Source organism: Nomascus leucogenys, chromosome 1a (genome assembly GCF_006542625.1).
Source record: "Nomascus leucogenys isolate Asia chromosome 1a, Asia_NLE_v1, whole genome shotgun sequence".
Classification (NCBI taxonomy): Eukaryota; Metazoa; Chordata; class Mammalia; order Primates; family Hylobatidae; genus Nomascus; species Nomascus leucogenys.
Genome location: NC_044381.1, coordinates 40,563,046 through 40,684,941, shown reverse-complemented (window position 1 = coordinate 40,684,941; position 121,896 = coordinate 40,563,046). Strand labels below are relative to the sequence as shown.

Below are 121,896 nucleotides of genomic sequence, written 5' to 3'. Positions count from 1 at the left end.
ATGAAACCTGCATTGGTTGTGTGCCAACAAAATAACCTAGATGAAATGGACAAATTTCTAGACATACAAAACTTACAAAGACTGAATGATGAAGAAACAAAAAATCTCAACAGACCTACAACTAGTAAAGAGATTGGATCACTAATCAAAAACCTCACAACAAAGAAAAGTCCAGGAACAGATGGCTACACTGGTGAATTGTACAAAACATTTAAAGAAAAATTAACATCAGTCCTTTTCAAACTCTTACAGAAAATTGAAGAGGAGGGAATACTTTCAAGCTGTTTCGATGAGGCCATGATTACCATGATACAAAAGCCAGACAAAGATACTAGAAGAACACTACAGACCAATATTCCTTATGAATATCGATGCCAAAATCCTCAACAAAATACTTGCAAACTGAATTCAGTAGCGTATTAAAACGATCATATGCCATGACCAAGTGGGGTTTATTCCCAGAATGCAAGGATGGTTCAGCATCCAAAAATCAGTGTAATACACATGTTAACAGAATGAGCAATAAGAACCTACATGGTCATCTCAATTAATGTAGAAGAAGCATTTAACAAAATTCAACACCCTTTCTTGATTAAAAAATTAAATACACTAGGAATAGAAGGAAACTTCCTCAACATAGTAAAGGCCATATGTGAAAAGCTGACAGCTAAAATCTTACTCAATGGTGAAAAGCTGAAAGCATTTCCTGTAATATCAGGAAGAAGGCAAGGATGCCCACTCTCCCTACTTCTATTCAACATAGTACTGGAAGTCCTAGCCAGAGCAATTACACAAGAAAAAGGAAAAGAAAAAAAAGGCATCCAAATTGGAAAAGAAGTAAAATTATCTGTTCACAGATGACATGATCTTATATCATCATGTAAGATCATCAAGATATAGGAACCCTAAAGAGTCCACAGACATAAAACCACTCCAAAACCTATGAATTTAGCAAAGAGCAAGATACAAAATCAACATATGAAAATTAGTTTTGTTTCCATACACTGACAATGAACAATCTTAAAACAGCCAGGCGCAGTGGCTCACACCTATAATCCCAGCACGTTGGAAGGCCGAGGCAGACGGATCGCCTGAGGTCAAGAGATCGAGGCCAGTCTGGCCAACATGGTGAAACCCTGTGTCTACTAAAAATACAAAAATGAGTCAGGTGTGGTGGCACATGCCTGTTATCCCAGCTACTTGGGAAGCTGAGGCAGGAGAATCACCTGAGTCTTGCAGGTGGAGGCTGCAGTGAGCCGAGATCATGCCACTGCACTCCAGCCTGGGTGACAGAGCAAGACTCTGCCTCAAAAAAAAAAAAAAAAAAAAAAATCTAAAAAGGAAATTATGAAAAAAAATCCATTTATAATAGCATCAAAAAGAATAAAATACTCAGGAATAAGCCAAGGAGACAAAAAACTTGTACATTGAAAATGGAAAACTACCAAACTTTGCTCAAAGCAATTTAAAAAGAGACAAATAAATGAAAAGACAGCCTGTGTCTATGGATTATAAGACTTATTGTTAAAAGTCCAATCTCTTAAAAGCAATCTACAGATTTACTGCAATCCTTATGAAAATCCCAACAATGTTTCCTTGCAGAAATAAATTTTCTAAAGGAAAAATCCATTCTAGAAAACATATGAATCTCAAGGGACCCCAAGTAGCCAAAATAGTCTTTAAAAAAACAAAACAGAAAATAGTAAGTGTTGATGTAGATGTGGAGTAACTGGAACTCTTTTTCATTCCTGGTGGGAATGTAAAATAGTATAGCCACTGTGGAAAATGGTATGGCAGTTCCTCAAAAAATACAAAAATTGAATCACCATGTGATCCAGCAGTTCTGCTTCTGGATATATACCCAAAAGAAGTGAAAGCAGGGACTCCAACCGTTATTTGCATGCTAACGTTCATAGCAGCATTATTCACAACAGCCAAAGGATGGATGCCACCCAAATATCCACTGGCAGATGAATGGAGAAACAAAGTGTGGTACATACATACAATGGAATATTATTCAGTCTTAAAAAGGAAGCAAGTTCTGACCCATGCTACAGTGGGCATGAAACTTGAGGACATTATGTTAAGTGAAATAAACTGGTCACAAAAGGACAAATACTGTGTGATTCCATTTATATAAGATACCTAGAGGAGTCAAATTCATAGAGACAAAAAGCAAATGGTGGCTGCCAGGGGCTGGAGGAGGAGGCGCTTGGTGTTTATAAGGGACAGAGTTTCCACTGGGGACCGTGGCAAATTTTCTGGAGATGGATGGTGGTGGTGGTTGCACAACAGTGTGAATGTACTTAATACCACCAAACTGTGCATTAATAATTGTTAAAATGGTAAGGTTTATATCATATATATGTAACCCCAAGTTTACCAAAAAACCTGCACTTGCACTCAACACGTTTAGTGAATGTGTGAACCACAGGCCCTGGAGCAGGCTATGCTGATGGCTGGTTAGGAAGGGGAATAAAACACATCCATGCTGCAGCGGCACTGTCATTGCAGCACCAGGGTGCAGATGCGTGGAGGCCCTGGAGCTTGTGAACCCACCCACGCTGCACCTGCACAATGCCAGCCTGACTGAGGTTATGGGTAGGGACATCTTGACACTGGCATAGCCTCCTAAGTGCTGAAGTGCAGCTGAGCCCTGGGCAACATGGAGGCTGTGGTGGGCAGGCATTAAGGCACTGGGCAGTTAGTAGTTGAGGCAGTTAGTAGTTGGCTAACTACTAAGCAGAGGAGGCCATGGAGTTTGGGGCCAAAGGCAATGAGGTGTGGGAGGCAGGCAGTAAGATGCTACCTGAACTTCCAAGGCCACCATCCTCCTCTCTGGGGCCTTTCCCTCCTTACCACCAGGCAAGAGTGAGTTCGCTATGCTCCTTGCCCTCTGTGAGCAGTCTTATCATGGCCTTTGCCCCCAGCTCACCTTCTCAGGGGGGCGTCCCTCTAGCCAGTGCCCTTCTTTCTCCCCAATCATCTTGTATGCATTGATGTATGTATTGACTGTCTCCCTTTATTCCAATGTGAACTCCAACAGAGCTGAGACTCTGCTGAGTCCTCAGTGTCTACAACACTGCTCGAGACACAGTAGATGCTCAATAAATACCTCAGTAGAGGAGTGAGAGAGAAGGAGGGAAGGAGGGAGGAGTGGGGAGGTGCGTGTCCTGAAGGAGATGGAGAAAAGAAAGGGGAAGACAGCTGGGTGCGGTGGCTCACGCCTGAAATCCCAGCACTTTGTGAGGTGGAGGCGGGCAGATCATCTGAGGTCAGGAGTTTGAGACCAGCCTGACCAACATGGAGAAACTCCCTCTCTACTAAAAATACAAAATTAGCCAGGTGTGGTGGCACATGCCTGTAATCCCAGCTACTCAGGAGGCTGAGGCAGGAGAATCACTTGAATCCGGGAGGCAGAGGTTGCGGTGAGCCGAGATCGCGCCACTGCACTCCAGCCTGGGCAACAAGAGTAAAACTCCATTTCAAAAAAAAAAAAAAAAAAAGAAAGATAAAGAAAAAGAAAACAAAAAGAAAGGGGAAGCCATAGGGAGAAGCCAAACAGAGGGAGCTTGTGGGCTTGTGATGATACTTGTTTTATCCCATAGATGACAGGCAGCCATGGAAGGGCTTTGAACAAGAGGAATGTATCTGGTGGAGCACAGGAGGTACAGGTGGGCACAGGAGACCATCTGAAGGGCAGGGCTGGGAGGTGGGTATGGTGGACACCCCTGAAGGACTAGCGGGGAGGCTGAGCTTCTCCAGACACATTCTGCGCCGTGGCTGTGGGGCAGGGACCACAGGCCCAGGACTTGGAGACCAGCCGAGGGCTCCTCACTGGCTCCCACCCTCTGCCCTCTCACCAGGGAGCTAACATCCTTTGTCTGGCTGGGTGTTTAATTGCTTAGCACCTCAGTTTTCACTTCTGTGAAATGGCACTAATACCAATACCTAAAGGCACCAAAGGAGAGTCCTGAGTATGTAGTAATAGCCATCATGACCCAGGAATTTGCTAAGCACTTACAAACATCTGGTTGGGTACTGGTAAAACCTCATGAAGACCTGAGCCCAGGGCACTGTCCTGGTAAAAGCATTTGCTAAATGTTGGCTAACTACTGTCATTGTAAGCAGGCTAATAGGAGTGTTAAGGGATGGGGGGGTGCCCACATCAGGGCAGCTTCCCCTGCACCACAGCAGCCTCTAGAAATTTCCAGCTTCATTTGGGCACTGCTCACCTGACTGCTTTAGTACTGCTGTAAGGGCGAGGGAGAGTGTGTCTATCAAGGAAGTGGGCAGCACTCACCCGAAACCCTCCTTTTGGGCTCTCAACCTTCAGGCTGAGCATTCTATCTATATAATAGTAGACAACGGCTTAAGAGTTACTCCTTTCCCAGAACTTTAGTACTCAAAAAAAAAAAAAAAAAAAAAAAAAAAAAAAAAAATTCCAGGCTTTCACCCAGGAGGAAGGGAACCAGTGATAACCGGAATTCAGGTAGGAAGGCCTATTGCAGGCCATCCTGGTCAGCCCACAGGTGTGGGAGCTGGGGGTCTCCTGCTCTTTCCTCTCCCTCTATGGCCAGCTACTTCTCCCTCCGCCCCCTTCCCCAGTGCCGAGTGCTTTGGGCACTGCCCTGAGTCTGTATCCACGGGGTCACTTGTTGGGGGTGGGTGGCTGACTCTGAGGGTAGATTTTGGCTCAGTAGGAGGAAGGACCTTAATTGAGCCGCCTGCCGTGGAGCAAACGGCCCCTTGGCAGCTGCAGGTGGGCGGTGATGGTGAGGGGCCGAGGGGCTAAGGAGCCTTGTCATGGATGCTGCTAGGAGACTGGGCCAGGTTTCCTGTCCCGAGATTCTGGAATTCCGAGCAGGGGTGGCCCGCATTTCCCAGCATGATGCGGATTTTGCTGAGGGAGGATGGGGAGAGAAAGACGGTGAGGGAGGAAGGGTGGGCAGGGATGTGGCCCCCGCACAGCGCGGATGCCCCAAGGATGCAGCGCTGGCGGGGCAGGGAAGGCCTCCTCTAGAACGCGTGCAAGTGACCCCTCAGAGCGCACCTCCGCTTCTCCTCCCCACCGTGGGGGCTCAGTTCCCTGGACACGGGGGCCAGGGTCCCCGTACTCCTCGCCCCTTAGGTCACGGGCCTGGGGGGCTCAAATGCCAGGGAGCTCTCTCTTGACAGAGCTGACCAGCCCGTGCCAGCGCACTCCCGGCCCGGGGCTTCTGTCCTCTTCCTCTGGGGCTGAGCATCAGGGAAGTCCGCGGGATCCTGCGAGGGAGGCAGCAGTCCCCACCCGGGAATGAGGGGAAAGGGGAAGTGGTGTCCCAACCAGAAAGTCAGTGGGGAACGGAGGGAGGCAGCGCGGCCGACGAGGAGGAACACCCCCACTGTGGTGGGGGTCAGAAGAAAGTTAGGACCAAGTATTTGCTTGTCGGCCTTCTAGACTAGGAAGGCACTCCTGCGGGCTCCGCTCCCGACCCCGCGTCTCCCCGCCTGCCTTGCCCGGGTTCCCCCAGCTCATCTTATCCCCGGGGCCCCGCCCACCTTCTCCCCGGGGTCCCACCCCACTTTCAGTCTCAGGGCTCCCCCAGCTCACCTTCGCGCCCGCGGACCCCTGGGTCTACCTTCAGCCTTGGGGGCCCTTCTCCGCCTATCTTCCACCTTCGAGATCCCCCCCGCCCGTCTTCTCCCCCGGCAGGGTCCCCCAACCCACCTTCTCCCCCGCAGGGTTCCCCAGCCCGCCTTCCCGGCGGCGGGAGCGGCGGCCCAGGCCGGCGGGCGGAGGCGGCGCCACCCGGGGCGCTGACGTAGAGGCCGCTCGGCGGCCGGGGGTCCCTTCGGTGGGGCCGCGGCTCCCCGCCTGCCGCCCCCGCGCGTCCATTCCCTTTTGTGTCCCGCGCGCGGCCCGTCCCCCGCGCACACTCGCGCCCTGAGCCCCGCGGGCCGGCGGGCGGCTCCCGGCGCGGCCCCTCCAGCCAGCGCGCCCGGCATTGTGTGGACGCGCCCGGCCGGGAGCGCGCGCGGGGGCTGTCGTGCGCCCCCGTCCCCGTCCCCTCCCGGCCGCGGCGCCGCCTGCGCCCCGCCGCCCCCGCCGCCCCCGCGCGGCCCGGCCCCCGGCCCGGCCCGGACCGACCCGGGCAGCGCAGCGGCGGGGCCGAGCGGCGGCGCGGCGCGGCAACATGGCGACGGTGCCCGTGTACTGCGTCTGCCGGCTCCCCTACGACGTTACCCGCTTCATGATCGAGTGCGACGCCTGCAAGGACTGGTTCCACGGCAGGTGAGCGCGCGGCGGCTGCTCGGCCCGGCCCGGCCCGGCCCGGCCACCCTGCCCGACCGAGCCCCGCGCCCCCGGCTGCGCGCCCGCAGGCCCGGCTCGGGGACGGGCCGCCACCGCCGCATTCCGGGCGCCCGGGTCGGGGCTGGGCCGTGCCGGGCCGCGCGCCCTTTTGTGCCCAGGGCGGGGGCGCCAAGCACGGGGCCCGCGCTGGGCGCCCCTGGCCGCCGCGCACAAAGCGAGGCCCGCGGGCCGGGAGGTGGGCTCGGGGCTCGGGGCGCGGGGAAGTTGGGGCTCCAGGCCCGGGCCGGGCCGCCTGTCAGCTGGGTCGCGGCGGCCGCAGAGGCCGGGCATCCGGAGGGAGGCCGAGGCCCGGAGCCCCCGCCGCCTCCCCCCTGCGAAGTTGCAGGAACTTTCCCCGCGCGGGCTCGGGGCTGGCCGGGCCGGGAGAAGCGGGCGCGCAGCCCGGCGCTGGTCCCCGGAGAGGCGCGAGTGGCGGGCTCCGACTCCGGCAGGGCTGGGGCGTCCGTGGGGGCTCCGGCGAGGTGGCAGCCGGCGCGCCCACCCTCCGCCGTGGCCTGCGAGCTCCCTCGGACCTTGTCCCCGAGGGCAGGACCCCTCCCGGACCCCCGCGGAGCAGCTAGACCCGGCAGGCCTGCAGGTCGCCGGGCAGGAATGCGGTGACAGAATAGTGTCTGTGAGTTGGGTAAGGGGGGTTTGTTGTGGCTTTGCCGCCTCCTCCCTGGCCTTCAGCTTTCCCCGTTTCTGTCCTCTCCGTTCCTGGCAGGAACGCCGGTTTTGACATGATCTTATGCTCCCTAAGGAAGATGGGGAGAGGGGAAGGAGGTAACGCTTGGAGACACTGAAAACCCCCGCCCTCTTGGCCCTTGCGGATGGCCATGACCTGGCCCCGTGCCTAGGGCAGGTCCTTTCCCACCAAGAAGTAAATGGAGGAGGAAGAGGAGGTGATAGTGTTGCCCAAACTGCTCCAACAGGTTCTCTTGCATCTGACTTTGCCTGTGGGATGTGTTTGGACCCCGGGCTGGCCAGAGCTGTATGCCCTCTGGGGCTGCAGTCCCAAACCACGGGGAGCAAGCAGCCTGGGGGAAGAGAGGGGTCTGTGGTGGTGGGTGGTCCGGGATTCTCCTTCCAGAGAGGAGACCCTCCTGCAGGTTCTAAGCCTGGGTCTTCAAGACTGATCAGTGGCCCTTAAGAGTGGGCTGTGGCCCCGAGTCCAGTCCTGCCAGTTTACATGTGGGGACCTGGGTGGCTGGGATGTGACAGGGCCTGCTATGTCTGTCAGCCCCAGTCCTGAGTCCTACCTCCATGCTGTTAGAAGGGCCTGGGACTCTGTGGGGTGGGATGCCCACGGAAATCTGGGCTGCCTTCTTGGGTATGCCCAGGGCTATGGAAGCCCCTCAGAGCAGGGGAGACTGAGTGTGAACACCGGGCTCTGCCCAGAACAGGGCTGACATGCACACCCTTAACTGGCAGCCGTTGAGAAGTTCATGGCCGGGCCAAAGTGGGTGAGAGCCTCTAAGGCTCCTCATATCCAAGGATGCTGAGCAGCTGGCCCTGAAAAGCCCTGAAAGTGGTGGGGCCTCTCCCTTCTCCCCCATCTCCACCGGAGCCCTGACCTGGCGAGCAGTCACTCCGCTACAGAACCTTCTGGGCACCTGTGTCAGCTCCTGGCTGCTGCCCACACTCGGGGCCCAGAGTGGGGAGAGTGAGAGGACGCCAGAAGACCTTTGTCTCACTGCTCAGGGGACCCTCTGGGAAGGGAAGGCTAGTTCTGAACTAGACTTCGAGGCCAAGGGAAAAACTCCAGGAATGAGGGGTAGGCAGGCGACAGGGGCTGAGAGCTGGCCTGAGAGCTGGTTGGTGTCATTTGCTGTATTGGCCCATGCAAAAATCCCCAAAAGGGGGATGTCTGGGGAGGCTCTATCTCCTTTTTCCTTATTTGAGGTCTCTGATTGAATCCAATACAGGCAGTTGATCAGCACAGATTTATTCTCACCTATTTGGGGTGGACGTGGGGTCTGAAAGGAGCTGTGCTTTCCCTCGGCCGTGAAAATCATTTTCTCCTGCATCTAATCAAGGGTCATCTGCCAAAGTGAACCCTACAGGGAGAAAGCCTCTGGGTATGCCTGCTCCCCAATGGTTCTGGGCAGGTGTGTGTTGGGGAGGACAGGTGTCAGGGGTTGGTGGGGTTGGTACAGCTCTCACAGCCCTGGGCAAATCCTTTGGTCTCTCAGCATCACTTTTCTCATCAGTAAAATGAATGTATGTGACCAGACCCCGGGGTTTCTCCACATCCAGATAGTCTCGTATGGCCCCCGTGGTTCTTTCCTGATCTTTGTACTGCCTGTACTGTGATTTACTTCCTATTTAACATTTCAACTCACTTTTTAAAAGTTTGAATACTTTTAAACTTTTTATTTTGAGGGGACTTTAGACTTACAAAAGAGTTCCAAAAATGGTACAGTTTCCCTGTATCCTTCTCTCTTTCCCTGCAGTGAACATCTTACCTAGCCATGGGACCAGTACCAGAATGAAGGAGTTAACGCTGGTGCCAGGCTGCTAACTAAACTACAGACTTTATTCAGATGTGTTTAACCAGTGTTCCCCCCTCGATGTCCTTTTTCTGTTCTCAGATCCCACCTTGCATTTAATCCTTATGTCTCCTTACTCTCGAAAATATTGCTTTTTAAAGGAAACTTCGTATCATTCCCTGAAATAGAACATTACTGTAACTTACCATACACAGTAACTATAAAAATAAACACACAACTGTTAGAGTAAAAAGCCTGTCTGTCCCACCTGTGGTCACATCACATTCCTCCAGCCAGCCCCATTTTGGGGAGAATTGGAGAGAGGGTCTCTAAGTCATCAGCCACACTCAGGCAATGGGTGCGTCTTTGCTCTTGGCAGCTTTGGCTGCAGCCGAGAACTTGTTTGGGATAGAGTTTGGCCATTTGTGGGGCCAGAGCTTGCTTCTAGGGTGAGTTTCCCTACTCAGGGACTCTGAGCACCCCTCCCAGTGTTCTTGCCGTGGCGGGTGGGGCTGCCCTGCTGGCTTGGGTTGGGGAGAATGTTCACCATGGGGAGGGAGAAGCGTTGTGTTCTATCCTTGGGGTCACGCATCCAGCATTCACTGGAGGGGCAGTGTGGAGTGGAGGTCGGGGAAACAGGCCCTCCTTTCAGGCCCCCCTCTGTCCTTGGGATGTGTGTGCCATACTTGAGCTGTCCCTTCGAGTTCTCGCAAGATTCCTCCTCCAGCCCCGTCTTGACCGTGGCTCATCACTCCTGGGGTGGGGATCCTCGTCAGCCCAGCCCTTCTTCACTGGCACTGACTGGAGTGCTGTCCTAGAATGTGGGCTTTGACCTGGGAGGGATGGATTTTTGTGGCAGGACCTGGCAGGGGGCCGCTGGAGGCCGGTTGCCTTCGGAGGTGTCTTGTCTGCCTCATTTGGTGGGAATGTATGGCTCTGCACCGGCACTGAGGAGGACCTGTCCTCTCCTCTTTGGGATCCCACTCTTACATAAAGCCACTTGGGCCATACACTGTGTTCCCTTGTGCCTGTGCATTCCAGCTGGAGGATGAAGACCAGGCCCCATGCCCTCCTCCCCTGCCTGCAAAGTGAGCTGGCATCTCACTTTGTCACCAACTTACTTTGAATAATTTAAATCTCTGGGAAGCAGGAATGCTTCTGTTAAAGTTTTAAACATCCTTAACCTGTAGCTTTCTGGCCCTCTTTCAGCTGCTTGTTCTATTGGACTGGAAGGGTTTTTGGAGGTGTAATCAGTAAAACTGACTTGAAAGAAATTGAAAGCTGTTCAGGTCACTTAAGTGACAGACATTTCATTCATACCTCAGTAAATATTTGTTGGGCACGTATTCTGTACGGAGTTCAGAGCTGGCTGTGAGGGCTCAGGGGTTAGCCAGGCAGCTTCTCTGAGAATGGTGGCAGCCACCCTGGAGGGGGAGTGTCTCAGCAGAGGAGGGGCGGGAGTGGACTGAGGTTTTGACAGTCCCCCATGTTGCGTGTTGCTGTGGGGAGAGGTCGGGAGGAGGTTAGGGGCAGGGAGCCAGTGAGGAGGTGACTGTCATCCTGCATGTGTACTCAGGGGGTGGGGAGTGGGGACTGGGGTGGTAGAAGGGTCACATTCTGGAAGTGCTCAGAAGGTAGAGTGGACAAGACTTGCCTGGCGTGGCTCCCTCCAATTCCTCTGTGTCCGTCTGTCTGGGCTCAGCCTGCCCTCCTCCTCAGGGCCCTGTCTCTGTGTCCATCTCCCTAGGGACAGAGTTGGCCTTTCTGGGCTCTCATTGTGCCCACCCAGTCTTAAGCTCCTTGGGGCAGAGCCATGTCCAGGGGCTACCTGGGAACACCTCGCAGGGCTGTAGCCGTGTCCTGCAGGCCAGCTCTGTTGTTGGCCAGTGGAGTGTGTGTGCGAGAGGGAAGGAGGTCCTGCCGTGGGACACATCTGCGTGATAAGAACTGACAGTTAAATCCTAGAACCTCAAATGCTGGGGCGTACTGGGGGAAGGGGTTCTCCTCATGGAGATATTAGTGTGATGTGTTTAGGAATAAATCATTTTAAAACAAGGAATTCTCCCCCCGTGTGAGTTTTTAGACTTCTGGAGGAGGTGGGAAGAATGTCAGGCCAGCTTCTAGAGGGTAAAGTAGACATCCCTGTCTGTCGATGCTTTCCAAAGGAGGTGTGTCTTGAAGGAAGCAAGGAGCTTCATCTTAATTGTCAGAATGTTTGCTATTATTGAATATACTTAATATTTGGCTGGAAGTGTGCTTGATGTGAACTTCTGGACTGCAGCCCACGTTTGTTTGGGGCTGCTTGGGTGCAGCGTGGCCACAGATGCCCTAAAATCTGGGCAGAGATTTGGGTGGACGCTGCCACCCCCAGGCATCCTCTTTTATGGCTGTCCCTGTAGTGCCTCGACATGTGCCAGGTCCTTCTAAAAGAGTGAGTTTTTCTGGTGGGAGCAAGTGTGGGCCAGAAAATAGTGTTCCATGACACAGTTCTCTGGGAGAATCTCACTTTTGAAATTCAGGGTGTGGGTAAAACAAAGTCCATCTCTTGGTTTTTTTAAATAACAGATGGGCCTGATTGTGCTGCGGAAGCTAACATTCATTCGGGGTTTAATGCCATAGGGGTTTTTCATTCATCATGTTTGGTTCCCACGTTGACTGTGAGGGGCAGATAGTGTGGGTCACCCTGTCACCTCCATTCCCAGCATGGACACAGAAGCAGCCAGGGCCTCTGTCACACGCAGGTCTCTGGTTTTATCAGGTGCACTCTGAGCTGCAGCAGGTGGACACACTCATCTCCCAGAGGGTGCAGGTGAGGAGGTGGCACCTGGCTTAGGTTATTCTGGCTCAAGGGCCTGAGCAAATACAGGGGCTGATAACTGCTCGTGTCCATGGTTTCAGCAGTGTAACATGGACGGAAATGTAGTCACAGAGGAAGGCCACATACTGAGCTAGGGGATGGGAGGTGCTTCCCTGTCCAAGCAGCTGACTGCAGCAGCTCCCTCCTGGGTCTGAATATGCCCAGTGTCTCTCAGGGTCTCTCACTGTAGTGCCTCCTTCTCTGCGTCTCTCCTTCTCTGTCCCCTAACTTCTGCCAACCTTGATTCTCAGCTTTTTGGCTCCATGGCAGGTAGGTGGCCCTAGCTGTGGGGTCCAGAATGGGACTTGGCTTCTATGCTTTAGGGTACAGGACCTGCTTACTTTTCTCCTGGACCCCCTCGCCACCATAGTGCTGGGTCACTCACAGAAGAACATATGAACATATTTAGAATTCTCGCCAGTGGTTTGGATCTCAAAGCATAGGAACTGAAAAATCTTTGTGGTATCTGTCCCTGTCTATCAAAGCTTTCTGAAGGAGGCGTGTCTTGAAGGAAGCAATTTGGTGTGAGCCTCATCTTAATCACCAGAATGTTTGCTTTTATTGAAAATATTTAGCTAGTAATGTGCACATGGGGAAACGAGCCTTTTACCTTTTTTAAAAATTGAGTTGAAATTCATATAACATAAAATTAACCATTTGAAAGTGTGAAGTTGAGTGGCATTTAGTGTCTTCATAGTGTTGAGCAACCGTCACCTTTATCTAGTTCCCAAACATCTTTCTCACTCCTGAAGTAAACCTGGTATCCAATAAGTAGTCACTGCCCTTTCTTCCTCCCACTAGCCCCTGACAACTAGCAGTCTGCTTTCTGTCTCTATGGGTGTGTCTATTCTGGATATTTACTATTTCATATGAATAGAATCATACAATATGTAACCTTTTGTGTCTGACTTCTTTCACTTAGCACAATGTTTTTGAGGTTCATCCACATTGTATCATGTGTCTGTGTTTCACTGATTTTTATGGCTGAATAATATTCCATTGTGTGGATAGACCATAGTTTATCCATTCATCAGTGTACGGGCATCTGGGTTGTTTCCACCTATGGCTGTTGTATATGGTGCTGCTATAAACATTTGTTTATAAATATTTGTTTGAACACCTGTTTTCAGTTCTTTTGGATATATACTTGGGAATGGAATTGCTGGATCATATGGTAACTCTATGTTTAACTTTTTGAGTAACTGGCAAACTGTTTTACACAGGGGCTGCATTATTTTAAATTCTCCTCAGCAACGTTCCAATTTCTCCACATCCTCGTCAACACTTGTTTTCCTTTTTTTTTTTTTAAATTAAAGCCATCCTAGTGGGTATAAAGTGGGATTTCCTTGTGTTTTTGGCTAGCATTTCTCTACTGACCAATCATGTTGAATAGCTTTCACATGCTTGTTGGCCATTGGTATATCTTCTTTGGACAAATGTCTACTCAAGGCCTTTGCCCAGTTTTACATTGGATTGCTTGTCTTTTTATTGCTGAAGTTTAAGAGTTCTTTATATAGTCTAGATACTGTATCCTTTTTTTCTTTCTTTCTTTCTTTTTTTTTTTTGAGACGTTTTGCCCTTGTTGCCCAGGCTGGAGTACAATGGTGTGATCTCAGCTCACCGCAACCTCTGCCTCCCGGGTTCAAGTGATTCTCCTGTCTCAGCCTCCTGAGTAGCTGGGATTACAGGCATGCACCACCACGCCTAGCTAATTTTGTATTTTTAGTGGAGATGGAGTTTCTCCATGTTGGTCAGGCTGGTCTCGAACTCTCGACCTCAGGTGATCCGCCCGCCTTGGCCTCCCAAAGTGCTGGGATTACAGGCGTGAGCTACTGTGCCCAACCTAAATGCTGTATCCTTATCAGATACATGATTTGCAAATACATTTTCCATTCTGTGGGTTGTCATTTCACTTTCTTGATAATGACTACTGATGCACCAAAGTTTTTAACTTTGATAAAGTCTAGTTTAGCTCTTTTTTCTTTTGTTGCTTGTGCTTTTGGTGCCATTTCTAAGATTTCATTGCCTATATAATCCAAAATTATACAGGTTTACTTCTGTGATTTCCTTTAAGAGTTTTATAGTTTTAGCTCTTAGGTTTTTGATCCATCTTCTGTTTATTTTTGTAATGATGGAAGTCCAACTTTATTCTTTTGAAGCTGGATATCCAGTTGTCTCAGCATCATTTGTTGATGACTATTCTTTCTCTGTTGAACGATCTTGGCACCCTGGCCAAAAATCTTTTGACCGTATACACAGGGTTTTATTTCTGGACTCTCAGTTCTATTCCACTGGTCTATATGTGTCTCCTTATGCCAGTACCACACTGCTTTGATTACTGCAAAGTTGTAGTAAGTTTTGAAAGCAGAAAGTATGAGTCCTTTGATTTTATATTCTTTTTCACTGTTGTTTTGGCTATTTTGGGCTCCTTGCATTCCATATGAATTTGAGGATTGGCTTTTCCATTTCTGCAAAAAAAAAGCTGTTGGAATTTTGATGGGGATTGTGTTCAGCCTATAGATTGCTTTGTCATCTTAGTATTAAGTCTTTTGATCCATGAACGTGGGATACCTCTTCACTTATTTGTGTCATCTTTAGTTTCTTTCAGCAGTGTTTTATAGTTTTTGGTTTACGAGTCTTTCACCGACTCAGTTACATTTATTCCTACATGTTTTATTCTTTTGGACGCTATGGTAAGTGGTATTATTTTCTTAACTTCTTTTTCAGATTGTTCATTGATGGTACTTTTATCTTTTTGTAATCACCTTTTAATGTGTGGTGACTGAATTTCCAGAACTGTACATGTGCAGGGTGCTGCCCACCCCTGGCACGCTCTCCGTGTTCATGCATGTGCTGCTGTGTGCACAGTGCATGCCTGCATACTTGCGAAGGAGGGTTGCTGTCTTTTTTAACCATACTGTATTTTTGCATCAGATGTTGAACTAGGCATTCTCCATACATGTGTAAGACTTCTCTCATATTGTGTATGGGGTCCTCTCGTGTAGGTCTCCATCTCCTTTCCCTGACCGCGGCTATCTTTTTGGCTACATGCTTCACTGCTGAGGATGCTTTTGTGGAGCAAGGCCAGGGTTCTGGATTCCTAGAGTAGGGACAGCAAGCACAGTTATGGAGCAGTGTCAGCCGCTCTGTGTGAGCAGCACGTGCCCTCATTGATCTCCATGCATCAAGTGAATGGTTCTGCTCAGGTGGAGAGCATGTGTAAAGCCCTTGTTCATTCTTGTTCCTGACATGCCATGGGTAGGGTGCAAGGCCACAGTATTGGATAAATATGAGGATCTGATTGGCCTCGGAGAGTGCCCTGGGACCAAGATCTGATCTGGGGACTGATACACCCACCCCTGGGGCTGCCAGACTCAGGCATTGAACCCTGACCCCAGCACCTTCACCCCACAATTCCAGATCACTAAGATCTTATTGTAGCTTTGTGATTTTGTCCCTTATTTTACCCTTCCCCTTATAAAACCCCATCAAGGCGTATTCTGTGTATGAATCTCTGGGAAAGCTTGGGCCATTGGAAAGAGTAGTTAGGAAGCATTAACCAGGAACGCTGGGCCTGGTGGGGAGGCAGCGTCAAGTGGAGCACGAGGCCCTTCCCTGCCAGGTTCCACCTCACCAGCCTTCTGGGCTGACCTGCTTTTGCTGGAGCAATGGTGCAGACTGATTTAGGGGTTCAGGCCCATTTCCCTGAAGGAGAGACTGAGGCCTGGAGTCCTGAGACACTTGGTATCCTGGAACAATATAAAAACTGCAGCCTTAGCTAGTCTTCTGCACATTGCCTGGAGAAGGGGTGAAGTGGGGCTTTGGGAGGTCTCACTGGACCCAGGGGAGAGGGACCCCATGGCCCCGCATGAAGCAGCACACACAGGCTCAAGTGAGAAGCAGTGGGGAGTCTCACTAAACCTTCCCTGGCTGGAGTCAGCCAAGCATGAGGATTAGTTGCCCTTGGTGCTTGTGGAATCTCTCCCTGGAAGTGGGAGGCACTGTGGCGACCACCGCCCAGCAGCACATAGCAGAGGTGTGCAGAAGCAGCCAGGCAGGGAGAGTTTTTCTCTACTGTTTGCACCCAGCACTAGGCACTTCTGGATGCCACCCTGTTCTTTGCAGCAGCTCCTCTGGTGGGCTTTGGATGGAGGGGCTACTCAGGAGAAGCCAGCTGGGGGAGGGCCAGTAGCCGGCCAGCAGCCCCCCCGCCCCCATGCCAGCCAATGTGCAGGCCGGATGGGAACAGTCTGTGAGGCTTTTGTGCCACTCTGGCTGTGCTTGGCAACTCTGCATGTCACACATGAGGAATCCTAAGTCTCAAAAGTGCCCGGGCATCCAACATGAGCTGTGCTAGGAGTCAAGAGGTTTGCCACGACTGGGCTTGGCTCCTTGTTGATCAGCAAGCACGTCTGTCAGTCTATCCATCTAGCTGGTGATGTTTCCTGAACACCATGGGAGGCCAGGCTCTGTTCTAGGCACAGGTAGCAGTGAGGAAGACTGCATGGCCCATGAAGCTAGTGCTGGGGTGCAGGGTTGGGGTGGCATGGCCCTCATCACCAGCCGCCTGCAAGTCTGTGCCAGAGCAGATTGGGGTGACAACAGACTGCACTGTGTGGGGTGAGAGGCAGCATGTAGCTGGCCCCCAAATGAGGGGAGATATGGTTAGGGAGGCACCTTGGCCTGTTGGCCATGGGTGGGAGTTACATTTTGGCCCCAGTGCAGGAAGATGAGGACAAGGCACAACATTCTTTAGTTTGCAGTCTATAAAGTTCTCTCAGAGTTCTGTGGGAGGCGTGGAGTATAGGGCAAGATGGAGAGAGGCCAGAGACTAGTTAGGGGCTGGCAGAGCCCTGGGTGAGGGACAGAGGAGCCTTGGGTGAGGGACAGAGGAGCCCTGGGTGAGGGTTGGAGGAGCCCCGGGTGAGGGATGATGGAGGAGCCCCGGGTGAGGGATGACGGAGGAGCCCCGGATGAGGAATGATGGAGGAGCCCCGGGTGAGGGATGATGGAGGAGTCCCAGATGGTGGATGGAGGAGCCCCGGGTGAGGGATGATGGAGGAGTCCCAGATGGTGGATGGAGGAGTCCTGGGTGAGGGATGACGGAGGAGCCCTGGGTGAGGAATGATGGAGGAGCCCTGGGTGAGGGATGATGGAGGAGTCCCAGATGGTGGATGGAGGAGCCCCAGGTGAGGGATGATGGAGGAGTCCCAGATGGTGGATGGAGGAGCCTGGGTGAGGGATGATGGAGGAGCCCTGGGTGAGGAATGATGGAGGAGCCCTGGGTGAGGGATGACAGAGGAGCCCTGGGTGAGGGATGACGGAGGAGCCCTGGGTGAGGAATGATGGAGGAGCCCTGGGTGAGGGATGATGGAGGAGTCCCAGATGGTGGATGGAGGAGCTCCGGGTGAGGGATGATGGAGGAGTCCCAGATGGTGGATGGAGGAGTCCTGGGTGAGGGATGATGGAGGAGCCCTGGGTGAGGAATGATGGAGGAGCCCTGGGTGAGGGATGACAGAGGAGCCCTGGGTGAGGGATGACGGAGGAGCCCTGGGTGAGGAATGATGGAGGAGCCCTGGGTGAGGGATGATGGAGGAGTCCCAGATGGTGGATGGAGGAGCCCTGGGTGAGGGATGATGGAGGAGTCCCAGATGGTGGATGGAGGAGCCCCGGGTGAGGGATGATGGAGGAGTCCCAGATGGTGGATGGAGGAGTCCCGGGTGAGGGATGATGCAGGAGCCCCAGGTGAGGGATGGAGGAGCTCTGAGGGGTGGGAGGGCTGGACAGGAGGGTGTCTAACCCTACCACCCTGCCTGCCAGGCACTGCTTCTGCCCGAGCTCCCCCAGTGCCAGTTGGAGGGTGGAAGCACTAGCTGCTATTTGGTCTGGAGGTTCTCATGGGACGGTGTTGTTATGTGACTCTCATAATCCCAGCCTGTGTCTGTGTATCCAGCCCTCTGGTCCACCTAGTGCCCATCTGTCCCTGGAGCTGCCCATTGGCTTCACTGACTGGTCTGTTCTCCAGCAGTGTGGGCCCCCGTCTGCTGGGTAGCCCTTGACCCTGCCATTGGCCGTCTATGCCACCTGCCCACCGTGTAGGCAAGTGACTTGGATCCTGGTGAAGGAGGTGGCTGTGTGGCGGGGTGGGCAGGTAAAGAAGCAGCACAGTGTCACCTCCCTGGAGGCCCCCATGACAGTGGGCTGGGTGCCTGGACAGTTGTGTGTCTGTGGGTCTGGGCGGCCACTGCACATCTCTCCCCATCTCTGAGCAGCAGCTGGGGGCAGAACCACAGCTCTGCAGACCTGTTTATCTCAGTGCTTGACCAGATGCCCTGGGGGCAGGGCCTGTGTCCTGCACTGTGTGGCCCTGGGCAGACAGGTCACTTCCTGTCGCAGGTGTACATCTGGATAAAGATGGTTCTGTCTTTGTGCCTGGTGGCATTGTGTTGGGGACCATGGGACTGTGGGGTAGAGGGGAGCAGCTCCAGGTGAGCTCTGGAGTCAGCTAGGGTGAGAGGTCCGTTCTAGCCTGGGGGCTGTGAGAAATGATTCCTCAGGCCAGACACAGACCTTCTTAAAGTTAAGCCAGCAACGAGAATAACTCCCTTTGGAGATCGGAGGGCATAGACCTGGAGGGAGCCTGTACCTGAGAGGCCTGAGTCTGTGGGACTCAGAGGATGAGCCTAGCCTTACTGAAGCCACCCTCCCCACTGTCCCACGCATTCCCTGCCCCCCCCAAAAAACACTTTATGGGCTGGGCACAGTGGCTCATGCCTGTAATCCCAGCACTTTGGGAGGCCGAGGCAGGCGGATCACGAGGTCAGGAGTTCGAGACCAGCCTGGCCAACCTGGTGAAACCCTGTCTCTACTAAAAATACAAAAAATTAGCCAGGCGTGGTGGTGGGTGCCTGTAATCCCAGCTACTCAGGAGGCTGAGGCAGGAGAATCGCTTGAACCTGGAAGGCAGAGGTTGCAGTGAGCCAAAACTGCGCCACTGCACTCCAGCCTGGGCAACAGAGCGAGACTGTCTCAAAAACAAACAAACAAACAAAAAACACCCTATGAAATCTCTGTTCGTGGCCCTGAAGGCAATGCCAGGAGTGACCTGATGGTATTTATGTTTAGGGAAGTCCCTCTGGCCACTTGAAGGGCCATCCTTTACTCCATCAAATGAAGAAGAGAGGGACCTTGGAGGCAGCAGGATGGTGAAGCCGCCTTCCCGGGGCTCTCAAGGTCCAGGGACTCTGAGGCTTAGTCATGTCCTGATACGTCTCTTTCTCTAGTTCCTTCTACAAAGCAGCTGTCCCACAACAGTCCTGGGAAGGAACCAAGTGCTCACTAAAAGTTTGGAGCAGGAAGCTTTATAAGCAGGCAGATTTGGGTTCAGTTTGAGGGAAATCTTTCTAATAATTGAAACTGGCCCCACAGCAGACACTGTGTAGGGAAACCGTGTGTGTGGTGGGCAGGATTTCTCAGCCTCTGCAGCGCTGATGTCTGGGCTGGAGCATTCTTTGTGTAGGGGCTCTCTGTGCGCTGTAGATGTTGAGTCCTGGTCTCCACCCAGCAGGTGCCAGGAGCACCTTGCCGCCTGCCCCCTACCCACATTTGACAAGCCAGAGTGTCTCCAGAAATTGCCAACTGTCTCCTGGGGGACACAGTTATACCCAGTTGAGGGCAAGAAATGACTAACCTTCTGCTGAATGTATTGTGTCTTTATCACTTGGAAATTAAACTCAGTGACCCACCTGTCTTTTCTTATATTTATTTATTTTGATAAGGCATCAGCTACATTTGTTCATTTGAAATTGTTTGATTGAATTGATTTTGCAAACAGAACATTAGCACATGGTAAGAAAAATTTTAAAAAGAGTGAGAATTCGAAAGAAATGCAGTGGAATGCGTGCCTCTCCCCTGTCTCCCCGTTCTTCTCTCTGGAACTGACTCCCAGCTCCAGCGATGTCTCATGTTTCCACAGCCACCCCCTTTCCCTCTCTCCACACAAACAGCAGTGTGCTGTGAATGTGATTCTGCAGTGACCCTGGGTCCTCACTCTCAACCGCTGGGGCTCCAGCAAACGTGCTCCTCCTGCACTTCCTGCTTCCCCTGGTTGGCATGTAGCTCATTTCTCATCCGAGGCCACTGCGATGTTGCTCCCTGGCTATCCTGGTCTGTATGTTTTTGTGCATGTATGCATGTATATCTGCTGGATATATCTGAATAAGTAAAGTTGCTGGGCTGAAGGATATAGAATTTCATATTTTAAAATAGTCAGATTGGTTGTACTGATTTCTCTACACACTGGGCAACACATTTTCTGAGCCTTTGATCTTTGACAATTCAACCAGAAAGGTGAAAAAGAGTACCTCACTATGGTTTAATGCGCAGTTGTCTAATTATTGAGTTCACTCACTTTTAAATCCTTTCCTCCCTAGAGTTGTAGAGTTGTGTCAGTAGCCCTGGTGCTTTCTAATGAAAACAGAAAAGCAGGTTTTCCCTGAGAAGTCAGATATGAGAAGGGTGCCCCACTTTGATGGGCTGGGAGCAGGCCCTTCCACTCTCTCCCACTCCTGCAGAGCTGGTGGAGCCCCACAGAACTCCAGGGCAGGTGCTTCCTGGATGCTCAGTCCGCAGAGGTGGAAAGCTCGTCTGTTTCCTAAATACCCTTCTTTGTTTGACTCTTGTTGTGAGGCCAAGCCTCATTTGCTTTATTTTCCCCATAAACTTTTAATTTTAGAATTATTTTAGATTTACAGAAAAGTTGCAAACATGGTACTGAGCATCTCCACATACCCCGGCCAGTGTTCTTGAATGTGCACATCCTACATCTCTGTGGCAGGAGCCAGTGTCCATTCCCACCAAGGAGGCTGCAGGCTTGCTGGGGCCATGGTCCTCCCTGCAGCATCCTTCCCCTGTCGGGACTACCCCGGAGGCCATGGGCTGGTCCTCACGTCTCCTCAGCCCCTCTGGTTGCGGTGGCGTCTTCTGACTCCTCTTTGTCCTATGACCCTGGCACACCTGAGCAGCACTGCTGAGATTTGAATATCCCTTTATGATTTGTGTTCCTTTGAGGGGCTGCTTCTCCCCAGATGCCTTCACACACCTCTGGGTGGCTCCCCAACCTGAGTGTGGACATCCCGACAGCTCCGGGGCCATACTTGGCCTGGTTAGGTGGCAGACTGCTGTGACCCTCCGAGGGATCCAGCATCACTCAGTAGACATGTGGTGGGTGAGGCCCTGTCATGGGGGCCAGCAGCTGTGGCTCCTGTGACCCATGCTCACTCACAGTCTGCTGGGACTCAGGGTCCCAGCATCCCTCTCCCCACCGACATTTGTCTGGCCCTGACCGTGTCTGTGATAACCATTTATGGCCACAGATGCTTTTTCCTGATCATAATTTCTTCTAGATGCCAAATGTGTATTATTTTATTAGATTTTAAACTACTCTTCGGAAAGGAAGATGTAATGAAATTGGTCTCCTGAACTCGTCTCTGTTAAAAGCCAAGTCTAGTAGAACAGTTTGGGATTGGGTTAGGCACCCGTTCAGGAGCAGGCTGTACCATGGCCTTGCTGCACAGGCGCCTGCCTCTGCACACCATGTGAGTAGGACGTGCGGGCTGGGGGCGTCTCAGGGAGCAAGCCCTCTTTTCACAAGTGGGAAACTGAGGCTGCACAGTAACTTAGGAGCAGTGCGGGGACCAGAGTCCCTGCTTCCTTCCTTGACCTATTCTTTCCCCTACACTGAATTTTTTTCTCTGAATGAAATCACTGTAACAGAATTCAGCTTCGATCCTAGGAAGACCCCAGACCCTGGGCAGGGTCCAAGTGGGTGGGGTGTCCTGGCCTACATGTCTGAGTGCAGGGATCCCCTCTGCCTCTGGCCTTGATGAGTGATAATCTATGTCACAGCTTCCCTAGCAAGGGAGTCAGAGGAAGAAGCCCGAGAGAGCATCCATCAAGAGCCCAGTGCCCCACAGGGACCTCACCCCCAGATGCTTGGCCATTGCTCAGGGACCTAGCTGTGTGGCCTGCTCCTAGTCTGGCTGCTAGCCTGCAGATGCCTTGAGGCTCTGGGCTGTGAATACATACCTGTCCAAGGGCATTGCTGGGAGAGCCAGCTCCTTCCCCAGCTGCTCAGTGCCCTCTCCGCTTCCTGCCTGCTCTGGTATCTGTGCATTTCATTCTTTATCCAAGGGTCATAGTAATTCTGCCTTCACCAGGGACACCTTGGTCCCCATTCTTGGAGGTCCCCAGTCCTGCCACCTCATGATGGGCGGCAGGGCCAGGGGCTCTCAGTGTGCACCTCCCAGGAGCCCTTTTTCACTGGGGCCACACTTCTGTTCCTGGCCTGTTGGGATCTCAGGGTCTTTTTCTCAAACTCCTGGGGGATCCCTGGGAAGATAGTTGCCTCTGCAGTGGCTGCTGGTCCCCACTGTGGGAGCAGCAGGGTGATCGCAGGCAGACACAACACTCAGGATGGGTCCATTGTTTACTCATTTGAGGAGCGCAGCATCATTGCCCCCATCACTAACCTGTTTAAAATTATCTGCATCCTTTGCCTAGTGATTTAAGCCATAGGTTCTTGGTGAAGTTCCCCTAGCAACACCTGGCAACCTGTAATTTTTACCATTGCTTGGTAAGAGAATGTTTCATGGCGGTTCCTGGAATATCCCACCTGCTGGGTGGAGCTTAGGGACAAGACCTAATGCTTGTGGTTGCTTGGTCTCTGTCGCTCAGTGTTCAGAGGCTCTTTCCCGAGCCAAAGCGCGCTGTTTTCCGTGCTTTCTTCTCTTGGTGCCAGTGACCTGAGGTGTAACTGGGGTATCTGAGCTGATGTCTGCCACCTGCAGTTTATCCTGTGAGCCAGGTTGTGTCCCCATTTTATAGTTGTGAACACTGATGTTCTGAGTGGCCCAGGAGCTGCAGATAGAGGGGGCCAAGCACCAGCAGGTGGCCTTGCACCTCGGCTCACAGTCCACCTGGCTGTTGTTAGAAGTATTGGTAGAGAGGCCCTAGCTGGTACCATCCCAGCCTCATAGCCCCCAACTTCCTCTCCAACTGGAAGACCACAGCTCTGTCCTAATCCAGGCCCCAGGCCCTGCAGCTGTACCCTCAAGGAGTCTAGGGCAGGGCACATCCAGAGGTCCTTGGCGGGAGGGCCTCAAGCTGCTTTTGCCCATCCAGGTTTCCATGTCCTAATCTTTGCTTTTCTTGTCCTTTATGCCAAAAAAAAGGAAAAAAGAAAAAGGGCTAAGAACAGATGCTAGACTGTTCTAGCAGGATGGGACATGGCAGCACCCCCTTCCCTGGAGTTGTTGGGAGGGCCTCCTTCACTTCCATTTTCTTTTCCAAAGCTGACCCCTGAGGGCTGCACCCCCTGGACCCAAGGCACCTGCCAGGTCATTACCCTCCAGGGTATGGTGGGGGTTGAGGACAGGGCCCTCACCTCCCTTAGTCTAGAGTTCCTATTTCTGTTAATATGACCTCGGACTACATTTGCTCTCTGGTCAAATTTGTCTTGTGTCCCTGAGGCTTTTATCCAGATAGAAGGCTGTAATTCCCAGAACTTCCCAAAGGAGATACTTGCTCTACATCTGCATACAATTGGTTTCCTTAGAAACCACTGGAGCAAGCTCCAAAACCTGCTTTGGATTTTTAAAGAGACCGTGTCCTTTATCTGTAATATCTGTTAAAAATCCACCATAACAAATTTAAAAGTATATAAAGAATGAATATTTTGGATATTCATTTAATTTATCAAGAATTCTACACTGTTGAATGATGCGAGGATGACTAGGCAAATGACAATGTCCTCACATAATTGGAAATTATGCAGTCATCAGCAGTGATGTTTACAGCAAGGCTTTAATGCTATGGGGATCTGTTCATGATGATATTAAATGAAACACTGCACACATAATGTGATGGCTGGTGTCAACCAATTAAAATAGAAGACAGTCTAGGAGGGAATATGCCAACATGTTAAACGTTAAGATTATTTTTTTCCTACCACTTTTGTACTTTTCTATACTTTCCAACTTGTTTTCCAAGAGCATAATACTTTTATAATCAGATATAAAGTAAGCAAGGAAGTAAGACCATCAGGGTTTAGAGGTCATATTGCCTGGCCTCCTGTTTTACAGATTTTATGGACTGTGGGTTTTATAGACACTGGGGCTTGGGTAGCTCTCTCTGCTGCATAGCAGTTGGCCCCAGGCCTCCCTGAAGGAGCTATGGTGGGTGAGGACACCTCACCCTTCCGGAGACATCTGCCCTTCCAGCACACCCCCTCTTCTCATGTGACCCCCCCCTCCATTAATGCACATTAGCTTGGTCTGCAGCCTATCTGCCTCTGTTGGCCAGAGCTGCCCGAGGGCCCCTGTGGGTGGACAGGCCATTGACCACAAGGCTGCAGGTAAGAGTTTTCAGTTGAACAGGGCCCTGCCCAGTCAGCCCCTCCCCTGCTTTGGGAACATTCCAGGTCGGGGAGGCTCCTGTTCCCAGCCTCTTCAGGCTGATAGGTTCCTGACTCTTGGGTCAGGGATGGGCCTCCCATGGCACCAGCAGCAGCCACCACTTCCCAGAGCAGCAGGGCAGTGTCACAGCTGTCATCGGGTGTACTTCCTCACCCCAAGTGTCTACTGCAAGTGGGGATCCCAGCTTGTGGACACCTGCAGAGAACCCCACAGGCTGTGTGAACTGAGCTTCCGCTGGCACTGCTCTCCTGCTGATTGGCAGCTAAGCTCCCAGTCACTGCTCCCAGTGACAGCATGAGTGGGAGAGCACATTGGGACCTTGTGCCTAAAACATGTGGATTGCAAGGTACATGGGGGTTTGACAGAAGGTAGGACCGCTGGGGAGGGCCCAGTGGGCACCAGCCTTAGTCCACACAGGCTGAGGACACAGACCAGTCTAAGTTCCAGTCTGAAGATGTTATTAGGTTGGTACAAAAGTAATTGCAGTTTTTGCTATTAGTTTTAATGGCAATTACTTTTGCACCAGCCTAATATCATTCTGAAGGAATTATGTATCTTCATTTGAAGAATGGAGATTCTTCCTGCACAGGCTTTAAAGGAATACTTATAGTTACTTAGGTACTTACAGATGCCAAACAATTACCAGCAGGTACTCAGGTACTTATAAATACTAAAGGAATACTTATAGATACTTGGGTACTTATAGATGCTAAATAATTACTAACAGGTACTTGGGTACTTATCTATAAAGGGGTACTTACAGATGCTAAATGATTACTTGCAGGTACCCAAATACAGATGAGAAATGGTTAGTTGTAACTATTCAGATATTTATAGATACTAAATAATTACTTACACATACTTGGGTGTCTACTGATGCCAAATTATTACTAACAGATACTTGGGTAATTATAGACACTAAATGATTACTTATGTGTACTTAGATACTTAGGGATGCTATGTGATTATCTGTGGATGCTCAGATACTTACAGATACCCTTCACCTGGAGGTAGAGAGTAGGGAAGCCTGACACCACAATATGAGGAGCCACTTTCAATTGAATCTACTTTAGGAATGACAGTAAGGAATTTCTGAAAATATAATGTAAACCTGAAGAAATTTAGGATTTGGAGTCACAGAAGGTATTTCCTAGTTGTCTTCGTTGTGTGACCACTCATTGGCCCAAAGCTGTGTCTGGAATGCCTGCACACGTCTGAGTGTTGTGCACGGCTCCTCTCTGCATGTGCAGACACACTTTATACACAGACCGAGATTTGCATCTTCTGTGAACAAGGATGAGTGTGGCTGTGCATGCGCCCACCGGGCGTATGTGTGTATGCATAGCTGGTTTGCAGTTAAATATGTGTGTAACCAGAGATGCCTTCCTCTTGATGGAACTTCCCTGAGGATGCTAGACCTGGATTTCCTGAGGTGGATTTCGTGAAACAAAAAGTCAACATCCTGATGTTAATCCATTTTCTCTATAATCCCTGAGCGGACAAATGTATAAGGGTTGTGTTAATGTTAGTTTTACTCCTGTCTCACAGGCAGCAGTGATACTGTACTCTTTCAGATTCGATAACTAGTCTTTGAATTCTTACGTCTGTGGCCGCCAGCAGGATGGGGCATTTCTCAGTTGCTGGCTTACCCACGGTCTGTCCTCATGGGCGAACTGCCCTCGGCTCCACTGCCCCTGGCCTCTCTGGTTAAGGTGGCTCCTCCTCTCCTGTGTGCTGGGTCTAGGGGCATATGAGGCAGGCTGCATGGAGTGGGGGCTGTCCTGGGAAGCTGACCTCAGTCCAGCATGATACTTTGCACAGCTGTGGGTTAGGAGGAGGTTTCCCTGTTTCTATCAGGACCCCCTGTGCCCACCAGTGGAGGGCAAGCTGCATGTCACCTAGCTGGCAGCTGGAGGAGCGGAGCTGACTGAAGCTTTATTGGGGCCCCTGCATTTTTCATTTAGCCCAAATTCAGCGCCAGGGATCAACGCTCCATGGATGCTTGAAGGAATGAAGGAATGCTTGAATGAATGAAGAAATGTGTGCGCACCGGCCAGCTGGTGTGTACTGTGGTGTCTCAGCCCTAAAAACCTGCTCTTCTTGAATATGGTGCGCTTCTTGGTGGGCCAGGTTTATCCTAGTGGGAGAGCCAGCACCCAGAACCTTCAGAGGACTGGGAGTTGGGAGGGGCAGGGCTCGAGTGCTACTCCTTTTTGTAGCAGGAAGAGAGGCTGTGTGGTGCTGGAGGACTTCGTCATCACTGGCCTCCTGTGTGCCTAGGGAGCTTGCTTCCCAGGAAGGTGTTGATGCATGCAGCTGAGCATGTGTCTCTGGGCAGAGTCAGGCAAATTGCACCTTCATGCCTCAGTGTTTCTGCCAAGTTTTTTTTTTTTTTTTTTTTTTTTTGAGACGTAGTCTTGCTCTGTTGCCCAGGCTGGAGTGCAATGGTGCGATCTTGGTTCACTGCAACCTCCGTCTCCCGGGTTCAAGCGATTCTCCTGCCTCAGTCTCCCGAGTAGCTGGGACTACAGGCACGTGCCACCACGCCCAGCTAATTTTTTTTTTTTTTTTTTTTTTGAGATGGAGTCTGGCTCTGTCTCCCAGGCCGGAGTGCAGTGGCATGATGTCGGCTCACTGCCAGCTCCATCTCCCCGGTTCACGCCATTCGCCAGCCTCAGCCTCCCGAGTAGCTGGGACTACAGGTGCCCGCCACCACACCCAGCTAATTTTTTGTATTTTTAGTAGAGACAGGGTTTCACCGTGTTAGCCAGGATGGTCTCGATCTCTTGACCTCATGGTCTGCCTACCTGAGCCTCCCGAAGTGCTGGGATTACAGGTGTGAGCCATCGTGCCTGGCCTCTGCCAAGTTTTAAAAAATCTTAAAAAGAGTGCCTGGCCATGGAATCTGGCTAGGCTGCAGGAGGGTCAGGCATTCAGGGTCTTTGGTCTTAGCTTCTCTTTGCTCCTGGGACTCCACACCCTTTAGCTCTGAGAAGTGGGAGGCTGAGCTGCAGAGACCATGCAGACCATTGGGCCACTGGGCTTGGAGGGAGACTGTGCAGGTAGCCCCCCACCCAGTTTCTGTCAGGAAAGGAGAGCATGGTGGGCTGATCTGGTTGAGAGTGCAGAGCCCTGGAATCAGGCAGGCTGTGGGGCAGGAAGCGGGGTGGGGGGTGGCATTGGGGGTGGGCAGTGGGACACTGGTCCACAGCATGGCTATGGCTTGGCTGCTCGGCTTGAGTTTCGGAGTACAGGTGTGGTTGAGTGTTTTACTGCCAGGGAGGAGCCTGGTGCAGTCCTGAGATGAGGGAGGCTCATCCCCGTGAGGCTGGAACCTACCCTTAGGCCTGTGTGGCACTGCAGTCACCTTTCTGCTGAGCACCTTTTCACGTGCCCCTTGTATTTGTGGGTTCTTCCAGCCTCCCTTTTGAGAACAGTGCTGGGAAGTATCTCAAACTTTTTAAAAGAACTCTTTAAAGGGGATTTTTTTTTTTTATTGTACTTTAGGGTTTTAGGGTACATGTGCACAATGTGCAGGTTTGTTACATATGTATCCATGTGCCATGTTGATTTCCTGCACCCATTAACTCGTCATTTAGCATTAGGTGTATCTCCTAATGCTTAAAGGGGATTTTTAAAGAACTCTCCCCTCTTCCTCTCAGATCTTCCTTTAATTTCCAAATCCCTCCTCCTCCCCAGGAAAGTGTCTTGGCCTGACACCTCTACTCCCCTGGGCACCCTGGGGTCACCCTGATGGGCAGGGGTCCTCAGGTCAACGTGGGACATTGGGGGCACCTCTGCCAGCTCAGCTGGCCATCAGTGGGCTTTACAGGCTGGCTGAGTGCATTTTGTTCTGGCTGAATGGTCCCCAGCTGGGGTGGAGGCTGGCAGGCCTGCCCCTGTAGCTCCTCAGGCCCCTTGGGGGGAAGCCTGCCATCTGCCTGGTGACACCCCAGGGGTGGGGCTTGAGAAGTCCAGATGCCTCTAAGGGGAGACAGGAAAAGCCCGACTCATGCCAGGCACACAGCACACTGTGGACGGGTTATTTTGACAAGTGAGCATCAGGCTTAGCATTTAATCGCGATTCACTCCCAGCCAGTGAAGAGGGCCGTGCTGCAGGAACCCTGCCACTGCGCTCATCACCAGGACCTTGGCTCCCATCCTACCAAAGGATGGCAGTCCAGAGGGACATTGGGTGTTTGTCGGGCAGTCAGTCCACGGGGCCCCGGGGGGCTGGATGTACCCTTCCATAAGTGGCAGTTCTGAGAAAACCAAGCTGCCAAACCCCGTCAGAAGTGGGTTGTGTCCATGATAGTCCTGGCCTCTGAGCCACCGTTGTCCCATGACCTGCTAATAGCAGGCATGGTGCAGACATTCTGTCACCCCCCCACCCTCCCAAGAGGTTGTTCGTGGGTATCAGGGCGGGGGTTCACCCTAGCAGGCCCCGCTGAGGAGGGGCGTCCACGGGGCCCGGGGCTGGGATGAGGCTGTACTTTGACCATTTTTCCTCAGTCCCCATCCCAGGCTGCTGGCCCAGGGCAGGCAGGGCAGGGCTCACATGGAGGCCCTTGTTTCTTTAAAATTTTCATTTTAGTCACCTCCAGCTCATACAGGAATGCATTTCCCTAAGAAGCCCATCACCGCATCCTGTAAGCCCCTCCCCGTAAGCCCCTCCCTTCCTGTTGGCCTCCACACGGTTATGGGCTTCCCACCGAGCCCCACCTTTTGACGTGGCTGGTATGTCCGTGTGCGCCCTTGGAAGCAGCGTTGTTTTGTACTGTGCGTGCCACTCAGACATGATGTCATTTATTGCACTGTTGCTCAGCAGCCTGTTTCTTGTGTCCAGCACAGGTCTCAGCCAGCTAGCCCCATGTCCATCTCCATGGGTGTGGCTTTCATGGTATCCCAGGGACCCTCTGCAGGGAGGTGGGGAAGTACCAGGTGGCCTATTGCATGCACCTGCAGGGGCTCTCTGGGGTGGGTTCCGAGGAAGGCCTGCTGGACCTTGGGCTGCTGCTGTGTTTGTTTTTACCGTCATCGTCTTCATCTTCAAGGGGCAATGATAGGCAGGAATTAGGTGGCACTGGCCTGGCTAGAGAGTGGCTGTGCCCACTGGGAGGTTGCCCCGCCATCCCTTTCTCATTTCCCACAGGCCAGCTCCTATTGCTCCAGCAAGCCCAAGAAGTGGGACCCCATTGGGATCCAGGCAGGGGGCTCCTGACAAATTCCAAATGACAGTGGCAGAGGTGGCGCGAGGAGATGGAGTGCATGGAGGTTGGAAACAGTGATTTTAGAAAACAAGCCAAAGAGCATGCCACACTCACTGCCTGAATGCCAGTGTTTCAAAACCAGGAACAAATGCCGGTGAAGCAGCTCATGGGGGACTGGCCTCTCAGCCGAGATATTCGGTGGTTACCTGTGAGTTTCACCTTTCCTGGACTTCACTAAACCATAACGTGCCACCACGAGGGCTGATGTGGTCCAGCGCCTCATTTCACATGTGAGCTGCTTGCAGCAAGGGGGATTCGGAGCACGAAAGGGATTTAGAGGCGCTGGTGGGGCCAGGTGTGTACATGATGCCCAGCCACGCTCCCAGTTCCGTTGATCTGAAACTCGTCTGACTGGGTGTCCTGCGGTTTTGTTTGCTGAGTCTGGCCACCCAGGTGCAGACCAGCCCTTTGTCTTTATCAATGAAGACATTGAGGCCAAGAAAGGTAGGACGTCCACGGCCCTCATGCTGCCCAGGAACAGCCCTGGGGATTCCCCTGGCCCCCAGCTCCATGCAGCCTGTGTGGCCAGGTGAGAGGAGGTCCCTGCTGTGCTTGTGGGGGTGGTGTGTGGCATGTGTGTGATGTTTGTGTCTGTGTGGTCTGTATGTGTGTAGTATGTGTGTGATATGTGTGTAATGTGTGTGAATGTGTGTGGTGTGTGCAGTTTGTGTAGTGTGTGTCTGTAGCATATGTACGTGTGTGTGGTGTGTGGTGTGTGGGGGGTGTGTGGATGTGTGTCTGTGTGTGTGTGTGTGTGTGTCACCCTGACAGTCTGCTGGAGGCTCTGGTCCTAAGTGGTAGGCACCTCACATTTCTTCCGAGGGGAAGAGGCAGCTCCTGGAGGGCAGGGCACTTGGTGTCCAGAGCTGCATCTTTGTGATCTCCCAGTCCGATGCCTGTTCTTACCTGTGGGGACCCGCATTACCTTAGCCACACTGTTCTGAAGGGGAAAGGCCCAACATGGGGTGGTATTGCAGTGTGGGACAGCTTTGCAAGCTCTTGTAGCTTGGGACAGCTTTGCAATTCAGATCTGCTCAGCCACTTCAGGTGTGACCAGAGTGAGCCCTTCACTTCTCTCAGCCTCTTCCTGCTCACCTGTAAAATGCAGATGACACAGCCATCTTGCAGGTTGTGGGATGGTGGCCCTGGCATGTGGGAGGGCTGGGTAAATGGTGACACAAGCTCCATGCTGTGGCAGGAAGCAGCTGGCACTGGGGGAGGGGAGCTTGGCCCAAGCAACCACACCCAGACCCTGCCCCAAGGGGACTGCTGCTCTGCTGTGCTATGGGGAGGCCAGCCTCCCATTCAAAGTCTAACCAGGCCTGATCCTGCTTAGCTTCCGAGACTGGACCAGATCTGGTGTGTTCAGTGTGGGGTTGCCGTAGATGATCTGAGCCTCCTTAATGCAGGTGTTTGTCTACCACATTCAAGGAACAATTAACTTTGTTTGTATTTCTGGATTTATAAATGTTAAGAGTGACTTCAGAGAATGACAGAATTCTCCTGCAATAACTGAATAGCCTTCCGATGTGCTATTGTGGTGTAAGGGTTTCCTTCTGCAGTTTTTATTAATTAGCACAAATGACTTTGTCCCGTGAGTACTTACATCCCCTAGGAGAAAAAAAGGCAAATTATCCTTACTTCCCCTGGCTATTTGTGTTCAAGAGTGTACAGAGCTTTGCATTCTCATCTTCGGAAACTGTGCAGACTGGCTGGGGCCCACTCAGGTTTGGCTGTCTGCACATAAAACAGCCAGGGACCCCAGCCTAGGGTGGGAGCCTCTTGAGGGCCCCCAGTGGCAGTTGTGTCAGAAAAGGACATTGTAAGTAGCATAACTTTGTAAAATAGTTAAGGTTGGTTCAGGCTTGAGAGGGAAGGAATATCAGACACTACAGTAGTGCTAAGTTTGCAAATAGGCTGTGGCAGGTGGAAAACACACCTAAGAGGGCCTAGTCTTTTTTTCCCTTCAGTGTCTTTATTTGATAAATAAAAGAGGAGGAATTAGCCAGTGGTGGACTTAAGCAAACGTTTTGGGTTGGCATTTTGGGAGGACTCTGTGTGGTGGGCAGGATGGTTGGCACCCCCAGCCTGGCCCACTGCTGCGAGGGTGTCTCCATGGTCCCGGGGAAGACCAGGGGACAGCTCAGTGTGCAGGGAGGGCCTCAGCAAGGTCTTGGAAAGGTGTGTGCAGAGCCCCTATGAATCTCGTGGATTGCTTGTTGGTGCTGAGGGCTGTGCTCAGGCACCCCTGTCCCTGGAGGAATCAGTGGCTCATTAGTTTCCTGGAGCTCTAGGGGCAGAGCAGCCAGGGTCCCTGATGAGGGTGACAAGCAATGGGAGGAGGCTTGTGGCTTGTGGAAACGGAAGGGAGCCCTGTGAGCGTGCAGGTTTTCTCATGGGGAGCTCACACCCAAGGATGGGAGTGCGGGGTGGTAGGGTAGGGTAGGGGTGGCCAGCCTTTTGTCAATTCCACACCATCACATGGCCATCTGTCCTCCTCGCTGGAGCTCTTTTTCACCTGTCCTTCTTCTTCCATCCCGGTGGCTCCTAACTGGGCTTTCTCGTCCTCTACCTGCTTCTCTGTGTCACAGCCTGGGTTATTTCTTCAGATGTCTCCTCCAGTTCACCAGTTCTCTGAAGGTGGTGGAACTATCGAACAAAAGTATGTAAATTGTTCGTTGAATTTTACATTTTAAGGTCATTTTGCATTCCTAGAGATTCTTTTTTTTTTATTTTTTATTTTTTTTTTGAGATGGAGTCTTGGTCTGTCACCCAGGCTGGAGTGCAATGGCACGATCTCGGCTCACTGCAACCTCTGCCTCGTGGGTTCAAGTGATTCTCCTGTCTCAGCCTCCTGAGTAGCTGGGATTACAGGCACATCCCGCCACGCCTGGCTAATTTTTTGTATTTTAGTAGAGACGGCGTTTTACCGCATTGCCTAGGCTGGTCTCGAACTCCTGAGCTCCGGCAATCCACCCACCTTGGCCTCCCAAAGTGCTGGGATTACAGGCGTGAGCCACCACACCTGGCCTCCTAGAGGTTCTTGTTTATCGACTTTGATCATTTTTTTCTAGTGTGTGTGAATGTGCAGTTCTCTGTTTTGAATGTTTTTTTCCCAGCAAGCTCATGGTTATGCCTGGGTCCTAGCTGGGTGGACGTCTCTGCCACCTGGGACCCCAGGTGCATGGGAAATGCCAGAAGCATCTTTTTAGATTCTTTGGACTCACTCTTGGGGGCAGATTGCCAGGAGTAAGGTTATTTGGTCAAAGGATTGTAGTTGAGTTTTATGGCTCATTTGTTGTGATGTTGCCCCTCAAAGGGTCACTTAGGTGTGGTCTAGCCTCAGGGCAGACTGGTGAGGCCAGCATGAAGAATGGAACCTTCTAGCTGTCCCAGAGCCCGAGGCTGGGAGCTCTACCCAGGGGTCTCAGGATACAGCAGGGCAGAGGTGAATGCTGTGAAGCAAGGGAACCGCTGAGTTGCTTGGACTGGGAGGGGAGGTGCGGAGATGGGGGCCGAGAAATGGAGTGGATGCCCAGGTCTGCCCTTTCCTCTCAGGGCCCCGGGGCTTCAGAGGTGGCTGGGCTGGATGATCATGTTCATGCCTTGAATCCTGTGGATTCCGTGTTGGGGCCGAGGGCTGGGCTCTGCCTCAGTAGGCTATGTGGACAGGAGGAACAAAGGCCAACCTAGACACTTGCTTTCTGTGATCCCGGTCTGAGAAAAGCCCCCAGGGTCAGAGGCACTCGCACGGCCCAGGAGAGGCCAGTGGCTGCACGCTGCCCTCCCGGCCCCGACTCAGCTGTGGGTGTCTACAGCAGGAAAGGCTGGCATTCCCGGCGACAGACTGTAGGGCATTGACAAGCCGTGGACACGGTCTGTGTTGTTGTGGTTATTTTTGAGAAGCTCACGGGCTTCCCAAAGTGATGCTGGCTCTGGACTCCCATAGGGCACACTGCTGGGGTCACTGTTCCCCTCCCGGCCAGCCCTCGCCTCGGGACCTACAGCTGCTGATCTCTGCCTCTAGCCTCTCCCTGCTTAAGTCCAGTTGTGGAACATTTACCCACAATGCAGACCTCATGGGGCCTGGGACACCTCTATCATCTGCAGATTCAAGGGGGATCTGACCTCAACCTGCTGTCAGGACCTGCTGGGTGCTACCCTACATCACTGCCAGAGCCACCTCAAGGTGCACATTCACCTTTTTTGCCTGGTAGGGCCCCTCATCTGCACACCTACCTGCCTGGGGAAGCCTCATTCATCTGTCAGGACCAGCCCCAGCATCGCCTTCTCCCAGAGGCATTCCTTTCCCCCATGGCATCCCCATAGAGTTCTATGTGCCCTGATACAGTGTATTCTCCTTAAATGCTCACCTTCAGTCTGAGGCCTTGGGGCTGGCTCTGCTTGGCCACCTCCAGTTCCCCCAGCCTGAAGCCTGGTTCTGGCCCCAGCAGCCTATTGCTGGAGTCAGGAGAGGGCATTGTGTGCCCACTGGCCTCTCCTGGACTGTCAAAGTGAGCATCACTGCTGAGTTGGGCAAAGTCCCAGCTTCTAACTCTGGAAACAGATGGGGGAGTGCAGGGAGGCACAGAGGGGATTCTGAGATGGGGATGCCCCTCTGAGATGGGAAAGACAGCTTGATGTGTGGTAGGGAAGAGGCCTGTGGGGCTGAGGTCTGGGCAAGGGTGGCATAGTGCAGGGGCCGGGGCCTGAGCGAGTGAGTTGGCTCTCCACTCCTGAGTGCCGAGGAGCCCTGGAGGAGGAATGGGCTCTACCAGGGGCAGGAGGCCTTGCTGTTAAATTTAGCGAGACTTTTTTTTCTTTTGAAACGGAGAGTGAGAAGTCTTTATATTCGTAGAGGATTCTAAGATTCCATAGCAGCATGGTTCATGATCTCCTGAATTCAAGAAAACAGAATTTCTTTATTTTCTTTTTTTTTTTTTTTAAGATGGAGTCTCATTCTGTCACCCAGGCTGGAGTGCAGTGGCGTGATCTTGGCTCACTGCAAGCTCCGCCTCCTGGGTTCAAACCATTCTCCTGCTTCAGCCTCCCAAATAGCTGGGACTACAGGCACCTACCACCACGCCCGGCTAATTTTTTGTATTTTTGGTAGAGATGGGGTTTCACTGTGTTAGCCAGGATGGTCTCGATCTCCTGACCTCATGATCGGCCTGCCTCGGCCTCCCAAAGTTATGGAATTACAGGCGTGAGCCACTGTGCCTGGCCCAGAATTTCTTATATTCTAGTGCTCATCCATTTGCATGCTCATTCTTATTTTAAGTAATACCTGAGATAGAATCCTTGAATTCTGAGCCTTTCTTTAGCATTTCCTTCATGAGATTTTCCCATCTGGGTAGTTCTCCCCCTTATGTCTTAGCATTCCCACCCATGACCACTGATGATCCCACATTTCCCCAGGATCTTTCCTTTAGGAAGCATGTAGACATGCACACAGAACTTTTTCTACATGATTTATTTTTAATAGACAAGTTTTTTAGAACAATTTTAGATTTACAGTAAGACAGAGTGAAAAGATCGAGAGTTCCCACATAACTCCTCCCCCATATCCCCATTCATAACATCTTGCATTAATGTAGTATATTTATTATGATTGATTAGCCAGTATTGATACATACTCATTAATAAAGTCTGTAGTTTACACTAGGATTTACTCTTTGCGTTGTGCGTTTTTATTTTATACACTTTTTTGAAACAGGGTCTTGCTCTGTTGCCCTGGCTGGAGTGCAGTGGTGTGATTAGAGCTCACTGTAACCTCTAATGGCTGGACTCAAGCAGTCCTCCCACCTCAGTCTCCCAGAGTGTTGGGATTACAGGTGTGAGCCACTGTGACTGGCCTTCTATGGGTTTTGACTGTAAAGTCAAACCATTGCAATGTAATATACATCATTAAAATGTATCCACCATTACAATGTAATACAGAAGTTTCATCTAAAGTCCTCTGTGCTCTGCCTATCCATCCCTCCCAGTACCCCCAAACCTCTGATAACCACTGATCTTTTTACTCTCTCCATAGCTTTGCCTTTTGCAGAATGTCATGTAGTAGAAATCACATAGTATGTAGGCTTTTCAGATGGGCTTCTTTCACTTAGTAATATACATTTAACACTCTCTTCATGTTTTTTTCATGACCTGATAGTTCTTTTTTAGCACTGAGTAATATTTCATTGTCTGGATGTACCACAGTTTATCCATTCACCTACTGAAGGGCATCTTGGTTCCTTCCAAATTTTGGCAATTATGAATAAAGCTGCTATAAACATCCATGTGCAAGTTTTTCTGTGTAGACATGTTTTCAGCTCCTTTGGGTAGATACCAAGGAGTATGATGATTGCTGGATCATTTGGTAAGAGTATGTTTAGTTTTGAGTTTTTGGTTTTTTTTTTTTGCAACAGGGTCTGGCTCTGTCGCCCAGGCTGGAGTGCAGTGGCATGATCTCAGCTCACTGCAACCTCCACCTCCTGGGCTAAAGCCAACCTCCCACCTCAGCCTCCTAAGTAAGTAGCTGGGACTCTGCCACCATGCTCAGCTAAATTTTGTATTTTTTGTAGAGATGGGGTTTTGCCATGTTGCCCAGGCTGGTCTTGAACTCCTGAGCTCAAGCAGTCCACCCTCCTCAGCTTCCCAAAGTGCTAGGATTACAGGCTGGGTGCCACCGTGCCCAGCCTGTTTAGTTTTATAAGAAACCACCAAACCATCTTCCATAGTGGCTGTACAATTTTGCATCCCCACCAGCAATGAATGAGAGTTCCTGTTGCTCTACATCCTTGTCAGCATTTGGTGTTGGCTGTGTTCTGGATTTTGGCCTTATGTAATAGGAGCTCATTGTTGTTTTAATTTGCATTTTCCTGATGAAATATAATGTGGAACATCTTTTCATGTACTTATTTGCTATCTGTGTATCTTCTTTAGTGAAGTGTTTGTTTAGTTATTTGGCCCAATTTGTAATTGGGTTGTTTTCTTATTGTTGAGTTCTTTGCATACTTTGGATAACAGTCCTTTAACAGAACATATTTTGAAAATATTTTCTCCCAGTCTGTGGCTTGTCTTTTTTACTTTCTTAACAGTGCCTTTTGCACAGCAGAAGTTTTTGATTTTAATGAAAATTTAACAATTTTTTATTAAAGAAAAATTTAACAATTTTAAAAATTTAAAAATTTTTCTTTTATTAAAGAAAAATTTAACAATTTTTTCTTTCATGGATCGTGTGTTTGGTGTTGCATCTGAAAGTTTATTACCAAACCGAAGGCCATCTAGATTTTCTCCTGTTATCTTCTAGGTGATTCATGATTTTGCATTTTACATTTAGGTCTATGATTTAAAGTTGTTTTTTTGTGAAATTCTTTTGATTCTTTCTTAGTGTCTCAATCTCTCAGCTTACATCACCTATCTATTCTTGCAGGCTTTATTAGAGACTTTAGCATATTAATAATAAATTTGTGATCTGATCATTGCAACATCAGTGCCATCTCTGGGTCTAGTTCTCATGTTTGCTTTGTCTTTTCAGACTGTGTGGGTTTTTTTTTTTTTTTTTGCTTTTATGATACTTTATAATGTTGTGTAGTAAAAAAAAAATTGGAAAACAAATACTGTTCCCTTATACACTACCATCCAGAGGAGGTCACCTGGAGTATCTGTATATACTTGCTTCCCTGCTTCCTATTTGGAGAAATGTGACTTCTGTGCCTCTTTTGTTTTGGTCTGTACATTTCCCTAGGATGGTCTTAGAGAATACTTCTCCCTGTGCATTGGGCCTCCTGCAGCAGTGCCAGGCAGTGATTGTTGAAGGATTGAAAGTGCTATGGCAAACTCAGTCTCCACTCCTGGCTTTCGTGTCCTTGTTTCACAGATCAGAAGATTGGGCAGGGTGGGCTTCTGTTCAGTCTTCTTTCGGATACTGTGATAGCCTCAAGTTCTTGCCTGCTTCTGGCAACTTTCTCTGGAAGTTCTGTACATATCATCCCTTTTTTTGATTTGCATTCTACACAGATTTATTTTTGAGAGTCAGAAGAGTATTCTTGGCTGGGTGCGGTGGCTCACGCCTGTAATCCCAGCACTTTGGGAGGCTGAGGTGGGTGGATCACCTGAGGTCAGGAGTTTGCGACCAGCCTGACTGACATGGTGAAACCCCATCTCTACTAAAAATACAAAACTAGACAGGCGTGGTGGTGTGTGCCTGTAATCCCAGCTACTCAGGAGCCTGAGGCAGAAGAATCGCTTGAACCCAGGAGGTGGAGGTTGCAGTGAGCCAAGATCATGCCATTGCACTCCAGCCTGGACAACAAGAGCAAAACTCTGTCTCAAAAAAAAAAAAAAAAAAAAGAGTATTCTTTTTAAAGTCAGTTTTAAAATTTTAAATTAAAATAGCTCTGATTTGAATCAAAGCAGTTTGTTTGGATTAAAAATATTCCTTTTACTTTGTAATACAGGATCTTGCCCTGTCACCCAGGATGGAGTGCAGTGGTGTGGTCATAGCTCACTGTAGCTTCGAACTCCTGGGCTCAAGCGACCCTCCCACCTCAGCCTCCAGAGTAGTTAAGACAAGTGTATGCTACTATGCCTGGCTCTTTTATTTTTATTTTTTGTAGAGGTGGGGTCTTGCAATGTTGCCCAGGCTGGTCCTGAACTCCTGGACTCAAGCCATCTTCCAACCTCAGCTTCCCAAAGTGCTGGGATTATAGGCATGAGCCACTGTGCCTCACCAGAATTAAAAATATTCTTTAAAGTCCTTAATGGATAGCAATATATATACATAGGAAAATATTCAATAGTCAAAAATTTGTCTCCAGTAAGAAGCCTGCCCTCTCTCCCTGCTAAGCACAGCCACCAAAGTGTGACCTCTCCAGAGATGGCCACTGCAGTCAAGGGCCTGTGTGTCTTTCCTGAACATTCTGATTACAGAGGGGCATATTTATGGATTTCCTTCAATCTTCCACACACAAAAAAGGTGTGTCTCTATACTCTTCTGCAATTTGTGCTCTTTGCTGAACAATATACATCCTGGAAATTGTTCCATATCAGCAAATACAGGATTTGTACTTCTTGGCACTTCAGAATATTCCTCTCAGTCTCCCAAGAATGGACATTTAGCTTGGCTCTAATCTTGCTGCTGCAGTGAATACACATGATCCACATATCTATGGGGAGAGGAAGTGTAACAGGTGTCTGTGTCTAAAATACCAACAGCTCCTACCCAAGAAGTTTTTACTATTGTGTGTTTTTGCCAAGAATATGGGAGAATGCTTGTTGGTCTGTGGCAGCAGGAACATATGAGGCACACCCTAAAGGTCACCCACCTTGACCTTTGCCAGCCTGATAGGTGAGAAATCTTATTACAGTTGCAGGTTCCATTTCTTACTACAAGTGACATTGCACAGCTTCTCATATGGTAAAAAGCAGTTTGTGTGGCCTTTTATATAAACTGTTTACTTGAAGTCACAATTTAAATCACTAGTCAGGCAGATACGTTTTCATTTTGTGATTTGGAAAATGAATTTTCGTATTGTGTACTACGTCCTTCACATGCATTTCAGAAGTAGATGGAGGTTTCCCTTAGGTACATATGACTCATTTGCAAGCAAGCATTTATTTTGAGTCTTGATGTTTTTCAGAATAATAGGAAGCTGTGGTATTGTCCTGAATTGTTTTGATTTTTGCATCCACAAGGTTGGCTGCAGCAGACTCTTGCAGGGCCCCGGGAGGGGTGTCCCCCACCCACAAGTGTCTCTGTGGGGTTGTGAGAAGGGCCAGTTCTCCTCTGAGGCCCATGCCATAGCCAGCCCTGACATGCTCTTGTTTGCTCACAGATGGGGGCCTTCTCTCTAATTGCACTCTTCACGTGGAGCGATGGTGCTGATGGGAACTCCAGGGCTTCCCCACTTCCTCTATAAGCGAGCACAGCTGGTGCCAGGCCGCTAGGCTTCCTGGTCACAGAGCTTTAGCTGTCTGGAGCTATTGAGATGTGCCTGGCAAAGCACTTTGTCTGAGAGCTGAGTAGCCAGGGCTTGTCCAGGGTAAGTGACTTACCTCCACAGTTCAGATGGCTCTGCTCTGTATGTGATTCCCATCGGTCGTGTTTGGGGTTTTCTTTGAGCAAATATATTCTAGAAATATAGTTAGAAGTGAATTCCCCGAGAAGCGGGTCAAAGGCAGCACCTCGGCACAGACTCTGTGGCTGCGTGCAAAGATGTCTGCAGGAAGGCAGCTCTGGGACTTGAGCCACGCATTTGGGCTGCTCCTCTAGATGGGATTCTGTGGTCCCTGTAACAGAAGTTATAGCCCCGATGGGTCATGGGGAACCCTAGGTAATTAGTGACGGGGCACTTAGGGTTGGCCAAGGGCCCTAAAACAGGCTCTGCTGCAGTGGTGCCCAGGCCTGGCTTGTCTTTAGGAACAGGTTCTGACTCAGTAGGTCCCGGTGGGGATTGGGGTTCTGATTTTCTTTTCTTTTCTTTTCTTTTTTTTTTTTTTTTTTTTTTGAGACAGGGTCTCACCCTGTCTCCCAGACTGGAATGCAGTAGAGCAATCATAGCTCACTGCAGCCTCAAACTCCTGGGCTCAAGCAAGGAACTCCTCGATCCTCCTGCCTCAGCCTCCTGAGTAGCTGGGATTTACAGGCATGTGCTACCATGGCTGGCAAATTTTTGTGTTTTTTGTAGAGAGGGTCTTATTGTGTTGCCAAGACTGGTTTCAAACTCCTAAGCTCAAGTATCAAGGATACCACCTCAGCATTCCAGAGCACTGAGATTACAGGCATGAGCCACCACACCTGGCCCACATTGTCAGACCAGAAGTCTCTATGGGTTGTCAGCTCCTGGGCTGGCCCCTCTCCTCATGGCTGCTGGGTGGACCTGGTGCTGCTGCCTCTACACATCCCTTTCTTGCTGTTTAATCCTCACAAGTGCCTGTGGAGTAGGTGGTGCATTGTCCCTTCTTTGGATGAAGGAAGGCACTGAGTTACCTGCCCCGAGGCTGCTGACGGGAGAGACACAAGGTGTCAGGACCTGCCCTCTACCTCAGACCATGGCCACCTCCCTCTAGAGTGAGTGACTTTGGCTTACAGGGTGGTCACTCACTTGTTTTGTGGATTGTGACAAATTGAGAAGTTAAAGCAGCACAGGCTCTTTAAGCAGCACAGGGTGGACCTCACTTCCTCACCCAGCAGCAGGGCGTTTTCCAGATTCCTGGAGCAGTGTCTCCGGGGCAGACATGGAGGGTAGTGAGGCTCCCCTCCTGCCTACTGGCCCAGCTTCCTTTCCCTCTTGACTTCTACAACCCAGTGACTTCTGTTTCCCCTGTGGCTTCTGTTCCCAGCTAGCTTCTGTTCCCTCTGGCTGCCCCTCCTGCTGAAGAGAAGCACAGAGAAGTGCAAATGAAGGCATCATGGCTTGGGAGGAAGAAACTTTGGGTGAAGCGGGGGCATGGCCCAGCTGGATAGAGGCTGCCCAGCCCCTCCATCCTTTCTTTAAAGACTGGAAGGGGCTGAGCTGGAGTCTATTCAGCTCACAGTCCTGGAGGAGTGGACATAGCATACTTGGGAAGAGAAAAGAAATGTCAACATTCTTTCCATGGAGATTCTGTTTTTTCTGTCCATGGAGTTTTGCACTTTCTCAGCTACTCCCTGCCAGAGATGAAAGCTAGGGTCATGGTCCATCAGTCCAGCAGAAAAAAGTGATGATGGTGGTGGTGAGGATGATGATGGTAATGATAGTGATGGTGATGGTAATGATGATGGTGGTGATGGTGATAGTAATGATGATGGTGATGATGGTGACAGTGATGGTGATGGTAATGATGATGGTGGTGATGGTGATAGTAATGATGATGGTGATGATGGCGACAGTGATGGTGATGGTAATGATGATGGTGGTGATGGTGATAGTAATGATGGTGATGATGGTGACAGTGATGGTGATAGTAATGATGATGGTGGTGATGGTGATAGTAATGATGATGGTGATGATGGCGACAGTGATGGTGATGGTAGTGATGGTGATGGTGATGATGGTGGTGATGATGGTGGTGATGATGGCAATGGTGATGATGATGGTGATGTGATGATAGTGATGATGGTAATGGTGATGATGGTGTTGGTGATTATAGTAATGATGGTGATAGTGATGATGGCGATGATGGTGACAGTGATGGTGGTGATGGTAGTGATGGTGATGGTAATAAAGATGGTGATGATGGTGATAGTAATGGTGATGGTGATGATGGCGATGGTGATGATGATGGTGATAGTGATGGTGATGGTGATAGTAATGGTGATGGTGATGATGATGTGTGATAGTGATAGTGATGGTGATGATAGCGATGATGGTGATGGTGATGATGGTGATAGTAATGATGGTGACAGTGATGGTGATGATGATGGTGATGGTGATGATAACTATGACAAGCAGTAAACTATCTTTACAGGCACCAGCTATGTGCCAGGCACTGTGGTAGGCATGGTACATACAATCCCTCCAGTATTTCTGTCATTGACCTTCTACTAGATATGATGATCCACTCTCTGCAGAGAAGGAGTCTGAGACTCACTGACGTTGAGTACCTCTTGTGGTCCCACAGTTGTTGGTGGCAATCATTGCCCAGGGTTTCTGCGTGCACTGGGTGTCACAGGCTGCAGGTGATGCCTCATGTGCTGTGCTGGGAGCCCTGCTCTTGTCATCCTGTTAGCCCCTTGACACTTGACCTCTTCCCTCCTCCCCACAGGTTCCTTGTGAGACACCTGGGGGACTCCAAACAGCAGGAATCCACCTGCCCACTGGTTTGGAGACAGGAGTCCTCAGCCTCCTTCCAGGGTGGATGGTTCAGGAGGCCTTCTCTGCAGGGGACCAGGACACAGGAAAGCCAGGAAGAGATGAGTTGGGAAGGGAGGTGTCGGGGGCCATTTTGGTTTTAAAAATAAAGCAGGACTTTTGTTGCTTGTTATAAAAGGAATACATGCTCATTTTCTGTGATTTAGGAAACCACAGGAAAGTATAAGGGAAGAAAGAACATGGCCATTGCCTAGCACCAGGGAAAAGGGCTGTAGTTTTTAGTGTCTGCCTAGACTCTAAACTTCTAAACTAAAAAACTTGTACAACCCATTGTTTAATGGCTGTGTAATACTCCCATCACAGGAGCACATCATGCCGTGGTTACCTGACCCTTACTGGCTGGAGATGTGTGTTGTTCCTAATTTTTGCTATTTTAAATAACCATGGGAGAAACCACATTAACATGAATCTTTGTGTACATATGTACATTTTGCCTTAAAATAGATTTGTCGATGTGGAATTCTGGCCTGAAGGGTGCAAATCTTTTTAAAGCTTTTGATACATACAGCTGCGGTTTAGGAAGCTCCTTCCCAAGTTAGTCCCCTGACTAGAAGGGTAAGAGTGCCTGCCCTGCAGCCCCACCTGCATTGTGGATTTGTATTATTAAAAGATAAGCCTCGCCAGAGGGACATTTCTAGCTTGAATGTGTGCCTGACACCAACTGAGCTCCGACAGTGTGCCTTGAACCCTGTGCCAGATGCTGCAGAGGGCCGCAAAGTAAGGTGAAGGCTCTGCCTGTCTGCCTCACCTCTGGGAGTGAAAGAGGCCACTTCCTTTTTTTATTTGACGTTTCTCCTATAATTTTTTTTTTTTTTTTTTTTTTTCTGAAACAGAGTTTTGCCCTGTTGCCCATGCTAGAGCTGGAGTGCAATGGCTCAATCTCGGCTCACCGCAACCTCCGCCTCCTGGGTTCAAGTGATTCTCCTGCCGCGGCATCCCAAGTAGCTGGAAGGTCACAAGCTGAGACACAGACCCTTGGGCCTGTGAGTGGGTGGAAACACTGATCTCGTTGGAGCCCATTTCTTAGGGACCAGGTGACTTGATCCTCACTGGCCGAGGAGGACTTGCTCAGAGGGCCTGATTCGGCGTCCTGGGCTGGCGTCCTGGGCTGGCGTCCTGGGCTGGCACTTTGCTCCGCTGACCTTGCCGGTATGAGGCTGAGCATTCCAGGTATCCTCAGGGTGGAGTGTGGAGGCCAAGAAGGCGGTTCGGGGGTTGGTGGATGCAGGCCTTCACCAGGCTGGTGCTCAGATGTCCCCCAGTGGCCTGTGCTCCACACCTGCTGGTGGCTCCTGGTGGCCTGTGTGCCATGCCTGCTGGTGGCTTCTGGTAGCCCATGCTCCATACCTGCTGGTGGCACCCCGTGGCCCATGCTTTATGCCTGCTGCCCAGTCCTGGTGGGCCTGTTGCGGCCCCTGAAGTTTGCACTTCAGCCAACAAGCTTCTCTTGTCGCAGGAGGAAACTCAGGAGGTGCCGCTCTTAGCCAGGGTTAAAAACGGAAAAGGGCTGGCCAACTTTGCCTTTTTGTTGATGTTCTGTTTAATACTAAGGTCCTGGGGTGACATTTGTGCCCCTAGTGGCCTCTGAGGTCTGTGCGCGGCCAGGCACTGCCTCTCTCAGCTCCTGGGTTTTCTCCTGGTCTGGTCTGCCCTGAGTTTTTGGAGAAGCAGAAGCCCTGCTTAGCACAGCCTTAGAAGGCGTCCCTGGGCTTCAGCTCAGCCAAATGCCCTGCTCTCCCTCAGATTCTGCAGTCCTGGCCCACCTGACCACAAGCAGCCTGTGGCCTGCTCTTTCTGCAGATGTGGGTAGGCTCCCGGGACAGACCTGCAGGGCCCAGCCTGGGAGTGTGTGAGGCTGGGTGGCCAGCGGCCTGCGGAGGGCTCCAGCTCCTGTTCTCAGGAGGGAGAGGCCCACCTTCTGTCTTCTGAAAGGTCTGAGTCTGAGGCCCTGGTTCTGTGAGGACCGTCCTCACCCACTTGCCCACATCTGGGTCCTCACGGAGCCTCTGTCTGTGTCCTGGGATGCATCCCCAGGCTGGGGCAGGGGCAGCAGGTGAGGCACGAGGGCCTGTCTGCAGGACGTAGGTGGACGAGTGGGCCTGGCTGGGGGGTCCTTTGGGAGCTCAGCTCCTGTGAGCCAGCACTGTCCCCATGGGTGACAACCTTTGAAGTCAGCAAGATCTGGCTGCTTGCCTCTCAGGTGGCCCACGATGGGCTTCCTGCAGAGGGCAGAGTGGACACAGGCCACAAGCACGTGGATATCTGGGAATTGCCCACTCTGCATTAGTGAGGGGGTGAGGTTGGTTTTGTGTTAATGAGAAGTGTGTGCTTGTTTTTGTCTCTGAAATAATGAAGTCATCTGCTGACATGGCCTTGGGATGCTGTAATTGTTTTGGTGTTACCTAGTCTCCTTCAGATTCTCAGTATCTTATGCTCCTGGCTTTAGGGCGAGGAAAATATTTTCTATTTTTCTGTAGTTATTATTCTCCTCTTATTTTTCATTTTGCCAATTTTCTGAATAATTTCTTAGGGGGCATTTAGAAACCCCTAATTCTGGTACAATAAAATAAATGCCCAGTGTCAGCAAACAGTCTCTCCTGTGTGGACAGGATAGCCCCCGATGGAGCTCACTGTGCTGAAGCTTGCACAGTCGAAGCCCTGGATCCTCGTTAGGTGCTGTCTCCTTGGCATATAGCCACAGCTAGTGGCAGAGCCAGGCTGAAAGCCCTGAGACTTAGTTTCACCTGCCAAGTGGCCACTGTCGGGGTTGGTGGCACAGGCGGTAGGGGTTGGAGCAGCATTGCAGATGTAGGGTCGGTGCTAGCAGGGGATCTGGCTGGATCCCTGTGGAGGGTCTACTTCCTTCAGTCTTGGAGGGGGAGAGGGGCAGCCCAGTGGTCACCCCCACCAACCCTGGTGGGTGGGCCCTGGATGCAACCCCTGCCTCTGGCCCAGACACCTAGGTGGTGAGGGAGTGCTGAGGCCTTTGGTTCTCTGAGCTGCTTTTGGGCAGCAGAAGGACCCTCCCACTGTGACCACCTCTCTTTTCTCTCAGTCTCTTGGGGTCTCCTGCACAAAGCAGTATGACCAAGGCAGCCGTCCTGGCCAAGGTGAAGCCTGTCACCTGTGCCACCCAGTTCATCCTCCCAGCGGGTGGCCCAGGGGTGGGTGGTGCTGGAAGGAGGAAGCCCACAAGGGGCCCCTCCTTGTGCAAGTGGATTGGCTGTGCCAGGGCAGAGCGTCCTAAAGTGGACACTGGCCCAGAGCCTGGAGCCACACAGGTGGGCACTTTATGGAGGGCGGGGCCAGGTGTGAGGACCGGATCCCCACCTGACCTTTGTGCCTCTGAGTCCTGTTGCTGGCCGTGCACGTTCTTGTGACCCCCGAGCCTTGGCCTTCCCACCTGTAAAGTAGGCTTGTGCTGTCTGCCCCCAGGATCCAGGATCCCGTGCCAATCTCCAGAGCTGAGGAGCCTGATTCTTGGTGGGGAGGTGTATTTTAAGGACATGTTGATTTCCATCCTTGTTGACCAACTGCAGCTCTAACTCCCATGTGGCCTTTGGACAGGGCAGTTCCCTCTGCACCCTTAGAGCCGAGGTCTGGAGAGCCCTTCAGCTCCTGTGGTGCGCCGACCCCTGGACTATTAAAAGGATGTTGTTCATTGGGGATGTGCCCAACCACCTGGGGCATTTGGGAGCCTTTCCATGCACCAAGGTGGTCCAAGCTGTGGGTGCAGCTCCTAGCCATGGCTTGTCCTTCCTTTGCTGAGTCACTGGCTCACCATGGCTGTTGTCACCTTGTCCCTGCTCTATCACAGGGAGGGGTGAGGCCTGGGTTACCAGAGGGATGGAGTTTGAGGAGACTAGGACATCCTTACACCCACAGGCACTGCTGGGGCCTCATGTGGGCTTCAGTTTGGGCTTGGGGTCCAGTCAGGGCCCAGCCAGCCTGTCCATACACCGAGCCTGAGGTCACCCTGAGGTTTGTTTCTTAGCTCGGTTGGCAGAATAACAGCCCCCGCTGTCACCCATGTCCTAATCCTGCAACTTTAAGTTGCGTGGCAAGAGGGGAGGAAGGGAAGCTGTGGATGAAGTTGGGGCTGTTCAGCCAGCTGTGGATGGGAGAGTGTCCTGGATGACCCAGCGGCTGCAGTGTCATCACAGTGGCCCTTAGGAGGGGAGGAGGATGGGAGGAGGGTTGAGTCAGGGCAACGTCTGTGAGAGCTCGGCTGGCCATCACTGGCTTTGAACGTGGAAGGGGCCAGGAGCCAGGGAGTGCAGATGGCCTCTAGGAACTGGAGGAGGTGGGAACAGATTCTCCCTAGAGCTTCCAGAGGGAGCTGCCCTTGCCCACGCCTTGATTTTAGCCCAGTGAGACCCATTTGGACTTCTGACCTCCAGCCTGGAGAGTGAATCCTTCAGGGGGCTTCTGTCCAAAGGCCCTGTGAGGATCCTGGTGTCTCTAGCCCCTCACCCCAAGTCTTGTCCCCAGAACAGGCATGTTTCAGGGAGTGCTGGCCCTGCTAACTGAGCCCCAAGTCTGTCTGTCTATTCTACTCTGAGTTTGGTGATCTGACCTCTGACCTTCTGCCTGAGGGTCAGCACCAACCCATAAAGGCCTGACAGGCAGGTGTGTGTGATGGGCCATGTGTGTGCAAGGGCCCTGCTGGGATGGTGGCAGAATCAGGTCAGGTTGGTGTAGGCTGTCCTGTGCCTTCGTCTGCTCCAGATGCTGCAGTGAGGGCACAGCCTGGAGCAGCCAGGGGCCAGGTGAGGGTGTGGACATGGGGCATGGGTGTGACTGTGTATGTGGGCATGGACATGGAGTGTGGTTGTGGCTGTGGATGTGGATTTGGGGTCTCACATGGATGTAGGGTCTGATGTGCAATGTGGATTCTGGGTCTAATTTCTGGGCGCAAGAGCTCAACCAGCTCCAAGGCAATGTATTATAACATGTGTTCTTGAAGTGAATAATGATGGTGCTGAAGGGACTGTCTTCAGCTCCCAGCTCATCTGGTCCCACAAAAGTCTTTGCATGTGGCTGATACTTGGTGTCACTGATGAGAACCTGAGGTATACATGGCACTGTAGTGAGTGCACGTGACATTTTCTAGCCCTGTCCTGCCCTCCTCTGTGCTGAACTCTTCTTCATATGCCATAGTGCTGTGCCCTTGTCCTGTTCCTGGCTTTGGGCCTTTGCTTCTATTGGGCAGACACCCGTATAAACTTCATGAAGGAAGAATATTAACACTTTGCCATATTTGATGTATCTTTCGTAGTGTGCATTTTAAAGTTTGTTTTGGTATTTTGGAGCATAATTTTCATCCATCAATGTTCTTTCTGAGTTTCCTTTCCAATTTTTGTTTGTTTCTTTATAAAGAAAGTCACTTTGCACCCTGAGAGCAGACAAATATTCCCTCACGTTGTGCCTTCGATGGCTTTTCTTTTACACTTGACTCTTTGGAGTGTGTGGACTTGACTTTAGCTTGTGTTCTAAGATAGAGTGAACTTTCTATTTTCAAAAACAATTTGCCAAGATCTTTTTCTGGGCTTCATGCTCTGTTCTCAGAACTCAGGACTGTGGTGGCTGTGGAAGAGAACACCCGTCTAGGGCCCAAGACCCTGGTGGCCTTGCAGGGTTAGTCTGATACACTGGGCACTAGCAGTAACAGGTCACTCTGTCTAATGAGTGTTCAGTCCGGGCCAGGCCCACCCATGTCTTTGCCTGGCTTCATTTGCATGTATAAATGCCCCAAGGGCAAGGGCAGTACTATCCTTAGTGAATGAATAAGGAGACTATTCTGTGTCTGGGCAGGCACTTAACCTATCATACCTAACTCAATTTCCCTATTGTGGTAAATAAGGCTAATAATAAGAATTCTCATTATTGCAGGGTTGCTGGAAAATAATGCTATTAGAGTTCTTAGCATGCTGCATGTCTCAGAGTGAGTGCTCAGCCAGAGTTAGTGATGATGGAGTTTGTAATGGTGGTGATGGTGATGGTGATGGTGAAGGTGATGGTGATGATAATCTTGATGATGATGGTGTAGCATTGTTGGTGATGGTGATGAAAATGATGGTGATGAGGGTGGAGGTGATGATGATAATGATGGTGTGGCAATGTTGGTGATGATGGTGGTGGTGGTGATTATAGTGGTTGGGATGATGATGATGATGGTGTGGCGATGTTGGTGATGGTGATGGTGGTGGTGATGATGACAACGGTGATGGTGGTGGTGATGATAGTGGTTGAAATGATGATGATAATGATGGTGTGGCAATGTTGGTGATGACGATGGTCGTGATGATGATAGTGGTTGAGACGATGATGATGGTGTGGCAGTGTTGGTGATGGTGTTGGTGGTGATGGTGATGATGATGGTGGTGGCGATGGTGATGATGGTGGTGGCGATGGTGGTAGAGGTGATGATGATGATGGTGTGGCAATGTTGGCGATGGTGATGGTGGTGGTGATGATGACAACGGTGATGGTGGTGGTGATGATGATAGTGGTTGAAATGATGATGATAATGATGGTGTGGCAATGTTGGTGATGACGATGGTCGTGATGATGATAGTGGTTGAGATGATGATGATGGTGTGGCAGTGTTGGTGATGGTGTTGGTGGTGATGGTGATGATGATGGTGGTGGCGATGGTGATGATGATGGTGGTGGCGATGGTGGTAGAGGTGATGATGATGATGGTGTGTTGGTGATAGTGATGGTGATGATAATGATGATGGTGGTTGAGGTGATGATGATAATGATGGTGTGGCAGTGCTGGTGATGGTGATGGTGATGATGATGGTGATGATGATGATGGTGGTAGTGATGATAGTGGTTGAGGTGATGATGATAATGATGGTATGGCAATGTTGGTGATGGTGATGGTGGTGATGGAGATGATGATGTTGTCACTCTCACAGGGCCAGGTTCTTTTTTTCTCCTTTATTGAGTTAAAATTCACATAGCATAATATTAATCGTTTTAAAGTGAACAATTCAGTGGTACTTAGTAAATTCAATGCTATGCAACCATTGCCTCTATCTAGCTTCAAAATATTTCAATTTCCAAAGGGAAGTCCATACCCACCAAACAGTAACTCCTCATTCCTCTCTCCTCCCACCCTCTGGCACCACTAGTCAGCTTTCTGTCTCCATGGATATACCTATTATAAACATATTATCATTTCATGTGAGTGGAATCATATGGCATTAGTCCTTGTGTGTCATGCTTCTTTAATTTAGTATAATGCCTTCAAGATTCATCCACATTGTAGGATGTATCAGGACCTCATTCCTTTTTAAGGCTGAATAATATTCCATTGTATATACAGACTACATTTTGTTTATCCATTCATCTGTCAGTGGACATTTGGGCAATTTCCACTTTTTGGTTATTGCGAATAATACTGTTAGGAACATTTATGTACAAGGATTTGAGTACTTTTTTTTTTTTGGAGACAGAGTCTTGCTTTATTGGCCAGGCTTGAGTGCAGTGGTGCAGTCTCGGCTCACTGCAACCTCTGCTTCCTGGGTTCAAGTGGTTCTCGTGCCTCAGCCTCCTGAGTAGCTAGGGCCACAGGTGTGTGTCACCACACCCAGCTAATTTTTGTATTTTTGGTGGAGCCAGGGTTTCACCATGTTGGTCAGGCTGGTCTCAGACTCCTGACTTCAAGTGATCTGCCCACCTTGGCCTCCCAAAGTGCTGGGATTACAGGCATGAGCCACAATACACAGTACCTATTCTTAATTCTTTTGGGTATGTATCTGTCAGTGGAATTGCTGGGTCACATTGTAATTCTATGTTTAATTTTCTGAGGAAACATCAAATTTTTCTCCACAGTGCTTGTGTTTCTACCATTGATGTAAGAGGGTTATGATTTCTCCACATCCTCTCCAACACTTACTTTAAAAAAAAAAATTGACTGGGCGCGGTGGCTCATGCCTGTAATCCCAGCACTTTGGGAGGCCGAGGTGGGTGGATCCCCTGAGGTAAGGAGTTTGAGACCAGCCTGACCAACAAGGTGAAACCCCATCTATACTGAAAATACAAAAATTAGCTGGGTGTGGTGGCAGGCACCTGTAGTCCCAGCTACTCGGGAGGCTGAGACAGGAGAACTGCTTGAACCTGGGAGGCAGAGGTTGCAGTGAGCTGAGATCGTGCCACTGCATTCCAACCTGGGCGACGGGAGCAAGACTCCGTCTCAAAAACAAAAAAAAATTGTAGCCATCCTAGTGGGTGTGAAGTGATATCTTACTGTAGTTTTGATTTTAATTTCCTTAATGACTGAGAATGTTGAGCTTCTTTTCATGTGCTTGTTGTCCATTTGCATACTTCTTTGAAGAAATGTCTGTTCAAGTCCTTTACCTGTTTATTAATCAGATTGTTTGTTTTTTATTGTTGAACTGTAATAGTTCTTTATATGTTGTGGATGCCATACCCTTGTCTTATTTATGGTTTGCAAGTATTTTCTCCTGTTCTGTCACTTGCCTTCTTACTCTGTTGATAGTGTCCTTTAATGCAAAAAAGTTTTTAATTTTGATGGAATCCAAATTAGCAATTTTTTCTTTTGTTGTTCATGCTTTTGGTGTCATATCTAGGAATCTGTTGTCAAATTCAGTGTCATGAAGATTTACTCCTGTTTTCTTCTAAAAGTTTTATAATTTTAGCTCATATTTAGGTTGCCAATCCATTTCTAGTTAATTTTTGTATGTGGTGTGAGGTAGACATCCAACTTCATTCCTTTGCATGTGGATGTCCATTTGCCTTAGCACCATTTGTTGAAGAGATTATTCTTTCTCCATTGCATGGTCTAGGAACCCTTGTCAAAAATCAGTTGGCTGTTGATGTATGGGTTTATTTCTGAGGTCTTAGTTCTATTCCATTGATCTATATGTCTATCCTCATGCCAGTGCCACACTGTTTTATCATAGCTTTGTAGTAAGTTTTAAATCAGAAAGTGTAAGTTTTCTTAGCTTTTCCATTTCTGTAAACAAAGTTGTTGGGATTTTGATAGGGATTGCGTTGAATCTGTAGATTCCTTTAGGTAGTATTGCAGTCTTAACACTATTAAGTCTTCCAGTTCATCAACATGGAATATATTTCCATTTATTTGTATCCTTTAAGACCTCTTTCAGCAGCATACAAGTCTTGCATCTCCTAGGTTAAATTTATTCCTACATATTAATATTTTGTTATTTTTGATGGTATTATAATGGTAATTGCTTTCTTGATTTTATTTTCAGATTATTCATTGCTAGTGTATAGAAATCCAACTGGTTTTTGTGTGTTGTTTTTGCACCTACAACTTCTGAATTTATTTATTAGGTATAGAAAGTTTTTCTGTGTATGGATTCCTTTAGAGTTTTCTATATATAGGATTATGTCATATGCAAATAAAGATAATTTTATATCTTCCTTTCCAATTCAGACTCCTTTTAGTTCAGGAATTTTTTTTTTTTTTTTTTTTTTTTTTTTTTTTTTTGCCTAATTGCTCTGGCTAGAGCTTCCAGTACTGTGTTAAACAGAAGTGGCAACAATAGGCATCCTATTTTGTTCCTCATCTTATGGGAAAAGCTTTCAGCCTTTCACCATTGTATACGATGTTTGCTGTGGATTTTTCATCTGTGGCTTTCATCATGTTGAAGAAGTTCCCCTCTATTCCTAGTTTGTGGAGTATTTTTATCATGAAAGGATTTTGTTGAGTGCTTTTTCTGTATCAATTGAGATGGTCACGTAGGATTTTTCATCATTGTGTTAATATGGTGTAATGTGTCTTGGGGAGGATGGGGAATTGGGGAAGGATTGGAAGAGATGGGAACATAGGAATGAGGCAGAGCGCTGTGCCCGCTCAGCAGAAAGAGCCAGGTGAGCCCTGCTGCTTCTTGTATTTTACCCACGTGGTGAGATCTGTCCTCCAGGGTGAAGGAAAGAGAAGCACAGCTTCTGCTGTCCCATCCTCCGGGACAGAGCCCCAGGGTTGCATCTTTTTCTTCTTGCAGTCAGACATGATGCTTTAGGTGTTGAAGCACTGATTTATTTTCATGTACTGAACCGTCCTTGCATTCCTGTGATAAATCCCACTTGATCATGGTGCATTGTCCCCTTAATATGCTCCTAGACTTTATTTGCTGGTATTTTGTTGAGGATTTTTACATCAATATTCATTAGAGATACTGGTCTGTAGTTTTCTTTTCTTATAGTGTCTCTGTCTGGCTTTGGACTCAGGGTAATGCTTAGGAAATGTTCCCCCCTCTTCTTTTTTCTGAAGAAGTTTGAGAAGGATTGGTGTTATTCTTCTTTAAATGTTTGATAGAATTCACTAGTGGTGGTTCTGGGATTTTCTTTTTGGGGGAGGTTTTTTAATTACTGATTTAATCTTTTTACTTGTTACAGGTCTGTTCAAATGTTCTGTTTTTTTTTGAGTCATTTTTGGCAGTTTGTGTGCTTCTGAGCATTTCTCCATTTCATCCAGGTTATGTAATTTATTGACCTATAATTTTTCATAGTATTCTGTTATAATCCTTTTTTATTTCCTTAAGATCGACAGCATCTTTATGTTCATTTTTTTGTTTGCCCTGAGTAAAAACAGTCTGCTTCATGCACATCTATAGCTTCCATTCCAGGTAGCTTGCTGCCCTGACCCCCTCCTATAGCGACATTCTGGGGCTGCCTGGGGGGAATGTCCATTTTTAAATTTACTGGTCAGTTTTATTTACATGCATTTGCTCACTAGAGGAAGATGTTGAAGTATTTTCCAATTTGTTTGCTGCATTCTTCTTGTGGGAGTTGTCTGGACCTGTGCCCTGCCCATTATCCACTGTGTTCTTATTTAGTCTTGGGGACCTCTTTACATGTTACAGATGGCCATTCTTGTGTCACTTTTTTTTTTTTTTTTTGAGACGGAGTCTCACTGTGTTGCCCAGGCTGGAGTGCAGTGGTGCAGTCTCGGCTCACTGCAACCTCCGCCTTCTGGGCTCAAACAATACTCCCACCTCAGCCTCCCGAGTAGCTGGGATTACAGGTGTGTGCCACTATGCTCTGGCTAATTTTTTTTTGTATTTTTATTAGAGACGGGGTTTCACCATTGTTGGCCAGGCTGATCTCGAACTCCTGACCTCAAGTGATCCACCCACCTCGGCCTCTCAAAGTGCTAGGATTACAGACATGAGCCACCGTGACTGGCCTCATGTCACTTTTAACTAAAAAAAGTATCAGAATAAAACAAAGCATTTCCATTTTGCTGGGTTTGCTTCTGTAGAAGTTTATTGATGTCTTAGGTTGTGTCCTTTGATAACTCTGTGTTCATTCCTCAAATGGCTTAAGGCCTGTAGCCCGACCATCTGCATAGGAGGTGGCTCTCTCTTGTTCTAAGTCTCCAAGCAGGTTTGCAAGGGGTCTGGAGGAACTCCAGGGAGGAAATGAGGAAAGTGTGGTCATGATGTCTGGAGTCCTGGGCATGTCCTAAGGCCAGGCTGGTAGGCCTCTTGGCCCCCATGAGGATGAGCTGGATGGGTGGCTATGGTATGGCCTGCAGGAGGGGCTCTGAGCTGCCTCTGGTGTTTTCTGCCCCCTCAGGTTACCCCTGGTGAAGTGATGGGGACAGCCTGGCTCTGATAACCCCTCTTCCTTGCCTGCCCCCTGGGTGACAGGGCATTGGTGACCCTCACCCAGGCAGGCTTGCTAGATGGCCCATTCATTGGGTCCTCATGGTGGGGCGTATCCAGACGCTGTATCTAGGTCCAGGCTGCAGAGGCCTTTCCAGGAGGACATCTCTGCAGCTCTTTCCCTCCACCCTACTTTCCTGGTAGAACGCTGTCCCTGCACAGCTGTGCTCCATCTGGCCCGGGTTCCGAGACAATGAGCAGGGATTCTCCCTAGAGCTTGGCAGATGGAAAGTGCTTGAGGGGGTGCTGAGTGCCTAGGTAATGGTCTGTTTCGTCTCGTTTCAGCTGTGTTGGGGTGGAAGAGGAGGAGGCGCCCGACATCGACATATACCACTGCCCAAACTGTGAGAAAACGCATGGGAAGTCTACCTGTAAGTACCGCAGCCCAAGCAGCCATCTCTTGCTGAAGAGAGCGGCATCCACCCTGCCTGGGCTGCGTGGAGGACGAGGTCTCTGCTGGGCCTGGGCCTTGGGTTGCTGGGGGCAAAACGCCCTGAGTAGTGTCTAGGCCTGGGAACTCTGCCAGCCTAGCTTACTGTCCCCTGTAGCCTCACTAGGCCCACTGTAGCCCCTCCTGATCAGCTCCCACTGGCAGAGGCAGCTGTGCAAAGACTCAAAGGGCCTTCTGAGGCCTAGCGAGAGGCCAGGCCAGCCTGAGATAGGGGGACACGGACTTGGGGATCTGGATAAATGGTGATGCGGGGGTTTTCTAGGGGCCCCCAGCCTAGCCTGGCCCAGCCAGCCACTGCCACACAGGGGGCCCAGCCTGTCTGTTTTCTGGGCACGTGCATTGTTGATGGGCTCTGTCCTCCCCTCCTTTTTCAGCCCTGCCTCATGCCACCCACCTCCTCCTCTGCAGAGAATCTTGGAGGGCCCTTGCCTTTGCCACACAACCTGCTGTTTGTGTGTCCTAAGGGCTGAGGCTTCGTTTTCTTCTTGGCCCTTTCAGGTGTGCTGGGTCCTGGGGTACAGGCTTGGCTCACACTGTGCAGGTTCATCCAGGTGAGCTGGAGGTTATGTGAGCCTTGAGCTCCAAGCCTCAGCCCTGGTTGCAGAAGGGGAGCTATGTGGTGGTCTGCAAGGACTCGGGAGGGGTGTGGCCTGTAGACAGGACAGATGGTATGGATATGGGTGTGTGTGTGTGTTAATGTGGCCTCTGGTTTCCACTTCATTGGAGGGTCTTGGATGCTCACAGAATCTGCAGGCTGGACATGGGCCCTGGTTGGGTCAGCTGATCACATCCCTGCTGACCTGAGCCCTGGACAAGGTGGGGCAGGGAATGCATCTGGCTCCAGGTCACAGCCAATCTGAGTCACTCCCCTTTCAAAGGGAGCCCCCCTCCCAGTGCCCAGTTGCAAGCTGAAGCACCAGACCCCCAGACCCCTGTGGGATGAGTCCTATGGAATCAGTAGGGGCAGAGGGAGGATGCAGGCAATAGGTGGAAGGGGCCCCAGCACCCCTGTTCTGTGAGCTGTGGCTGGGTCGAGGGAGCCTTGGAGGCCTGGCCTGGCAGCTGGTGATGCTGGGTCTCACTACTCTGAGGACCTGGCTGCTCTTTCTTGGCCTCTCCCAAGGCCTGAACGCTTTGTTCCTGTCTATTGCTGGACAACGGTGGGGGCTGCATGTGTTTCAGGTCTTGACCCTATCCCCTGCACAGCCTCAACAAATATGCAGGCGGGTGATGAGGAGAAGCTAGCAGCTCTTCCTGAACTTTCAGGCTGATGGTTTGCCTGTGGGGAGGTTCTGGGATTCCTAAATTGCCTTCTTACTCCTGGTCCCCAGTAGTTGGCTGCATTTATGCTCAGAATGCATCTGCCTATGGCAAGCCCATTAAACTATCATCTGGTTATTGCTCAAAAACAGATAAACGGTAGGAAGGATCAGCCCGGTGGGGCATCCTCATGCATCTGGCACCTCAGTGAGCCCACCCGGAAAGCTGAGGGCCAAGCTATCTTTATGACAGGAATAACACAAACAGGGCTGAGCTTCCAGTGGGGACCTGGGGCTGCCCCATGGGGCCTAGGGGGCAGGTGTCAGGGCAGAGTAGGGTTGGAGCCAGGATACCCCAGGAGGTGCTTTCCTGGGGGGTAGGACCCTTTCAGGTCCTACCTGAGTGAGGGGGCTCGGGAGGATGCTTGGGGTGGCGTTGCTCTTGTGTGGTTCTTACACGTGTGCATCACTTGAGAAGAGGCTTTCAGACTGGTAGAAAAGAAAGTGTCAGAAACTCCTGGGCCAGGGGCCTCTTCTCCTGGTAGTCAGCATACATTTCAAGGGGTCCTTGCTTGGGGGCTCTTGCATGAGTTGGGGCTGGGGTAGAGCAATTGTGTGGTGCTGGGGCTGGGCAGGTTTTACATATTGGTGAGCACACAGCTTTGATTTCTCTAATGTCCCCAGGCATCCCTAGAAACAGCCCACCTGCCATGGGAATCCTATGTGCCTGCCTCACCCAGACCCTGCCCCTGCCCCTGCGGGGAGTTTGGGCAGAGGCCTGGTGTCCCAACCTGCCCTTCATTGCAGCTAAAACCTCAGTGCAGGCTCCCCTTCCTGTGTCCTACGGCCAGCCGCCCAGGGAGAGACATTCTAGACTAGCAGACAGTGCTGAGGTTGCAGGCGGTGGGACCCCTAGCCCCTGACTGGCTGTACACATGTGTGTGTGCATGTACGTGTATGCTTACATATTTGTGCATGTGTGTGTGCATGTGCTTGTGTGTATGTCATGCTCTGTTTAGGCTGCTGTAACAAAATACCACAGACTGGAGGGCTTAAGTAATAGAAAATTTATTTCTTAACAGTTCTGGAGGCTGGAAGTCCAAGATCAAGGTGCTGGCTGATTCAGTGTGTGGTGAGGGCCTGCTTCTGGTTCATAGACAGTGCCCTCTTGCCGTGTCCTCACATGGTGGAAGGAAGGAGGCAGCTCTCTGGGGTCTCTTTTATAAGGACACTAATCCCATTCAGGACTTTACCCTCATGACCTCATCACCTCCCAAAGGCCCCCTCTCATAAAATCATCACCTTAGGGGTCAGGATTTCAACAGATAAATTTTGGTGGGACGGATATTCAGTCCACAGCTGTGTGTATGTGTGTGTATGCATGCATGTCTGTGTGCACGTGTCTATGTGCTGAATGTGCTATATAAATTCTGTGAAGCAGATTTTCAGTTGTTACTGAGGGATGTGTGCTCCATCAGGACAAAGGTACACGGTTCTAGCACCTTCCACCAGTGTGCATGCTCAGATTTGAAGTGAGTATACACTGTGCCCAGAGCCTGTCTATGATGCCCCACTTGGTCTTTGCATATACTCCAGGCATGCCTTGCACACCAAGGCACATTGGGGACAAGAGGGCCCCTCTGTGTCCCTGGAGAAGCTCTAAGCCAGTGTTGGGAACCTCTGGAGGCCTTGAGCCTGCCTCCACCTGTCCTGCTCCTGCCACCCTGGCCTGCGGGTGGGGATGGGGGCTGCTCAGGGTTCCCAGAGTGAGCTGTGCCTGAGGCCTGGTCCTCACAGTTTGTTCCCTCTTTTTGAAAGCCACAGTGGTGGGGATTGCAGGGTCCCTCCCTGTTCCAATATGTCCCTTGAGCTGATTTTGGCCATGGCCTGTGGGCAGGGGCCATAGGCCCACAGGTTTACCTGACTGACACAGATTTGGTACAGGGTGTCCCAAGGTACCTGGCCAGGAACTAAGGAAGGCATCCCCATCTGATGAGGAAGCCACATAGTGGTTAGAAGCGGCCCTGAATTGCAGCTCCTGACTTACACACAGTCAGTTATCTTATTGAACTGACTTTCCTTATCCCGCCCTACCCTGTGGGGTTGCGGTGACTCTGCTCAGCAGTTGTCTCAGTGGGTGTGTCATCACAGGGGCACTGTCATCATGCTCCACATGTGGCTCTGGGACAGGGCACCCCATGCCGGTGCAGCAGGAGGGGCAGTAGGTCTCCTTGCCCCTCTGTGTACCTTTGCTGGCGACCTTGGCACGGCCCCACGTCTCTGGCCTCAGTTGCTTCATCTGTGAAATGAGGACCCCGCCCCATGAGAGAGGAGGTACGCAGCTGTAGCTGGGGGCCCCTGGCCTCAGTGAGCGTCCTTGGACAGGAGTGCGATTGATGAAATAATGACGATGCAGACAGGTGATGGGGAGGACGCCCCCACCCTGCCAGCTGTGCTGGGCCCCTGCTGGCTCCCCTCCGTGGCACCCTGTCTCTGTGGGCTGCCTCCTTTTCCTTGATCTCCTCAGCCAGCCATGAGGCCTCTCCCAGCTGCAATGTTACTGCTGCTGCATAACCATGGGGCTGCCTCACGCTCCTGCCTGGGCTGCCTCATGCTCCTGCCTGAGCCGCCGCTGTCCTGGACCTTCATTGCAGCCCCTCCTTGGAGCCCTGTCCATAGTCGGTGTTCCTCACAGGTGGTGACCTAAGGGCAGGCAGGGAGCTCTGCTTGGTGCAGAAAGCTCAGCTCTGGAAGTTTCCTCCCTAGGTCCCGCTTGGCTCCACCATGGAGTAGATATAACTGCCTCCATTTCCACGAGGCCTTCCAAGGCAGGGAAGGCACTTTGTGAACTCTGAAGCCCCTTGCTCCCTTGATATCCACACCTCCCCGGGTAGCAGCAGGCCCAGCAGGAGGGTGATGGTATTCACAGTCACTGAGGCTTAGGATTGTTGGGGGGTCAGGAGGGTCTGGGCTGTCATTGGGGGTGTCTTTTTTCCAACTCCTTTACCCTCTGGGCTGAACATCTGAGCACACACACCTCTAGGGCCGGCCTTGGCCCCCTTCCCATCTCAACTCTTAAGAGGTAGGGGCTCCCAAGCATCTATCGCTTGGGTAACACCTGCTCCAGCACCCCCAGCCTTGCACAGAGCCAAGATACTCGGTGAGTGCTTGCAAACTGCAACAGGAGGGCAGGTTGGAGTTATCTGTGGCCCTGGCATTGCCTGGCTCAGGCTGGCACCAAGAGGGCAGGAGCGTGGGCTGAACTGAGCCTTCTCTGCTGATAGTTATGAAGGCAGATGCATCCACCTCTCCTTCCAAGTTGCTTTGAAGCTGAGCAGCCAGTGTGACAAGGATGGAAGACTTCATCTGCTCGCAGACACTCCCCCTGTGCCCACTGTGTGCTGGGCCCAGTACTGGACATAGGGGGCACACAAGGATGAGCCCAGGGTCTGTTAGGAGCACCAAGCCAGCCTGTGAGTGTGTTCTGCCCGTGAACAAGCACCTACCGCACCAGGTGGCTTTGCCCTGAGAAAAGGCCCAGCGGAGTCTGGAGCAGACACTGTGCATGTGCCAACCTACATCCCACAGCCACCCCACAAGGCCCGTGTGAGCCTTTCTCTAGTAAAGACGAGGCACAGAGATGTCAAGTAATTTGCCCAAGGTCACACAGCTAGAAGAGGATTGGCCAAAACAGATTTGAACGCTGTTTGTTGCTCATCTGTGCCCAATGCTTCCCTCAGAAGTCCTGGCTCCTGGCCTTGACTCTGTCAGATTTTGCCAAGTTTCCATAATGTCCACTTGAATTGTGGGCAGGGAGATTGAACACAACGCTAAGATTCTTTGCAAATAAAAGGTCCCAGCCCCACCCAGCCCTTCTCCTTCGTGTTGGTAGCAGATCCTGCTCCGAGACAGGCATTGTCACTGGGTGGTCATTAGCTCCCTTTGTCCCCACAACCACCAAGACTCAGGAGGATGACACATGGCCTTCTAAGGCCCCCATCCCCTGTGCCCCCCACCTTGCCTTTGTCTGTGAAGGAAGGGCGCAATACGGGCCCTGCCTGGCTCTGCTCTCGAATTCAGTCCCTTCACTGCTCAAGGTTCAGCCTGTGTCAGACTCAGCCAAGCAGCCCCCAAGGAGGGCATCTCCATGCCCCAGTGGCCTCCCTTACCCCAGCTGCTCTTCTCTGCCTGGTTGAATACAAGGCTGGGAGCTAGGGACTTAGTGGGGTGGAGAGGAAATTTCTTCCCTCCCCTCAGGGACTTGAAGTCCAGTAGAGGTGTGTGTGTGCACATAGGGCTTGTGGTCCAGTAGGGGTGTGTGCATGTGTACGTACATATGTGTGTGCCTGCATTGTTGCATGGGCGCATAGTCCACTAGTAATGTGTGAACATGTGCTCACATGCACATGTAAAAAGTCCAAGGTGTGTGTACCTCGTGCCCCAGGAGAAGGTGTGACCTGGGCAGTGTGAGGAAGTAGGTGGGGTAGACAGGCCCAGGGTTGGCGGTGGTCAGGGGAGGGCTGGAGTGTGGCCAGCACAGAGGAGTGGGGATGTGCACCACCTGGGGAGGTGGGGAGGAGAGGGAACAAGATGGTGGGACCTGACCTGCCCCTGTCCACGGCTGTGGCAATTGGGGCGATGGAGGTCCCAGTAGAGAGGTGACAGAGTCCAGCTGTGGAGGCCGTGGGATGGTGAGGCCGAACCGTGACTGAGGACCTTTTCAGGAGGTGCCTCTCTGGTGGTCTCTGCAGACTCAGGGCCTGAATGAGGAGGGGTCCCAGGAGAACCCAGCTTCTGGGTCAGGGAATGGAGGACAGTGGTGCCATCCATGGTGAGGTGTGGGATGGGAGAGGACACGAGGTCAAGGTGGGGGGTTGACTCCTCCCTATGTGCGTGGCAGGGGTGGGGGGTGTCATCAGTCTTGGGAGGTGAGCATGAGCCCAGCAATGCTGCAAGTTGTTAGTAGGCTTGGTGAGCTAAGGTTCTTAGGGGAAGTTGTGGAGCCCTGCTGGGGCTGCACTGTGTGACCGACCTTGCTTCCGGTCTCCTCCACAGTAAAGAAGAAGCGGACCTGGCACAAACACGGCCCAGGGCAAGTGCCCGACGTCAAGCCTGTGCAGAACGGCAGCCAGCTCTTCATCAAGGAGCTGCGGAGCCGGACCTTTCCCAGGTGGGCTGGCCCTCCCTGTATGCTCCACCACCTGCAGCCAGGGGATGCGCACTCTCTCTGTCCCTCGTCCCGCTATCCATCGCTGAGGGCTCCCTCTGCTATCCTTGCTGGAAAGCAGGAAGCAGGGAGCCTGTCTCCTGGAGGCAGCATAGCCCGCACCAGCAACCCAGAGCTCCCTGCAAATGGGCCGACCTCTCCTCCCCTTCGTCAGCACTTCCCTGGGGGTAGGGGACAAGCATTGGTGACCCTTCTCCCACTGGGTGGAAGGGACCTCTCTCCCCACCTGAGTCTGCCCAGCACCTGCCAGGTACTCTCCTGAGCCCTTGGCTCCCAGTCCTTCCTCTGCCTACAAGCGTGCTCCCATGGCCCAGGCAGGCGTCGTCCTCATGTCTCCTTCTCAGAGACCCCCAGTGCCCACACGCTTGTTCTGCGTGAGGGCAGAGGACAGAATTCTGGCCACAGGAAGGACGCAGCCGGGAGCGGCTCCTGGTGAGAAAGGAGCTGTTTAGGGGAGGCACCTCTGAGCCGCCGTGCAGCTGTTCATGAGCTGGAGACAGTTTCTGTTTGTCATACAGCCTTTATTTCTCCCTCACTTTTGAAGGATGGTTCCGCTGGACACAGAATCCTAAGTTGGCAGGTTTTTTTTCTGTTGACATTTTAAATTCCAACTCCCTTCTTGCATGTGTGATTTTTGATGCAAAATCCAATGGAACTCTTGTTCTGACCCCTCTCTGAGTAAGGTGTTTTTTTCCCGGCTTCTTTATTTTTTCTTTTCTGACCTTTATTGAGATAAAATACATGTAATACAGTTCACCCATTTAAAATGTGCAGTTCAGTGGATTTTACTGTATTCACAGATATGTGCACATCACTGATTTTGGGACATTTTCATCACCCCCAAAATAAACCCCATAACCTTTATACATCATCCCTGTCTTCTCATCCCCCCTCCCAGCTGTCTTTAGCAACTACTAATCCACTTTCTTGTTTCTGTAGATTTGCTTCGTATAAATGGAGCTCTACAACAAGACTGACTTCTTTCATTTAGCAGAGTGCATTCAAGGGTCATCTGTGCTGTGGCATGTGTTAGCACCTCACTCCTTTTTTGAGGCTGAATGATATTTCATTGTATAGATATTCCACATAGGTACTCTGTCTATCCATTCATCAGGTGATGGTCATTTGCATTGTTTCCACTTTTTGGCTACTATGAATAATTGTGCCATAAACATTTTTGTACAAGTTTTTATGTGGACATATGCTTTTATTGTTTTAAGAGTGGAATTGCTGGGTCATATGGTAACTCTGTGTTTAACTGTTTGAACTGTCAGACTGTTTTCCAAAGCAACTTCCCCCCATCAGCAGGGTATGAGGGTCTCCATTTCTTCACATCCTCACTAGAACTTGTTATTATCTGACTTGATTCTAGCCATGCGAGTGGGTGTGAACTGGTATCTTATTTTTTGATTTTCATTTCTGTAGTGATTAGTGATGTTGAGCATCTTTTCATGAGCTTGTTGATCCTTGTATATCTTCCTTGGAAAAATGACTATTCAGGTCCTTTGCCCATTTTTATTTTTTTGCTTTTTTTTATTATTGAGTTTAAAAGTTTCATATATAGTACATTCTAGATACAAGCCCATTACCTGATACATGATTTCAAAATACTCTCTCCTATTCTGTGGGTTGTCTTTTTACTTTCTTGATAGTGTCATTTGAAGTAGAAAAGTTTTTAATTTTGATAAAGTCCTATTAATCTATTTTTTGTTGTTGTGCTTTTGTTCTCATATCTGAGAATCCATTGCCAAATCCAAAGTCATGAAGATTTATTGATATATTTTCTTCTAAGAGTTTTGTAGTTTTAGCACATACAGTTTGTTCTTTGATACATTTTGAGCTTATTTTTGTATATAGTGTGAGGTAAGGATTGAACTTCATTTTTTTTGCATGCAGCTCTTCATTTGTCCCAGTACCATTGGTTGAAAAAACTATTCTTTTGCTAGTAAACAGTCTTGGCACCCTTATCGAACTCAATTGGCCATAGATGTGTTTGTTTCTGATATTCAATTCTATTCCACTAATCTATATCTCTGCTTATGCCAGTACCACACAGTCTTAATTACTATAGTAATTTATAGTAAGTTTTGAAATCAGGAAGTATAAGTCTTCCAAGTTTGTTCTTTTCTTTTTTTCTTTTTGAGACGGAGTATCACTGTGTCACCCAGGCTGGAGTACAGTAGCACGATCTTGGCTCACTGCAACCTCCACCTCCTGGGTTCAAGTGATTCTTCTGCCTTAGCCTTCTAAGTAGCTGGGACTACAGGCGTGCACTACCATGCCCGGCTAATTTTTTGTAGTTTTAGTAGAGACGGGGTTTCACTATGTTGGCCAGGGTGGTCTCAAACTCCTGACCTTGTGATCTGCCCACCTCGGCCTCCCAAAGTGCTGAGATTACAGGCATGAGCCACTGTGCCTGGCCAAGTTTGTTTTTCTTTTTCAAGTTTGTTTTGATCATTCTAGGTCCCTTGTATGTCATATGAATTATAAGGTCAGCTTGTCAATTTTTACAAGGAAGTCAGCTGGGATTTTGAAAGTAATTGCTTTCAATCTGTAGATCACTCTGCAGGTATTTCCATCTTAACAATGTTAAAACTTCTAAGCTGTGAACATGGATACTTTTCCATTTATTTAGATCTTTTAAGTTTCTTTCAAGAATTAGTTATAGTTTTCACAGTATAAGTTTTACATTTCCTCTGTTAAATATATTCTGAAGTATTTTATTCTTTTTGGTGCTCTTGTAAATAGAATCGTTTTCTTAATTTTCAGATTGTTCATTGATAGTGTATAGAAATACAATTGATTTTTATATGTTGATCTTGTATCTTGCAACCTTGCTGAACTAGTTTATTAGTTCTAATAGTTTTTTTTTTAGAGGGTTCTTTAGTATTTGATATATACATATGATCATGTCATTTGCAAATTGAGATAGTATGACTTCTTCCTTTCCCATCTAGGTGACCTGTATTTATTTTTCTTGCCTAATTGCTCTGCCAAGAACCTCCAATATCACCTTGAATAGAAGTGGCAAGGTGAGGGTGGTCAGGTCCCCACTCAGCACTATCAGCATGCCACATCCAAGGGAGAGCTTCAGTTTCACTAGTCAGAGCTGGATGCAAGAAGGCAGCCCCCACCTCTTGGCACTGCTTGCTGCAGACTTAAACTCAGCAACAGGCAGCTGGGGCAGAATGAGAAGTGGAAGTCCTGCTCTCCCAAGAAGAAAGCTCTCTAGCTGGGAGCTGGTGGGGATGAAGCCTGTGTGTTTGGCTGCAGCACTAGGGAGTGGAGTGTCCACCTCTGAGCTCTGAATGTGAATGGAGGGAGCAGTCTTGGTCCAAATATCACAGACTCTTCTTACTGAGTTTTTGGAGATTTTCTTAAATAGTTGTTTCTTCATTTGCTGTTTGGTTTTGGGACCATTTCCAGAGGCTCCGAATAATTGTTTTTTAAATAATTTTCAGCATTTCATTGTCATGCTGGAAGTTGACCTCGCTCATCTGACTTCTTTCAAGATATTTGCTTGGTCTTTGGTTTTTTTTGCAGTTTGAATATGATATGCCTAGGTGCAGAATTTTTGGCATTTATCCTCCTTTATATGGTCTAAGCTTTTTGGATCTTTGGTTTAATGTCTGCCATTAATTTTAGAAAATTGTCAGCCATTATTACTTCAAATAAATATTTATTCTACTGCATTTTTCTCTTCCTTTTTATATTCTCAATATGCACATTATGCTGTTTGTAATTCTTCTTCTGCATTTCTTGGATATTCTGCACCTCCCCTTGACTCCCACCCACCTGCTTCTTTGTTCTGCTTGGATTTCAGGTTGGAAGTTTTTATTGACATAACTTCAAGCTTACTGGTTCTTTTCTTGGCCATGTCTAGTCTACTGATGAGCCCATCAAAGGCATCCTTCATTTTTGCTACTTTTATTATTTTTTTAAATTTGTAGCCTTTCCTTTTGGCCCTGTCTTAGTTTCCATTTCTCTGTTTACATTACCCATCTGTTCTTACATGTTGTCAGCTTTTCCCATTAGTGTAGCTAACATATTAATCCTAGTTATTTTACATTTCCTGTCTGATAATTCAGAAATCTGTGCTATGTCTGAGTCTTGTTCCGATGCTTGCTTTGTCTCTTCAGACTACAGTTTTTCTTGCCATTTAGCAGGCTTTATAATTTCTTGTGAAAGCTGGACACGATGTATTGTGTAATAGGAATTGAGGTAATTAGGATTTAGTGTGAGGTTTTATGTTAATCTGGGTAGGACCTGGGCTGTGTTAAATTTGCTATAGCTCTAGGTGCCAGAGATGTCAGCTTCTTTTAGTTTGTTTGTTTTTCTCCTGGTTTCTTTGGGTTTTCCTAAGAATTTCATATTAAACAGAGTCTGTGTCTACAGCTCTCTCAGTTATAGTCAGCTATTATTATACTGATGTATGGTGGTAAGTTTTAGGGAGGGGAAGTGTTCTATAATTTCAGGATTAAATCTCAATTTTGTAGAGTCTCTGGGCTGTGATCATTAGGAGCATTTCTCAGCCTTTTTAATTTTTCTCTCCTTATCTGAGACAGGAAGGCTAGTGGGGGCTGGAGGTGGCCAAATGCCTTCCCCATGTCCAGTAGAGTCTGATGCAGGGGAGCAGACTGTTGTTATGGAGAACAACACCCTGGATGTATTTAAAAATAGTTTCTATTTCCATCCTCCTGCCGGATTAAGGAGTTTTTAACTCTTAAACTGATCGACACTTAACTTTTGGCAGTTTGTCAAAAGTTACCACTTAAGTGTTCCTACAGGTCACTGCCTCCAGCAGCTTCCGCTTCAGGTAAGGCGATCTCAGGTATGATTTTATGTCTCCTCAGATTTTGGGTGGTTGGTTGTTTGCCCTATGAACTCAATTATCTGATGAATATAAGAAAAGTTGTTGATTTTCTGTTTGTTCAGCCTTTTTCTTGTGGGGAAGAGGGGAGTGACAATATCCAAACTCTTCACATGTTGGAGCTGAAACCAGAAGAACAATTCCACATTATTTTAGCCACCTTATATTCATTGGGTTATCTGTTGTTTTATTGTTGAGTTGTAAGAATTCTTTACATATTCTAGATACTTGTCACTTACCAGACACTTTCTGCCATTCTGTGTTGTCTTTGTACTTTCTTGACAGCGTCATTTGAAGCACAAAAGTTTTTAATTTTAATGAAGTCTAACTTACCTCTTTTTTCCTTTTATTGCTTGTGCTTTTGGTATCACTGCTAATAAATCACTGCCTAATCCAAGATCTTGAAGATTTATGCCTTTGTTTTCTTCTGAGAGTTTCATAGTTTAAGCTTTTATATTTAGGTCTTTGACTCATTTGGATTGAATTTTTGTATACTATCTGAGGTAGGAAGAACTTTATTCTTTTGCATATGGATATCAACTTTTCCTAGCAACATTTATTGAAAAGACTGGCCTCTCCCTATTGAACTGTCTTGGCACTCTCATTGAAAAGCAGTTGATTGTGGGTGTAAGGATTTATTTCTGGGCACTCGGGTGTATACCATTGCTCTATATATCTTTTCTTATGACAGTACCACCGTCTTGACTGTAGGAGCTTTGTATTGAATTTTGAGGTTGGGAAGGGTCTTCCAGCATTGTTCTTTTAAAAGACTGTTTTGGTCATCTGAGTGCTTTCCATTTTTATTTAGCATTCCAAGTTTAGTTTGTCAATTTCTGCAAAAAAGTCAGCTGGGATTTTGATAGGGATTATGTGGAATCTGTAGATTAGTTTTCCATTGTTTCTTGAATCCCACACCTTTCTTCTAGGTTTGATTTCCTGATAGAATTATATTTTTTAGTTATTTCAGCAAAGGCTTATGAAAAATACACTGTCTTGTCTGACAATGACTGTCTTTATTCTTACATGATTCTAATATTTTAAAATGGATCTAAAGTTCTAGAGTGAAAGCTGTTTTTCTTTAATTCTTTGAAAGACATTTTATTGTCTTTTGATATCTCTTGCTAATGAGATATCTGTTGTTAGTCTAGTTGCTGTTTCTTTATATTGTTTGATGTACTCAGTACGTGAGTGTACGATATTGCCTCTAGATGTGCATTTGTTTTTGTTTATTCTGTTTGGAACTCAGTAAGCCCCGTTAATTTGGAGAGTCACATGTCAATTCTGAAAAATACTCTGTTTTCTCTTTTAGTAGCATTTCTTCTGTATTCTCTGTATCATTTAAAAATTTTTCTTCAAATTTACTATTTTTTCAACCATCTACTGTTTCGTGCATCCATTGAGTTTAAAAATTTTTGATCATCATATTTTTTATTTCTAAAATTTCTATAAATTTCCTTTTCAATGTTGCCTGGTCTTTTTTCTTTTTTAATACATCTCTGTGCCTTGCCGCATCCTCTTGGTTTCCTTCTGAATGTGGTGAGTATATTTATTTTCAAATCTCTTTTCAGTTGTTCTGTTATCCTCAGTTCTGGTGATCTCTTTTGACTGGTGTGTCTATTGACTGACCCTCTTGTTGGTTCACCTCCTTCTGTGGGGCATGGTGCTTCAGAGGGGTCACATTCCATTGGGACTAGTATGTCTTTGGCTGCTGTCCACCTACAAGACAGTTTGTGTTTGCCTTTTGCTAAGGTCTTATGGTTTTCACAAGATTAGTTCCAGATCCAGTTTGGGGTTCCCAACTGATGGGTTTAGTGCGAGTTTGGAACTCTCACTGCTAGATGTTGGCATTGGGATTCATCAAGGACAATTTTCTGCCTGTGGCCCAGGTGGATGGGAGGCCTTCCCCGTTGCTTTCAGAGCTTCCTTTGCATGGTCTGTATGCCTTGAGCTTCTCACACGGTTGCCTGTACACATTCTTTCTTCTTCCTCACCGTCTAGTCCCCCCTGGTTTATCCTTAACGCTATTCCCATGTGGTCAAAGCCAGTCGACATTCTTCTGATCTTAACTGCCCTCTTGGCAAAATTAGGCCCTGCAGTCCTCTCGATCCTTGAAGTCCTGTCCTTTGTTGGGGATGGATTTCCTCCCACCTGCCTGCTTCCTGTCCTGTTAACTGCTCTCTTTGAGGCCATTTCTGGGGATTCAGCTCCACAACCTCTTTAGCTCTTCTGAGCTTGTGGCCTGTCTATCCAACTGGCATGTCCCTGGAGAATCTGACATGTATCTTAGACTACATGTGTCCCCAGATCAGATCTGTCCCTGTCCCCAGCTCCTGCCCCTCCACCGTGGGCCCTCTGTAAATGGCCCCGCCTCTGCCCCCACCACTCGCAACAGTCTCCTGGCCGTCTGTATTTGCCTCTTCCTGTTCCCTCCCACTTTCTCAGCTATCACCAGACTTACTGATCTCCTGAACCCCCTTGGCCCTTTCCCTGCCCCCTAATCCAGGCATGGTGCCCTGAGCCTCCTGATGCTCTCTGTGCCCCCACTCTGCCCTGCTGCAGGCTACTGTCCTCACAGCAATGGACAACCCGCAGACTATACCACTGCCCTGCTTAGAATTCCAGAGGCTCGGCTGGGCGCGGTGGCTCACGCCTGTAATCCCAGCACTTTGAGAGGCCGAGGCGGGCGGATCGCCTGAGGTCAGGAGTTCAAGACCAGCCTGACAAGCATGGTGAAACCCTGTATCTCATAAAGATACAAAAATTAGCCGGGCATGGTGGCAGGCGTCTGTAATCCCAGCTACTCGGGAAGCTGAGGCAGGAGAATCGCTTGAACCCAGGAGGCAGAGGTTGCGGTGAGCCGAGACCGCGCCATTGCACTCCAGGCTGGGCAACAAGAGAGAAACTCCGTCTCAAAAAAAACAAAACAAAACAAAAAACGAAAAAAAACAAGAATACCGGCGGCTCCCAGTGCTCCTGGTGTGCCAAGAATTCTGGCGGCTCCCAGTGCTTCTGGTGTGCAGCAGGAGCCCTCCAGCGGCAGCTCCTGTCATTCCCACACCTGCCGCCATCTGTCCGCGTCAGAGGCCTTGGGTGGTGCAGTCCTCCCCTCGGCCCTGTCTTGCTGGGTGCTCTTGCCCCTGTTCCCCGCTGTCCTCCTCCTCAGCACTGCTCACAACTGTGCCCATCCCATAGAAGCATGTCCCCAGGGTCACCAAACAGAGGCTGTTCTAGCGGGCCCTGTGGACCACAGCTGCCCAGGGGCCTCTCAAGGAGCAGGAGGCAGCCTGGGGTGTAGGCTGGGGCTGAGGGCTCTGGGTCCAGCTGTATGGCCCTGCGCAGACCACACTCCCCCTGGGCCTCATGTCCTTGGGAAGATTCCTAGAGTATGTCAATGCTCTGCCAAGGTCATTTGTCCCCTTTGCCTATGGGCCTCTCTCATCTGCCTCTGGCCCTATGGTGGCAGCCATGTCTAGTAGGGAGCATGCCAGGACAGGATGCTCTTGTCCAGGTCCTTGGGTTGACACCGCACATGCCGTTCATCCTTGCCAGCCAGCGGCCTCCTTCCGGCCCTACCCCTCTGTTGCTTCCTCTGGGGCAGGAATGTGGGGACAGGCTAGGCAGGGTGAGAGAGAGACAGAAGGAGACCTGGTTTTCACCCCTGTCCTCTCCACATGGCTTTGTCCAAGGCCTTCCCAATATCAGAGCTGTCTTAGTGGCCCTTGTTCCTGAGCTGTGATTCGGTGGCCCTGCCGTGGGGAGGCACCTAGCCGAGAAGGGGTGCATGGGAGGTGCAGCGGAGGAGCTGCCCCCATCCTCACCTATGGGTCAACCCGGGTGCCGGTGGTTGGGGAGCGACCTTGCTTAGGCCCAGGCACCTCCTGCCTCTCTGTCTTGTTGGGAAGGACAGGCCCTTGTCACCTCTTGACATTTCCATGTGACACGTGTGAGACCCCATGTCCCTGCCCCCCCAAGCAGTGGGGTTCTGGAGTCAGCATGGCATCTGCCCTGGCTGCTCTATGGTCCCACGTGTGGCACCATGGCCAGGCCTCCTCCTGTGGCTGTGGGAGGTGGGTGGCCAGACCCAGGCTTGCCTCTCCAGTGCTGAGGCCCTGTCCACACCTGTCGCGGTGCAGGAGGCCTCGGGCCCAATGTGGCCTTTGACCTGTGCTTCCCTGCAGTGCTGAAGACGTGGTGGCCCGTGTGCCAGGAAGTCAGCTCACGCTGGGCTACATGGAGGAGCATGGCTTCACCGAGCCCATCCTCGTCCCTAAGAAAGACGGGCTGGGTCTGGCTGTCCCGGCCCCCACATTCTATGTCAGTGACGTCGAGAACTACGTGGGTAAGCGCCATCCCCTTCACAGTGCTCTGGGGCTGGAGCCGGGAGTACTGGGACACCCACCACTGTGCATGCTGTTTCCCCGCACCCTGGCTGTGTCCATGTGTGCTGTGAGCAGTGGAGCCTCAAGGCTCACTGTACTCTGTTCCCGGTGCTCTTAGATTAGACCCTGCGTCTCACTGAGATGACATATGACCTGGCAGGTCCCTTGCCCTCCCAGATAAGCTGACTGCAAAGTAGGGGCTGGTCTGGGAGACCCTTTGATTCTGGCAGCTATGAATTGCATTACTGTGGACGCTACATGACTGGGAGGCCCTGGTGGTGCGGGCCCATGTTCCCATCCTGGATGCCTGATTAGGGGCCTGGCCTTCCTCATCTGCACCATGACCTGCCCCCACGGCACCAGAATCTCCTCCTCGTCTGGATTCCGTCTGGGTTCTAGCCAGTGCCATTGCCATCAGCAGCACCCATTTCATGTCCCCTTGTAACTCTAGAGCTACTGGGGTTAGGTGGGCACTTGTGGGTAGAGGGAGCACCTGTGGGGGTGCCATTCAAGAGGCAGTGGCAGGGAAAGGCCAGCACACCTAGCAGTTACCCTGATAGGCCAGTGGCTACATGGCCAAGCATGGAGGCCCTCATGGTTGCAGGGCCTCCAGGTGCTCATGGGGGATGCCTGGATGGCCGGCACGAGGAGGAAAAACCCTGAACAGGCAAACACCCAGGACAGGTGGGCAGGCAGGCACACTGGCCTCTCAGTGCTGGGGCTTCTGAGACAACTGGCCCCACCACTCTGAGCCTCTCTCTCTTCCTCTGTGCACCCCTTGTGGGGTGTGTGCTGGAGGTGAAATGAGGTCACCTGTACAAGCCTCTGGGCACATAGGGGCACCCACCAGGAGGCCATCAAGTTCAATTTCAGCAGGGGGCTGGGGCCACGGCTTTTCTCTGGAGCCACATGGCCACCCTGGGGCTACCGAGACTGGGCTCCCAAACTCGTCGTGAGGAGGAAGAGCGAGCACCCTGGTAGCTGTCAGACATCTCGGAAGAGGGGCTAAAAAGTGCTCATCCTGGGACCTGGGGTGAGGGTGTTGGGTGTCCATGCAAAGGGGCTGATTCTGTGGGGTTCTTACTGAGGAGGAGGGCAGGCTGGACATAGTTGGAGCTGTGGCACTAGCTCTGTGGCTGATCCTGCCCTGAGCCAGGATCCAGCCCCTGGTCTTGCCTGTGCTCGGCTTTACCGCAGGTTTGCCTGAGAGGGGGCCATGGCCATCAGGTGGGCTGTTTCTGTCTTGCTGCACAATGCTGGTCAGGCAGCCTTGTGTATCCCAACTGTAATGTTCATGCTCGCCAGGCCAGTGCTCTTTCTCACCTTCCCAGACCCTGGCATGGTGCACTCAGGATAACAGCTAATATATAGTGAGGGCCTGCCCAGTGCCAGGCATTTTTCTAAGCTCTTCCCATGTAGGAGCTAATTTCCTCCCTTCCACAGCTCTGAGAGGTGGGTCCTGCCCTGCCACCAAGGCCCTGGGCTCACCTAATCATGCGGGTGGGGCCTGGTTTGTCCCCTGGCCCTGTTCCCTCCACAGCTGTCCCTGCAGAAGCAGGGAGGAGATGGTTCGTAGTTTGTATTGCTTCTATGTCTTTCTTTTTCCTCTTAATTTTTTTTTTCTCATGATGGAACTTTTTTTTTTTTTTTTTTTTTTTTTTTGAGATGGAGTCTCGCTCTCTCACCCAGGCTGGAGTGCAGTGGTGCGATCTCGGCTCGCTGCAAGCTCCGCCTCCCGGGTTCACGCCATTCTCCTGCCTCAGCCTCTCTGAGTAGCTAGGACTACAGTCGCCCGCCACCACGCCCGGCTAATTTTTTGTATTTTTAGTAGAGACAGGGTTTCACTGTGGTCTCGATCTCCTGACCTCGTGATCCGCCCGCCTCGGCCTCCCAACATGATGGAACTTTTTAAACACACACAAAATTAGAGAAACAGTAAGCCCTCATGCACTCAGCACCGGAAACAAAACCACCAGCTTTCGGCCGGTTTTCTGTCTCCCCACTTTTTTGTTCTCTTTGTAGTATTTTAAAAGGAATTCTGATCAGGCATGGTAGCTCACGCCTGTAATCCCAGCACTTTAGGAGGCTGAGGTGGGTGGATTTCTTGAGGCCAGGAGTTCGAGACCAGCCTGGCCAACATGGCAAAACCCCGTCTCTACTAAAAATACAGAAATTAGCCAGGTGTGGTGGTGGCATCTGTAGTCCCAGCTCTTCGGGAGGCTGAGGCAGAAGAATCGCTTGAATCTGGGAGGTGGAGGTTGCAGTGAGCCAAGATCGTGCCACTGCACTCCAGCCTGGGCGACAGAATGAGATTGCATCTCAAAAAAAAAAAAAAATTCTTTTTACATACATCATTTTACCCATAAAAATTCTAGTACGTAGCTCTAGCAGACAATTTAAAAAATATATAATCACAATTCCATCATCGCACTCGATAATATTAACAGTAATTCCTTGGTGGCGCGTAAGACCCAGTTTAATTCTTCCCAGTTGCCTCAAAAGTGCCTTTTTACATTTGGCTGTGGAATCCAAATGAGACCCCCACATTGCATTTGCTTTTTATATCCCTGAAGTCTCTTTCCTTCTGACAGCCCCGTTTCCTTCTATCCTGTTGGTTTGTTGGAGAGAAGGCCATGTTGGTCCTGCAGAATGTCCCACATCCAGGATTTGGTTGCCAGCGTCCCCAGTGGTGTTATTGAGCAGGTCCCTCTGTCCCGGGTGTTTCCTATAAACTTGTGGTTAGAGGCTTGCTTGACTTGCCTTCAGGTTTTTGGTAGGACTCCCTCTGGGTGGGAGTGCTTTCATCTGTGGGGAGGCCTTTCATGCCTGGCCACACTCTTGCGGTGATGCAGACAAGGCCAGTGGCCCCGGCACCCACCTCATCTGTCCACCCTAATCCCATGGCCTTGCAGTTTGTGGTCAGAGCAGCCATGGAGAACTATTGCAAAGGGCAACTGGCAATTCTGTCCTCCTCCTCCCTCTATCAGTCATGAGTCTTTTATAAAGAAATTTTCTTCCTCAGCTCATCTGGTTATCCTGAACTTTTCTTTGTCAGCTACAGAAAAGGCTTTTCCCTTTATCAGTTTGCCAATTCTCAGAGTAGTGAATTGGTGCCCTAGAAATGCAGGGGTTTTGATAGCTTAATTTTTAAAATGTAGGTATGTCTCATGAATTACTTGGAACATACACTAAAATGTATTTGCTGTTCATCTGAAATTCAGACAGGCCAGGCATCCTGTGTTTTTATTTGCTAATCTGGCCACCGTCGCTGAGGCCTGTGACCTGGCCGCCTCACAGCATCACCAGGTCAGAGGAAGAGTGGTCAGAGTTGAGCCAGGGGAAAAGCAGGCGGGTGAAGCTCGACGTTGACACCTAGAGCCTCCGCATCCAGCCCCTGGCAGCTCCTGCTATGTGTGAGGGCAGCCAAGGGTGTGTGTCCACTCCACATATCCTGGCCTCAGGGAGGCTGTGCCACCTTCCCAGGGTGCTCAAGCTCCTCCCACCACCTCCCCAGGGCCGGAGCGGAGTGTGGATGTGACAGATGTCACCAAGCAGAAGGACTGCAAGATGAAGCTGAAGGAGTTTGTGGACTATTACTACAGCACCAACCGCAAGCGGGTCCTCAATGTCACCAACCTCGAGTTCTCCGACACCCGGTGAGTGCTGCCACCCTGGGAATGTGGGGGCTGGAGCTGGGGTTGGGGCAGGGGCACTGTGCCGACCTTGGTAGTCGCCTGAGAAGCACAAGTCGAAGGTATCAGTGTCTGGAATACTGCACATGGCACAACTGATTTTTCCTGTTTCTCTCTCTCTCTTAAATTTTTTCCTTTTTTCCTTTTTTTTTTTTTTTTTTTAAGGCTGGCCCACAGCTGACTGTTTCTCTTTTAAAGTATGAAGGTGACATATTGAGAACAATTCAAACAAAAATAAGGAGCAAAAAGGCAAAGCCGCCTCTGGTCTTGGCCCTGCCCATCCCACTCCTCAGAGAGAAACATTGGTAACGGTGTGTAGTTTTTTCCAGAATGCACACACTCATGACACACTCAGACACATCTATGACACACCCACTTCTGGACACACAACATTCACGCTTACTCATGGATACACCAACACTCATGACACCCACTCGTGGACACATGACACTCACACTGACTCATGGACACTCCAATGCATGAGACATTCGTGACACTCTGACCCTCACATTCGCTCATGGACATACCCATGACATGCTCATCCATAGATATGTCACACACCCGCAGTCATGACACACTCATACCTACTCACAGACACCAACGTGTGGTGCAGTCACACTCATGGACACACTTGTCAACACACTCGTGACACAACACACCAACACTCATGGACGTACTCATGACACATTCATAGACATGACACACTAGCGGACACATGGACACACATGACACACACTCAGCACTCACCAACACATGGTACACTCACACTCACGGACACACTCGCCAACACACTCATGACACATTCATAACACACTGACACGCCGTATTCATGACACATTCATAGACACGACACACTAGCAGACACATGGACACACACTTAGCACTCATCAACACAGGGTACACTCACACACGGACACACTCGCCAACACACTTGTGACACGTTCACAACACACTGACACACTCACCTGACATGGACATGCGATACACTCACCCATGGGCGTTCATGGACACACTTGTGGGCACACTCCTGATACACAGACACTGACACACTCAAACACAACAATAGACTCATGACACGCTCATCCCTGACTCACTGAGATACTGACTCACTGGCACACTCATACTCCTAACACCCGCATCCCTGGCACAGTTACCAACACCTTCACACGCCCGTGTAGACGCCTACACTCACACACATGAGATCCTGCAGGGGCGGCTGCTGTGACCTGCCTCCCTGCTTTCCAGGCAAGGCAGGCCCCACACAGATACACCTTGGTTGGCCTGGTCCCCGGAGTTCCTGGCGCTAGTTGTCGTCAGCCCTGTGGTCACTGGGTGGGGCATCCTCTGTCAGGGCTGACCTACACCAGCCTGGCTTCCTGGTGGCAGAGCTGCTGGCCCCGCACTTTGTGGCTCTGACCTTGTTCTCCCCCAAGGCTGCCAGCTTGGGTGTGGTCGGTGCCTGCCCTGGATCCACCCCTCACCCCCTCTCCATCACATCACCTCTGCCCTCCAGCTGGCCCCTGGGAAAGATCCAGAACACTCACTCACTGTAAGGCACGGGTGGCTAAGGATGGCTTCAGTCTTCATCATTTCCATCATGCCTACTTCCTGAAAACACATAACACTTGCAAAGGGGCAGGTAGGGAGAAACAAAAGAATTATCTAAAACCAAGAAAGAGAATACAAAACTATGCCAAGAGCCACAAAAAGGTAATATGGCTGTGCATGGTGGCTCATGCCTGTAATCCCAAGACTTTGGGAGGCTGAGGCAGGAGTTTGCAACCAGCCTGGGCAACAAAGTAGGATCTTGTCTTTATTTTAAAAATTAAAAAAAAAAAAAAGGGTAATGGGCATTCAGTTTGGTCGAGCTTCCTAACAGCAAAGATAAAAAGGGAAATGGAGTGGGTTATGGTACCAGAGAAAGTGGTATGTATTGCTTTGGTACCAAACAACATAACTGAGTCAGGTCTCCGTCAACTTAATTTACTGCCCTGCCTGGGTTGAGGGGTTCTCACAGAGAGATGTCTAGGTTATGGAGCTAGGGAGAGATGGTACTTTGGCCTGTGGCTTTCTGTTGGGCCTTTCAGGGCCATCCCTTTGCCTCCTGTTTCCACTGGCCCGGTCCATGGACCATTAGGGGGTTGTTTGCAACTTTTTTTGGGCACTTACCTACCAGAGCCTTCACATGGGCTTGGGTTGGGGCCATGGAGTGGGCTCTGCTTCATCATTAAGTCTGTCCCCAAGGATGTTGGCCAAGCAGGTAAGGTCAGGCCTGACACCATGGGCTGTCTGGGGTAGCTCTTGGGGCCTGCTGCCTCAGGGGGGCCCACAGTGACCAATGTACCCCCAGACCAGAGAGATGCCTGCTCTGTGGCAGGTCTAGGGTGATGTTCCCACTGCTGGTAATTCCAGATACACGTCACATCTGGACTCTTGCTCATGGTGGCCTTGCGTCTTCATGGGGGCTTTGAGGACCACCTCCCGCCAACTCAGAGAAAGGTGTGGCCGCACCTAAACAGGCCAAGCAAGGGAAAGAAGGACGTTTGAGGGTGTGGTGGAAGGCAGGGACAGCCTGGCCCCCTGTGGTGTGTGGTGTTTGAAGGACATGGCTGGAGATGGGTCATGAGGGCCCTTGTGGCAGGGAACCCTCTCCTGTGGGCAGCGATGTGCCCAGACTGCTGAGGTTTCAGAGGTTGGCAGTGGGTATGAATGGGGATGATGAGGACTCCTGGGGGATAGAGAAGGGTGCTAGTTTGGAACGTGCTGGAGATTTAAAGGTGAGGTCTGTGACTGAGGCTGGTGGGATTGGGGCGGCAGGACTCTGCTTGTGATTTGTGACAGTCTTGTCCAGGGGCAACTTGTGCAGGTTGGTGTGGCCTTCGAGTAGAGACAACAGCACTTGCAGATGGGATGACAGAGACATGACAGACCCTGTCTTCCTGGAGGCAGCAAGAACTCCCAGATCTGGTTCTTAGTGGCAGCTGAAATGTCACTGCACGGGTGCTGTTGAGCTTGACTTTTTTTTTTTTTTTGAGACGGAGTCTCGCTCTGTTGCCCAGGCTGGAGGGCAATGGGGTGATCTCGGCTCACTGTAACCTCTGCCTCCTGGGTTCAAGTGATTCTCCTGCCTCAGTCTCCCAAGTAGCTGGGATTACAGGCATGCCACCATGCCCAGCTAGTTTTTATATTTTTAGTAGAGACAGTGTTTCACCATGTTGGCCAGGCTGGTCTCAAACACCTGACTTCGTGGTCCACCCACCTCGGCCTCCCAAAGTGCTGAGATTACAGACGTGAGCCACTGTGCCCAGCCTAGTTTGACATTTTTGATGAAGTGTAACACGTTTTGTCCAGGACAGTGACATGTCATTGACTTGAAGGCTGCCTCTGCATCTCCCTATCTTCCCTGGATATGAGTTGGCTGGATTTGACAGTGACCTGACGTGGCCAGGGGTCTTGGGCGCCCTGTTATCAGCTCTGGAGAGCAGTGGCTGTTATCCAGGTGATGCCAGAGGTGCCTGGGCTGAGTGTGAGAAATGATATCTACACTCCAGCCCAGTGCACCGCAGCACATGCACGTGGCCAGTCTGGAAAGACTCACTTTCCAGTTCCCAGGAAAGGAGGTTCCCTCTCAGGGGTAGATGGTTTTGGGGCCTTTTCATTATCTTCTGGGGGTGGAGGGCAGCATCAGACCCAGTCTCTTGCCAGGGCCACAGCCAGTGCCTGGGCTCGTTCCGCCCTCTGTGATCCTGTTTGCTCCTCTATGAAATGGGAGCTGTGACCTGTGGCCCACAGGTGGTGAGAGAGTGTGGGACGTGCCTCACAGAACATGTTTCCCACTCCAAGGGACATAAAAAAGGGAATCCCAGGTTCCCTCACCACCTTCCTCTCCCACCCCCAGAATGTCCAGCTTCGTGGAACCACCTGACATTGTGAAGAAACTGTCTTGGGTAGAAAACTACTGGCCAGATGATGCATTGCTGGCCAAGCCCAAAGTGACCAAGTACTGCCTGATCTGCGTGAAGGACAGTTACACCGACTTCCACATCGACTCTGGGGGCGCCTCCGCCTGGTACCACGTGCTCAAGGTGAGCCACGCCCTTCGGGGCACCTCTGTCTTGCTGTGGCCATGACCCATCTGCAAGATTGTCTGCAGTCCCCCCAAGCCCTGACTGTGGCCAGGATGCCACTCCCCAGAGGGCCTCTGGACCGTCCATCCCTGGGACAGGAGGCCTCTGGAGACGTCTCTGGGTGGTGGGGCAGGGGTGCATGTGCGACCAGAGAACCGCATGAGTGTCTCCTTGTTCTGATGGGATTCAGGCTCGTTAACAATTGGGTGAGGCCACTGGGTGATCATGCACTTAGAGGAGAAAGGGGGGTGTTGCAAAGACATCCTGGAAGAGGGGCCAGCCATAGCCAGAGCCCTGCACAGGAGCCAGTGGGCAGGATGGGAGCATCTGAGTGGGCAGGGAAGGCTAGGAGCCTCATCATTGAGGCTGAGAGAGGGAAGCCAGAAAAAAAATGAGACGTAAATAGCAACAGAAACAAAGGAAACCCTAAGCTGTGGGCTCCCCCACCTGCTAACTGAGCTTCTCTAGACCAGCTGGAACTGGAGCTGGGGGTGGGCGGGTGCACGTGCTGATCCCACCTCCGGGAGGCCTTGAGCAAGTCACTGGGGCATCCACGGAACCTGCCTTGGCCCCATTGCAGTAAGACAGGGGTCTCGCTGCTCCTGGTGCAGAACCCCTCCTGGGGCCTGCCATAAGACTGCCTGGGACACAGTGGCATCATTTGACGCAGCCTGAGATCCAAGTGGCTCTCAAGAGTGGAGCTACCTGGAATGCTTTTGATAGTCAGTTGCAGCTTTATTTGCAGCCTGGGCACCCACACCATTTGTAGTGCCTCAAAACAATGTAATGTGGGATTATGGGCTTTAGCTCTTAACTGTGCGGAGGGCCCAGATACCCAGAACCTTCCTAACACGCACATTTCTGAATTGCAAAGCACCTGTGCCCTCAGTGTTGCAGGCAGGAGTCGTGGACCTGGGCAGGGTACTTTTCACGTTAGGACCTATCACTTGCACCCCCGACCCCCGCATCCCGGTACGGGCGGCTCTGCCAACAGGCTCTCTTGGCAGGGGGAGAAGACCTTCTATCTCATCAGGCCGGCCTCGGCCAACATCTCCCTGTATGAGCGCTGGCGGTCTGCCTCTAACCACAGCGAGATGTTCTTTGCCGACCAGGTCGACAAATGCTACAAGTGCATCGTCAAGCAGGGCCAGACCCTCTTCATCCCCTCAGGTGAGTGCGGGCAGCTTTGGGGACCATGTCCTAGGGCTTGCCGGCCCTTATCAAGCTTTCTTCCCTGTCCCTTGGACCGTGTCCCCACCATAGGGTCTCTTCGGCATCCCTGGCATGCCTGCTCCCTTGTCTGGAGCATATGAAGTGGAAAGGAAGTTGAAACTTGACAGCTCCCTTGTCCGGAGCTTACCGCCACCCCAGCCCAGTCCCTGCAGAGGGGCCAGCAATGGGGCTTGTGTTGTCTGGTCAGCATGGGCACTCCTCACCACCGAGGCCACCTTGGAGCTGCGCAGCCAGTCAGCTGCCTTCACATCCTGGCTGGGCTCACTGTGACCGAGCCTACGGCTGGAGACCCAGCTCAGAGAGCCTTGTGTGGAGACAGCAGCCACGACATCAGAGCCAGTGAGGGAGGAGGGCGCTAGCTGCTAATTAAGGCAATAGTAGGGGACATTTTGAGTCTGTGCTGAAGGAGAAAGCCCGTCATGAACCACTGTGTGCCTCTAGATAACAAATGTTAGAACAAATCCCAGACATTCCTTTATTTCATTAAATATTTCACTGTTTCTGAAGGGCTTCCTTTCCTTCTAAAGTAACATAGCTGCAATACTGTTCTCACATCTCGAAAAATGAACAATTAACAGCACTTCCCTGATATCATCAAACAGCCAATTGGCGTTCAGATTTTTAAATCGTTTTATAGGGTTGGTTTTTTTTTTTCCATTTTAAATAAGTATCAAACTGAGGCCCTCATATTTTAATGATTTATAAGCCTCAGAATCTTCTGTAATCTCTGGGTCCCTCCTCCCTCCGTTAGCTTCTTCACAGTCACAGCTATATAGGAAAGAGTTGTGGATTTCCTAGGGTCTGGCCCAGGCTCTGTCTCCGAGGATAACCTGGGGACCAGTCCCAGCCGCGATGCATCTGCCCCAGCCTTGTCTCCTGCTCCTGAGTGTGGTTGGGAGGCCAGGTAGCTGGACACAGGCTGGGGCTTCCTCTCTCTGTCTGAGTACTGCCCCCTCAAGTGGCCTGAGCAAGTCCCCTCAGCTCTGGGCCTCAGTTTCCCTGTCTGTGCAGGGCTGGACTGACTAGTCTGTGCCGTCTCAGACACAGCCTCTCCCCCAACCCCCTTCCATGGAGGCTGGGGTTGGGCCAGAGCCAGAGAGCTTCTCCCAGGGAGGCCCCAGGCTGCTGGTGAAGCTGCAGAGGTGGACAGGGCACCAAGGTATAGGCGGGCAGGAACTGGAGCCTGGGCTGGGCCGGGAAAGGCCTATGCTGGTCTCCGCTGTTTCCTGATCTGGAGCCATGAGAAGCCCGTTCATGGGAGCAAGGTGGGGTACCAGCCACTCCCGTCTCTCTCCCAGGCTGGATCTACGCCACGCTCACCCCTGTGGACTGCCTGGCCTTCGCGGGACATTTCCTCCACAGCCTGAGTGTGGAGATGCAGATGAGGTAGTGCCTGCCGCGCTGTCTGCCCTCGGGCTCCGCAGAGCAGCGTCCTCCCTCTAGCTGGGTCGGTTCTGGACGCCTTGGGCTGAGTCCTGGCACAGCCCGCCTGTGGGTGGCCTGGACATGACCGTCAGCCTCAGTGGGCCTCTTTGTGATGTGGAGGGAAGGAGGAGGTGGGCCCTGGGGTCTTGCAGGCCGGCTCCTCAAGGGACCTGGCTGCTGGACGGTTGTAGTTGCACTTGGTGGGGTTGGGGTTGCTTAAAAGGCTGCTGCCTTCTCTTCTTGGGCACTGACAGAACTCTCATGGGCCCCGAGGCCTGCAGCCACCAGGGCAGTTGTCCCCTGGTCCTCCTCAGCTATGCAGGGCCCAGTGGAGAGGCCTGAGCTGGTGTGTCTGGGGCCTGGATTGACGCCCAGCGTCGCCTGCTTGATGGTCGGTGCACTGAGAACTGCTCTTTGGTGGCTTCCAGAGCATATGAAGTGGAAAGGAGGTTGAAACTGGGCAGCCTGACTCAGTTTCCCAACTTCGAAACTGCGTGCTGGTACATGGGGAAGCACCTGCTGGAGGCGTTCAAAGGTACTGGTCACTCCAGGGTGGGCGTCCAAGCCTGGGGCTCTTGGCTGTGGGGGCAGCCAGACCTGGTCAGGGCTGACTGTCTGGGTGTGAGTGCCACCTTCCTGTGGCCTGAGCAAGTCCCCTTGGGACTCAGCCGCCTGGGGCTCAGTTTCCCTATCTGTATAATGCAGGACTAGATTGAACAGGCTGGGCCTCTCCTTCCGATTGGACTGTCCTTTGTTTTAGAACAAACACTGGGCTGTGGGTTGAGAGGGGCGAGTGCGCGTGGCTTCAGTGCAGGTATCAATCACACCTGCTCCACCCTCCACGCTTGCCTCCATTGGGAAGGTGGGGCCCTGGCTCTGTCACCAGCTGAGGAGTGGGTGCGAGTGGGCTCTGGGTCCCCTTAGGCTCCTTCAGGGGCCTGGCAGCTGGATCGTGAGGCAGGCTTGTGGCTCGGTGGCCCTCTGTGGATGCACTGTGGCATCCCTGGGCCTCCCTTTTCTGTCCCAGGTCCTGCCTGGCCACACCCTCAGAGATGAGAGCAGGTGGCTCCTGGCAGCCACCACCCTGTCCAGGCCTCCAGACTGCCCATCAGCGTGAGGGAGCCTGCAGGAGAGTTTGTGTTTATGTGTGATTTCCTTTCTCAGTGTGGTTGCTCTTAGTTGCTCTTTTTGGTTCTAATAGCAGCCAAGAGCTCTTTTATGCAGAACCCTTTGTACTCTGGCCCTAGTTTGAGAAGGTAAAATGGTCCTTAGTCATGGCTGGCCAGGTTTTGGTAAGATTTTCCCATTGTTCCCCAAATGTGGAGCCCTGAGCTTGACTCTGGCAGAAGGAAGTGCCCAAGATGGGAGTCTAACCCTGCCCTCAGGGGACTCGTGCCAGGGAGGCAGGGATCAGGGCAGCACCCGGGAAGCCACCCCACAGGGCCAGCCTGACTACTGGCCAGCTAGGCCACTGTGGCCATATCCTCTCTGCCTGGGCCTCCCTCTCTGAGTGGACGACAGTTCAGTTGGCCCCCAGGACTGAGAGGACCCAGGGAGCTGCCATGGTCCTGGTGAGTCAGAGCCCTGGAGCCCTGGAGCCCTCTTCAATGGGAAGAGGGAGGGGAGGCCCACAGCAGGAGCGCACCTCCCAGCTGAACTGTGGTTGGTCCCTACACTGTGCTAAGGGGCGCCATGAGGTGGGAAGAGATGCTTGGGGATGCCTGGTGTGGGCCCACGGACAGCCTGTGACCTGGGTCCTGGCATGACTGTGGCCCCTTGCTCAGGCAGGGCTGGGGTATTAGGCAGAGTGAGGAGAGGCAGGCAGCCTGTCTTAGGGGCCTGGAGGGTGAGACAGTGGGAGGATGGTGGGAGGGCCAATCTTTCCTCAAGCAGGGCAGGCCACCAGGAGGATGGGCGCCCCCAGGTTCCAAGAGGAACTGTTGGCAGTTGAGCTGGTGGCCGTGGGCGGAGGGAGACCTCTGGAAGGCTGGACCTGGCATCCCCCAGTCTGGCTCTGTGGCTGGGCATGAAGGCACCTGTGGGCAGCGGGCATCCACCCACCTCACCCAGTGTCTCCTTCCCAGGCTCTCACAAATCTGGGAAGCAGCTGCCCCCTCATCTAGTCCAAGGAGCTAAAATTCTCAATGGTGCTTTCCGATCGTGGACGAAGAAGCAGGTAGGAATCATGTCACAAATGCCCTAGGGCAGGAGAGCAGTGACAGGCAGGAGGACCTCCCCGGAGACCCAGCAGCAATGTCCAGGACTTGTCCTGCTTCAGTGAGATCCAGCCTGGGAAGGACAGTGGTGCTCCCCTGCCTGGCTTGGCCTGGGGTGTGCCTTTGCCCCAGACACTCCATGGGTCCATCCCCTGCTGTCCGCTGATTGGGCCACCTGAGGGCTAGGGGAGGACAGATGCAGATGCAGAGCCCCCTCCATCAGGGGCTCACAGCTTGGTCACAAGTTGGTGGGAGGAGGGTGAGCAGGTGCTGGTATGTCCTGGGAGGAAGGTGGGTCTGTGGGTGGGGGACAGATGGCCTATGGTGGGATGATACTGTGTGAGCACAGAAAGGCCTGGAACCTGGTGGGGGCAGGGAAGGACTGGGGGAGTGGCTGGCCCCAGGACAGGGAGTGCTGGGGACACCCTGTCGGCTCCTCCTGGCTGGCCTTGGCATCAGCTCAGAAGCTAAGCTGCCTGATTGCGGGTGCAGCACCCCAGCCACCTTGCTCTGTGACCCGGGCAGCCCCTCCCTGTGACTCTTCCCGATGACCATCCTGTGTTTGCCCCCACAGAAGCCACTTACTGTGTTCCTTAGCATCTTCCCTTGGTTTTGGCTACAGAAGGGAGGGGAAGGTCTGGCCCAGCCTCGAGCACCCTCTGGGGCAGTGTTTCCTGCTGGGGCTCTCACTGTGCAGAGGCGCTATGCCTGCTCCTGAGGGAGGAGGACCCTCTCCCAGGCCAGAGTAGGCCAGTGGAGATTTACACGAAGCCTTCAGGAAGGCCAGGCTGCAGGGAATACCGTGTGTAGCCTGCCTCTATCATGGGCGGGCCAGGCAGGAGAGGCAGCCAGTGCACTCCCAGGGCCATCCTGCAGCTACCACCTCCGTCAGGCCTCAAGGCCCAGGGCAGTCCAGGGCGCCCCTCCCACCTCACCTCAGCCGTGTGGCTGGGTGGAGTGGCCTCTGACCAGGAAGAAGGGATGGGACCCATTTCCACTCCATAGCCCGCTGGTGGTGGCCTCAGGCAAGCTTGTCCTCTGTGGTACTTGGTTTGTCCACCTATTGATGGGGCCTCACAGCAGAGACCTCTTGCCAGGGCAGAGTTTGGCTTGGAAGCCCCTTGCCTCATGCTCATCTGAGTGGCTCAGCAGTCAGGCGACAGCCTGCAAGAATGCAGGGGTAAGTCAGGGTCACGGGACATGTCTGGTGCTGACCCTGGGTCTGGTTGTCCCGCAGGCTTTGGCAGAGCATGAGGACGAGCTCCCGGAGCACTTCAAACCTTCACAGCTAATCAAAGACCTGGCCAAAGAGATCCGGCTCAGTGAGGTGGGGCCATGTCCAGGTGCTGGGCTGGACCCCTGGGGATTGGGGAGGGCCCACCTGTCTTTCTCTGGGTCCAGGGGCCAGCCTGACACAGAGCTGCCAGTTCCAGGAAGGCCAGTGCCCCAGACGGTCCTCCTTGCACTTTCCTGGGCGAGCTTGCCTTTGTGAGGGCTCAGGGTCCTAGGTCTCTGGCTGGGTCTGTGTCCTGGTGTGAGTGTGTAGGGACTGAGAAATGGCACCAGCCTCTCTGAAGCTCCCATGGGGAGGGCACTCTGTGGGAGGAGCCCCTGACTCAGCCCCTCCAGTCCCAGCTTGTGTGATCCTGGATGAGCCCCCAGCCGCTGTGCTGGGGTAGGACAGAAGAGCCTTGGGGAGAGCAAGTGACTGATGGCATGTGGCAGGTGTGAGTGTGTCACACAATAGCATGGGTTGGGTGTGAGTGTGTCACATGATGGTGTGGGGTAGCTGAGCCTTTCTGGGCTGATAGCTCCCCGCCAGCCTGGCAGTGAGGGTCTCCAGCATCCTGGTGTGTGGACCCTCCTGGGCCACAGTTTGGCAGAAGCAGCATGTGACCCTCTCCTTTCTGTATCCCAGAACGCCTCCAAAGCCGTCCGACCGGAAGTGAATACTGTTGCCTCGTCAGATGAGGTGTGTGACGGGGACCGGGAGAAGGAGGAGCCGCCGTCTCCCATTGAGGCCACCCCGCCTCAATCCCTCCTGGAGAAAGTGTCCAAAAAAAAGACTCCCAAAACTGTGAAGATGCCCAAGCCGTCCAAAATCCCCAAGCCCCCTAAGCCCCCAAGGCCCCCCAAAACGCTGAAGCTCAAAGATGGAGGCAAGAAGAAAGGGAAGAAGTCCCGGGAGTCAGCCTCGCCCACCATCCCCAACCTGGACCTGCTTGAAGCCCACACCAAGGAGGCACTGACCAAGATGGAGCCGCCCAAGAAGGGCAAGGTGGGCCCCCCTCACCCTGACTCCGCACCTTATCACCAGAGGTGCTGCAGCATCTCTTGGGGGCCAGTCCCATGGAGATAGCTAGGGCCCATTGTCCTTGTTCCCCAGGGGCCCCTGAGAAGATGTGGGGGTCTGGGCTCTTGCTGTGGGCTTGTATGCCCAGAAGATGCACTTCCCTGCCTGGTCCTGACCCAGTCCTGCAGCATCCAGGCCCAGACCCCCCAGAGTGGACAGGCTCTGCCCAGCAAGCCACAGAGCAGTGGGCCTGAAGAGGGGCCCTCATTGAGGAAGGCAGCACAATGTGTGTGTGCTGTGGCAGAGGTGGCACCCAAGAGGGACACCTGGTGGAGGAGGCATGGTGGTTTTCCCGGAGGGGATGTCTAGTTTAGGTTTCCTAGCCAGATGAGCAGTTGCCAGGGGACAAAGAAGCCCTGGGTCCTCTCTGGGGCCAAGGCATTGAGGTTGAAACCTGAAGGTAGATGAGGTGTCTGTGCAGAAACAACAGGGAGAATGCCATTGGAGGGGAGGGGGTTCAGGGGTGAGGACAAGAGCAGGGTTTCCCTGATAGTCTGAGCCCCTGTGGACAGTGAAGAGATGGGCCCAGCCCTGAAGACCCACTCTGACTAGAGGATCTTAGGTCTGGGCTTCAGGGACCATGAACCCCTGAAGCACCATTGAGTGTGAGCTTCTGCCAGGAGGAGGTTGTTATCTACTTCCTGGGGGCCAGGACACTTCAGGGCTGGCATCACAGGGGTGCAGTGGGACACTTTTGTGTTCTCTTTCTCAGGGCAAGCATGAATGAATGCATGAGCAAATGAATGGATGGCTAAATGGCTGGATGAATGGGTGAATGAATGAATAGGTGGATGAATGGATGAACATATGGATGGATGAATGAATGAATCGGTGAATGGCTGGCTGGCTGGATGGTTGAATGGATTAATGAATGGATGAATAGATGAATGAATAGATGGCTAGATGAACGAATTGATGGATGGGTGGATGGATGGATGAATAAATGAATGGATGGATGGGTGAATGGGTGGATGGATGGATTGAAGGAAGAATGAATAAATGAATGGGTGGGTAGATGAATGGAATAATGAATGAATGGGTGGATGAATGAATGGATGGATGGAATAATGAAGGGATGGATGGATGAGTGGGTAGATGGATGGATGAGTGCATAAGATGGATGGGTAGATGGATAGATGAATGGATGCATGGGTGGATAGATGAAAGAATGGATGGATGGTTGGGTGGGTAGATGGATGGATTGATGAATAAATGGATGGATGGATGAACAAATGGATGGATGGATGGAATGGATGGATGAATAAATAGATGGATAGATGAATGAAAAAATGGATGGATGAATAAATGGATGGATGAATGAATGGATGGAAAGGTGGATGAACAAACAAATGGATGGGTGGATAAATGAATGGATGGATGGGTGGATGATGAACGAATCAACAAATGGTGAGTGGATGGATGAGTGGGTGGATGGATGGGTGGATGAATGGATGGATGAACAAATGGGTGGGTGGATGAATGGATGGATGAACAAATGGGTGGGTGGATGAATAAATGGATGAATGAATGGGTGGATGGATGGATGGATGGATGAATGAATGGGTGAGCAGATACATGGATAGATAGATGAACAAATGGATGGGTGGATAGGTGGGTGAATGGACCGATCGATGGATAAATGAATGGATGGGTAGATGGATGAATGGGTGGATGATTGAGTGAGGGATGAATGAATGAATGAACAAATGGATGGATGGATGGATGAATGGATGAGTGGATGGGGAGATGGATAAATGAATGAGTGGATGGATGGATGGATGGATGGATGGATAGATGAAAAAATGGATGGATGGATAAATGGATGGGTAGATGGATAAATAAATGGATGCGTGGATGGATGAATGGGTGGGTGGATGAATGGGATGAACGAATGGATGGATGGGTGGGCGGATGAATGGATGGATGGATGGATGAACAAGATGAACAAATGCATGGTGCATGGATGGATGAATGAACGAATGGGTGAGTGGATGGATGGATTGGTGGATGAATGAACGAGATGAATGAATGGATGAATGGGTGGGCAGATGAATGAACAGATGGATGGATGAGTGAATGGATGAACGAATGAATCAATAAATGGATGGATGGATGGGTGGGTGAATGGATACATGGATGGGTGGGTGAATGGATGCGTGGATGGGTAGATGGATGGAGGCTTGAGCTGCAAGCACATGAGCCAGAAGGAGACAGGGAATCTGTGGCTCAAGGGAGTCCCACCAGCCCTCTATGTCTGCCTCTGGGTCACAGCAGCCCTTTTTCCTAGGCCACAAAGAGCGTCCTGAGTGTGCCCAACAAAGATGTGGTTCACATGCAGAATGATGTGGAGAGGCTGGAAATTCGAGAGCAAACCAAGAGCAAGTCAGAGGCCAAGTGGAAGTACAAGGTGAGAAGTGCACGTGTGCATGCACGCGTGTGTGTTTCAGCTTGGTGAGTGTGAGCAGAGATGAATCTGTGAGGCCCTGTGTGTGTGTAGGAATGTGCAGACATGTGTCTGCTTGTCCTGAGTAGGTAGTGCTGTGGGGTGTGCTTATGTGGGTCTGAGGTGTGTGTGACCACCCATGGACTACGTCTTCCTCTGAGTTGGTTGGGATGCAAGAGGTTGAGTGTACACCCTGTATATTGACAGTGTTTCCCTTCACGGTCCACACTCTGGTTTTCATTCCCACTCCCTGGAGGCCAGGCAGCATCGAGGAACTGAGTCCATGGGGTGCAGGCCCCTGAGCACCCCGCAGTGGCCCGGGTGGCCACCGGAGCTATGGGTGACTTTCCTTAGGCGTGTTCCCAGCAGCTGCCTCTTCCCACTGACACTAGTTGGGGTCCTGACCCCCCACTTCTGTGTGGGGCTCAGGGATGGCCCTGGTCTTGCTTTTCAGAACAGCAAACCCGACTCCTTACTGAAGATGGAAGAGGAGCAGAAGCTAGAGAAGTCGCCTCTAGCTGGAAACAAAGACAACAAGTTCTCTTTTTCTTTCTCCAACAAGAAACTCCTCGGGTATGAGTGCCTGGATGGGAGGGGTGACCTCGCTCCTCGGGTATGTGAGTGCCTGGATGGGAGGGGTGACCTCGCATGTAACCCACATCACACACACCGTACATACTGCATCACACACGCTGCCTTATACCACACACACATTACACACACACCATACATGCACTGTGCATCTCACACACCACACAGCGCATCACACACAACCACACATTGTACATCACATACCCCATACACACACAGCCTTTGGCTGACACACCTCTGGGGACTCCTCTCCCTGTGAGCTGCTGACCTCACTGATTGCAGCCCTGTTCCTGGCACGTCTTCTTCAGGCCTAGACACCAGCAGAGCCACATCCCTGCCTCCCACCATGCTCCACTTGCAGGGTGGCTGTAAGGAAGCAGACATGCCTGGGTGGGGCTGGGCTGGAAGATGCAGCCAGCCTGGAGTGAGGGATGGCCACCCAGGCAGGGAGGGAGGCTGTGACACTCCATGAATGTTAGATGTGTGGCTCTTGTGAGCTGGTGCTGAGTACGTGCGCAGGGAACAGGGTCCTGGCTCTCAGAGCCCAGTGGCCAGTGGGGAGGGCCTGGTGTGAACCTGACATGGGACCCTGGGTGCTGAGAACATGACCCATCTGGGAGTCAGGAGGGCCTCCTGGAGATGGCACTGAGCAGAGATTAGGGGGTGTGTTTGAGTGGTATGGGCATGCTGGATGAGCCTCGGGGTGAGGCGAGGGGTGTGGAGGGCTGTGAGCCCGGTGGCAACCTCAAGAGCCTCACGGTTCCAGCGGCAACACTTGGGCCTGTGTGTGCTCCCAGTGCGTGGGGCATGTCACCTGCTGAGGCCCCAGGCCTGGCTGGAGTCAGACAGGTCCCAGCAGGAGGGGTGGCCACTTTTCTGCAGCAGCCACTGATTAACTTGGCCGGGTTGTAGTTTCCTCATTGAAGAGATGGGAGGAGAAGACCTCTTTCTGGGTGGTGGAGAATGGGAGCAGTGCCCAGGCAGGGTCTTGTGAGGGTCAGGGAGCTCAGGGCAATATGCGAGGCCGTTCAGCCAAGGGGCAGGTCTGTGGGGGTCCTTTGGCTGCCCAGCTTCATGACCCTGGGCATGTCGCTTGCTTTATCTGAAGCTCTGCTTCTAGGTTCCTGGGAAGCTATTAAATGGCATTCACTCTGTGATGGTGCTAGGGAGTTGACGATGGAGATGAGAAAGAGCGGTGTGACTCTAGCCTGTGTACACTTGTGTGTTCTGTGGCCCAGCCTGTAAGGCAGTGGGCTCGCCGCCCCTTCACTTAGAGCATTGGAAGCAGCCTCACCTAGGCACTCTATCCAGGTGTCTGCACTTCCATTTGCTCAGAATTGGAGCTGTGTATGTTTGAAGTTCCAGACTTTTCTGCCTCAGCCTGTTGTCCCTGCTACTACAGAGAGAGAGAAACCTGTCCTCAAACCCCTGGGAAGGCAAAGGCTGGAGCTGCTTGCAGGCCAAGCTCTGAAGTAGTCCTCCTTCACCTGGGCAGGGAGACAAATTACACACAGTTTCTTAGACTGTTACATCTATCCTGTAGCCCTGGCGCTGAGTTTATTTTTCCAGCATAGCTATGGAGAAAAAAACCAGGAAACTTGGATCCTTTTCCTGTTAAAGGCCAATTCAGCATGTGCCAGGATTCCTAGGCAGGCCCAAGGCAGGGCTTAAGCTTGCCCAGTGGCCTTGGGACAGTTGGGGGTCACCGTCATGAGCATCTAAACTGCCTGGGGAAGGGCTCTCTCTGCCTGAATGTGGTGTGTGGGGAGGCACAGCATTGGGTAGGAGGCCATTGGGTTGGGGAGTGTCCCCTCCTGTGGGCAGATAGCTTCCCACAGTAGGGACTGAAGGCCCAGCCTGGCCTCCTGTCTGCAGAGGCTTGGGCCCTCTACCCTCCTCCCATCTCAACTGGGCCTGAGGCTTCTTCGGATGGAAATTCAAATGGTGGCAATGTCACCTGCCTCCTGGAGGCCATCGTGCCGTGGCCCTGGCAGGGGACCCCTTGGGAGGTCCCACCTGTCCGCTGGCCATGGGGCTATGTGGATGCTGCTGACCCACTCGCTTCTGCCCTAGCTCCAAGGCTCTCAGGCCCCCGACAAGCCCTGGTGTGTTCGGGGCCTTGCAGAACTTCAAGGAGGACAAGCCCAAGCCCGTGCGGGATGAGTATGAGTACGTGTCGGACGACGGTGAGCTCAAGATCGACGAGTTTCCCATCAGGAGGAAGAAAAATGCCCCGAAAAGGGACTTGTCCTGTGAGTTTGGGAGGGGGTGTTGGGGGAGGGGTGTGGGAGAGGCCCGTCCCGCCCCTGAGAGGTCTTCCTGGGGTGGCTGGCTCCCCACAAGGCCTCCCGCTGGACTCCCATCTGCTGTGCTTTCAGTCTTGTTGGATAAGAAGGCTGTGCTGCCCACGCCTGTCATGAAGCCAAAGCTGGACTCGGCAGCGTACAAGGTGAGCTGCCTTACGGGCCCCCCTTGGTCTCGGGGGGCATCTCTGGGCAGTCCCCAAGGCCATGGTTTGAGTGACTCCAGGGCGGTCTCTGGGGGTGTTTCTGCATGAGATGGCGAAGGGGCCCCTTACCCTCACCCCACCCTTTCATGAGTGTTCTAAGGTCACATCCAACTCTGAGACACAGTGGTCATCTCTGCCTGGGCGTGCGAGGGGTGTGTCCCCACTGAGCCTCCTGCCAGGGGAGGTTATCGGGATCTAGTGTATTAACTGCTTTCCTCCAGCCTGAGGTCCCTGTGGGGCTGCAGGCCCTGCCCCCACCTCTCCTTCCAACCATGGCGGTGTCTCTTTACATGTATTACACACTGGGGCTGTCTCGTGTAAGGGTTCCTTTGAACCAGAGTTCCTCTGTGAATATGGTGCACAGTGTGAAGACAATTTGGTCCTTTGTGGTTCTGAGAGAGCTCTGGCACCCACATCTGCCCCGTGTGTCCGTGTGTCGGCCATCCAGCCCGTCGGCTCCAGGGGCCTTTGTCTGACCCCAGCAGTGTTTATTAGAAGGGCAGCAGCTCTTTAAAAACGTTACAAAACTGACTGGGCGCAGTGGCTCACGCCTGTAATCCCAGCACTTTGGGAGGCTGAGGTGGGTGGATCACAAGGTCAGGAGATCGAGACCATCCTGGCTAACATGGTGAAACCCCGTCTCTACTGAAAATACAAAAAATTAGCCGATCGTGGTGGCGGGCACCTGTAGTCCCAGCTACTTGGGAGGCTGAGGCAGGAGAATGGCGTGAACCCGGGAGGCGGAGCTTGCAGTGAGCCAATATCGCGCCACTGCACTCCAGCCTGGGTGACAGAGCGAGACTCCATCTCAAAAATAAATAAATAAAAATAAAAATAAAATAAATAAAAACGTTAAAAAACCTAGTTTAGTCCCTGAAGGGAAAAAGTATCCCCCTCCCAACTTCCAGGCCACTTCGGTGGCCAGACCCTCCCCTGACTGAAGCCCTGTCCCTCGTGCAGCAGAGTGATGACTCCTCGGATGAGGGTTCGCTGCACATCGACACGGACACCAAGCCCAGCCGCAATGCCAGAGTCAAGAAGGAGAGTGGGAGCTCGGCAGCCGGCATCTTGGACCTGCTGCAGGCCAGTGAGGAGGTCGGCGCCCTGGAGTACAACCCCAGCAGGTGGGCCCCACCACCCGGCAGCACCCAAGAGCGGGGACCAGGCAGGCCCAGGGCTGGCCCTCGGCCACGATGGTGGGAGCCTGCGAGGTAGACGCACAGCTGGAGCCAGTGCTGAGCCGCCCCTGGGCCTAGGCAGAAGGGCACACCTCAGGGTACAGATGCTGGACTGGTTCGTCCCACTGGGGCTTTGCTTTCAATCAAGGGCTTCTTTTTCTTTTTATTTTTTGGGTAAATTCTCTCAGAACCACAGGTTTTCAATTTTATGTGCCGAGACTGTTGTTTTTTTCACGTGGAAATCTTATGGAATTTCCACATGTACTACAGACAGGTAACCCAGGGGGCAGAGGTGTAGCCCCCTCCATGGTGCCGCTGGGCCCATGTCGGGGGCTGCAGCGGCCATGGGGAGCACAGCCCTCCTGGTCTTCTTGACAGCTGTAGATTCCCATTGCACAGATCGGGAAACCGAGGCTCTGAGAGCTTAAACTTGCACATGGCCACACTGCTAGGAAGCAGCAGAGACAGGCCCAGAATCTCCATCTGCCTGATTGCAGAACCTGAGCTTGGGGGTCCTGGAGGGTTGACTAGTGCTGGGCAGTGATATCTGGATGTGTGCGGCTGGTCCCTTGTCCAGCAGTGACTTGGATTGAGGAAGATGGAGCCCGTGCTTGGGTCCTGCTCAGTTCGCAAGATGTGCCTCAGAGACTCTGTGGTTTCCAGAATCCATGGGCAACCCAGGGCCGTGCTGCTAACTGCTCCACACAGCCCCGAGCTTGTTCAGTGAGCAGGTGGAGGCTGCAGGGCAGGCCTGCTTTTAGACAGATGGGGGGCTTGGGCAAGGTAGATTAAGGGCTTGATTGAAAAGAGCTCTTGCTAAATCAGTTGGCCGCATTTTACATTTTACATTTACTGTTTTACATGCAGTATTATGTTCATGTAATATTGATCAGAAAGCCAGCTGTAAGGTGCTTTTATTTTAATGGGAGTGAAGCATGACGGGAGGCTTCCACAGCGCCTTAGGGGACAGATTTCCTGCTTGGCACTAGGTGGTTCCTGTCCATGTTAAGCCCCTTGCTGCAGAGATGTGCTTGTGGCTGGGGGTGAAGCCTGGCTGTGAGCTCCTCCTCCCTATCGGAGGCTGTGGTGCTTCACACAGCTCTTTGGGGGATGCCTGTCTTCTGGGAAGAAGTATGCACTAGCCGACACCTCAGTGACAGGCCTCAGGGGCAGGAGAGGCCCCTAAACACCCTAGGCCCCTCCCAAGGTCCATGGAGAGGCCTGGGGGCCCTGGGGGTGAGGGGTGTCTGAGGCCACCCAAGATGAGGGCAGACAGGGCCAAGAGCCCGGGGGCCACCAGGTGCTTTGTTGTGGGCACCTGGGACTTGCAGGGGGCATGGAGATGGGGACAGAGGTGGGGAGGGTTTTGTACTCAAGTCTGTGAGGAGGTGCTGTGTCCTGGGCTCCTGGCTGTGAATCTGAGCCCGGGAGTGGTGCAACCCATCCATGGACACACTGATAACAAAAGACCCAGAGCTTCCCCGCCCCGCACAACTAGCCCGTGCCTCGGGGCAGTGTGCACGTGCACATGTGCCTGCTAGGGGCCACTGAGGCCGCCGGCCCCCCTCAGCCTGCTGCAGGCAGTTCCTCTCCCAAAGTCTCCCATTTGGAGCGTAGGTCAGTTTTTGATGGTCCATTTGCTCTGTTTTAAGTATCGGCTGCTTGGAAAAAACTGCTGAAGAAAATGGAGGAAAATATGTTAATTTATCGTGGATAGTTTGCTCAGTGTTTACTGCTGGGGGAAAAGGAGAGGATTTGAGTATGATAATTGGTGGATTAAAAGTATTATTTTCCATGCCGACTAGTTAGACGTTGCTCATTGATTCACCAGCAACCCTGCGGGACCCGGGCATGTAGCCCTCACCCTCTTGGGTTGCCCAGATGGCATGGCGTGGACCCTCTTAGTGGGTGTCCCTGGCCAACCCCCAGCCCCCCGTGGCTAGGTGCAGGCCCCCACCCTCCAGTCTGTCTGGGCCTTGCAGGCCAGTTGAGGGGTCAGGGCAGGGCCTGCCAGAGGCTGCAGGGCAAGCTGTGTGCTCTGGCTGTCTCCTGAGCTGGGGCTGGGAGAGCCTGTTCCTGCGGAGATGTCAGTGAGGGCAGAAGTGACTGCGCTGACTTAGGCAGGCCTTCAGCGCTGCAGCTTGTGTGGCAGGGGCAGTGTGGTCCTGGCACTGTGGGGGCAGCTCCCGGCAGTGCCTTCTGAGGAGTGCTTGAGGCTGACCATGCTTGGTTTTCCCATTGTTGTGGCTTTCAAACCTCAATCCTGTTCAGTTCCTGTGAAACCCAAAATGCAACGCAGTCCAGTGTGTCTCAGACAGGGCCTGGGAGGTGGCATTGGTGAGGGCTGCAGTGAGGGCGCCTGCCCCGGCACTGGGCATCCCCCTGAGTCTGCCAGACCCTCAGAAAGCAGTGGGTTCGGGCCTCAGCGCTGTCCAGCATGGGTAGCTTTTGTCCAAGTTGCCTCATCAGCCCTATGACTCCCTCTGTGTCTGGGCTCCCTGTGGCAGCTTCCTCTCCCTGTCCTGCTGTAGCAGAGCCTCAGTCCTGGGAGCCCTCTTGCTTCTGAACCAGGACTTGTCCTGGTGGGGCCGCTGCCCCAGGTGCCTCAGTCTCCCTCTGGTAACAGAGGTGGGCACAGGCATGCAGAGCTGGGTGGCCCGCCTGCCACTGTATTGGCCTCTTCCTTCTTGTCTCATGTGTGCTGTCTCTGGCAAGGGGTTCTGGGTATACAAGCCCCCATACAGTACCTGGGTGTGCTCACAGTCACAGGCTTCCCAGCCCCTCTCATTTGAATGGTTTAATGAAAGTGCCTCCAGTGCTTCTGGGAACTGGTGGAGAGGGGATGGGCAGCTCGAGAGACAGTGATGCTGATGCAGGAGTCCTGAAGGGGCAGGTCCAGGGAGCAGAGGGAGAGGACAGCAGGCACCCCGTGTGCCCCAAGTATGGGCCCAGGAGTGGCTATATGCAGTGACAGGTGTGGCTGGGCCTCCCCTGTAAGGTGGGGTGGGCTGCCTTGTCCTGGGGCCAGGTTTGGGCCACAGGGAAGTGGGCAAGGGTGAGGCCTAGAAAGGGACGTTGCAGGGTGTACCTGCTGGGCTGGACCGCGTGAGTGGTGGGGAAACCTGGGACACCTGTCCTGGCTACATACAGCATCTGGAGCCCAGGGCAGGCCCCTGACTCAGAGTTTCCAGGTGGGGCCTGGGCCTTGACATTTGTAAAGCTTCCCAGGTAGTTCTGGTGCACAGGTGAGGGTCCTGGCTGCAGGGGGTTGTGGGCGGTGGGGCAGGGCCCTATGAAGAGGCCAAGGCTGGATCCCATGGGAGGGCCTGGCAGGGAGGTCCCCAAGGAGCCCAGGACTTGGCCTTGGGGGTCCTTGCTGTCCAGCAGCACCAAGCCCCTGGTTCTGTGGGATGACAGTGGTCACCCCATCTCACCACTCTATGAGCCTAGACAGGCTGATCACACACCGGCTGTCTCAGAAGCTTCTTCTGGAAGGAGGGGAGCCAGTGTAGACAGGGGGAGGTGTGTGCATAGGCATGGGGCAGAGGAGGAGGATGCGGATGAGAGACAGGCTGGGCGCTATGGGAGGGGCCATCTGAAGCTGAGGGCAGCAGGGGTGGGGACAGGACAAAGAGAAAGCCTGGGAGTCTGTGTGGAGCCTGCCAGAAGTGGGTGAACTTGGGCTGAGCTGAGGTGCAGCTATGCCTGTTCAGGTGCAGATGCAGCTGCAGGTCTTTGTGCAGGTGCATGCAGGTGTGGGGGTAGGTGCAGGTGTAGATGCAGGTGGGGGTGCAGGGTGGAGGTAGGTGCAGGTGTAGATGCAGGTGGGGCTGCAGGGTGGGGGGTAGGTGCAGGTGTAGATGCAGGGGGGGTGCATGTGTGGGGGTAGGTGCAGATGCAGGTGTGGATGTAGGTGTGGGAGTAGGCACAGGTGTAGATGCAGATGTGGGTGTGGAAGTAGGCTCAGGTGTAGATGCAGGTGTGAGTGTGGGAGTAGGCACAGGTGTAGATGCAGATGTGGGTGTGGCAGTAGGCACAGGTGTAGATGCAGATGTGGGTGTGGAAGTAGGCACAGGTGTAGATGCAGGTGTGGGTGTGGGAATGGCACAGGTGTAGATGCAGATGTGGGTGTGGCAGTAGGCACAGGTGTAGATGCAGATGTGGGTGTGGAAGTAGGCACAGGTGTAGATGCAGGTGTGGGTGTGGAAGTAGGCACAGGTGTAGATGCAGATGTGGGTGTGGAAGTAGGCACAGGTGTAGATGCAGTGTGGGTGTGGAATGGCACAGGTGTAGATGCAGGTGTGGGTGTGGGAATGGCACAGGTGTAGATGCAGATGTGGGTGTGGGAGTAGGCACAGGTGAGATGCAGGTGTGGGGTGGGGGGGGAGAGGTGGTGGATGCAGGTGTGGGTGTGGGAGTAGGACAGGTGATGCAGGTGGGGTGGGAGTAGGCACAGGTATAGATGCAGGTGTGTGGGAATAGGCACAGGTGTAGATGCAGGTGTGGGTGTGGGAGTAGGTACAGGTGCAGATGCAGGTGTGGATGTGGGAGTAGGTACAGGTGTAGATGCAGGTGTGGGTGTGGGAGTAGGCACAGGTATAGATGCAGGTGTGAATGTGGGAATAGGCACAGGTGTACATGCAGGTATGGGTGTAGATACAGGTGTAGATGCAGGTGTGGGTGCAGGTGTGGGGGAAGGTATAGGTGTAGATGCAGGTACAGGTGTAGGTGTAGGCACCAGTGTAGATGGAGGTGTGGGTATGGGTGTAGGCACAGGTGTAGGTGCAGGTGTGGGGGTGGGGGTAGGTACAGGTGTAGATACAGTTGCGGGGGTGGAGGTAGGCACAGGTGTAAATGCAGGTGCAGGGGTGGAGGTAGGTACAGGTGTAGATGCAGGTGTGGTTGGAGGTACAGGTGTAGATGCAGGTATGGGTATAGGAGTAGGTACAGGTGTAGATGCATGTATGGGTGTAGGTGTAAGCACAGGTGTAGATGCAGGTGCAGGTGTGAGGGTAGGTATAGGTGTAGATGCAGGTGCGGGTACAGGTGTGGGTGTGGAGAGAAGTTGCAGGTCACTGGGGAAAGCGTGTGCCATGGGAGGGAGTGGGCTGCGCTGCCCCATGTCACGGTGACACGTGGGAAGGTTCCCTACAAAGTGGGGTAAGGAATGCCCAGGGCTAGTTCTGTAGTTGGGAGAGGGGCACAGGGTGGACCGAGGGGGTACACAGAGTGGCTGGGGTGCAGGAGGGAGGTCACTGAGTCGGCTTGCTGGCTTTAAGGTGTGAGAGACCAGTGCGTGACCATATGAGGGTCTGGACCCTCCTTCCCATCTGCTGTCTTCCGTCTCCTCTCCATGCCCATCTCTGTCTCCAGGCCTCCAGCCCTCCCTGTGGCGTATGGGTGGATGAGCAGAGCTGGATGAGGGGAATGGCTGGCCTCTTCCAAGGGAGAATTCATCAGCTCACTGCCACCCTCTCTGCTCCACGCCCTCTGCCTGCCACCCGGGCCAGGAGTTTGTGCAGGAGTTCGTGCAGGCCATAGGCTGTTGTCTAAGTGCCTGGGCTGCAGGCCAAGAGCACTGGGCTGAGTGCCTGTCTCTCTGTGCCCCTAGCCAGCCCCCGGCCTCCCCCAGCACACAGGAAGCCATTCAGGGAATGCTGTCCATGGCCAACCTGCAGGCCTCCGACTCCTGCCTGCAGACCACGTGGGGCGCTGGCCAGGCCAAGGGGAGCTCACTGGCTGCCCATGGTGCCCGGAAGAATGGGGGTGGCAGTGGCAAGAGTGCAGGCAAACGACTGCTGAAGAGGGCTGCCAAGAACAGTGTGGACCTGGACGACTACGAGGAAGAGCAGGACCACCTGGATGCCTGCTTCAAGGACTCAGACTACGGTGAGTGTCACTCCTGCATGGGGCAAGGCCTACGCTCAGCCCTAGAAGGCCTGGCTGAGAATGGAGACAGTAGCGTAAACATGCAGCTCTCCAAGTTACAGCAGGCCTCAGCTCAGCAAAACCCTCGGCCTCTGACTGCTGTCCCGGGAGACCCTCCTGTGAGCGAGACTGGCCGGGGCCCACATCTGGTGGACAGGCTTGGGCTTCGTGGTGGGGCCTACTCTAGTTTGACAAACAGAATGACAGCAAAGTGAACTCCTGTTTTCTGGGCTCTGTGGAGGTGTGTGGCGCCAGGCGCTATCTTGCCTTTCCTGAACCTTGGGTCCTGGGCATTCCTCGACAGGCCTCGGAGGTTGAAGGACCACAACCTGCAGTGAGTGCAGGGTGGCACTTGGCTTTTGAGGGTCACAGGGTCACCGCCTCACCGTGTTGGGGCAGCTCCCACCAGCCACAGGTCGTGTCCTACAGTGTCCCCTCCACCAAGACCTGCCAGGCAGGGAGGGGGCTGTCAGAGCCCACCCTCCATGGACGTTAGACGTTTTCCTTTTTCATAGCAACAGAGACTTTTCACCAAACAGAACCTTTCCTGGAGCCTCAAAGTGTTTCTCTTGCAGGAGCTGAGATGCCCTAGTTTGATTGTGGGGTCCCATCCTTCCCTGGTCCCCCACTCTCTACTGTAGCTTCCTCCAGGTGGGGCCTCTGGGGATCTCAAGCTCCATGAACAGATGTACGGAAGGCAGCCTTTAGAGGCCAGGGGCTTGCAGGCACCGGGGCTAGGCTGCACAGATGAGGCTGGGCAGGCAGATGCAGGCGCTTTCTTGTCTGGAGAGTCCCTGCCCCTCTGGATAATCTCTGGGGCACCTGTGCCCATGCCTGGGGCGTCCTCACCATGGGCAGCTTCCATCACAGCCGACAGTGACACAGCGTGGCAGGCCTTAGCATAGGCCCTGGGGTTGCTGGTGAGGAAGGTCTGCGGCCACCTGTACTCCCCCGCCCTCCTCCTTCGTGGACCTGCCCTGCACTCAGCGGGCCCCGCCTTCCCTCTGCCTCCCTCTAGTTTACCCCTCACTGGAGTCAGACGAAGACAACCCCATCTTCAAGTCCAGGTCGAAGAAAAGGAAAGGCTCAGACGACGCTCCCTACAGCCCAACAGGTAGTGCTGGAACAGGGGTAGGTGGTCCACCCGACACGCAGTGTGGAAGCTGTGACTTTGTCTGTGGTCCCTGCAGCCCCTGAGAATGTGGGCTCAGCTGTGCACCTGTCCTATCCTGAGGGCTGGGCAGCCTGTCCCACTGGGGATGGTCGGCTGCTTGCAGGAATGCCGCGGGCTTCACTTCTGCTTTGCTTCTGGGGGCCTGGGAGCCCAGATGTGCTTCTATACAGCCCCAACTCAAAAGCCCTCACTCCTCTGGCCGGCTGCTCTCTGGTTTCTTCCTCAATGGGCAGCTCTGTGAGGGTCATCTTTGTACTGGAGGCACCCACTTGGTGGTGGCTGAGGGACACCTGCTGGGGCAGCCAGTGGGGTGAGGCCTTGTCCACCTTCCACATTACCCTCACCCACCTGCCCAGCCTCTCTGATGTTGCTGGGCCTCCTGGGCTCTGCCCCATGCAGACCCCACTGTGGCATCTTCCCCCTTGGGTGGGGCAGCTGACCCTGCCCTATTGTGAGGCGGCTTCACAGCCAGGAAGCCGTGTGCTCAGGCTGCCTGGCCAGGGGCACAGGCTGGGGTGGGGGCAGGGTAGCCCCAAACCAGTAGGGGTGGACAGGCCGTGGCCTACAGCTTGAGGGGGCTGGCCCTTCTTTTCCACAGCAAGGGTCGGCCCATCGGTGCCAAGACAGGACAGGCCTGTGCGTGAGGGTACACGGGTGGCTTCCATCGAGACCGGGCTGGCAGCCGCTGCAGCTAAGCTGTCCCAGCAGGTGAGGAGGGGCGAGAAGGACACATGGCAGCCAGGTCCCTGCTACCCCCACCTGGTGGGCTCAGATTCCCCAAGGCACCTGTTTTTCCACCCCATGCACAGACCCACTGAGCCAGGGGTGGTCACAGGCTTGGGGACATTTGAATAGAGAGTGCCCTATTCTTCCAGGCCCTAAATTCCCCATGTGGGGTCCGGGGGAGCTAGGAATTGACGACTGGGGCCCTGACACTGGACAGCCCTATTCGTGCCAGAGCTGGGCTGCTCTCTGGTACAACAGCAGCTTGGAGGGAGCTCCCCTTCCCCTCCCCGCATCACGCGGGGGTTTTTGAGTTGTCCTCAGTTGAGAAATGAGGTGTTCTGTCTCTACATGCTCCTAAAAATCTCATCTCCCACCTTTAGCTCCTCCCAGCTCAGAAATGGAGGGTCCTAGAGCCTCACATACCCTCCCAACCAGGCCCGACCTCATCTGGGCTCACAAGGAAGTTATTAAGATCAAAGTGAATATTCTTCCAGAACTGGGAGATGTATATGGCCGCTGAGTGGGGTGATGGGGTAGGAGTGCCATCCTACAGGCTCAACTGCTAGGTTAATTCACACTGACGGGGAGGCCAGGCAGCTTCTGTGGGTGCTGGCACCCTGTCCCCGTGCATCCTGTGCCCCCAGCGGCCCAGAGTCAGGGCTCAGGCCCCTGCTGCCCAGCCCTGCTGTGCTCAAGGGCCCCTGGCAAGGCCATGCCGGGAGCTCCCTGCTCTGTTGGCCCAAGTGGGCTGTGCATCTGAGTCTGCCCTGCATGTTTTGTTCAAAGGAGGAGCAGAAAAGCAAGAAAAAAAAGAGTGCCAAGAGGAAGCTGACTCCTAACACCACCTCCCCTTCCACCTCCACCTCCATCTCTGCCGGCACCACCTCCACCTCCACCACGCCAGCCTCTACCACCCCTGCCTCCACCACACCGGCCTCCACCACCCCGGCCTCCACCAGCACGGCCAGCAGCCAGGCCTCGCAGGAGGGCAGCTCACCAGAGCCCCCGCCTGAGTCGCATAGCAGCAGCCTGGCCGACCATGAGTACACAGCCGCTGGCGCTTTCACCGGGGCCCAGGCTGGCCGTGCCTCCCAGCCCATGGCTCCTGGGGTTTTTCTCACACAGAGGCGGCCCTCCGCATCGTCTCCAAACAACAACACCGCTGCCAAAGGTACCGTGCCTGCTGGAGGGAGCCTGCAGCCCCCCTGCCCTGCCTGCCCCCCTGGGCAGCCCCAGACATGCAGACTCGGCCCATGGTAGAGGGCAGCACATCGGGAGGGCTCCTGGGCCTCGGGTGGCAGGGTGCTGTGGTCCAAGTTGGTTGCATCTTTGTGTGAGCGTGTCCCACAGTACAGGACACGTGTGCTTTCATCCTTCTGCTCAGTGGGCGTGCTCAGCCCCTGATCTGCCTGCACTCCTGCACCCCAGCTGTGGGGCTGGCCAGCTATGGAGACTGAGTGATGCAGCATGGGGTGCTGGCAGTGGCTCCTGGCCTTGTTACTGGGGGTGCACCCACGCATCCTCATGTCCTCCTCGTAATGCCATCCCCAAGCCCATGTCCATCCTACCTGCCAGGGCCCCTTGAGGACACGGCCTCTGAGGCGGAGGCTTTGCCAGTGATCCCGGACTCCTGAGGGGTACGGAGCTCGGAGCTGGGGCTTCGTAGGCCCATTTTACAGATGGGGGACTGCAGGCTGCCCCTTAGTGTCAGCGGGACCCTCCCTGCCACTGGCATGCCACGCCCCTTGCCATCGAGCTTACCTTCCTTTTTTGTGTCCCCTCCCCGACTCCCCTAGGAAAACGTACGAAAAAGGGCATGGCGACCGCCAAGCAGAGGCTTGGGAAAATTTTGAAAATTCATCGGAACGGGAAACTACTCCTTTAAGGTTTGGAAAGCCAGGATCCTTCTGCTCCGCTCAGGACCCCCGGAGCCCCGCGAAAACATCTGCCTCCCAGGAGGGTGCCGAGCTGCCTCACCAGGGAGGGCCTTGCCTCTTCCCGGCTGCCATCTCCCCAACAAGCGTCTGTCCCTTCAGCCTGCAGAGCGATCCCAGTGTGGCCTCTTGATTTGAAAATGGACGTCTTTTCTCAAGTTGCTAAGAGTGACCTGTCCCAGAAAAGCGGCCCTGCAAGTTTGAGGACTGCTCATTCCACTTTAAGGACAGCCTCCAGGCCCCCCGAGCGTGGGTGTGATTGCAGGGCCTCTGCAGCTCTGCTGAGAGCATGAGTCCTTCAAGGAAGGTGGAGTGAGCCAATGCTCACCAGCCCCAGAGTCAGAGCTGGCCACAGGCTGGCAGCCTCCAGGGGCTTAAAAAAAGGCAAAGAACACAGAAAGAGGAGGAGCAAGTGGGATGTTTATGTCCCCACTTCTCTTCCTGAGTGATTCTCAGCCAGGTCCAGACAGTGCTCGGCAGGCGAGGAAGGATTTGCCTCGAGCTTTCTGGTTGGCAGGTGGCAGCAGGATGGTGGGTGTTCGGCCTGAATGCCCAGGAGCATTTCTCGGGGGCAGCTAAGACTGGCAGCTGGGTTGGTGTGCTAGCGGGCAGGGGAGCCATTGTGGGGTCCCCAGGAAAGGGCAAGGGCTCAGCCACATCTTGGGGTCTGGGAGGCCCAGGCTAAGCCATGTGGCAGGGACCGTCTTGCCCTGCTGGCCACACTCTAGAGAAGCACTTCTCAGCCAAGGCACCCCTACCCTGGGACTGGCAGGGCAGGGGAAGGGACAGCGGCCAGGCGGCCCAAGGACTTACGGTGGGCACTTCTCTGTTCTCCCGTGTCAGCGTATGGTGTCGCCTGCATGGGTCGTACCTGGATGGTGTGTCCACCATCGACACGGAGGGGCTGGATTTGTTTCTCAGGCAATCCTGTATTTTAATTTTAGATGTATTTCCTGAAGCATATTTTTCATAGAATGTAGCGTGTAAATAGCTTTTTAAATAACTTCTTTTTTATAAGAGTAAAAGTATCTTTAGGAATTTCTTTCTATAGAGTTCTTCATTAACATTTATACGAGTTTTTTGCTGAGTCAGATGGACAGTTGGGTTCTGATGCTTTTTCCTTCTCCTTTCCTTTTATTATTATAATTTTTTTTCTTTTAAGAACTAAGGTATTGCCTGAAAAACAAGTGATGTCTGTGCAGCCTTACACTCTGTCTTTACAGAAGCAAATAGTACACAAAAGATCTATTTCAGACACATTTTGAAGATGAATCTTCAACTTTAATACCAGCTCTTTGTTTTCCTTCTTGTATGATGAGGGGATTGGGGGATACAGTTATTTTACTAGCACCTTGTGAAGTGTTTCCGTGTTTTGTGATGCTGTAATTTATTAATGTTTGTAGCTTTTTATATTTGTACATTTCTTATGAGCTTTGTTTATATACCCATTACCTGGATGTTTTGTCCATGGGGAGAGGCAGCTTGGTGGAGGCCTTATCCACTCCCACTTGTCCTGTTTGGAGGGATGCAGTCCCTAGGGCCTGAGGCTGGGAGAGGGGGAGTCTCGCGGGGCCCCAGGCTTATTCAGAACCGGTGTTTTTAAAGTTTCCTTTACCCTGCCCTTGTTGAGCATTTATATAATCTAACCTGGACATCAAGCTGTTCTCTCTCTCTCTCTCTCTCTTTTTTTTAATTTTATTATTATTATTTTGGCAACATGTACATTTCTAACAAAGTTTATCGTGGCTATTAAAGTGTTTTATTTCCCAATTCATATTACTCTTGTATCGAGTCCATGAGGTCTAAGGCAACTTAGATCAAAGTTTTAAAAAAGTAAAAATATTTCAGGTTTTGTACAGAACCATGTCTGTGTCATTTCTGCCTCGACTGTAGTTGTTCACCCTGGCAGCGAGGGTGGTGGGGAGGCTCCAGCCACCTGCGTTCCTCCTGGAAAGCTTCGGGTTGCTCCGCCAAATCACACACAGCACCCCAAGCTGGCTGGCAGGAGTGGACAGAAGAGACCCTCGGGGGCTGCAGGGGTGGCAGCAGCCTTTGAGACTCTGGCTTTGCCAGTCCCAGCCCTGAGGATGTCCTTGGGAAGCCTCTAGGACCTTCTTCTGGACTCAAGGGTACCAGGTTTGGCTGAGTCCAGTAGGCACACACATGTGCACCCCAGCACGGATGCACACCCAGAAGCATTCAGTCCCTTGCACAGTTCTAGCCCAAGTCTGATGTGATTACAGCTAACTACCAGGAACAGCCCTTGCCTGACAGAGGCACTCAAATGGTGTGAGCCCAGGGAGGGTGCCAAGCGCAGGGGTGGGGTCGCTGCTCGTGGGGTGGGGTCGCTGCTCGTGGTGCGTGGCAGGCAGGGCTGCTGGGACACAGGTGAGGCCCAGGTCAGTCTGTTGGGGGGGGGTTGCATGTGTGGGGGCGCTGGTGACAATGTTGAGGACCATGGATAAACAGGCCATTTGGCGTTTATTGAAGAAACACGAATAACCTCAGGCCATTTGGGTAGTGCAGATGCTGAGAATCAAGGAGTGTGATGACGGCTGGACTGGCCCAAGCCCCCACACATGGGGTCTTGCCCTGGGATGGGAGCTGGGAGTGGGATAAGAAGCTGGAGACAGGAGTTTGCCCTGGGTCACCCAAGGTCACTCAGCTTGCAGGTCACTGAGCAGGGTCGGCCCTGGCTGCCGACACTCTGAGGAAGCGGGAAGCAGGTTCCCCAGTAGACCCTGAGCAGAGGGCTCTGTCGTGCTGGGTGTCTGACCCACCACTGCAAGATTCTAGGGGTTTTGTCAACCCGCAGGCCTGTGGTCATTCACTCCATGCAGTTTGTCATGTGGCACAGGAAACTAACCCAAGGCGGCCCGTGGGCAAGTCCTTTCTCGCTCTGAGCTTTGTTTCCTCCAGTCCCTGCTGGGTGCTCCGGGGGATGCTCCCACCACGCACGGTGGTCGAGCCCTCAGGAGGAACCCCTCCAGGACCTGGGGGCTCCCCAGGATGGGGCGAGGTCCCCGTGCTGCCCCCAGGTGATGCTTGGGACCCACACTGGGGCTGCCCAGGCTACCAGGCATTTTGGATGCCCCTGGGCTGTGGGCACTCCAACAGCCTGAGCCACTCCGCTGGACCCCACAAGAGCTGGGTGTCCTCTGCACACCCTCAGGCTGCCTGGGAAGCTGGCCTGTCCTTGCCAGGTCCAGCTAGAGACTGTCCTGTGGTTGCCCCAGGAGTCCCCCCACCTTCAGCCCCGCAGCCACTGGGATAAAGTGTGCAGCGCCCTTCAGGCCCGGGCTCTGGAGCTCCAACCACCCTCAGGCTGGCCGGCCCCCTGGGCCCAGCATCTGGATCTTGGTGGAGCTGTCTGGGTGCTAGTTGGGTCCACCCCCACCAAGCACTGCTGTTAGGACTTATGGGAGCTGAGCACCCTGGGGCCTGGAAAGGGCTTCTGTGGCTGCCCAGCATTTCCTGGAGCTCAGGCTCCGCCCTGTGCTGCACTCGGGCCGGCCCGGTGTCTCGAGCCCAGCCCCCACTGAGTGCCAGGCAGCCTGTGAGCCAGGTGTCATGTAAGGATCCTGCCCAGGTGTGCGGCACACAGACCTGGACATGCATCTCTGGGTGTGCGCCTGCAGCCGGGAGGCCAGGGGCCCATGTGGCCCCAAGCATGCCCCTAGCTGTGGCTCTTCCACTAACCTTGGTGTCGGTGCTGACTGCCCTATGACAGTGAAGTTGGGAGGGTGAGGTCTGGGAGGGAACTGCCGACCAGCAGCGGACTTTGTGGGTCACGCCTCTGAGATTCAGGCCTGTCTGTCCCTGCAGCCTGCCCGGCTTGGCCTGAGCAAGGTCAGTGCGCAGTGCAGTGAACACACACAAGCAAACTGCCTCCGGTCCCGCCCTCCAAAGCTCGCTGGATTCCACAGTTGTTTACTGAGTGGCTACTGTGTGTCCGGCACTGTGTGGAGAACCTGCCCCAGGCTTCACCGTGACTGACAACCTGGGGCAGGCGTTGTCATCAGCCAGTTCTGCCCAGGAGTCCACCGAGGCTCGGAAGAGGCAGCTGCTGCTCACCATGGAGCGGGACCCACACCTGCCGCCTGGACCACAGGACCACAGGACCACAGGACAGCGTGTGCGGGAGACATGCTTCCAGGTGGGAAGGGCAGGTCTGCAGAGGCCCCTGGAGCTGACCATAGAAAGTGATGTTTCTAGCAACATGAGCAGAGGTAGAGGCAGGACGCCAGACCCTGGGGTTGTCAGACATGGGCCCTGTGAGCTGAACAGAAAGGAGAGTCTGCAGCGGCTCGGAGCAGGGCCCTGGGGCCACCCTCACAGTGGAGGGATGCGGCAGCCCCTTGGGGGGCCCCGCAGTTCGGGAGCAGGTAGAGTGGGCTCTCCAGGACTACAGCCTGCTGCTGGTGGGCCAGAGGCAAGGGACTCTCCCCTGCCCCTGCCATGTGCCCATCATCTATCTCTATGCCTGGTGGAGAGCTCAGAAACTGGACCAGATCAGTCTATTCTGCAGGGCCCTGCCTATGTATGTGCCCAGGTCCTTTGGCCCTGGCTGGACCCAGAGCCGGTCCCTGAACCTGCAGTTGGCAAAACAGGGTTCAATTTGCGAACCTTTGGGGCCATACCCAGGGTAACCACCAGGGGGCAGGGCAGGGCCGGGAACAAGGAGGACAATTGTGTGAGGTTATTTAGTGCCTGGGGCTGGGGTGGGTGCTGGGACTTAAGGGCTAATGGCAGGCGTGATGGTAACTATGGGCCAAAAATAAAATAAAAAAAAATACAAGCATGCTGTTAGTGCTGGGAAGGAAGGCGACAGTAAAAATCAGCTCAGCTTAGTTGTTGATGCACATGTGCTGTGTTACCTTGTTCATGCTTCACAGTCGCCCCCCGAGGGAGATCTCCTGAGCGTCTCTATTTTACTGATGAAGAAACTGACGCACAGAGTCTCTCAGCTGCTAGAGCAGGAATTTATGTCCAAGCAGGTCAGCTCCAGGGCCTTTGGGCTTATAAGTGAGACGTGCAGAGAGACGTTCTGCAGCCAGCAGCCAGGAGGCAGCTTGCAAGGCCTGCGGAAGGAGGGCTGTGGGTGTGGGGCAAGGCGCGGTGCAGGAGCAAAGGCCCTGAGGTGGATGGCTGCAGCGAGGGCCTGAGCCAGTGGAAGGGCAGGGCGTAGCTCAGAGCTCATCTAAGGGGCACCAGTGCTGTCTCCAAGGTGGCTCTCTCTTTACGGGCTGTAAAGAGGCCCACCCCTTTCCCCTAGATAGGCAGGTCTCTTTCCCCTGCCTGCCCCAGCCTAGCCTGAGCTCTGTGCCCATCCCAGACTCTGCACAGCCCTGGGCAAGGAGCCTGATTTGTGGATGGTGACACTGAAGCAGGTCTTGTCGAGGACATATGGCTGCCAAGCGCCCTTCTTGTTCGCAGTATCAAGAGGCTGGAGGGTGGTGTGGAAGGGAGAGTTGGGAGGGCTTACGGTACAGGGTTAAAAAAAGAGGCAGAAATGTTGCTGATTTTAAAATCCAAGCTGTGTTCCAGTCTTCATGAAAATAGTCTCCTTAATAATAATTCCCAGTGATGATGGTGACATAAGTACTCAGACGGAAGGTCTCAGACATCAGGGTCCAATACCACTGGTCTTGTCCAGTGACTCTGTGGCCAGTGTGGTCACAGTTCCTGAGCACCTACTGTGTGCTATGCAGGGCACTACAAGCTTTCCCCTGGCTGGCTGACCACTTAGCACGCTCCCTAAGCCCCGGCCCATGGAGGGAACAGGGCTGGGTCGTGGGCTGGGCAGGCTTAGACAGTCTGGCCTGGGGGGCCTTTGAGCACAGCCTTGAAAGCCTGAGAGAAGAGTGTGAGCAGAGGGGACAGCCTGTGCCAAGGCCCTCGGGCAGGAGCCAGCTTGCTGAGGAAGAGCCAGGAGGCAGTTAGGTGAGGAGAGGGCGCTGAGAGCCAGCAGGCCCAGGGTTAGAGGGAGGCTTCATCCCCTCAAGCCCTTGGCAGGTCCTTGTCCAGCCTGGCTGTGTGGCCTTGGGGGACAGCCTCAGCCTCCTCATCTCCAGGGTGGGGGTGACGGCGCTGACCCCACATAGAGTTGCTCCAGGGCCCACGCCTCCCTGTGTGCCCCCCACTTCCCAACAGCCCCTTGTGGAGCACTCTTCCACCCTTCTGCAGGCCCTGCTCAGAGGGTCTTGCTCACTGTGTGACCTTGGGCAGGTCGCTTTCCTTCTCTGGGCCTCTTTTTCCCTCTGCCTTGCTCACGGCAAGGCTGCCTCCACCTGGAGGGACAGGGGAGGTTCCCACTGGAGCTGAGGCAGGGGAGAGGTGTCCCCACCCAGGCTTTGACTTCTGCCCTCTGGGCCTTATCGAGAGTGGTGATGGCCTGCAGCGCTGCCTTGGGCGACCAGGCCTGGCCCTAGAGCTTCCATGGGTGGACCTGGCACTGAAGCACAGTAGGAGGTGCAGGGGAAACCATGTCCTGGACCTCAAGGCATATGTGCTGGGCAGGCCTGTACCGATGCTTAAACACTTACTCATTTCCAGTTTTGGGTTCTTTCTCATATTTTGGAGTAAATTTTTTTTTTTTGGCCGCAACTTAAAGTTTTTGTCTGCAGAGCCCTGTGGCCAGAGTGACTGGCTGTGGTGACTGGGGTGCAAGGTGGGGTGCCCTCAGGGGCCCAGCTGGGCTGTGGATGCCTGACGGATGCCCCCCGGCAAGCCCCAGCCGCCCCACTGAGCCACCCATTGCCCTTGAAGCCTCTTCCAGGCCGAGTCCCACTGCTGCCTCATCCAAACAACCCCAGCGATGCCACCTCGGTAGAAAAATGATGCTGTTCCATTAACATCTGACACGGATTTGCAGGCCCCAAACAGACGAGCGAGCTGTAAACACCCGGTGCTGGCTGGGCCCTCGCCCGGCCTCCAAGTAGGATCCTTGTCATTAATCGTCCTCCCGCCGGCCCGGCTGGGCCCTGGGCCCCACCGTCCAGCCAGTGCTGTTCCAAAATCGGAATCCTTCTCGTCCCCTGCAAACTGCATTTACCAAACAATGGAAGCGCCTGCTTTGCAGGCAGGAGCAGAAAGAGAGGGTGCACCCCACTTCTGGTGCTGATGTGGGTGGTGGAGGTCCTGGTGCTGCCTTTGCCCACTGTGTGACCTGGGGCCTTGACTTCCTGCCTGTAAAACACAGCAATACCCCTGGTTTCCTGGGGGTCTTGTGAGAATGAGAATCGAGGGCCTGGTGTGCCACGATTCCACCTGCCTGGTGTGCTCTTGGGGACAAGTCTCTCAGACTGCCTGGTTGGGAAGGGTGGGCTGCCAAAGGGGCCGGCAGCTCCACGGAGCCCTCTTGTCAGCACATCCCGGCTGGGAGCAGCCCACTGCGGTGCTGCGTGATTTGTGCTCACTGTGGCTGATTTAATAAGTGTGTGAGGCCACCTCCATGTTGTTACCTGTGTCTTTTTACCCAGAAGAGGAAGGATTTTGTTCATGTGTTGTCTAGAATCAGGAGTACCACGTGTGTACACCAAGATGAGGTTTTGTCCGCTTGTCAGAGGGAACTCTTACATAAATGTGCAGTGACCCACGTATTTGGTAGAGGAAGCTTTGGTCTGGGACATGCCCAGGAGTACATTTGTATTTCCTTCCTTCCGTCTTGGGCTCCTTTCTGTTAGAGTTTAGGAAAACTACATGTCTGTGCCTCCAGGGGGCCATCGGCATCTCTGCTCTGCTCCCTGGGCTGGCAGGGCCCCCAGTGGGGACAATCATCTTACCTTCCAGTGCCATCAGGATTACAGAGGTAAGCCACCTTAGCTCAGTGTCAGATGTTTACTGGGATTATTATCATTGCTCAAAAAAGCCATTTATTTCACCTTTAAATCTGGGGAAAAAGACCAGTCCTGTTTCCTTATTATTTACTTTTTAAACCACGCAGCTCTGCTCCACTGGGATGTATTGTAATTCGCTGCAGAGCACTGGGATCGCCCTGATATATTCCCCGTTGGTATCCAGGTATTTGTGGCACATAAATATACAGAAATTGCTTTCCCTGTGGATGGGTTTTTCCCGGTGTAAAAGTTTAATCAATGTCTGGACTCTGTTCGTGCAGGGTTTCCAGGTGCAATGCTGGAATATGTCCCCAATCTACCAGATCCTTATTGTTCTCCTTGGATTGATGAGCTGCAAACCCACGAAGCAAACCTGAAGGCTGTTGATGACCTCAGGCCGCATCCACTCTCCCTGCTCAGGGAGGAGGGGGTGCGATCTCCTGGTCAAACCCTCCCTCTTCCCCCAGCGCAATGCAGACACTCTCTGGGCTTAGCTCTCCACTTCACTCTGGGTGGGGTATGGGGTGGGGGGGCATGCAATCTCCCAGGACCCTCTACACCAGCCCTGCCCTGTCTAGGTCTCCTGATTCCCTTCTTTATTGCCCCAAATTCAGCTTTGAGACAGCATTTCCTCTGGTCACTTTCTAGCTCAACCACCATCTGTGGCTCTTCACTGTTACGGGATCCTGACACTCTGTGTCCTCCATTCTTTTATACTACAACTCTCACAGCCCCAGCAGGGCATCCTTTGGGCAGTCATCAGGCCTCCCCAGGCCCATTTCACCCGTGAGGATGGTCTCCATTTGACCTCATGTTAGCTGGCGCTGGGGCCACAGTGGTGAGCCAGCTGTGGTCTTCCCCTTGGGGAGCCCCAGCTCCTGGGCAGGTAAGGGCCTCAGTGGTCAGTGGGTAGCAATGTGAACAGAATGGCCAGGAACCCTGGAGGAGAAAAGGATTGGAGATCAAGGTAAGGAGGGGCACACAGGGAATTTTAGAAGAGGAAGTGCCAGAATGGAGTCTGACAAGAAGAGACTGTGATTCCAGGTGGGGAAAGAGAGTGTCAGAGGAAGGGGCTCCAGGCAGAGGTACCCATGAGTGCACAGTAGGGTCCAGAGTGAGAGCAGGGAAGGACAGGGGGCAGGTCTGGAGGCCGGCCAGGCTGCTGGAGAAGTGCGACGTGTATGGATGGGGCAGGGGCTGGGCCCCAGGCTGCGCAGGGTCCCGGGGCAGGTGGGGATGGAGGAAGGAGCTGCATTGAGCTTGGCCCTGCAGATGTGGATTAGGACACACAATGTATCTGAGTGGCCCTTCTGGGGTCTGCGGTTATCGCTGTTTCCTCCTCCGAGACCCCTGTGATTCATGGCCTGAGGGTGCACAGGCAGGCAGTCAGGGGCATGGTCAGGTAGCAGGGGGGTGGGTCTGGCCACTTCTACCACAGTGGGCTTGGCTGGCCTAACCAGGCAGGCCAGGGGCTCCTGGAAGTCTAGATGGCAGAGGGCAAGGCTTGGGATTGCCCAACCACAGCCCATGCCAGACAAGTGGCCTCTGGCCCTCCATCCCATACTCCTCTGAGGGTGCCCCTGTCTTCCTGGGTGCTCAGCCCAAACTTGGCTAGACTCTTTGAATTGGAAGCTGCCTTCCTGGGCCAGCCTTAGGGGTGGGGCCTGGAGAAAAGATTTCCCCTCTGGCCTCAGTCTTAGCTCTGGGTCCGAGGCCATAGACCAAACCAAAGAGAAGTGGGAACACAGCTCTGGGGCTGTCAGCTATTGTCTATGGCCCCCATCCCCTGGCAGTACAGTAGGCAACTGAGGCCAAGTGACACCAAATGACATGGGTGTTCTCATGGCCCATCCAAAAGCAATCATACTTCAGGTTTGTGGGAGAGACAGATCCTCCCCCACTAGGAAGCCCTGTGGAAGTCCAGGTAATGAGAGCATTGAGATTTGAACAGGATGCTTCAGGGTGGATTACTGAGTTAGAAGCTCCTTCGAGAAGCAGAAGTGGGAACAGATGGTAAGGGTTGAGGGACCAAGAAGAAGGGAGGTGGTTAACAAGTCCTGAGCTGGGGCCAAGGCCAGAGTCATGAAGAGGACAGCACAGATTTGAGAGCCACCTGTCCTCCTATAAATCCTGGGAAGCTTGGAGAAAATGCCTGGCTAAGAGAAATGAAACCAACTGAGGAACAGATCTCCCATTCCCCAGAGCAGGACCATCCAGTAGAGCACTCTGCAGTGACAGAAATGTTCATATCGTGCTATCGAGCACTTGAAATGTGACCAGTGTGACTGAGTTATGAATTTAATTTTTTTCTCTTTTTTCAAAATTGAGTAGATCTGTGGAACAAAATTTTAAATTTTATTTAATTTTAAATTAATCACGTGAAAAATCAAAGAAACAGAAAATAGAAAAGCAAAAGAGAAAATCAATGAAACAAAAAATGGGCTCTTTGAAAAGATCCATAACATTGATAAACCTCTAGCTGGAAAGATTAAGAAAAAAATGTAGAAGGCACAAATTACTATTATCACAAACAGAAGAGTGGCCATTACTACAGATCCTGCAGGCATTAAAAGAATAACAAGTGAGTATTAGGATCAAGCTTATACAGATAAGTTTGATGAATTAGATGGAAAAATTCCTTGAAAAGCACAAGTAACCAAAACTGATGCAAAAATAAATAGAAAATCTGATTAGCTCTCTGCATATTAAAATTGAATTCATAATTAAATGTCTTCCAACATTTTATAAAGATATGGCATATAAACTCTTTCAGAAAATAGAGGATGAGGTAAAACCTCTCATTTTACAAGGCCAGCATTACCCTGGTATCAAAATTATAGACATTAAAAATAAATTACAAAGAAAACTATACACTTATATTTCTTATGTATGCAGTCACAGATTCTCCACAAAATACTAGAAAACGAAATCCAACAATATATACAAAGGATAATACATCATGTTGAAGTGATGTTTATCTCAAATCAATCAGTGTAACCACACTAAGAGAATAAAGAAGGAAACCATATGACTAAAAATCACTCAATAAAACTGAATACCCGTTCAAGACAAAAGTTTCCAGAAATGTAGAAGCAGAAGGGAACGTCCTCAGCCTGATAAAGGGCATCGATGCATACTTTATGGTAAGGAGACTGAACACTTTCCCCCAAGAACAGAATTGAAGTAAGAATATCCACTCTTAGCACTTCTATTCAGCTTTGTACTTAGCCAGTGTAATAAGGCAAGAAAAATAAATTATAAAATACATTTTAGATGGCACTCACAGATGGCATTATTATATTTGTAGAAATTCCTCAGGAATCTAGTAAAGAGCTACTGGGACTGTTTTGAGCAAAGACGTGGCGCATGAATCAGTTTTGTGTGTAATGGCCAAAGGAGGAGGCAAAGAGAAAAAGCAATAAGACTGGAAAGATTGGCAAAAGCCAGTTTATCAAGGTTATAGAATACAAGTTCAATACTAAAAAGTCAATTGTATTTCTATATGCTGGCAATGAACAAATGGAAAATGGAATTATAAAGCAACACTTTTTACAATAGCATAATAAAGATGAAATATTTCGGGATGAATTTAACAAAAATATTTGCAAAGCCTATACCCTAAAAACTACCAAAACTGCTGAGAGAAACTAAAGAAGGCTTTAAATGGAGAGATAAAGTGTGTTTACGAATTGGAAGAGTCACTATTTTTAAGATTTTATTTCTCCCAAACCAATCTATTCATTTATTGCAATTTCAATCTTGGCAATATTTTTGATAGAAATTGAAAGAAATTGACATAGAAATACGAAGGACCTAGAACATCCAACACAAATAATTTTCCAAAAGAACAAACTTGGAGGACTACACTGGTTGATGTCAAGAGTCAATATAAAGTTATAAAGACTTCTTATTAGCTGGGTAAATAAAACAGTGTAGTAGATAAAGAAAAATGCAGCTGAATGGAATATTCAGAAATTAATTCACATGCATATGGTTAATTGAGTTTTAACAAAGGTACGAGGGCATCTCAATATGGAAAAGGAATGTCTGTTCAACAAATGGTGCTGGAAAACTAGACATCTGCCTAGGGGCAAAAAAGTGAACCTTTACTCTTAACTCATGCCATACACAAAAATTAAGGCCAAAGGGATTCAAGGCCTAAACTTAAATGTTAAAGCAAAACATTTTCTAGAAGAAAACATAGGAGAAGTCTTAATAAACTTGTATAGGCAAAGGCTTCTTAGACTGAACACAAAAAGAACAAAACATAAAATAAAAAAATTGACAAGTTGGACTTCAAAATACATTTTTTTTAAGTTTCTAATAAAAAAATTAAAGGGTAAGCCACAGGAAAGCTATAAACCTACAGATAGAAGAAGCTAAATGAATTTCAAATAGGATAAACCTAAAGAAATTCACACCAACCAAGACACATTACATTTAAACTTATGAAAATTACAAAGACAATGTCTTTTTGAAAAAAGTCTGAGAAATGGCACATTACTTACAAAGGAGCACCAATTCAAATAACAGTGGCTTCTTCATCTGAAACCATGGAGTTCAGAAGGAAGTGGTGCAACAGTTTTCAAGTGAAAGAAAAGAGCTGTCAACCCCAAATCCTATATTTAGTGAAACTATCTTTCATGAATGAAGAAGAAATAAAGACATTCTCAGATGATCAAACACTAAGATAACTTTTTGCTAATACACCCACTCTTAGAAAAATAACAAAGAAGAAAATAATAACAAGAATACTGGGACCTTTAGAAAGGAAAGAACAACAACAGAATAGATAAAAATTAAAAAGGCAAAAATAGAAGTAAATGAAATAGTTAAAAATAGAAGTAAATTCTTCAAAAGAGTTTCTTTCATCATATTTTGTGGTTGAAACAAAAGTAATAATACCCTCAGATATGGTGTTCAATATATGTAGAGGAAATAATTAGGAACATTATATTTTGAAAGTTGAGACTATAAATGAAGTCGAAGTGGAAGTAAGATTTCTAGAAAGTACTCAGATTGGTAAAACATCTGCACCACTAGATTGCAAATAAATAATGTATGTACATGGTAATATCTAGAACAATCACTAAGTACACTATACAGAGCTATATTATTAAAAATCATTAAAAATAAATCAGAATGGAACTCTCAAAAATGTTCACATAACACACAGAAAGGCAAAAAAAAAAAACAAAAAAGAAATAGAGGAATAAAAAGCCAAAAGGAACAAATAGAAAATAATAATAAAGTAACAGACTTAAGCCCTAACATGTCAATAATTGCTATAAATTTAAATGGTCTAAGTACATCAATTAAAAGGCAGAGACTGGCAGTGTGAATAAAACATGCTTCAACCATAGGCTGTCATCAAAAGACTCACTTCAAACATAATTATATAGCTAAGTGAAAGTAAAAGAATGGAGAGATATGCATTGCAAGCATTAATTTAAGAGAAAAGAATAAGTGGCTACAATTATATCACATAAAGTAGAATTTAGAAAAAAGATAATATCTGGGAACAAAGAGGGACGTAATGATAGAAGCATCATTTGATCCGGAAGATAGAGCAATCCTAATGTTTATGCACTAAACAACAGAGCTTCAAAGTACATGAAGCAAAAACTGATAAAGGTGAAAGGAGAAAGAGAGAAATCCACAATTATGGTTAAGACTTAAACAGTCAACTCTTAGCAACTGAAAGAACAATCCACTGAACAACAGAAGAATGCACATTCTTTTCAAATAGCCATGACATTTACCAAGATAGACTTGGGCCATAAAACAAATCTTAACAAATTTTAAAAAGTTGAAATCATACAAGGAATGTTCTCTGACAATTTCAATTTAATCAATAGTCAGTGATTTAATCAATGATCACTTAGAAATCAATAGGGTAAACACAAAAGGAACATCTCCAAACACTTGGAAAGTAAACAACACATTTCTAAATAATCCATGGGGGCAAAAAGGAGGTCTCAAAGAAAAATCAATAATAAATAGAACTGAGTAAAAATTAAAATGCATATCGGCTGGGTTTGGTGGCTCACGCCTGTAATCCCAGCACTTTGGGAGGCTGAGGCGGGTGGATCAAAAGGTCAAGAGTTTGAGACCATCCTGACCAACATAGTGAAACCCCATCTCTACTAAATATACAAAAATTAGCTGGGTGTAGTGGCACGTGCCTGTAATCCCAGCTACCTGGGAGGCTGGGGCAAGAGAATTGCTGGAACCGGGAGGCGGAGGTTGCAATCAGCCAAGATCGCACCACAGCATTCCAACCTGGGCCACAGGGTGAGACTCCGTCTCAAAAAAAAAAAAAAAAATGCATATCAAAATTTGTGGTATGCAGCAAAAGCCATGCTGAGAGGGAAATTTATAGCATTAAATGCTTATATTAAAATAGGGAAAGTTCTCAAAACCATAATCTGTATTTGTAATGGACTAAATGCTTGTGTCTCTTCAAAATTCGTATGTTGAACTCCCAACTCTCAATGTGATGATATTAGGAGGTGTGATCATTGTGAGGTGATTAGTTCAGGAGTGTAGGACCCTTGTGAATGTGACTAGTGCCCTTATAAAAGGAAACAGAGAGTTCTCTTGCCGCTTTCCATTGTGTGAGGATACAATGAGTACCTGGCAGTCTGTGAATCAGGAAGTGGGACCTCACCAGACACTGAATCTGCCAGCACCTTGATCTTAGGCTTCCCAGCCTCCAGAGCTGTGAGAAATAAATGTTTCTTGTTTCAGCTACTCTGTCTGTGGTGTTTTTGTTATAGAAGCCTGAACAGACTAAGACAACATTCATACCTCAAGAAATCAGAAAAAGAATAGCAAAATATCTCCAAAGCAATCTGAAGGAAGGAGATAATATAGACAAGAGCATAAATTGGTGCAACTGGAAACAGAAAAACAATATATAAAATTAATTTTAAAAAATTATTAAAGTTGATAATCTTCTTAAAAAAAACTAAGATAAACAGAGAGAAGACCCAAATCACCAACACCAGGAAGACTCAAATCACCAATACCAAGAGGGAATATCCTAAGAGACTCTGCAACAATTTAACATGTGATAAGGGAATACTGTAAACAACTCCATGCTAATAAATTTGATAACTTAGAAGAAATGGACCAATTTCTCAAATATCACAAGTAACCAAAATTCAATCAGATGAATAAGGCAAACTGAATAGTCTTATTGCCATTAAATAAATTGAATCGATCATTTTAAAGCTCTAAAAAAAGAAATCTTCAGGCCAAGATGGTTCACTGGAAAATTCTAGCAAACAGTAAATAATTAGCACCATTTCTACATAATTTATTTCAGAAAATGAAAGAGGAAGAAACACTTTCTAACTCATTCTATGAGGACACCATTATCCCGATACCAAAACCAGACAGAGATATTACAAGAAAAGAAAATGACAGACCAATACTTCTCATGAACTTAGATTTAAAACATCCTCAACAAAATACAAGGAAATAAAATCCAGCAGTATAGAACAAATTACACTATGATCAAGTAGGATTTATTCCAGGTATATAAGGCTGGTCCAATATTTAAAAATAAATCAATACAATCTACCACATCAACAGGTTAAAGAAGAAAAATATAATTATATCAATTGATGCAGAAAAAGCTTTTGACAAAATCCAATAACAATTCATGAAAAGCAAAACCGAAGTAAACTAGGAGCAGAGAGGAACTCCCTCAATTTGCTAAAAAAAAATCTACAGAAACCCTATAGTTACTACCATACTTAATGGTGAAAGACTGAATGTTTTCCCTCTGAGTCTGGGAACAAGGAAAAGATGTTTGCATCACCACTGTTATTTCACACAGTACTGGATGTTCTAGCTACTGTGATGAGGCAAGGAGGAAAAAAAGCAGACAGATTGTAGAGGAAGAAATGAAACTGTTCCCATTGCAGATGACATGATTGTTTATGTAGAAAATCCAGAGGAATCTATAAAACAAAACAAAACTCTTAGAAATAGTGAGTTCAGCAAGGTTGAAGGATAAAAGATCACTATACAAAAGTCGATTGTGTTTCTACATACTATCAATGAACATCTGGAAACTGAAACTTAAAACTACAATGCCATTTTTTACTCACTCCAAAGAAAATTAAATACTTAGGTATAAGCGTAACAAAGCATGTACAGGGTCTGAAGCACTGACAATTATAAAGTGTTGATAAAATAAATCAAAGAAGACCTAAATAAATGGAGAGTCATACCATGTTCATGAATTGAAATACTCAACATGGTAAAGAAGTCAGTTCTTTCCAAACTGATCTATAGGTTTAATGCAATTCATATCAAAATCCCAAGAAGCATTTGGTAGACATAGAGAAACCTACTGCAAAATGTATATGGAAAAGCACAAGACTTAAAGTAACGTTTGTGTTCTCTCAAATTCATATGTTGACATCTTAACCCCCAGTACCTCAGAACATGACCTTATTTGGAGACAGGGTCTTTACAGAGGTAATCAAATTAAATAAAGGTTATTAGGGTGGGCCCTAATTTAATGTGTCTGGTGTCCTTATAACAAGGGGAAACTTGGAGACAGGCACACACACAGGAAGAACACAAAGGAAAGATGAAGACCACCATCTATAAGCCAAAGGGAGAGGCCTGGAACAGATTCTCCCTCAGCCCTTTGAAGGAACCAACCCTGCCGGCACCCTGATCTCAGACATTCATCCTCTAGAAATATGAGACAGTACATTTCTGTTGTTTAAGCCACTGAGTTTGTGGTACTTTGTTATGGCAGTCCTAGCTAACTATCCATAATATAATTAGCTAAAGTGGTTTGGTCGAAGAGGAATAAAGTGAGAGGAATCACTGTACTTAATACGAAGGTTTACTCCACAGCTACAGTGATGAAGACAGCATGGTGCTGTTGGAGGGATGGGCACACAGATCAATGGAACACAACAGAGATCCTAGAAAGACCCACACAAGTACAGCCAACTGGTTTTTGACAACGGTGCAAAAGCAATATGGTGGAGAAAGAACAGCTTTTCCAATAAATGGTGTTGGAGCAATTACACATTCATAGACAAAACAATGAGCCTTGACCTAAGCCTCACACCTTACAAAAATATTTACTCAAAATGGCTCATAGTTTTAAGTGTAAAATGTAAAACTAAATGACTTTTAGATGAAAATATAGAATAAAATCTTTAGGATTAGACTAATAAAAAGGTTCTTAGACTTGATACCAAAATAACAATCCAAAAAAGAAAAATTAATAAAAAAAAATTTTGCTCCTCTGTGAAAGACCCATTAAGAGGATGAAAAGAGAAGCTACAGCCCATGAGAAAATGTCTGCAAGCCACGTATCTGACAAAGGACTAGGATCGAAAACCTCTCAAAACTTAACAGTAGAAACAATCTCATCAGAAAATTGGCAAAATGCTTGAATAGACTTTTTCCGAAGGTGATACGCAGGCGGCAAATGAGCAAGCAAAAAAATGCTCATCTCTAGCCATTTGAAAATGCACATTAGACCCACAATAGGATATTATTACACACCTATCAGAACAGCCAAAACAAAAAATAGTGACAACACCAAATGCCCTGAGGATGCAGATAAAGCGGATCACTCGTTCATTCCTGGTGCAGCCATTCTGGAAAGTACTTTGGCAGTTCCTTTTAAGCCTATAAATGGACTTACTAAAGGACCCAGAAATTACATTTATCTGAGAGAAATGTATCCCAGAGATAAATCCTTAGGCATTAATCCCAGAGAAATGAACAATTACTTTCATATCAGCTTTCACTGCAATAGCCAAAATCTTGAAAAGGCCCAACTGACCTTCAACAAGTGAATGTCAAAATGCAATGAGGTACATCCACACCATGGGTGCAAGTTGGTGATAAAAAGGAATGAGTATTGATGCACCAGAAATGTGAATTAATCCAGGGAACTACGCTGAGCAACAAAAAAGCTAGTTTTAAAAGGACACAGACTGCGTGATTCCTTTCATATAATATTCATTAAATAACAATTATAGTGATGGAGAACAAATGAGAGGTTTCCCAGGGTTAGGGCTGTGGATAATAGGACTGGGATGAGGGAGTCTTTGGAGATGGTGTAGTTAAAGATCCTGATTCTGATGACGGTTACATAAAGCTACACATGATAAAACTGCACAGAACTATACTGACACACACACACACATACACAAATTAGTGCATGCCTAACGGGAGAAATCTGAATAGGTTCCATGGATTCTACCAATGTCAATTTCCTCATTTTGATATCATACTCCTGTTATGCAATATGTTTTCAGTGGGCAAGGTTGGGTGAAGGGTGTATAGGACCTCCCCATACATTTTATTTTTTGCAAATTGTTTTGAGTCTACAATTATTTCAAAATAAAAAGTTAAAAAAGGCACCACACTTTGGAGGAAAAAATCTAAATAGAATATATTGTTGGAAATACATAAAGAACTCTTAAAACTCAATAGAAGACAAAAAAAACACAATAAAAATGGAGAAAAATGTTTGAAAGACCCTTCAAAATGAGGATATTCAAATGGCCAATACTCACATGATAAGACGCTTGGCATTATTTACCGTGGAAATGCAAATTAAAACTGTAATAAGGTACCACTCACTACATTTCCACTAGAATGACTAAAATTAAAGTGATTGACCATGTGTTAAAGAAAATGTGGAGCCACTGGAACTCTCACACAGCAGGTAGAAGTATAAAATGCTCCCCGCTGGGTGAAACATTTTGGTAGTGGCTTATCAAGTTAAACATGTACTTACCATAAGCACCATCCAAGGTTATGGCCACAGAGGACCTGGCCATAGCAGCTTTATGTTCCTTTAACTGGAAACAGCCCAAAAATCTAGCAACAGGTGAATGGATAAACAAACTCAGATACATTCATACAATGGAATACTACTCAGCAACGAAAAGGAATGAATTGCTGATATGCACAGCCACAGGGATAAATTTCAAAATCGTTATGCTGAACCAAAGAAGCCCAACCTAAAATAGTACCTGTGGTATGATTCCATGTATATGAAACTCTTGAACAAGTGAAGTTTGCCTAATAGTAACAAAGGCAATTACTGGCTGCCTGGGGCCAGGGCAGGGGGTGGGGTGGGGACTAAGCACCTAGGGACATGAAGGAGCTCTTCCAGGGATGGGTGTGCACTATAGTTTCACAGTGGTGGGAATCAAAACACATCAAACTGAACACTGGAAATGGGTGGATTCCATGACATTTAAGTCATACTTCGATAAAGTTGATTTTAAAATGCCCTTTTCTAAGGCTAAAGTTCAGTCCAGTTAATCCCCCAACATCCCAGCTTGGGAGCTTGGCATGGCCTGTGTCTTTCTCTTCCCGGACAGAGACTTACATGGGAAAGCACTCTTCCTCTACTTTGCCTCCTTCAGGCAATAAGCCTAATCCCGGCCAGGCGCCGGGGCTCACGCCTGTAATCCCAGCACTTTGGGAGGCTGGGGTGGGTGGATCGCCTGAGGTTAGGAGTTTGAGACCAGCCTGACCAACATGGTGAAACCCCGTGAAACCTCGTCTCTATTAAAAATGCAAAAATTAGCCGAGCATGGTGGCGCATGCCTGTAATCCCAGCTACTCAGGAGGCTGAGGCAGGAGAATCTCCTGAACCCAGGAGGCAGAGGTTGCAGTGAACTGAGATCACATCATCGTTCTCCAGCCTGGGCAACAAGAGCAAAACCGCGTCTCGGGGGTGGGTGGGGGGGAACAAACAAACAAACGTAACCCTGCCAAGGCTGGCTTGTGCCCCTCTTTGCTTGGGGCTGTTGTCCATCCAGAAGGCCCTTCCCTTCGCTCTTGGTCTGTTGAATCCTACTTTTCCCTTTCAGTCTGTTTCAGGCATTTCCTTCTGCAGGAAGCTTTTCCAGGGTCCCCAGGCTTAGTCGGGCCTTTGTGGGTCCTTTGAGTCCCTGTGGTGCCACAGTCCCGACCTGCTGTTTTGTCCTTCCAGAAACCCTGGCTCCCTTCTCCCCTAGGAATCCCTCCGGGTCAGGGACCTCCACCCACAGGGCTGGCACAGAGCCCCTGACACCCGGCCCTCAGGGCCCCCTGCTCAGCGCCTGTCCTAAAACTGCCAGGGCTTCTGCTGCATTTGGGGAAGGAAACCCGCATCCAGTCTCGGAGCGGACGGCCCTACCTGTGTTTGGAAATCCAAGCCTGACAGGTGGGGTGGGCCTTGCTCTCAGGGGTTCGGAGCTGATTGGTTAAAAGGTTTTATAAAAGCGTGCTAAATAGACCGTGCAATTGTGAGAGTGAGTTCTTCTCTGGTGGAAATTACCCAGGCATTTGGTTTTTATTTTTGCAAACGTGGCTCCGCCCTTTTAAACACTCACTTGATATGCCTTCGCTGCCGTGTAAA

At 51.0% G+C, this 121,896-nt stretch overlaps 1 protein-coding gene and 1 long non-coding RNA gene across 2 annotated transcripts; both read left to right on the top strand.

Annotated features, from left to right (window-relative positions):
- The first annotated feature begins 6,035 nt into the window (after window positions 1-6,035).
- PHF2 (PHD finger protein 2) lies at window positions 6,036-103,510 on the top strand. Its single transcript, XM_030801879.1, has 22 exons — window positions 6,036-6,274; window positions 54,220-54,305; window positions 60,700-60,814; window positions 69,920-70,080; window positions 73,635-73,776; window positions 77,711-77,897; window positions 78,947-79,109; window positions 80,471-80,558; window positions 81,026-81,132; window positions 82,682-82,773; window positions 84,051-84,140; window positions 84,732-85,091; window positions 87,454-87,573; window positions 88,064-88,182; window positions 90,274-90,452; window positions 90,579-90,649; window positions 91,670-91,833; window positions 97,499-97,776; window positions 98,834-98,929; window positions 99,588-99,697; window positions 100,502-100,886; window positions 101,512-103,510. Exons 1-22 carry the CDS (start codon window positions 6,177-6,179, stop codon window positions 101,598-101,600), a joined length of 3,300 nt encoding a protein of 1,099 aa, XP_030657739.1. The 5' UTR covers window positions 6,036-6,176; the 3' UTR covers window positions 101,601-103,510.
- On the top strand, window positions 29,842-42,386 carry LOC115832168. Its single transcript, XR_004027612.1, has 2 exons — window positions 29,842-29,952; window positions 42,159-42,386. It is a non-coding gene; the product is annotated as an uncharacterized LOC115832168 (long non-coding RNA).
- Window positions 103,511-121,896: the final 18,386 nt, after the last annotated feature.

Excerpts from the sequence above, each read along its gene's own strand:
- PHF2 (XM_030801879.1), top strand. The coding sequence starts at position 6,177 with ATGGCGACGGTGCCCGTGTACTGCGTCTGCCGGCTCCCCTACGACGTT. Across the intron at positions 90,650-91,669 it reads TGGACTCGGCAGCGTACAAG|CAGAGTGATGACTCCTCGGA; the intron begins GTGAGCTGCCTT and ends TCCCTCGTGCAG. Across the intron at positions 91,834-97,498 it reads CTGGAGTACAACCCCAGCAG|CCAGCCCCCGGCCTCCCCCA; the intron begins GTGGGCCCCACC and ends CTGTGCCCCTAG.